Raw genomic sequence first — 144,179 nt, forward strand, 5'->3', positions numbered from 1 at the left:
AACATATTTCATCAAGTGTAGTGTAGGTGGCAGCATTTGTGCTAGGAAGTAAAAGAGGGTGCAAAGTATTATAAGATACATCACTATATCTAATTTCTTAAGCTATTGCATTTGAACAGAGAAACATTTAGGAAGCAGTCCATGAAAGGAACAACAGTTGTATGCATGGCTATTATGCGGAGTCCAAGCAATGGAATGATGGTGATTCTCCGCCACTAAAGAAATTCAGAGTCTGGCAAGAAAGGTCATGTGGCAAGAAAAAACCATGCACATACATTTTTATCACATTGAAAATGCAGTCCATTTTGATTACATGTCTCAAAAGGCTCATAGTACCGGCCATTATTGCTCAGATCTGTTTTGGCATTTGCCAAATTAGGGATAAGTGTTAAGGAAAGCTGTCAATCATCTCCTTTCTATGTCATGATGATTTACTCCAATGAATTGGAAAGTTTGGGTCCTAACAGATATCACATCTGCCCTACTCCCCAGGCCTGACCCTTTATGACTACCATCTCTTCTTCATTCTGAAGAACTCCCTCACAAGCACTCAGGAAGTTTTTAGTTGATTTCCTTAACACTGTATCTCTGTGCATTTATTATAATGTAAATTGAGAACATCAGAAAAAGTAATAAAACAATTGCAATCAAAAGTAACCTCTAATAATGGAAATGGGTTCTGTAAAACTACAGTCCTTCAGAATTTCAGTTTGAGGCTGTGGCTTTATAGGAAGGCTTATTTATTTGTTAGCAAGTTACGGAAAAGAAGCTCTTTTATTTACCTTGATGTTTCATTGCCCGGTACAATTGCAACATACCTATCCTTCTATTGGCTGACACAGATAAAGAGCTGACTGTCTGAGTTATAAATACAAAGTGCTGCTCCTAGGACGCATTCATCCAGCTTCTGCAACTGGTCAAAAATGATAAAGTTTAACCAGTGTTTGATTTTGATGTTAATTTTTGCCAGCATAGCTCATGGTGTAACAAGGGAATATTATTTAGGAATTGAGGAGATAGAGTGGGATTATGCTCCAAGCAAAAGAAATCTGATTTTGAGCAAACCTGTGGCAGAAGATGAGTGAGTATCACTGATTTTAATTTATAAAGAACAGATTGATAATGTTGCTTGTGTTTATTTATTTTAAAATAGAACCAGCAAAGTAAAATGAAATACCCTAAAGATAAAATATTTGATCATTCATTTTTTTATTCATTTTTTAACTTTAGCATTATGTTCAACTGTGGCTTATTAAACCATGTAAAATAATATTCAAACTGCAAATTATAGAGTTGCATTTATTTAAAAAAAGTCCCTCCTGGAATGACTCTCAGTTTCTTGCCTGGTCGGGATGCCAAGATAGTGAGCGGACAGGAAAGTTTAGCAGGAGACACCAACATAGAAGTGGATGTACTGGCAGTCTGGCGTTGATGGATGGATGGAAGGTCACTGCCCGACCGGGAGGTCAATTTAATAGAGGGACGGGGGAGACAACCAACCAGGACTATATGTCCCCCAAAACACCCTAGATGGCAGCATTCTTGGATTGTGGTACCCCTACGCACACCCATAGGGATATCCTGGGAACTGTAGTACCATTTGCTAGCCCTGCTGTGTGCCATGGGTGCTCCAGGGATTAGCAGCCCCAACTTTGTAGGGCTTGCACCTGACCCAGATGTGCTTCCTACATGTATCATCCTAAGCACCAAAAGTACTCCCACGTCTTGTATAATCTTAAATTTTATTCTGCTTCACCCAGGCGAGTTGGAGTTGGGTGAAAGAGGACAAAGTTCATCTGGGAGGGAGTGGGGGAAAAGAGAGAAGAGTGTATTTAATTGTGATGCACAAGAAGCTGTTTAAAGGTATTTTGTTATAGCAAACCTTTAGCTTGAATCGGGAACATGTCTGTGAAAGTCAGGGTTTGGGGCTTTGTGGTGCCCCCCTACATGACTGTCTGTCTATCTATCTATCTATAGATAGATAAATAGACAGATGTAGAGATAGCAATGTAGATATAAATATAGAGATGTGAAGAAAGAGAACAAAAGATAATGAATACACAAAGAAAAGAGTTTGAGAATAGCCTTTTGACTAAGAATCTCATTCACAATTTCAATGGTTAGAAAGTTTTGTAAATGTTGTGCACTGCTCAAATTTTTATAAACTACTTACCAGCCAAGCAGTGACATATAGTTACAATGGTGTAATGTGTATCAATTTCCATTTTAGCTATTTACAACTATATTTTCCATAACATAAGGAATACAATAATCAAAAAGGAATCCATGTATTTATTATTGCCCATTTTAAGTCACTGCATATAATGTAATTGTATGGTTGCAAAAGAGACAGAGCTTCCATGTCATGAATCCAGCTTTGTACATTCTGATCTTGCTCCTGGTGGTTTATTGTCGGTGTGTGCATGAGTGCTCTCTGCAATTCTCCAGCGCTGTTTTGACCTTGAATTGTTATTAGTGAAGTTGAGAACATTTTGTATAAAAATGTTTAGAAAGATTTAAATGTAGCTTCCTCTGCCTATCAGTATTACATCTTTGTTATAATTCTAGACAATTTCATGTTTCTTCATGGTGAACATATTAACAAAAAAGATAAATAAAAATGCAGTGACATATGGCTTGACTATCAAATTAAAATCACTCAATGTGGAAAAGAATCTTGTATAGCATTTCTTATGATGTCAGAGAATTCATTCACATTAAAGATAACTGTTTAAGTTTAGTTAACTGGTTGGATTTTATTACATTACAGATTTGCCGGCAGCAAAATGGTTTCCTGACATCTGCCACCTGAGCATTGTTAGATACTCACATTTTTGTTATATGCATATCGGAAAACATTGCCAGTCTGTCTCATCTGTGAATGGCCTGTTTATTCCACCAAGATATTTCAAGAGTGTAACTTTACACATAATAAAGGCTCTTTAGAATTTCATGTAACAAAAGAGGTAGTCTGTTCACTCAAGAGGCAAGTATTTGCAAATATTAATAAAATTGTAAAGGATGTTTTCCAGGATCTATTACTGCTTCTTAATCAGTTTGGTCCACGTTTAAGACTTCAGACCCCAGGAAACCTCCCTTCCTTCAGACACCTAAACAAACTATCAAAATTGGAAGGTTTTGTCGATGCAGGGCTTATTTCTGATTACAGTTGTATTTATTTATATATTTATTTTAAGACTCTGGTGATATATGAGCATATGCATATTTTACTAGATATAATAACTTTATGTTAAAAACAATAATGGATTCTAACATATAGTATCTTAATTGTTTTACTTTTGCTAGTTTTAGTTTTGCTGGTTTAGTTCTTATCTACAAGATTCAGAATTTTTCCCCTGATAGCAGAACATAGGTATAGCATTATGGCTGGAAAATGACAAGATCAACAAAATTGTAAGTTCAGAAACAAACAGCAAGTGATTAAGCTTAGGTAGTAAACACAGTATCAAGACTTATAAAATACAAAACCCAAATGCTGTACATATAAAAAGATTATGGAATGACTCATAGGAACATATTTTAACACTTTTAGTGTTTATTTCAAAAAATTAAAAAGGATTCCTGACATTCATTGCCCAACATAATTAAACCTTTTGTAGAGGAGTTAGAAGAAATCATCTGCGCTATTAATAATTGCCGGTATAAGGTGTGAAAGTAAAATGGGCAAATAACTGAGTCTCTGGAACTTATTCTATACAATTTTCAAAAAAGCAGTTGAAGCACACCAATTTGCCAAGAGACAACAATATACTGTATATCCTAAGAGAGTAAAGGTAAAGATGGATTTGTGTTGTTTTCATCCTCTCTTGGAGCAGTAACCATTGCTAAACATACAGAACAAAAAAAGGTACAAACTAAATCCACTAGAAAAACAAAGAGATAAGTTATTTTAATAATTGACTTGTTTGGTCAAAAGCCTTGCATTTAGTAAGGAATACCTAAATGACAAGACAATAAGCACAGTCTTGTCAGACAGTATTATGTAATGGCAAAAAACATTATTTGCTTTTTGTAAGACAGAAAAATGTCTGGAAAATAATTTGTTTTAGTATTTTGTCAGAACGAAAGACAAATTAAGCCTTATAAAGCAAAGTTAAACACATCCTGATACACTGATGCAGGTAGATTGTCAAGGACTAGTTTGATAATGTCCTGTACATATTTGTTTTAATTTCTTGTAATGCTGATAACTTAATTTCTGTTACAGCTTAATTTTATCATTATTTTGGTAACATTATTCTACCTTTTTGTCATTGATTGTTTTGGCACACTTGCCAATTTCTACATTCTTTCCACAGGCAACACAATATTACAATTTGTAATGTTATGTTGCTAGAATTATAAAAGATGGTTGTGTGCTCAAATGAATGGACCTTTTAGCAAATAAAACAGTTGATCTCAAGTATAGTTAAAGACAAGGTCAAACGGTGAGTCAGGACTGAATCAGCAACATTTTGGTTTACATTCCAATACACTATGTACATTCAACGGCTAACTCACCATTTTTTTGTAAATTTTATGAAATTCTAGCAAATAGAGGGTATATTTACACCTTGTTCCGATGTGTTGACTCTCAGGTATCCCACTTCAGAGATCATGGCCAGATTTATAAAGCCCTGAGGACCACTAGGTCAGTGCTCTCTAATGCCTTGTCAGAGAAAATGACTTCCAGGAAGAGTCCTGCTACAGACATCCCCTGTTTTGTTCCACTTTTCACATACAGTCAGGTTTTCCTAAGTCTGTAATTTAAAATATGCCAGTATATAGTGTACATATAGTTGGCACGCAGCAGCAGAAATAGTGATCTGATGCTGTGGAATTCTGTTCCATTAGCCTGTTTTTGTCTCGGCTTAGCAGTAACAATAAACAATTATCAACACCATACCCCCAAGCTTTCCGTCTCATATTCTAGTTTATAAAGAATTTACCCTGAGAAAGAAAATAAAGGAACTCTAAAAGCCAATGGGCCAATGCCTTTCACCGGTATCTTCCACTATGGATCAGTTATCATCTCGTTATGCAGTATATAAAAGCTTTTATTTATCTTTGCGTATGAATTGCCTTTTTGTACACAGAAATGGTGGTGGAGTAGTTCTTTTTGTGCTTTTTTTAATTGTTGTATTTATATATTAAAGGCATGCTGCCACTTTTCTTCAGCCTGGACCAGACAGGATTGGAAGCATTTACAAAAAAGCAGTGTTCCAGCAATTCACCAATAGTTCCTACAAAGAAAAAATCCAAAAGCAAGATTGGCTGGGCTTTCTAGGACCAATCCTAGCTGCCGAAGAAGGAGACACTGTCATCGTGCACTTGAAAAATTTTGCTTCCAGGCCTTACAGTCTTCACAGTCATGGAGTGAAATATGATAAGAAAAGTGAAGGTAAAGGGTGGCCAATTTTCTTGAGTAGGAGTGAGGGCTGTTCTGTTTTTAGCAGTTTGATCTGTTTTCTAAGTAGGCATCTCAATTGAGGCCCAAATTTTAACCAAGCACTACTCTGGCCTGCCAGTCAGTCCTCTCTCCTCTCTGTCTCAAGTTTTCTTGCTGCATCCCAAAAATGTGAATGTTTGGCTAATTGGTGACTCCAAACTGGCACAGTGGGAGTGAGAGTGGGTGTGTACATAAATGGTGACCTGCAGTGGACTTTAATCCCATGGAGGTTTGGTTCCCATTTTTTGCTCAGTGCTGCCACAACTCTGAACTGTAATGAACAGAATATGTTTGAATATATGAATGGATGTTCTGTTAAAAAATGTATTTCTAGATTTATCCTGATCTCATTTATTTCAAAATAATGCAAATTCATAACTTTTTCTTCATGTGTTTTTTTTTTTTTTATTCTTTCTTAGCCATGACCTAAGTGAAACATAAAATGGGTAGCCAGCCTGCATTTATTTTGTAGTTTCTAAATCTGGGCCAAGCTGAAATGATGTTAAAGTGGATGGAACTTCATCTTTATAGCTTCAAGGACCAATATTCATATTTGGGCCTAATCATTTTTCTCTATAAATGGCATGCATTCTCTAGTGTCTGTGTGGGCATTCTCTGGATGCTTTGTTTTTTTCTCGTTGTTCCAAAGATGTGCATGTTGGATGATGTGGCTTTGATGGAGTGAATGTGCTCTGTGCTGTAGTGGCACCCACCTCATAGTAGATACCTGACTTGCTCTGACTCGGTGGTGGAATACATGAGTTTAGAGAATGAATAAAGGAGATGTAGCACATGTACTTAAGTACCCACCACTCGGATGGACTTCTTTCAGATTCAGCATGCATTTAAATTCAGTGTCAATTAAACACTATTAGTCTCTCTATGTGGTCTCTGTTGACACAGGAGTTTTACTGTACAGTATATTGACTTTTTTTATAACACTACAATCCAGTATTTTGTTGTCTTTTTCTTTTTGGAAATTTTAGCCTGCCAAGGTATGCTAAGTGAGCTGTGATTTAACAGTGAGTAGTAAAAATGGCTGCAGCATATTTGTCAACTGACTTATACTTCTTCCTTAAACTCTGTATTGGTGAATTGATCATCTACTACTTAAAATATGCCGTATTTCAGAACAGAACATTAAATAGGTTCTCAAATGTAAACATGGTATCTACAAGCAAATTCTGATCTTTTATATCACATTTTACTTTAATTTGTTTTTTCTCTCCTCCCGGGTCATCACTCTATTTTGGTTAGTTTTTCCAAATTCTATTTTCTCATTTACTTTGTCTTTTTTCTCTTTCTTCATCATGTAAAGCACTTTGAGCTACATCATTTGTATGAAAATGTGCTATATAAATAAATGCTGTTGTTGTTAATTCATTTATCTATTTACATACTTTTTTTGTATTTACCAAAATTTAGGTGCATTTTATCCTGATAATACCACAAATGAACAAAAGCAAGATGATCACGTTTACCCTGGACAAAGCTTCACATATACTTGGGAGGTATCTAAAAGTCATGCACCTACCACAGATGACGACAAATGTGTGACCAGGATATATCACTCACACATTGATGCTCCAAAAGACATATCATCAGGGCTTATTGGTCCTCTGATTACCTGCAAGAAAGGTAATGACATTTTCTAATTGTGGTTGAAAACGTGTCGGCCTGTTTCAGCAGGAACATAATTAAAACAGGTATTTTAATATTGGTGCGGTGGGTTGGCACCCTGCTCGGGATTGGTTCCTGCCTTGTGCCCTGTGTTGGCTGGGATTGGCTCCAGCAGACGCCCCGTGACCCTGTGTTCGGATTCAGCGGGTTGGAAAATGGATGGATGGATGGATGGATTTATAACATCCAATGCTGCAAGTTCATTCACATCCAGGAAAAAAATGAGTGTGGAAATATGACTTTCAAAGACTGCTACCTCTAATTTAATGTGACTTGTCACTGATTCTGCTTGTGTTCCATCACTATATAGGTGCTTTTCCACTGCATAGTACGGCACAGCACGGTTCAGTACAGCTCACCTTGGTTCGGCTCAGTTCGGCTCGGTTTGCGTTTCGACTGCAGTTTAGTACCGCTTTAGAGTGGGCGGGATTATTCACGTGTCGTTATAGTTGCGCCGCCTCTACTGCCGTGACACCGTGGAACTTTTACAACAACAACACTTTAGCTCGACGACGCGCAAGGGTAAGCAGCTAAAAAAAGCACGTCACTAGCTAACTTTTATCACTGTTGCAAAGCATAAAATGAACTTAACTGCCAGTGTAACATTAAAATGCTGATTCTGTATATTACAGATCTTTCACATTTTGCAAAAAAGTCGCCGCAACAGACCATCTGTTTGGACATTTAACCGTGCTTCAGAGTGGTGGGATGTGATTGTTCCCGGTTTTACAAACACTCAGTGGCTGGAGAACTTTTGAATGTCTGAAGAAACATTCATCCACTTATGCAACAAACTGCGTCCAGCGATGGAGAGATGGGACACAAACTTCCGCGTGTGTGTACCTTTAAAGAAAAGAATAGCCAGTGACGCAGTAATGACGATTTTCTCCGGCCAATCAGTGACCAGCAGAGTTTACACGTCACGTTTTGGTAACGGTTCGGCGCGCTTGGAACCTCGGCTGAGGTGGTACTAAAAAAAGGACCAGGTACCAGGTACTGTTCCCAGTGGAAAACGCCCCAAAAGTGAGCTGAACTGAACCGTGTCGTGCCGTACTATGCAGTGGAAAAGCGCCATATGAAAGAGGCTCAGTTATTTTGGTACTTTACTTTGACAACACAATAAGTATTTCTTTCATTTCAGGGTATCTGGACATATTTGGGGACAAAGAGGCAGACTACATGTTTGTCTTGATGTTTACTGTAGCTGATGAAAATTTAAGCTGGTATTTAGATGATAACATTAAAAAGTACTGCTCTTCTCCTGAGAAAGTGGACAAAGAGAATGAGGATTTTCTAGAGAGCAACAAGATGCATTGTGAGTAAATATACCAACTCGTATAAAGTGCAAACTTCAGCATAGGGTTGCATTTCTATTACACATGTTTCACAGTGTGCACAGATCTAAATTACTTTCACTTTTAAAATCATCCATCCATCTAATGACTATACATCTTACTAGCATAACATTTAATTTCAATGCAAACATCAACCCTTGTAGGGATATTTGTCCATCACAGGGCACACATATCACACTAGACAAGTTTAGAGACTATGGGGTGTTGTAGGAAACTGGAGTATGTACACAAAACCGATGTAGGTGCCAAGAAAACACACCAACTCTGCAGAGACAGGAACTGAGCCCAAATCTCTTGATGGTAATGTTGCATGCATTAAGCACTAGACCACTGCATCACCATCTTTAAAATCAATCAGTATGTTATACAACATATGTCATTTGTACCCGATCACTTAAGACAGTTCTGAAAGGAAAAAAAATCATAAATTCAAATTCATGTACAAGAACAGGAAACAACATAGAATCTGAAACTGAATGAAACAAATAAAGGATAAATATTAGCTGAGAAAGACCCTGCTGTGAGATCCTTATGATAAACTGCTTTCATTTCTTCTATATTTTCCCTATGATTGCAGGTTTGCAAAATTAACTAGATCAGAGGACCATATATAGTTGAAAATATTTAAGGAAACTGTCAAAAAGAAGTTAACTAAAATAGTTCTTCAGTAATGATTTGCTGTTACGAATACAAAACTTTGAAGTAATGAGAATAGTTTTGGTATTTTACATTAGTCACAATCTTCAACAAATAGATAATTCAGTTTTATACAATAACTAAAAATATTTAGCACAGAATCTTATTCATTGAGTGCTATCATCTTTATTTGATAATTAATGGTTAATCATGTCATTTGGAACAGCAATAAATGGTTATGTCTATGGAAATTTGCCTGGATTGGCCATGTGCTCTGGAAGCAAAATCCATTGGCACCTCTTTGGCATGGGTAATGAAGTTGATGTTCACTCTGCCTTCTTCCACGGACAAATCCTTACAGACAGAAACCATCATGTGGATACCATCAGTCTATTTCCAGCCACATTTGTTAGTGCAAAAATGGTCCCTCGGATCCCAGGGAAATGGCTTCTTAGCTGTCAAGTCAATGATCATATTGAAGGTAAGAAATAGACAGAATTTTTTTTTTTTAAATTGAATATTTTGTAGAATTGTTCACAACTTCTATTACAAAGCAATCAAGAATGCATTTCAAAGCAACATTTACAAGCTCCACTAGAAAACAGGCTACTGTAAAATCAAAATAAATTTTATCCAGAAAGATATAAAGACTATTTATTATTCCCTAATATTTTTCTTGTATAATAATACAGCTTTTTAACAATTCACATTATCCACAATATTTAGTTACAATTAAAGGGTCTCCCCTTAGTTTTCCACCAAACTATATTATCTGACATGACTCCAGTGATAATTACATCTTCCAGATATACATGAGACTGAATCATGTTAAATTTTGGAAAGATATGGGGTGATGTAGTGAACAGAGAAGGCCAATACAAGCTTGGACCTTGAGATACCCAAAGATTCTGACCTTGAAACATGCAAACAGGAAATTTCCTTCAGGTTTCCTGTATCTCAAATTTGCGTAGAATAATATGTATATATTATGTGACTAGGTGAAACAGACCAGGGGTGCCAGGCAAAGTGTTGAGTTGCTAACTGGGAAAACCTGTTTAATCCACAAAACAAAAATGTCTAGTGCCCTCAGAATTCAGATTATTGTGGCCTTCAATAGTTCATGTCTAAAATGTACATTTCCTTCTGGGGTCTGCCTGTTTTTATGATGTCCTGAGGAGAAAGGATGAAGCATCCTCCACAGAATTGTGAGTTGGGATAGGCACCACCCTGGGACATCCTCTTGGTACTGTGGTGTAGAGAGAAATGATTGACATCTCAAGGTGTTATTGCTTACCTTCTCAGAGCCTGGAAGGTGGTCCCCATGTGCACATTCATGACCATTAGTACATTCTGCAGTCTTATGTTAGAAACCTGTGCTTTTGATTTTGTGAGAACCCACAAACACTTGATAAAGATAGAGAAAATGTGTCTATAGGTTTGTATCCTGCTTCTAGTGATTCTTTTCTTCATTGATAAGGTGCTTATCTGGGTGTGTGGTCTTACTTATACTAGGTCTCAATGCTAAAGCCAGCTTCATTTTATACTTTTCTTGCATAGCATATGTGATCCCAGCTCATGTTTAAAGTGTAAACTAATCTACTAGTTGTGCGCACACCAGTGAGATGTCTTTTCAGTGCCAGTTGTACCCCAGTTTCTTATTAGGTAATTAGTCAGGTACTTTAATGAATTTAAAGAAGGTCCAAGCAAAGCAGCTAAGAACTTCTCTGGCCTAGATCTTATAATGTAAAGGTAAATAATGGTTTCTTTAGAGTATTATTATCTGATTATATGATTGTCTTATGGTGTGCATGTCCCTGAGGATTTAACTCCCCCATTACTTGCAACTTGCCCACAAAAACCTAGTTTTCTAGAATGGCTAAAACAGATGCAGTCGTAATTACCCCTACTCCGAACTCTCCTTTTGGAACAGGCAGTCCAGCAGGCTGTTTTTCTGTTTCAAACCCCTTATCAAGCAAAATGACACCTTTTATTGGCTAACTAAAAGGATTACAATATGCAAGCTTTCGAGGGGCCTGAGTTGCCTCGAAAGCTTGCATATTGTAATCCTTTTAGTTAGCCAATAAAAGGTGTCATTTTGCTTGGCTTTTCTCTACACTCATAATGGCTAACACGGTACAACACCCTAGTACTACAAACCCCTTATCGATATATTCTCAAGGGTCAACCTACTGACCTGTTTAATCTCTTGTCAAGTAAAAGAGGCAGCAGAACACATATTACCTCTTCCATTCCTGTCTTAAGTCTCTTATCACCAATGGCCTTATGACACCTGGTTTATGCTGAAAGCAGATAGATGAGTGTATGGAAATGTGAGACTTTAAGCATGATTTCTGGATAATTAATTGGAGTCCTCCGAAATCAGGTAATCTATAGTGAGTCTGTATGTGGGCCAGTTTACTTTGTCTGCCTTGGATGTTGACACCAGCCATTCATTCCATTCATTCTCTTTATTTAAAATGAAGCCAGCCAGTGTGGAGTGTTTGCTTTCTTCATTTATTACAGAAACACTTCTTCTCATCTCTCCCATTAGGGGATTAGTGACAGCGAATGTTCTATTTACATATGCTGTTTCATTTATTGTAAACTTTAGAAGATTACTACATATAGTATATCAAAAGTGCCTCCATCTCTGGTCCTGGAGCACTACTATGGCTGCAGGTTTTCGTTCTCTTTTCTTTATTAGTGAGCAGTTTTTGCTGCTAATTAACTTTTTCCTTCATTCTAATTGATTTTTTTTTAAAATTCAGCCTCCAAAATTCTTTATTTTAATTAATTGACACCCAGACAGAATGATATGAAGTGAGCCAACAGATGACCAGCTAAACCGGGGCCCTTAAACTCCAAATTAATTTCATGGCAAACAGTTTCTTAATTAGATGATTCTTGTTGTTAATTAAACCAGTTATTTAATGTAATGGCTTGTTGATGCTCTCATTTTGCCACAGTAGGCATATCTAAAACTATTAATTTTCTTTATTCTAAGAACACCATCAAAATATTTTGTGGACCTGAGTAGACCAACATTACTGAGACCTTTACCTTTCTTTATTTCGTTTATTTTCATGTGTTAGCTCATTTTGTTTCACATTATTGCCTGGGTGCTAATTAAGGAGAAAAAAAAACAAGGGGCCTGATTCTAGAATCAATTAAAATTAAGGAAAAAGAGTTAATAAGCAGGAAAAACTAATCACAAATTAAGAACAGGGGTAGAGTATAAACCTGAAGTCGCTGTGGCCCTTCAGGATCAGAGTTGGAGACCCCTGATGTACAGTGTATTGTGGTCCAATTTTTGTTATTAAAATTGTTATACTATCCTATGTATTTGGAGTTTGAAATTTTGGTGCGTCTATTAAAATATGAAATTATACTTACAAAAATGCAGACCACTGCTAAAATGCACACATAAATGAATCTAAGGGTTATTACATTGTGTTCTGTGCATTATTTAAAACTAGCAGATTATTCAGTAACTAAAAGAAATTCAATCCAAGTGTTGCTAAGTGTTTACTTTTATGAAAGCTTGTATAATGAAGCATTTTGTGTACAAATTGAAAGTGTTTACAATTTTTTTTTCAGCTGGGATGCAGGCATATTTTCAAGTAAAGCAGTGTTTCCCTCCATGGCAACAAGCCAAAAGCAATGGGGTAGAAAGGAGGTATTTCATTGCTGCTGAAGAGGTCCTATGGGATTATGGGCCAACTGGGAAAAACCTCTTCACTGGAGATCCATTGACTGTCGATAGGTAAAACAACAACAGTTGTACATTTAATTTAAATACAATTTAATTTAAAGTGCCACTTGGGTCAATCCACTATTTCAGCACATTTATCTCTAAGCCTTTCTATAATTAAGACTCATTATTTGGCTTGGTAACCTCCAACATAATATAATTTAAATCTGGAAAGACTGTAACATACGACTCCATAACACACATCATGTATACAGTGTGAGCAATGACTTGGGCACAATATAAAGGACATGTGTTCTAACCCCGCATTCCCCATTTAACGATAAAAGAAAAATATAAATGACTAAAAAAATACAGTCTACAATTACCTGTATTTCTCATTCTCGTCCTTTTTTTCTCTTTTAATTTGGATCAGTCCTTTTCCCTCCAGCAAAACCCTCAGATTGAGTGACTTTCTCAGCCGAAATTTATAGAGGCTGGCCCAGAAGGGGCAGGGCTTCCTGAGCCCAGGGCACAGTCACAGATCCTCTGGGATTTGTCCCTCAGGGCTGCATTCAAAAGGAGAGAAGTGATTAGTGCCCTCTCTAGTCCCAAGGTGGAACCTCTTACCTCAACAGAGCTGTGAAAATGTGTCCTAAGTGCACATTTCTGACAAAAGTATGAGAATGCACTTGGCATTTACATCTCCGCACAGAAAGTTAGTCTTTTAGTGTGAAGTGCGTGGTGAACAAAGACAAAAAGATCCCAATAGAAAGGAGTTCACCCTAAAAATATAAGATGCACAAGAGTGATATAATTAGTGAGACAGTCGGGGAATCCCTTTGTTTTCCTCCTAAAATGCCAAATTTTACAAAGCAAGATGCTGATCTCGCTTCCTCTATTTCAGAGAGACTAAGGAGAATTGTTTCTTTTCAACAAGATGCAGGTGTAAAAGTGAAGAAAGCCTGTTCAAGTCTTATGTTTGGCACTGGCTAGACACGCAAGTTCCTTTTCAGTGCTGGGTAAACATCCTCTCTATATTGTCCAGACAGATGTTGTATTCTGATGCCACAAGGTGGAGCTTTGAACTTTTTTTAAACCAATGGATAACCAGTTCCATGTTATCTGCATAGATTGCTAGCCTGTTGTGCTCATGGGTGCTCCAGATACTCACATTGAGTTATATAAACGAAATAATGTCAAACATACTATCATTGTTACAACCTGTGTCGTAAGAAGCAAAGTGTGAGGCAAATGCATTAAAAAAATTAAGCATTTTCCATTTTAAGACTTAAGCTTAATTAAGAAAGCAATAACCTAAAGTATTATTCATAAGTCAATGTCAATTTAATACCAATGATGGTAAATGAAATGCAGTAAAAACAGATCAAGTTTTTAAAAAGTGTTTTTGTTTGTAACATTTCTTTGAAATTTTAACATTGTGCCATAATGTGACTTCCTTTTATATTTTAAATTGAACATATTTTGCTTGTGTAATCAATTTTAATACTCCTTTTTTAATACAGATACATATATTTAATACAAAGCTACAGATATAGTAGTAGTTGTAGTATTCTCACAAGTATAGAGTAAAATAGAATTCTTACTTGCTTGTCAACCAATATGCAACATGTTGTCCCTCTTTGCTGCCACAATATACATTGCTATTAAACAGAAAACAAAAATAAGCTAATCTGATATTCAGCAATGCTCCCAATTCATGAAACCTAATAGAAAAATCTCTGAGCAAAACTCCAGTATTGTTAGTGGGTGGCTGAGCTAATAACAAAGTTGAGGCTGAGGTAAGAACAAAAAAGTAATGATTCTGCAATAAGCCTAAAGTGATGTGTGCAAATTTCTTATTGTTCTTACACATGTGATTGACATTCATTGTGACAGGATTAGGGTGAGCTTATGGCTTAAGATTTATTATTTATGATGTAATGGTTTGGGTTCTTCTCCACAGTAGCATGGCATGGATTTGAATGGCTGTTGCACTTTTTATGGCATAGAGTCAAATTATACTTTATTGCCGATATATTAATTTATTAATGGAGTATGTAGTAATTTCCAGAATAAAAGGACAATTTTTTTTAAAAACCCATTCACACATATTTATGTGATATTATAAGGCACACAGAACACCAAAATATTCAGGTTGTGAAATAATAAGTTTTCAAATTAGGCAGATACTTCTAAACATTCAACAAAACATCAGTTTCAGATTTGTTATATTCTACCTCCTGGCACTATCTGTGCATTTCATGTTGATGATTATGGCTCACTCAGTGCAGATAACAACCATTTTCATTTCTGCCTCAATTTTCTCATTCAGCCGTCAGTTTTCAGCCATAGCTCAGCAATGTAGCATCTTGATGATCATAATCATCACCTGTTTTTGCTGCATGATGAAATCGTAGCTCAGGAAGAGCCAGACCATCAGGCTTCTATGTCAACTAGTTCACAGAAGATTATAAAACAGGTCAGGAAGTGTTGAAGTGAAAGATTGTAAATCATGCTGACAGCTTCTTAATCAGCCAATGGTCCTTTTCAGTTAAAAATTTTGTGTGTAGTTGAAAGCTTGAGTTAAAAAAGCAAAACATTTCATATTAGGTTGAAAATGGAGACAACGGTGTTGCAAGATCCTCTTCAAAGGGACAAAGAAGATTTAAAAGATTTAGTCAAATCAAAAGTTTCATTCAAAATACAAAAAATCTGAATATATTTCTAGAGAAGCATTCATTTACAGACTTCCAATAACTCACTTATGTGCTGACATTCACACACTATATTGTGGTGCAGTTTCAACTCACTTATCATATGCTGAGGTTCTGCTCCATCGACTTTGAGCAGCAGAGCTTGAAATGAACCAGAATTGTAGCAGGAGCAACATGATTGAGGATTCATTTGTCAAGTAAAGTAAGTGAGTGTCCATACTTGTTTAGCCTCATATGAGTGTATATACAGTACGTATTCATTTAATTATACTACCTGTAGTAGCACCAAATTTTTAATTTTTCATTTGTGTTTAAGGAAAATAAAACATATTTTACTCTTGTTTTATACAAATACATATATATATATATATGTATATATATATATATATTTTTTTTTTACCATGTTACTTTTTATCTCCAGTGAAGCACAAACATTTTTTGAAAACGGACCCCATAGAATTGGAGGAAAATACAAAAAAGCTGTTTTCATAGAGTATACTGATGAATCATTTAAAGCACGGAAGGAACGGAGTAGTTCAGAAGAGCATCTTGGGATTCAGGGTAATTGAAATTTGGGCAATAGCCCATATAAAAATGTACCATTCCATTGTGTATGCTAATTTAAATGTTATATGGTACCAGATTGCCATACTATTATAGGTTCTCTAATTGAATGGTAGATCTGTGCTATTGGATTTTAGAATTATTATCAAGATGCTAAATTACTACTGGCTTCATTTACCTGTTAGAAGAAATACCACGGAATATTTACAATGGTTATCTTTATTGTATACTAGCAAAATACCTGCGCTTCGCAGCGGAGAAGTAGTGTGTTAAAGAAGTAATGAAAAAGAAAAGGAAACATTTTGAAAATAACGTAACATGATTGTCAATGTAATTGTTTTGTCACTGTTGTGAGTGATGAGTGTTGTTGTCATATATATATATATATATATATATATATATATACACACACACACACATATAAACATATATATACATATACACATATATATATACACACACACATATATACATACAAATATATATATATACATACATACACACACACATATATAAACATATATGTACTGTACATATACATAAATATCTACATATATACATATACACACACACACACATATATATACATACACTCTTTGGGGTGCGAGCAACTGTTGCTGGGGGTGGCAGAATCCATCAAGGAAGAAAAATGAAAATCATTATTTGTACAAAATCTTAATTTATTTATCCATTCCTAAATAATTAAATGGGCAGGCTATTTCAGTATCAGTGCAATACGCTGTTTGTTAAAACGGATGACTCCGCTCTTACGCAAGTCTGCGTGGATATTATGAACTATCGTATCTGTTCAAGTTCTATTTAAATTTTAAATAGAAGGAAATTTTATTTAGTCGACAGAAATATCTTTGGTAGGAATGGAAGTTAAATGTAGGCATCATTGCATAAATTTTTCTTCACCATACAAATGTAAAGAGTAAATTAGCCTTACATTCCAACCAAAGATATTTCTGTCGACTAAATCAGGGGTGTCAAACTCAATTGCAGAGGGGGCCAAAATCCAAAACACACTTTAGGTCGCGGGCCGAACAGGATAAACATTTATTGAACACACTAAAACTAAACTTTTAAAACTTTAAAACTTTTAAAACTTAACTTTTTTGAACATAAATATGAATAAAAACAGACAGGAATATTATTCCGGAATAAATCAACTCAAACCTTAAATAACTTATAATATTTTGCTCTCCATAAAAATATATCCTGTCTAAATTATACAAGTTAGAAATAAAGTAAATGTTAAAAGAACAAACATTCAAATTTCTTTACTCTTATGTAATTTTATATAAAAATAAACTTAAATTTTAAATATCCCAAAAGATTTTGCTCTCCATAAAAATATATCCTGTCAAAATTATACAAATTCAAATATGAACATGGTGCATAACAAAACCTGGAAATATAAATAAAATGTGTTCTTTCAGCAATAACAAATCAAATCATTCAGTTGTCTTTGCTCTTATGTCATTTTAGAGCTGGACGCCTGGCATCTTTTTTTGGCAACAGGTTTGTTTCTGTTTGGTGTGAGGTTCTGTGTTGTGGAGATTCTCAGGATGGACTGCAGGTGCTCATCAGTGAGGCGACTCCTGTGTGCTGTTTTGTTAGTCTTCATCACTGAGAAGAGCTTCTCACACAGATATGTGCTACCAAACATGCACAAGGTTCGAGCCGCATGTAGACGGAGCTGGAGCATTTCTGCGGGAATGGAGTGAATAAACTGTGCGGGCCCTGCAGTATCGTACTTTGCCTTCAGTGTGCCATTACACTGCAGCTCAATCACCTCCATCTGAATCTGCACAGGTGCAGTTTCCACATCGACGGCAAATGGGTTGTGAAAAACTCAAAATTCTTTTTGTTCTTCAAAGCCACCAAAGCGCCATGCGAACTCAGTGCGCAGTGCGCTCAGTTTATCAGCAAAGTGCGTATTTGGGAACACCGTTGTGCCGACTTGGTTCAACATTACTTGGCAACAGGGAAAGTGGGGCAAGTTGCACTGGTGCATTTGTGTCTCCCATAAAAGCAGCTTCACTTGAAATCACTTTGTGATTTTGCACGGGTTAAAACGTCTGCTGAAGTGTCAGATTCTTCTTTAACTCTTCTGCTTTCTGTATCTTGTGCATTGCATTCAGGTCTTTCAGGTTATCTTGATGTTTTGTCTCATAGTGCCGTCTTAGATTAAATTCTGTAATTACAGCCACATTAGCTCCACAAATGAGACACACGGGTTCAGTAAACATATACTCAGCCTCCCATCGGTTTTTAAAGGCTCTATTTTCAGAATCAACTTTTCTCTTGGCATCATGTGGGCTAGCTTCGCAATAACTTGCAGCATCATAAGCTAGACTTGATTAACGCGTAAGTGTTCGGCAAGGCAGCTGAAGCGCTGCATTATGGGATCTGTAGTTTATTGTGTTACCAGCGCTTCATATCCCCGGGCTATTAATAACAATAATATATAAAATGATCTCAGGCGGATATAATTACACGCCGGGCCGGATGTGGCCCGAGGGCCTTGAGTTTGACACATATGGACTAAATAGAACTTGAAAAGATATATTTTTTCGAATGTGATCGCGCAGTTCAGATCGAGTTGACGCACACTACATCGAGCCTGCGTGCTATTGTGGTTTTGCCTGCGTGCCTCAATAAGTCACCCTCCCCTCACTCTTACTTTTTTACCATTCATCTAATGAATACACTGAGTATGGCTTTACCAAAACAATTATTGATGGCGAATCGATTATTCATAAAGCTTCAATTGGTGATCTGTTTTTCTGTGTTAACCTCATATTTTTTCATACTTCTAATCAAACCAAGGGTGTGCGAGGGTAAAATGAATCGGGAGCTGATCAATGTAATCGTGTACCATGAAATCATGCATTAACAGAAGTTCCCCTTTGCTTGTATTGCAAAGTGTGATTAAATGCGTGATTTTTTAACGCGTTATGGAGCATATGCATCAAGCTTCTCAGCTGTGCTTGTGCTAAGAAAAGGAAACATTTTAAAAATAACGTAACACGATTGTCAATGTAACCTTTTGTAAGTAGTGCCTGGAGGATTCAGTGTGGAGAAACTGTAGAGACAGCGTGTGTATTAACTTGTGGATTTTTCTGTGAGTATTTGGTGGCAGCGTCACAAAGTCGCTCCAGAACACTGCGTTAGCTGCGGAGCTCAGCTCAGAGTGAAATGAGGTGAATGGGAGGGGAGATGATGACGTGACTCCCCCACCAGTCTTAACTGTCAATCCCCCACAAACACAGTCTCTCGGAATTTGCATAAGCACAGCCCTTCATGTGCAATTTTAACTTAGTTACAAAGTGATCAAAACTCTCGTTTATATCCTGCGTCCTCTCATTAAACTTGTATCCCGCATTACCGTGGGCATGACAAACGCCAGCGGCAGCCTGTCTATGAACTTAATTTAAACTTTAGGTTTACACCTTGCTTTGTTTCCGAAGTAGCAGCACTCATGAATATGGTTGTATATGTCACTCGCTCGCTTCTTATTGTTTCGCTGCCTTTTCAATTATATAATGCATGTTTTCTTCAGCGCTTTTTGGAGCTCTTCCTGGTTTTCTACACACTGCGTTGACAGTCAGTTCACGTGATTACGTGGGCGGCGTGATGATGTCACACGAAACTCCGCCCCCATGGCTTTCGAGCTCAACTCCATTACAGTAAATGGAGAAAAATAGCTTCCAGTTATGACCATTACGCATAGAATTTCAAAATGGAACCTGCCCAACTTTTGTAAGGAAGCTATAAGGAATGAGCCTGCCAAATTGCAGCCTTCTACCTACATGGGAACTTGGAGAATTAGTGATGAGTGAGTGAGTCAGTCAGTCAGTCAGTCAGTCAGTCAGTCAGTCAGTGAGGGCTTTGCCTTTTATTAGTATAGATAAGAATACAATTGCAGTGCTTGTTATATAATTTGTAATACCTCTTTATATTCAGTAACAAAGAGCATTTACCTGCCATCTTCTCCACAATGATGATAATGCCCAACATGACCTCAGAAATGTTTATAATGTGTTTATTTTGAAAAGTACGCATAAAAATTTAGGCAAATTAAAGGAGGAATCATTGTATTAAAAGGTGCATAAAAGCAAGAATCACTGCTGCCCTACGTACCTCCAGACAAAGACAAGAATTTCTTTTTGTCTGGTTGGGTGGTTCCCTCTTTTTCCACCTTTCAGGTGCCACCACAGTTGTTATGTGTCATTTCACATTTCTGTCTTTCTTTCTGTACCTCTCCTCTTCCCACCCTCTTACTCTCTAAGCTCACAATTTTCTGTTTTTTCCCAATGAGCTTTCATCTAGACCAGAGATGGGCAAAGTCAGTCCTGGAGGGCCGCAGTGGCTGCAGGTTTTTGCTTTGATGCATCTTTTAATACAATGATTCCTCCTTTAATTTGCCTTTCTTTTCATGCGTACTTTTCAAAATAAACACATTATAAACATTTCTGAGATCATATTTTTTGGAAAATATGCTGAAGTGTATGTATAAATCAAACGCAACCCAGCTGTACACCCCACTTCCACCTCTGTCCAGTATTAGTTTACAGAGAATCTCATGACTCTAATTAAAATCTTAAGTTCTGAAATTAGACAAGTAGAGGATTACACAGGACTGAGTTATAAGACGCATTGAAGACCAGGTTTAGAAGTAAAGCATTACTTATAATTTTTTCCTTTAAGACATTCATCCCTATCATTCTGTCCTCTCAAATTTCTCTGTAATGAATTGCAGGCACTTAAAAACCTTTGAAAAGAATACGAAATGCTTAGAACAGAAGCCACCTCTGAATTGTGTGCCTAACTCTTTCTTTAGTTATAAACACATTTTAAAATGTCTTGTTTTAATTTGCTGAGTATCTTTCTGTATCAAGTACTGTGTCAAATCATTTAGCATATTGCCTGGGGAGTAACATTTCAGTTGCAACCTCATGTTGAAAGACAAATCATTTTACTGGCAAAGATTCAAATATAGGGAAATATTAAATAAATAAGCTGATATTGCATTCTTCAAATGGAGTAGTGCACGATGTTATAGAACTCAACATCGAACACCAACACAAGGAAAGTGCAGTAGAACACTGAGAAATGCTTAATTATTCAATCATTATACTTTTGCAAAGAATTTCAAAGGAAATTATTTCATATCAAATTTCAAGACATAGGTCTGTAGGTCATGACGTTTTGAGAAAATGAGAATATGCATACTTTAATGTTGATTTTCAATGTTACTCTTTCAGGGCCAGTCATAAGAGCAGAAGTTGGAGACACCATCCATGTGACATTCTGGAATAATGCAAGCCGTCCTTTTAGCATTCAGCCTCATGGAGTGCAGTATACCAAGAATAATGAGGGTGCTTTCTACAACGTTATTCCGGAGGGTAAAGTACAGAATGATTCTGTCAATTCAGTTCAATTGTTATTTTGCATATTGCCTTTAACAGGTGTAACCAAACTACAATACACACAAAAATACTGTATGAAGTCAAGAAAGTGCAATCTATATATATAAAATGCAAAGATGACTCCTAATCATGTTTGCAAAGCAGAGTCAGGTATGAAATGGAAAGAGAAAGTTTGGCAAAACTCAATGGTTAGCAAAGGCAATGAAGTTTGAATGCCGGTGGTGGACACTATTGCTGTGAACACTGATTTTGCTTCACTAGAAGCATAAAGGCAGGAAGAGAGAAGCAGAGGTAGAAGTAGCATCCTTGGATCCAAGACAAGGAGGATATAAGGCATAAGTTTAAACTTTTACTGTTTCTCCACCAAGTACTCTATTGAAATATTCATTAGCATCTATGGACTTTGAAAGGGGACCAACAATCGTTTTAGAAGCCTCCAAAATATGTAGTATACGCAGTTATGTTCTTCAACACTTTAAGCACTAGAGGAAACTACCTTAAAAATAAAATCATTGAATTCATTGCATTAGACCCCTAAATGTGCAGCCTATAAATGTCATTGCTGTTTGTAATAAGTTAAAGTAAAATGCTATTCAGTGTTATGCTCCAGGCTACAAAAAGGACATAGTAGCGCTAGAAAAGGTCCAGAGAAGAGCGACTAGGCTGATTCCAGGGCTACAGGGTTTGAATTATGAGGAAAGATTAAAAGAGCTGAGTCTTTACAGTTTAAGCAAAAGAAGATTAAGAGGTGACATGATTGAAGTGTTTAAAATTATGAAGGGAATTAGTACAGTGGATCGAGACTTGTATTTTAAAATGAGCTCATCAAGAACACGGGGACACAGTTGGAAACTTGTTAAGAGTAAATTTCGCACAAACATTAGGAAGTTTTTCTTTACACAAAGAACGATAGACACTTGGAATAAGCTACCAAGTAGTGTGGTAGACAGTAAGACGTTAGGGACTTTCAAAACTCGACTTGATGTTTTCTTGGAGGAAACAAGTGGATAGGACTGGCGAGCTTTGTTGGGCTGAATGGCCTGTTCTCGTCTAGAGTGTTCTAATGTTCTAATGTTAGAACTTTATTGTCTGGCTATGGAAAAAAAAATATACAAAGCTTGTACAACTGATGAAAGACAGAAAAATAAATACTTTAGTGAATGATGTAAACAAATGAAAATAATAATATACTCAAATTTCACATTATTCCTACTTTTTAACTGGTGCAATTCAAAAGAATCCACTTCATGTAAATTTGTGTTTTGCAGTGACCATCGACAAAAGTCATTAGGAAAAGCAGAAATTAATCAAATGCAGGATTCTTTCACTTTTCCTGTGCAATTGGCTATACTATGTTCAAGAGTGAGTAGCTCCAGTGACCTAATAATATTAAACTGTTACCTTTATCTAAGGTGATTTATAACATTTGAGATATAATTTCCAGTTGGAGGATAGGCAGGCAAAGTGACTTGCTAATGGTCACACAGTCACAACTAGGATTTGAACCCACAACCTCAAGGTCTGAAATCCTAAGCCTTAACCACTGTACCGCCTGCCAACAATATTAGCCCTTGCTTAAAAAAACTACAAATATTGTATGCAGAAAAGTACTTAGTTATATAGTACTTCGGATACATCTGATTAACTGATGGTGCTACAACTGACACCCATTGTCTTCTGAAATTTCCCAGGTAAAGCCAGGTAGCACAGCAAGTCAAATAAAATTTAGATTTGCCATAAATCATATAGTAGCTATATTAATAGTGAGGACAGCACACAAAATTAAATTTGAATTCATGGCCCATAGTAGAAGGTTGTACAAAATTCACAGGCTGATGCACAGCACAGCATGGTATACATTAGTATAGTAAATACAAAGAAATTAGTAATAGAATAAAATGTCTACAGGTTTTTATGAGAGTGAATATGGAGTTCAAGGGAATTCAATGTGTTTGAGTACCTCTTACCTGCTGGCTCTTCGTGGGTTTTTTCCCCTCAGAATGGAACCAGAACATTTAATGTGCAGTTTAGAAACTTTGTTTAAATGTAGATTCATAATATTTTCTTTTCATTAACAAAACATCCTTTGATGAGCAAATATATTAAATTGAAACCATTGATTAAAAGTCATTCTTCAGCTACCTGCCACTTCTATTAGTGGATTGATATACATATTATGAAACAATGGAATAAAATCAGAAAGAAATGACCTAGCACTTACTTGGTTATCAATGGAGAAAAAAATCCTTCACTGATTCATCTATGTGCACTGTGCAATAATTAATACTTCTGCTTGGATTTGAAACCTTTACATATTTGTATAGTGACAATACATTAGCATCCTTTGCAAATCCCACAAACATTCGATTAAATCATTTATTTTACCTAATGAAACAATAAAAAACTTTGCTGAAAGAAACCTGACTAACTTTTGTAACTGTCCCTCAGTACAGTAGAAATAACACTTTCTAGCTACCGTAAGAAATGTAGGTAATATAGCAAGGCTATATCAGTACTTAAAAAAAAAAAAAACTACATTTGTAGACAACTTAAGACAGCTTTAGGAACAGAACATTAACATTGCAGTTTATGGATACCGTATTAAAGTAAGGCCTTGATAAAACACAGTGTGTATCAGTTTTTGTAAAACATTATCTATTTGAATTAAAATTGTGCAGTGCCCACAACTTACTCAGTTCATTTGATCCAAAATGTAGCTGACTGAAGATACTAAATGTGAGGAAAGTCATCAGGTACTTGCCTCACTGGGTCCTATGTTTCAGAAAAGTCCCCAGTTCAGACCTTATTGGAATAAAATGTATACTTATTTATCAGGCAGTCTTGTTACACTATTTTTTTTTCCATCCGAACTAGTGTGCTGCTGAGGTGTTACCCATTGCATGGCTGCACTTGGGTTCTAATCTGGGATCTTGAGATGGTTTGTCATGTGGTGGGTGCAGCAATACGCTATATCAGCACATGCTCCTAACCTCTCTCTCTCACTCTCTCTCTCTCCATCCCTAAGTAATAGTAATCCCTAATCCTAATCCACTATTGACAGTATTTGGAGTAATACCTGACTACTACCTGACTGCTAAATAAGCAGTCTGTTGTAACAGCTTATACTAAAAGTTGATCTATTTACTGATTTCAGATCATTCAACGATACTATCAACACAAATAATAATGATTCAAAAATAAAAATATGTTTATGAGTAAGTTACTGTAGCATTTGATTGGTGCCCAGCTAATGAATCATAAAATTCTGTTATTATGACCACAATTCCAAATCTTTGTATACAGGACACAAGACCCTGTCTCCTGCCTCCCATGTTCTTCCTGGAGAGAATTTTACTTATGAATGGACAGTCCCTGAAGACACTGGACCAATGCCTCATGATCCAGACTGCCTCACTTGGTTCTATTATTCAGCAGTGGATTCAATCAAAGATACCAACTCCGGCCTTGTTGGACCTTTGTTAGTGTGCAAGAAAAGGACTCTAGTATCAGGCAAGCAGGTACAACAATGATGCTTTTAATCAAATCCAGAAATTAAACTTGTTTTAGGTGTTAAATTACCTCCTGTCATGACTCTTGAAAACAAAAATCAGTTTATATACTATAAGCCTGTGGTACAAAGGGTGCATACTGCTTTGTGTTACCAGTTTTCTTGGATATTAAAACCCAACCTGGCCATTACCTATGTGGTGCTTCTACAAAGATTTGGAAAAAGAATTAATTCTTGTTTTCATAAACTGTGTTGAGAGGGTATTCATCCTGCAAGATAATAAATGTATGGATCGGAGTGTGTTTTATCTTGGTAGAGTAATATATGTATTGCTCTACTTTCCCCTATTGTATTATTAATATGTAGCCTTAGAATGCCTAAACTCACAGACTTACCACTGTTTATAAGATATTATTGTATATAACTTCTCCCCACCTTCCCTTCTATATCTATAACCTCAGGCAATTAGATGTAGTAAAAAGACAAGCAGGAGTTAAGTCCACATAAAATAATGTATTACTGATAATATTCATAAATAATAACAAAATGCAAAGTACATTTGAATATTGGCAACCATACAACCTGATAAAATGGTGATGTGTAATTCAGGTGGCACACAGACTTGCAGTTACTTAAAATGTCTCTAGTTAAGGCATCGTTGGTGCTCAGCTTTCAGCCACATGTCTGTTCAATATGGCTGCTGAGCTGTGCTCTTCAATGTGTTGTCTTCATCATCACAGGTTAGCAAGAGAGATGCTTCTTCATATGTGGGTCAGTCAGAGAGATGCTTCTTCATCATATGTTGGTTAGAGAGAGAGAATGTGGTTGAGCAAGCAAATTTATAGGTTTTCTGTCCAACTCCCTACAGCGAATAGGATATCATGGTACTTGAAGGCCTCTGAGACAAGCCAGTTCCAAACAGCCATACCTCAGACCAATGGGTGAAATAGAACATCTTATCTCCTGCCCCCCCAAGACCATATATTACGCTAACCTGGCTTTGTGTGGGGCAGGGGAGAAAAGTCTTTAGCAAAGAAATGCTCATCAAACTGGTTTAAGACCCCAAATCCTGTCGTAAAATTACAAAGAAAAGTCGTAAAGGGGGGGGGGGTCAAACAAGAATGCCTCTCACCAAGGTAACACTAAATTACATTGGTTTGCCTAAATTATAAATAAAGACATACAAAACATTTATCAAGTTATATGCGTAATCTCACATCACAACAGAGTGTAAGTGTGAAAATATTAAATGAAACCTTACAGCAAATAAAATAGCAGAGTAATACAGAGCCATATCAGAGCAGTTATATCTTTATCATGTACTGACCATCAAAACTGACTTACTGATATTATTTGTGAGCATTTGTTTGGATCATTGTTATGCATGAAATTGTACAAAAAAGAAGGAATGAGTTTTTTGAGGGAAAATATGTAGTTTTGTGTAATTTGTTTGCAGCTTTAAGCTTGTCAAAGTAGAGCTTTTTACTGAAGGATTCAGTGAGGCAATCATTATGACACTACTTCAAAAACCTTTTAGACTTTTTACACAAATATTAGAAAATCACTGTAACGTCTTTCAGATTTCAAATATAGTAAGCAATAGAAAATCGGTCATCTTTTTAAACTAATATCTATATGTAATATTTTTCATTGGAAATCACTTGACTCCAACTATGTTGGATTTAATTAATATTTTTATATATACATCATACAGTATACAGTATATAAATAATTTCATATGCAATATTTTTAGATCATTTTTTCTAAGCTGGATGCATATTATTCAGATGAATTACATGCATTGCAGACACACACCTGTTTGGGGTTGCACTGTTCTCAGGCTTTTCACAATGGGCCACTCCTTTTGTCTTTGTTTATGCACCTTTAGCGTTCATTTTTAGATGGTATGTTATTTTCAAAGCTTTGCAGATGGTAGGCATATTTACTTACCCTTGAAGCACAGTAGTACAAACTATTTAAAACTTTTGCTGGACTTCCCTGAAGATGTTAAAGCTTAGATGGCTATAAATTTTTTAAAACTGAGGCGCTGATGTTTGGGCCAAGTTGTATCAATGGTGCCCCTCATATGGACAGGAGTTCCCTAAAAACTTTATGCAAGATCCGTAATAAAAAATTCTGGGTGTAATAATGGATAGTGATTTTAAATTAGATAAACTCAACAATTAAAGCTAGTTTCTTTCAACAGAGGCTTTTATCTAAAGTAAAGCCCTTCTCATGATTTTATGAATTACAGAGGGTTATTATACATGCTTTTACTTCATCCTGACTTAAATACGTCAGAGCACTTTATGTTGGTGTCAGATCTATCACACATTTACAGTTAGTCCAAAATGCGGCAGCTCATCTTTTAACAGGAACACAAAAGTGAGTACACATTTTTACTGTGCTAGCCTCCCTGTACTGGCCTCCCTTTCATTTTAGGATTGATTTGAAGATTTTATTGTTCACTCATAAAGTACTAAATAGCCCAGCTCCCCATTCTCTCTCTCCGACTTCTTACACTTACATATTCCATCAAGGTCAATCAGGTCTACTGATCAGTTCATCCGGTGGTCCCTAAATAAAGACTAATGTTTAGGGGATATCGTGCTTTTGCAGTTGTAGCCCCCAGACCCTGGAATGGGTTACCACTTCATGTTAGACTGGACCCTACTTTGCCTATTTTAAAATCACTTTGCGTTTTAGTTAATTACACAAGCTGAATTTATCTATTTTATTGTGTTACTGCTTATTGTATTTTGTACTGTATTATTCTTGGATGTACAGCACTTTGGACAACAACTGTTGTTTTTAAATGTACTATATTAATACATTTGGTATTGATATTGTTATGAAAGACAGTGAATTAAATAAGGGTGAATAATTATTAAGATTCAAATGTTTTGGTTTTACATTTGCAGAAAAATGTAGGAAAAGAATTCCATTTGCTCAGCACTGTATTTGATGAGAACCTCAGCTGGTATTTGGATGACAATATAAAGATATTTGCCCAGAGTCCCAATGATGTAGACAAGGAAAATGAAGACTTTCAAGAGTCAAACAAGATGCACTGTAAGTATCAATTGTTACAACAAAAATTGCTTGTCTGGTACTTAGCTTGTTTTTCACCGTCATACATCAACTTGTTATCCTGAAATAGAGCAGGAGCGTCAGAAAGTGGGAACGTCTGAACAGAACATATTGTTATTACCAGCCTTTAAAACAATTCCACCAAATTTCTAGTGCCAGGTAAAAAAGAAGAAAGGTAAAATTATAGTCGTGGCACACAACCACTTTACATTGTTCAGAACATTGGCCGGAATATGCCCAGCTTTAGTCCACTTTCACTTTGTCCTGGCATGTGTTTTTCTACTTGTTCCTCATGTTCTAAATGACTTTTGAGTGCCACCTGTTTTTATATGAACACAGTCGTTTTTTCCTCTCACTCTCCAACTTGAACCTTTCAATACAGTTTTATCCACAATTTTTTAATGACTATCTATTCACTAAACTGACACAAACTCACAGTGTTGATAGCCTAACCAGAGGACAAAAGTGATAACACGAAAGAAAGTGAAGATGCAGCACAGGGTGTGAGTAGCCGCATGTAGTTACTATCCATATTTCCTTGTTTTTAAAACAGCAATCAACGGATACATGTTTGGTAACCTGCCAGGGCTGAACATGTGCAAAGGGGAGAAGGTTTCCTGGCATATGACTGGCTTAGGAACAGAAGTGGACATCCACAGCATATTCTTCCAGGGCAACACTTTCTTGGTGAAGGGAATGAGAAAAGATGTAGTCAGTGTCTTTCCTCATACATCTGAAACTGTCATTATGGAGCCTGATGCCATAGGTAATATTGAGCTTTAGCACTGCAGTTTATAAATAATGTTGTGCTGGTATAAACAATTGTAATGTAACTTTCTACTTGCAAAGCATCATGGGATGGTGTGCATCATAGAAAAGTAATATACCTGTTAATTAATTGTTTTGTTAATTTCGAAGAGCAGTACAGTAATTTATAATACATTGAGAGTTAACTAGTTAGATATAGTTTATGCATTTAAAATATATTTTTCACCTACAGGTCTTCCTGCCACCAACAAAATTAAAAAAGGGAAAAAGAAGTAATGACAAAGAAACATTGGTAGAAAATAGGCAGTCAAAGGTTATTAATGTTGCTAAAATGTTTTCAGATGTTAAATGTGACCATTATTTAAAGAGTGATGGTTAGCGGCTACAGCACTGTGGCAGTAGTAATTAACTCTGCATCACTACTCCAGAACCCCCAATTTGAATCTTTTCTCCAGTGCTCACTGTGTGGAGTATGCATAAATCCTTATATTGGCTTGGATTCTTCTCCGACGTGCTAAAAACTTTTGGATTAGTTTAACTGGGGACTCTAAAGTGACCACTGTGGGTGTGTGCCTGAGTGTACCTTGCTGTAAACTAATAACCTGTCCAGATTTAACTCCTGCTACTTGTCTTGTGCTGCTAGAATGGGATTTAGCCTCCATGTCCTTGAATTGAATTAGGTAGGTTTTAATATAGGGTGCTATACAAATAAAATGTATTATTGTATAGATTTCATAATTGCATTGTAAAGGACTGATATATCAAGTCAGTAACTTCAGGGGTGTTTCCCAATGAGTTAACTACCGTATTTTTCACTTCATAAGATGCACCTAGGTTTAGAGGAAGAAAACAAGAAAAAAAATATTCTGAGCCGAATGGTGTATTAATATACAGTGGGATGCAAAAGTTTGGGCAACCTTGTTAATAGTCATTATTTTCCTGTATAAATCGTTGGTTGTTACAATAAAAAATGTTAGTTAAATATATCATATAGGAGACAAACACAGTGATATTTGAGAAGTGAATTGAAGTTTATTGGATTTACAGAAAGTGTGCAATAATTGTTCAAACAAAATCAGGCAGGTGCATAAATTTCGGCACCACAAAAAAGAAATGAAATCAGTATTTAGTAGATCCGTCTTTTGCAGAAATTACAGCCTCTAAACGCTTCCTGTAGGTTCCAATGAGAGTCTGGATTGTGGTTGAAGGTATTTTGGGCCATTCCTCTTTACAAAACATCTCTAGTTCATTCAGGTTTGATGGCTTCCGAGCATGGACAGCTCTCTTTAACTCACACCACAGATTTTCAATTATATTCAGGTCTGGGGACTGAGATGGCCATTCCAGAACGTTGTAGTTGTTCCTCTGCATGAATGCCTTAGTGGATTTTGAGCAGTGTTTAGGGTCGTTGTCTTGTTGAAAGATCCAGCCCCGGCGCAGCTTCAACTTTGTCACTGATTCCTGGACATTGGTCTCCAGAATCTGCTGATACTGTGTGGAATCCATGCGTCCCTCAACTTTGACAAGATTCCCAGTCCCTGCACTGGCCACACAGCCCCACAGCATGATGGAACCACCACCATATTTTACTGTAGGTAGCAGGTGTTTTTCTTGGAATGCTGTGTTCTTTTTCCTCCATGCATAACGCCCCTTGTTATGCCCAAATAACTCAATTTTAGTTTTATCAGTCCACAGCACCTTATTCCAAAATGAAGCTGGCTGTCCAAATGTGCTTGAGCATACCTCAAGCAGCTCTGTTTGTGCTGTGGGCGGAGAAAAGGCTTCCTCTGCATCATTCTCGCATACAGCATCTCCTTGTGTAAAGTGCGCCGAATGGTTGAACGATGCACAGTGACTCCATCTGCTGCAAGATGATGTTGTAGGTCTTTGGTGATGGTCTGTGGATTGACTCTGACTGTTCACACCATTCGTCGCTTCAGTCTATCCGAAATCTTTCTTGATCTGCCACTTCGAGCCTTAACTTGAACTGAGCCTGTGGTCTTCCATTTCCTCAATATGTTCCTAACTGTGGAAACAGACAGCTTAAATCTCTGGGACAGCTTTCTGTATCCTTCCCCTAAACCATGATGGTGAACAATCTTTGTCTTCAGGTCATTTGAGAGTTGTTTTGTGACCCCCATGTTGCTACTCTTCAGAGAAAATTAAAGGAGGAGAGAAACTTACAATTGACCCCCTTAAATACTCTTTCTCATTATAGGATTCACCTGTGTATGTAGGTCAGGGGTCACTGAGCTTACCAAGCCAATTTGAGTTCCAATAATTAGTTCTAAAAGTTTTGGAATCAATAAAATGACAACGGTGCCCAAATTTATGCACCTGCCTGATTTTGTTTGAACAATTATTGCACACTTTCTGTAAATCCAATAAACTTCATTTCACTTCTCAAATATCACTGTGTGTGTCTCCTATATGATATATTTAACTGACATTTTTTATTGTAACAACCAACGATTTATACAGGAAAATAATGACTATTAACAAGGTTGCCCAAACTTTTGCATCCCACTGTATTTAATAAAATGCAGCAGAATAACATTTCAACCATGCAAAGTCAACAGTGGTATTAAGAACCATCATCATTGTCATTAACAAATGAGGAGAGACTCTAAGGTTCAAGCACTCTTCTAGTTCTGTGGAAAACCCAAGAACTCCTCATCGCTTGTGTCAGAATTTATGAAACTCAGTTGCTCACAATCACTGATATCACTTTCTTCACTATCTTCATATATGATACTATCTTCAGTTACATCTAAGGCATTGCTAATGGCAGCTTCCACCTGCAGCTATAGACTCTTCAGTTCAGTAAGTGAGTGACTCTCCACATTAGCGTTTAGATCATGCTCAAAAAATACACATGTAATGCCACGAAAAGTGCACGCTGCTGTGTTTAGATCTGGATGGTACATGTACCCAAAAAAGAAGTCTAACTGCATTCTCGTACCATTGCTTGCGAACTGAAGTGTCATTGTGCACTTTTCGTGGCTTTACACGTGTATTTTTTGAGCATGCCCATGTCGATCAAACACAGGAAGCTCTGCAGTCTACTTGTGTCTTTAGACTGTAGGAATTAAGTAAATAAATCAAGGTAAATAACATTCTATCTGGCTTTTATGTAAGCAACATATAAATGTTAATGTTTTGGGCATATGCATCGTCCAGATCTAAACACTAACGTGGAGAGTTGCTGACATATTGAAGAGCCTATAGCTTTAGGTGGAAGCTGCCATCACTGTACTTTGTATATAAGAGCCAGATCGAATGTTATTTACCTATTTACCTTGATTTATTTACTTACGTCCTACAGCGTACCTATTTAACTTGATTTATTTACTTATTTCCTACAGCCTAAAGTCACAAGTAGACTGCACAGCTTCTCGTGTACATATACAAAGTACAGCGACAGCAAAAGTGCGACGTGCATTCTTTCTCCTATGTAGAACCCTCGTCATCTGAGTCAGGTCAGGTAATACACGTCATGGTCTGTGACGCAATATTTACTCCATAAGACGCACAGACATTTCCAACCTTCTTTTGTGGGGGAAAAAAAGTGCGTCTTATGGAGCGAAAAATACGGTAATTGTGTCATGATTTGTATTGTTTTGTCCATTGTGAAATATGTTTGCTAGTGTCTCAGATCCCACGTTAAAATGTAAGTTTTTATCAAATTCAATTTAGTATTAATTAAACAGCTTGTTTGTCAACTTTAATAAAAATCCCAAACTATCTGTATTTTATTTAGCTAAATCCCAAGGCATTTTTTAAATGTTCTAACAATAGTAGCTGGGCATATTTATATTTTACATAAGGAGCTGGTGGTGGATTTTAGGAGGCCCAGGCCACTCATGGACCCTGTGATCATCAGAGGAGACTATGTGCAGATGGTGCAGACCTATAAATATCTTAGAGTGCAGCTAGATGACAAATTGGACTGGACTGCCAATACTGATGCTCTGTGTAAGAAAGGTCAGAGCCGACTATACTTTCTTAGAAGTTTGGCGTCCTTCAACATCTGCAATAAGATGCTGCAGATTTTCTACCAGACGGTTGTGGTGAGTGCCCTCTTCTACGCGGTGGTGTGCTAGGGTGGAAGCATAAAGATGAAAGACGCCTCACGCCTGGACAAACTTGTTAAGAAGGCAGGCTCTATTGTAGGAGTAAAGTTGAACAGTTTAACATCTGTGGTAGAGCGACGGGCATTAAGCAAACTCCTGTCAATTATGAATAATCCACTGCATCCACTGAACAGTGTCATCTCCAGGCAGAGGAGTAGCTTTAGTGACAGACTTTTGTCACTGTCTTGCTCCACTGACAGACTGAGGAGATCGTTCCTCCCCCACACTATGCGACTCTTCAGTTCCACCCAGGGGAGTAAATGCTAACATTACTCAAAGTTATTGTCTGCTTTTACATGCATTTTTATTACTATTTAATTTAATATTGTTTTTTTGTATCAGTATACTGCTGCTGGAGTATGTGAATTTCCCCTTGGGATTAATAAAGTATCTATCTTATCTATCTTATCTATCTATCTATCTATCTATCTATCTATCTATCTATCTATCTATCTATCTAATACATGATTAGCATCACAAACTGATTGTGTTTAAACAAAGGATTAAGTTTTATAGTGTTTATAATCACATTCCTTATTGTCTGCACCACTCTGCCTTCCTCAATTAAAGTAAATCCCATTGCATTAATTATTCTCTTACAATAACAGGTTTTTAAAATGTAATGATATTTTGCAAGTATTTAATCGCTACTCCTGTGCAACACGAAGTTATCTAATAAAAATACAAATGTGTCACAAGAATGTTAAATGAGAACATAACCCTATGTAACAATAACAGTAAAGAATATAATACCAAACAAATATTAAAATGTCATTATCCATCCATCCATCCATCCATCCTCTTCCGCTTATCCGAGGTCGGGTCGCGGGGGTAGCAGCTTAAGCAGAGAGGCCCAGACTTCCCTCTCCCGCCACTTCTTCCAGCTCTTCCGGGAGAATCCCAAAGGCGTTCCCAGGCCAGCCGGAGACATAGTCCCTCCAGCGTGTCCTGGATCTTCCCGGGGCCTCCTCCCGGTTGGACGTGCCGGAACACCTCACCAGGGAGGCGTCCAGGAGGCATCCTGATCAGATGCCCGAGCCACCTCATCTGACTCCTCTCGATGTGGAGGAGCAGCGGCTCTACTCTGAGCCCCTCCCGGATGACTGAGCTTCTCACCCTATCTTTAAGGGAAAGCCCAGACACCCTGCGGAGGAAACTCATTCAAGCTTCTTTGCGGTTCTGCCGCTCGCGTATGGGGATGAGGAATGTACAATTTAAAGAGATTTTTATTTTCATGGGAATTGTTACATATGCATTAACGCAACATATAACTGCCCGTGATTTAATTTTGTTTCTTTCTCTCTATTAAATCTAATGACTTTTTTGAATGTTTGACTCTGAGATTTGTTAATTGTCTTTGCAGAAGCTGTTCTAACCAGAAACTGTTAACATTTTAATATGAATGGCATTTCAAGACCTCCTTTTTTGTCTAATGTTACCCACAGAAGATGTACTACATTACCTTTCTTGGATACATCCTTCTCTGTACAGTAATTTGTGTGTTGTAAGACTGGATGTTGTTAACAGTTGTAGATATTCTTTGGGATATTGTAAGTTATTTTCATCTTCCGCATGATCACCACCAACTGTTTCAGCATAGTCTATTGATACGCATTTAACCAATTTGCCGTGTAACTGTTTGATATTTTTGGACACATTTAACCAGTTTGATTTGTAATTGATCAACATTTTTGCCATTAACTTGTTTGACTTCCTCGTTTCTGGTGCTAGGATTGCACGTGTACTTATTTTTTTATGTTGATAACCGTTCGTGATGAAATTCTTCAATAAGATTTGGACTTAATACGTCTTCTTTAATTGGTAACTTAAAGTGAGGAAAACGTTAAAATGTATAAGAGCTGGGAGCGCAGGAAGTGTGTCTGACAAAAGCATTTACACAAATGAGAGTTGAGAGGATAGAGGTCTTGTTTGAAAATATTTGAGAGGAGGATGTGACTTGAAAAAATCTCAAGGCAAAAGTCTCATCTCGCGGGACTTAGAATAAATCTCTTTTCCAAAAAGTCTTGTCGCATCAAAGGGTTTTTTATATAATAGAGAAAAATTGATTCAAATAGATTCATCTCAATTTCAAAGTGCCATATTTTAACAACAGTGAGGTGCCTAGGAACCAATCACATACTAATTGAAAGAGGGGGTCATAGAGTTTCTGACTGTCACCGGAAGATGGCTCCCTTCAGTTTGCAGGGAGATGGCGACCCCTGAGCATAAAGCGTTTTGCGTTCTCCAGTTCAATATGAGTGAATCCGTCATAACTGACAATCGCATTGATGTTGTCCATACACCTGCAGGAGGTCATATTGAGCACTTGTAAAATTACATAGTAAACTTTATGCTCACCTAAAACATTCACTGTACAATTTATTGCATTGTTCTGCAGTGATTTACAAGTGAAATAATTAATTTTGAAACCTGATGACTCTTTTTGAATCACCCTGTATATCAAAGATAAATTAATTATGAAATGGTAACTTCACAAGCAACAGCAAATCATACACAATAGTTTCATACTTTTAATAGAAAAGTTTCATCATTTAATAACATTTGCAGTAAATATTCAAAAATACCCCTTTTCATATATCCTGAACCTTTCACTATGTTTACTATAAAAACATATTCTACTTTGGCTCAGACTTTTACTCTTATACTCTATAATTGCCTGATTAATGGGGTATATAGAGTCATTATTTGTTACTTATGCTACAGTGTTTCTAAAAATGTGTGTGCTTTATGATGTAGTGGTTAATACATGTATGTCAAAGCTACAGGACATGGGTTCAGTTTTTTGTTTTTGTTGACTTACTCCCTAAGATATGTTGGTAAGGTTGACTGATGACTCTAAATTGGGCCTGTATGAGGGACAAATTGATTTTGGGCTTCTGCATAATTGTCCTCCATCCCGAGTGGTACCAGCCTGTTACCAGATACTTCTGGGGAATACTACAACTTCCAGTGGCATCGTGGTAGCACTTCAGTTGAGCAGTTGCAAAAAAAGCCTCTGTTACTCATTTACTCTTATGAAACAAGACACAATTAGTGAAGGCTTCTTTTGCTGTTAATAACACAAAGCATCAGTCAAGTGGTTATTCATCTCTGCAATGCAACCTACTAAAATAACTTTGGAACACTCTAAGGTGGCTTAAGTGAGAAATATTTCTAAATACGAAAATTTTGTATACTTCAATATAAGACCTGTGAATCCTTCATATTAACAAGTAAAACCCTAAATACAAAGAGGACTGTTTGACTTATGTTAGGTAGATTGCCCAGAGGGGACTGGGCGGTCTCTTGGTCTGGAATCCATACAGATTTTATTTTTTTTCTCTCCAGCATTTGGAGTTTTTTTTTGTTTTTTCTGTCCACCCTGGCCATCGGACCTTACTTATTCTATGTTAATTAATGTTGACTTATGTTTATTTTTTATTGTGTCTTCTATTTTTCTATTCATTTTGTAAAGCACTTTGAGCTACATTTTTTGTATGAATATGTGCTATATAAATAAATGTTGATTGATTGATTGATTGAAGTACTGTTACTACCATATCAAAGGGTCTTAATATGCCACACTGTACAGAGAAGAATAACTTGTATATGAATGTTTTATAAGTGTAATGAAGACTAAAAGAAGCCTCGTCTTGTTAAATAAGATTAAATAAGTAAATACATAAACTTTTGCAGTATCTAAAATGTTACCAAAAATGGCTACAAAATTCAGTGTTTGTATGAATAAAGTTACAACACAATGTGAACTATTATATTATTATGCTAAATAAGGTATGAACAGTGAAGTTATCATGTACTAAAAGTAGTTTTTATAAAATCGCCTTGTCCAGACTATCAGTTCCTTATGACCCTAAAATTGGAGAAATGGCATCTTTAAATGAGAAAATGGTAACATTGTACAAACAAATAATAGTCTTTTTTTAATGTCAATATTTCAGGAAGGTTTAATGTGAAATGCAGGACCACAGATCATTTAGCAGGTGGAATGAAACAATTCTATCAAGTTGAAAAGTGTCAGTGGTGGAACATTCCTTTCAATCCAATTACATTTCATGAGAAAACCTACTATATAGCAGCAGAAGAAGTGGAGTGGGATTATTCACCTGACAGGACCTGGGAGACCGAAAGACATCAGTTCCATAATGAAAGGTACAAATAATGCAAGAGTGTAGGATTTCAGAAATACATGTAACAAAACGTGACTGGGGAAGCTAAGCACTAATTGTGTTTAATCCTAGGGACAATTCACTCTTATGTTTGAATAAGCTTTCATATTACTGCCTAAGAACAAATAATGCTTTTGGGTGGCTTTCTACATGTTTACCTTCAATAAAATCCTTCTTTGTGTTTAAAGCATGTGTTTAAAATTTACAATCTGCCCGTTAAGTGATGTTTATTTTTATTTTATCCTCCTAGACGCTCATTGTGTCTGAGTTTTTGCTATGAGTGAGTGCTTAAGTATCTCACTTTTGCCATTTAAAAACATATTTAATATGATTCAAGGCCACTGGTGGTTAGAGCAAATCTCCCCAGCAACACAAAAAAAAAAGGAACCAAGCCTCGAGTGGAGCCAATACATTGCAGAACAGAGACATGTACACATTGCCCATGATGCACCAGTGCTAACCTTTGTGCAGCTCACTGAATACTTCAAACCAATAACAGACAGTGTTACTGCGAGCTGGCTAAAACATGGGCTCTTTAGACAATGAGTCAAGCAAGAGAAGTTGGATAACTTTGCAAAATATATAATGGTAAGAGCCATTTTATATTTTATTTGTATTTTGGAAACTCTAGTTCATTCTGATTAAAATTACTGCCATTGTTTTCATTCAACCATAAACAGTTAATTAATATCCTATACAGATGAGGAGTTTTGTATATAATTGTGTTTGAGAGAGAGAGTGTGTGTGTGTATGTATGTATGTATGTATATATATATATATATATATATATATATATATATATATATATATATATATATATGGAAGAGAAGGTCTGTGATAGGGTTGGCATATTTGCAGCTGGAGATCCATAAAGGGAGAAAATGAATCACGTATCAAAAGTACTTTAATGGTTGTACTAAAAAGTGCTACTTCTACACTATCACCACTCGACACAAACATTTCATCTTCCTTGCTGAGCTATCCTTCCCAAGTTTTTGAAGGATCATCCTTATGTATGCTGTAAAAGTTATTCTTCATAGCCTCAATACCCCCATCACGTACATGGACCTTTATTATGCTAACTGTTTTAAATTGCTGCCCTTCTTAGCCTCCAAGTACCTCTATGAACATGATGCTTTTCAGATAAAATTGATGAAAGACCTCTTTCCATAGTTTAAAACCTTTCTTCACTATTGGCTCCAACCAACCAGACCTCGGGTTGCCACCATGACAAACACCACCTTTTGGCCACAGTTATTTGTACCTCCCTCTCAACTGAGATTTTGAACACATCCTATTCATACTAAGTGTCCCAAATCTCTCCCAACATAGCAGACGAAGCTCTTCTGCAGGTGGGTGTTGAAATCATCCCAAACAAAGGTCTCCAGTAACTATTCCTAGTACACATCCGTCACCTATTTAGACCTTTTTGGCCACTTAGCAGATTCTCCTCTGTCTGTACCAGTGAACCACAATGTGGTGATCTATGGACAGCTTAATATCTGTTTTATACAAGTGTCCAGAAAACATTGCCTTTAGACTAGAGGACACAACTGAAAATAGTTGACTTTTAGCCCAAGGAACTCTGGAACTAGTTACACTTGTATGCTACGTATTTGACCATAGACTTTGTTATGAACAGTGACAATCAAAGCATTACAGTATAATTCTGAGAAGAGTTTGCAGGAGTCCTTACATCAGCTTTCCCTGAAATGATGTGTGTGGTTACTGAGACATTTATCCAAGATAAAAATAACAAAAGGGAAAAGTGAGTAAAAAAACATTCAATGAAACTGTTTATTTATCTGAATGTTTGCTGTATATAAAATAACACATGATTTTTATTTTATATTCAATTTGTTGTACTTTTGTGTATTTTTGTTTTTAAGCCCTGGAAATGCCTTCATAGAAAAACAGGACAAGTTCATTGGCTCTAAATACAAAAAGGTTGTTTACAGAGAATATACAAACAGCAAATTTAATACACTGAAAGAAAGAGGAGAAGATGAAATGCACCTGGAGATTTTAGGTAGGAAAGAAAGAAAGCAATGTTCTCAGTTTTAAAGAGCAAGCAATTACATTTGGACATCCCCTGGAGGGATTTACTTGACTAGAATCAAAAAGGCAAAGTGAATGTGGACTGTAAACTGTTTGTTGTTTCTCTGCAGGACCTCTAATCCATGGTAATGTTGACGACAAAATAAAAATTGTATTTAAGAACAATGCCAGTCGCCCTTATTCTATACATGCACATGGTGTGAAAACAGAAAGCCCTGGAGTTTATACTACATCCCCAGGTAACTTCTATAGCAACAGCATCTCTAAATTAGTTAGAGTGTACTCCATATAAAATACAAAGCCTTTATAGTTTTAAGGATACAGTGAAGTTGAAAGCTATAAGTCTAGTAGAAATAAGATGTGCGGCCTACCTGGTGTACCTTTTGCGTAGCATGTAGGTACTTCATTTGTGTTTACTGGAATTTCCGCCAAAGACTGCAGTTCCCTCCTGCAGTCTAAATAATGCTGTTAAATAAACAGACATCTCAAACGTTTTACAGTTGTCAGTGCTCTGTTTCACTACTGATGTCACATTCGTGATTAATAATATTGCCCAAAATGTAAACTATAGACCAATCACCTTTTCAGTGAGATGATGAGTTTTTAATGCAAATCAGCAGCACAGGTGGATGTAAAAACAGAAACCATTTTCAAAACCTGCAAATGATTGTATTCAGATTGCAGGAGTGTCAGACACTTGAGTTGCAAGCAGACGATTACCTAGAGGTTAAAAAACAAGCAAAACACAAGTTTGGAGGAATCCAGACAAAAGTCTAAATAATAAGAAAAACAGAGGGCTTTTACAGTGGCAAGGCACACTATGCTATGGAACGAAGAGAGGAGCTGCTTCAGCTCAAATATGTACACTCCTCCAGTCATGTGACAGACAGGTGATTGGGTAAAGCCACATCTTAAAGGAGAGGTAACTGGTGGGGCCATATACTTATGTTTCACTTGGACATGTTAAGATTAAGTGTAGGCATTTAATTGCAACAAGAGTTAAAGGTACCTATTTTATTTGAGTAGACGTCTTCTTCCAGACATTTGCTGTAAACTGGCCATAGTTCATCATTTAATTAATGGACAGATATTGTTGGTTGCCATTTATATGTAATTGGTTTCTACCTTTTACTCTGTGTTTTTTTTAACAAATCTGTATTTATATATGTACCGGTTCTGTATTTAGTAATTAGTATAACCTTTACTTATGTTTTAACTGAGAATTGTTCACAGTGCTGTGTGCCTGCACTCCGTGAAGAGTGCTATACAAAAATAAGTAGTAATTGTAATTAGAATTTGAACAAAGCAAATTAAAATTACTTCCTAAAGATGTTGTCAACAGCTCAGATTCAGACATTTGAGATTTAAATTATGGGTTATCTGAGATCTTTGTTCAGTTTCACATGGTTGCATTTTCTTTCAGGTGAAGTGCATACCTACACGTGGTACATCCCAAAGAGATCTGGTCCTGGAGATAATGATTTTGATTGCAATGTGTGGGCATATTTTTCCACTGTGGATGCCATCAAGGTATGTCTTGTGTTTTAGAAGTCAAAAGGCCAGACATTATTCACCCACATAATTCACATCCTTAGAAAAATTCACAGAAGGGGTGTACACGTAGATTTTCTGAAGCTGAGGAAGAATATGCACACTCAGCGCTTGGTCTAGGACATGGAGTATCGTTACAAGTTGTAACTGTTCTATTCTAGATAGGTGTTGCGAGACAGAAAATTAATTTCTCTAGCCAAATATATGTTGGTAAGGCAGTGGCAGGCCAACGTTTTTGAACTGTTCTAAACTGTTCTGGGGCCCTTACGCAACCAGCAACAAGGTCTGGGTAACCATTGTTATCTTTTTCAATGGGGTTGTTTCACAGCAGATCACCATAATTTAAAAAAAATAACCTCTACATGTAGGAGTTTGACAAACCTCTTCCAATACAGTAGACACCCAGAAATTTTAAGCAATTTGAACTAAAGACGCTTATGGAACACTTCCAGGATTAGGTGCCCTGAAGCTTAAGCTTCATTAGTTTCAGAATAGATCTGCTTCTGGTGTAGGGCAGTAGATGCATCCGCGCAATAAATCTGTCTTTTGGGAATCTTTAGACAGTTTATGGACACATTTTTATGATTGATTATAAATTTTATCATTTCTCTAATTAAGTCATTTTGTTTCTTGCTGTAGAATGGTGGCCAACATTTATTTTTAATCTTTGCATTGGCACAACCATGTTGTTTATAGTTGCTATGCCCTGTTCTGGTCATGTTACATGGAACTAGTGTGACCTATTGTGTTGTCTTGTCCCACCTATAATTATATAACCATAATGGTGCAATATTTGTTTTATCCAAGTATTGGATTGTTTTCCTTCGCATATGATGAAGATTAGTATGTGTTAGGGACATTGCAATGTTACTTTCTACTATGTATTTTGTGTTATGAATTTGACATTCTATTCTGATGGGTCCTTTCGTTTTAATTTCTATTGCTTGTGCCTAGATAATAATTCTGTCTGCCCCCATTCACTCCTTCCATCTTAGTGGTCATTTTTTGTAACTCCAGAATTCATCTGAATATCTATCTCTTGCCAAGTAATCCATATTGGTTCTGAGACACACTAAGAGTGTATAATTTTATATGGCCAGGAATAGTGAACTCATATGCCCTTTTAGAAGGAATGAGCATTTCATTTCACATGGCATGGTGACACATAGTCACTGGGACATGATCAGCCTCTGATTTTAGAATATTGCATGGGAAGGTTGCTCAAGTATATTGACCTCACATAGAAGGGGGGAAAGATGAACAGAACCTACCTACCTTATACATAGTAGGTTAATGAACCAGTGTGTAGAATAAGCAGGCATTTGGACCATTCTACCATCTTCACTTACTGCAGCCACATAAATGTTGTCTTAGACAGGGGTTTTCAAATTCAGTTCTAGCTTTCCAATATTTACTCCAACATGGCTTGAATAGAGACAAGAGTTTTATGGCCAGGTATGAGGACTGTTTGCATCTCTCAGACTGACACAGACAACCTGACTACAGATCCACATTGTTTTGAAAAACTCATCACAGACTTCAAAAGACTTTGTTGGACAGTTATCTTATCCAAAGATCTTGACCATACATTGTTCTTCTCTCTCTTGTTAAATTAATCTTAGCCTGAATGAACCTATTATTTTTTTACATTTAAGATTGTTCATTTAAAGATTTACCAATGTTGTTTCTTGTCCTAGTGTGTGGATATAAACACAGGGAACTTCCATTTCTGTATTACATCTTGCCTGAAGAAGGGGCCTGAGTTGCCTCAAAAGCTTGCATATTGTAATCTTTTTAGTTAGCCAATAAAATGTGTCATTTTGCTTGGCTTTTCTCAATATTTGCTCCAAAACTCTTTATCATCTGCTCTGACAAGTCTGCCTTTACAAAAGAACACGAATATTCCTTTTAAATGCTACAAAGTATCATCTGGTGACATCTAGCACTTCACACTCTGCTAGACTTGGATCAGTGCCTCTTCATTCTTGCTGACATACCTAGAAGGTGTGCAGGCAAGCTATTTCACAAAAACTTGAAAAACAGAGCCCCAAATCCAATTAGTGACTAAATGCATGCCCAGGTAGATTGAATCGTACTTATGTAAAGTAAATACCATGCTTCAATATTAAGTGCTCCTTACCATGTTTTAAATTAGACACAGAACATGAATATGCATTTATTTGGCTTGCAACCTGTAAAGTATCACTTGATATAAAAAGTACTCGGCTTTCTGTTTTAATTAGATGTTCTCCTGCCTTCTTTTTTAGGATATGTTTAGTGGTTTAATTGGCCCTTTAATTGTTTGCAAAAAAAGCTTCAGTGGAACACTTGGGCTGAAGAAGAAGCAAAAGGAATTTGCTCTTTTGTTCATGATCTTTGATGAAAATCAGTCTTGGTATTTGGATGAAAATATTCAGACATATATCCATAAGAGTAACCAGGTACAGAAGGACAGTGAAGAGTTCATGGAAAGCAATATGATGCATGGTAGGTTTGTGAAGATGCTTCTTTGTAAGACAAGTTAACAATCAGCAAAATGCGACAATTGAAGTGCTCTAGGGCTAAGCACAAGTGTTACTGTATTTTTCTTTAAATTCTGTGTTATATTACTGCAATTTCTAATAATCGTCCCTGCATGGCCAGAGACCTGATGCCATCTTGAACTTACTTGTATCTTTTCTACTAATATAGTGACTTGAATTTTAGTTTTACTAAAAGAGTTGATAAAGAAAACATGTTTTGTCATAAACAGTAAGTTTGTGTACTCTTGTGCTTTAAAATGTGGAGTTCTAATTAATAATTCACACATGCCAGCACATGAACTATGTGGATAAACAACTTGCTAAATTCTTCTGTTTGCTTCATGATATGCTGAGGCCTTGATGACTATACAAAATACAGAAGGATGATTTGTGCCCCAAAGAAGAAAGTATAAATTGTCCAATTAACAATTAATTTGAGTGTGATTTCTTTAACTAGTCTCACATATAAAGGAAGCTCTTGGAATAAAGCACACCGATTACAGCATCCACTTACTGTTACCGTTGGGTAAGCCTCGCCAAACTTAGCAATTCTCTGAAAAGACGAGGACCATAACTGATACCATACCAGAATGAATTTTAACACAATAGATGAAAGAAAAAAACACAATGCCAAATTATGCATAATCACAATATGGCAAGCAAGAAATAACATCAGGAATTTATGAAAAATGAAGCTTCGGGAGTGTAAAACTACAGCCAAGGGGTATTTATACAAAAAAAAAAAAAAAAAGAGTGGACAGATACCTTGGCATACAAGCTGCCAGACTCAATGGCTAAACTGCTGACACTATTAAACATCATCCTCCAGACTTCTTTTACTAACTCAAGGAGTTTCATTAACTAGAATTTTTTGGTTTCAGTATTTTTTTTTTTAACCAATAAAACCATATCTGCTGTTAGCTTCATTTTGCTTATGTTGGCTAAATTTTACTTTGGTGTACTAAACTGGTGCTCTTAAATTTTGTCTTTATGTTCAGTTTATAGGATAAAGAGTTTTTTAATTGACTTTTTTATTTTAATAGTGAAGTGTGCTTATTCACATTGTGGATATTGAACACTAGAAGGCACTGTTGTTCCACAAACCCAACACGACAGACATAGGGCATGAGTTAAAAGCACAAGGATCTTATTTCAGAGAAACTGTTCACAAAGTGTTCTCACCACCACAGCCACAAGTAAATACTTGGCACAATACTAAATTCTTCTTCTCCTTCCGTCTCTTTCTCCTCCAATCCTTCCACCTGACTCGTCCCTGTGAGGTCAGTCTTGTCCTTTTATATTGTCCAACCCAGAAGTGCTTCAGCTTTTCTGCCTACATGATCTGCCAGTTTTTCTGGGTCAGACAGAAACCTTGTGCCCCATGGTTCTTCTACAGCACCCCCTGGCTGCACCCACAGTACCCAACAAGGCTGAGATACAGAACACCAAGTCCCATGGTGCCCTGTGAGAGTCCGGGAGACACCACTGCTCTCCAGGGACGCTGCCATCTAGCGTTCTGGGGGAAGCAGTGCCCTAAAGATGCTGCCTTCCTCCATCCTTCCACTTCTTGAGCGTCTTGGGCTGCCAGGCGTCTCTTACAACGTATTACTGGGAATGACCAGTTGAATGCATCATTGCTCTCAGAGCAGCCTGAATTTGAACAGGCAATTGCATGAAGTTGAAATCCCTCTCATATTTCTGGAACCATTTCAGAACTTTCATAGTCTTGTGGCATGTAATACATAGCCTGCTGAATAGCTTCTTTCACAGATGATAACACTGCTGTCAATAAAAAACACATCTGATTGTTAACAAACCATATGTGTTTTAACAGATCACATACATTTCAAAGATTTTAACTTGGTTAAAAGTTCAGTTTTTCAGGACAGGTTTATACGTGTAAATATCCACTCTGTCTATATATCTTATATAGCGTACAATATTTCTTAAATGTGTTACTTTTCATTTTGTTCATTGACTTTATTTCAGTCTGCATTTTTAATTTCTAAAAAATGGCATTCTGAACTTCCTTCATATATATTACGAGCTAACCTGCTGCTGTATTTTTAATACTTTTTTGTTCATCATTGTGCCGGGGAGTGCGAGTAAGAATTTCATTGTACTCCGTACACCTGACAATACTATGAGTTATCAATTATCAATTTACCCAAAAACCATCTGGATATTTGAGGTTTTGTTTATTGTAGCACTGCTTAGCCCAAGGGAGTCCCACTAACTAGACAGTCTTGTCATTTGTTCAGCTATTAATGGAAAGATATATGGAAACCTAAAAGGTCTGACAATGACAGCTGGGGAAAAGGTATCCTGGTACCTCATGGGGTTTGGGAACGAAGTGGATTTACACACTGCCCACTTCCACGGACACAGCTTTGATTACAAGGTAAACCCTTTATTTATAATTTAATAGGTGTTAATAGGATGAATTATTAGTAAATAATTTGATGAACAAAGGTGAATGCAAACGCAGCAAATTGGCTGTGAATAATGCTTTGGCAAAATTTGCTCATCAACACTTTCATAAGCAACCTGTTAGCCTACTGGTTTAGAGAGCTAAACCTATTTATAGTTTGAGAGAGAATTTGATTATGCATTACAATTTTTTACTTACAGACCTGTTAAAAGCAATAAATAAATAAATAGGTTAAAGAATAAATAAATAAAGCCTACTTAATATAGCCCAGTTTCTATGTGTTTTCTGAAGTGGCACCCATCCTGTGAGCATTTTTCTTGTAACCAGGCATTGCTATAAGAAATTAAATGCCCTCCTTCACATTCTCAAGTTCTAAATTCACTGTCTTTATCCAATCCCTCCATATTTCATGCCCCCACTCTCTTGTCTCTCCAGGTTTTTATGCACAGATCTAGCAGTGACAACTTTGTTTAGGGCACTAAAGAGGCTAGAGCTGTCCCCAAGTGTCATTTAAACAAAATATTTTTGGGTAGAGTATTCCTTTAAAGGTCCAAGGAGAACACAACATATAAAACTGAATGAAGCAGCAGTTTATAACAGTGTCAGACCATAACATTATGCATCTGAGCCACCTGAGCAAACAGGAGTAAAGTTTGTCATTACACGATACATTAAATTCTCAGTTACAAACAAAGAAACCTAAAGGAGTAAACACAAACGTGAGCCGATATGTGAAAGATTGTTACAGAACAACAGTGAGGTCACAGTTCCTGTTGTTAAAATGTCTGACTAGTCACCTGTACTGAGGGAATTCTCCATTAGCTTGCGAGGAGGAGCAACATTTCCTACACCAGGCTTCAGTTTATTTGTTTGACCCAAACAAGTCATGGCCACTCACCTTGAAATCAGACTGCAAAGACAAAAAACAGTTTAGCCATTTTTCTCTGGCAAAATCAAAAATTTAGCATATTTGCTTTTCTTCTAATATTCATGCTACTGTGTTTTCAAGTTTGGCCTGTGTGCTAACTCCTTTATCATGTGTGCTTTCTCTTAAATAATTTAACAGATGAGTGGGACCCATCGAGCAGATGTGTTTGATTTGTTCCCTGCCACTCTACAAACATTGGAAATGACTCCTCAGTATCCTGGGACTTGGCTCTTACACTGTCATGTGACTGATCACATCCACTCTGGCATGGAGACAACATACACAGTGCTAGAGAAAGAGGGTAAGGCAGCAGACATCTTTGTGGATTTAACAATATGCGGCATGTGTCAAGTTGGCCTGGGCTACAATACTTTATACCCTAGATTTGACCAAGAGGCACCATAGATTGTATATTGTTAAGCATGAGGACACAAGTCAAAAACAAGTTGTTAGGTTAGTGGACGACTGTTAATTGTGTGGGTCTGTCTTGTAATAAATAAAACAATTTGGCTTCTCACAAACCTAAACAGGAAATGAACAGATTTAAAAAAAAAACAAAAAACAAAAAAACAATCGTGAAGAAAGCATTTATTTATTTATACATACATTTTATTTATTCTTAATACTCAAGGTCACCTTACAATGAAATTAAACAACAGTAATAAAAATAAAAACAAATGGGACAATAAAATCAAATAACAATAAGGGTACAGAGGTAGTAACAAACATCAAAAGGTATCTGGCTGTAACAGTGAAAAAACACATCTTTTTAAACTGGCATATCAACACTGCACAACAAAGTTTTCGCTTCTTGAACACTGTTGGGTGTTTCTTATAGATTGTTGGGTGCTGATCATGAATATCACAGTTTACCCATCACGTACCGTTTCAGAGACATCTTCAGTTTTGTCATGAGTTTTTCTCATATTTGTATCCAAACATTTTTGCTCCCGTAAGTGACTTATCAACAACGGTTTGTGCAGCCTGGGCATGTCCAGGTATGGAATCAGGCCGGGTTGGAAGCTGTTCTGTGGAAGTTGACATCCTGGGCAGGTCTGAACGAACTTGACGCTGTCTCAGCATGCTATAAAGGTGGCTTGCATACACGGATCCTGCTAATTTGGTTTATATAGATAGTCAGTGTGTATGTATAGTATCAGTATAGTAAAGTATAGTATCTGTAGCAAAATAACAGTAAGTAAGCTTGATGCTATAGACATTATGGTGTCAGGCGATATGTCTCGTCAATGTTCTAACAGCTGCGATACATTCTGCTATATCTGTGGTGAGTATATACTTGCACTTCAGAGACGTTGGATGACTGCTCTTGTGAGGAACGCTTATCATCTGTATTTCGGCTGCAAAACTGGTGATCAAGACAAGGAATGGGTGACTCACATTTGCTGTGTGACATGTGCTGTCAGTCTGAGAGCCTGGCTCAGAGGCACTCGGAAGACGATGCCATTTGCTGTTCCGATGATACGGCGAGAACAGAAAGGCCATGTGACGGACTGTTACTTCTGTTTGACTAATGTGTCTGGTTTCTCTGCCAAAAACAAGAAGTAAATTGAATATGCTAGTCTGCCTTTAACAATGAGACCCATGCCACATGACGACAGTCTTCCAATTCTGAAACCACCAGAGTATTGGACCTTAGACGAAACAGATGAAGAAACTGCAGTGCAGGGTACTGACAGTGACATGGACCCGGATTTTGAACCGTGCTCATCAGGCGATCCACATCTGATAACACAGTCCGAATTGAACGATTTGGTCAGAGATTTGGGTCTGTCAAAAGCAAAAGCCAAGCTGCTTGGTTCAAGATTGCAGGAATGGTGATTGCTGTCACCAGGTACGAAAATGTATGTGTTTTGAGGCCGACATCATGATATAACCAAATTTTTTGCACAAGTCAACAGTCTCTGTTTCGGTTGTGACATTGAAGAACTGTTCTCGGCCTTGAGTTGTGAACACAACCCGGAAGACGATGTTTGTTCCAAAGAAGAACTGACGCCAATATCAAAGAGGGCATTTTTGTTGGCCCCCAGATCAGACATCTTATAAGTGACAAGCGGTTTGAAGATCTGTTAGTTGGGCCAGAAAAAATTGCCTGGAAAGCCATCAAAGACGTTGTTGACAATTTTCTGGGCAATTACAGAGCCCCAAACTACATTCAGCTGGTAGACAAACTTCTCAAAGCATACATGACAATGAAATGCAACATGTCACTTAAGATTTATTTTCTCCACTCACACTTGGACTTCTTCACGCAAATCTCGGTGCTGTCAGTGACGAACACAGTGAAAGGACCAGGACATTGCTAAGATGGAGAAATGATACCAGGGCAACTGGAATCTGTCAATGCTTGCTGACTACTGTTAGACACTGCAACGTGATGCACTAGACATTGAATACAAAAGAAAATCAGGAGCAAAACACTTAATTCTGTTGAATTTAATAGTTCATGCTAAACATAAATGTGACTGTTCTTGTCAGTAAACATATACTGTAAATGTCAATATCTCAGAGTTCCTACGTGATGCAATATAACCAAAACTATATTTGTGTATGCAAAGTACCTGTCACAATCGGCAAAAACATTTCAGGAAGCAAGATTTTTCAAAATAATTGTTGTGCAGTGTTATATGTTTTGAGGGCAGTTTTAAACTGTGTTATTGAGTCTAGTTGACAGATATGAGAGGGAAGAGAATTCCACATTTGAGTGACACTATTATAGAATGCTATAGTTCCCATAGAACAGAGTTTAATGCATGGTACAGAAAATAGAGCTGCTGGTGAGGATCTGAGGGAGCAAGAGGAAGTGTACAGGAAGTCTGTAGAAGATAAGTGAGTTAGGGAGGATCAAGACTGTGGAAGGCTTTAAAATGTTGAGAGCAGTATTTTTTATTGTATTTGGTAGTAGACATAGAACCAGTGGAGTTGGGAGAGAACAAGTGTGATATGTTCAGTGGACTTAGAACAGGTAATTCTAGCAGCACAATTCTGAATAATGTATATACTCGCATATAAGTGGGGTCTTGAAACCTGAAAAATTGATCATAAAATCAGACTGACTTATACGCCCTTTCAAAAATGCGACACTTATTTTTATTTTTTTTAACATCATCTTGCCTCCTCCTATCTCGCATCATTTTCTCAGACACATTGAATTTTATTGCAGCAGCGCAGTCACCAATTTCTTTCATTGCTTCAACGACGTTTAATTTAAAACCAGCTTCATATTTTCTTCAGATCCAATGTTCCATCGTAGATAAGGGATGCTGTTACAATAAAGGTGTATGAGGGTGTGAGATACAAAAAACACAAATCAGTGCAAAAGTTGCTTCGGAATAGTTCGGGTATTACCGTGTGGTCACATAGGCACAATAGAGAGAGAGAGAGAGAGAGAGACGGGTATTATCTTGTCGTCACATAGGCACAATAGAGAGAGAGAGAGAGAGAGACGGGTATTACCGTGTGGACACATAGGCACAATAGAGAGAAAGAGAGGGAGGGGTTAGGAGCACGTGCTGATACAGCGCATTGCTGCACCCACATAGAAATAAAGGCAGTGTGCTCTGTGGTTACTCTGTCAGGTGGGCGTTAGCATATCATAATCCCTTGTACCAACAGCGTGAGTTTTCCGCGTTCGACTTATACGACCGACATTATAGAATACCAGAAATTATACTGTAAAATCAAGACCCGACATATCCGTGGGATAACTTATCCACCAGTATATAAGGTAAGTTGTAATCAATGTATAAATTAGATAGAATAGCATTACAGTAATCTACTGTATACATGAATTGACTAAGGCATTAACCAATACTTCAGTACTGTGTTGTGTAAGAACAGGACAAAGTCTAGAAATGTTTCGTAGATGTAAGAAAGCAGTCCAAGAAACATTACTTATATAGTAAGAAGAAGAGAGGGTATGGTCCAGAATGACTCCCAGGCTCTTAAACCTGAGAAGAGGTGTTTTTGTTACTGTTGTTAATTAAAATGGAAGTACAGTTAACTTTAGCGAGTGTAGATTTAGAACCAATAAGGAGCACTCTGTAGTCTAACAATGATGGTGTTTTCAGTGATAGTGCCACATATGCTTGTATATTTAGGGGCCCAAACAAAGCTCCTCACAATTAGCCTTTTTTTGGAGATATTCAAGTTTGGTCCATTTTAGGGTTATATAGGATTAAGGCATCATTGTTACAAGCTGCAGCATATACTTCAGTCTTTGTACATACAACCCCAATTCCAATGAAGTTGGGACGTTGTGTAAAATGTAAATAAAAACAGAATGCAATGATTTGCAAATCCTTTTCAACCTATGTTTAATTGAATACACTACAAAGACAAGATATCGAATGTTCAAACTGAAACTTTTTTGTTGTTGTTTGCAAATCTTCACTCATTTTGAATTTGATGTCTGCAACACGTTCCAAAAAAGCTGGGACAGGGGCATATTTACCACTGTGTTATATCACCTTTCCTTTTAACAACACTCAATAGGCATTTGGGAACTGAGGACACTAATTGTTGGAGCTGTGTAGGTGGAATTCTTTCCCATTCTTGCTTGATGTACAACTTCAGTTGCTGAACAGTCCAGGGTTTCAGTTGTCGTATTTTGCTCTTCATAATGCGCCACACATTTTTAATGGGAGACAGGTGTGGACTGTAGGCAGGCCAGTCTAGTACCCGCACTCTTTTACTACGAAGCCACGCTGTTGTAACACATGCAGAATGTGGCTTCACATTGTCCTGCTGAAATAAACAGGGACATCCCTGAAAAAGACGTTACTTGGATGGTAGCATATGTTGCTCCAAAACCTGTATGTACCTTTCAGCATTAATAGTGCCTTCACAGATGTGCAAGTTACCCATTCTATGGGCATTAACACACCCCTATACCATCACAGATGCTGGCTTTTGAACTTTGCGCTGATAACAATCCGGATGGTCCTTTTCCTCTTTGGCCCGGAGGACACGACGTCCATGATTTCCAAAAACAATTTGAAATGTGGACTCGTCAGACCACAGCACACTTTTCCACTTTGCATCAGTCTATTTCAGATGAGCTCGGGCCCGGAGAAGCTGTCGGCGTTTCTGGGTGTTGTTGATATATGGCTTTCGCTTTGCATGGTAGAGTTTTAACTTGCACTTGTAGATGTAGCGACGAACTGTGTTAACTGACAATGGTTTTCTGAACCATGTGGTAATATCCTTTACAGAATGATGTCGGTTTTTAATGCAGTGCCACCTGAGAGATCAAATGACATGGGCATCCAGTGTTGGTATTTAGCCTTGCCGCCTGCGTGCAGAGATTTCTCCAGATTCTTTGAATCTTTTGATATTATGGACAGCAGATGATGAAATCCCTAGATTCCTTGCAATTGTACATTGAGAAACGTTGTTCTTAAACTGCTAGACTATTTGCCCATGCAGTTGTTCACAGAGTGGTGAACCTCGCCCCATCCTTGCTTGTGAACGACTGAGCCTTTTGGAGATGCTCCTTTTATACCCAATCATGACAAACACCTGTTTCCAATTAACCTGTTCACCTGTGGAATGTTCAAAACAGGTGTTTTTTTGAACATTCTTCAACCTTCCCAGTCTTTTGCTGCCCCTGTCCCAGCTTTTTTGGACCGTGTTGCAGGCATCAAATTCAAAATGAGTGAAGATTTGCAAAACAACAATAAAGTTTATCAGTATGAACATTAGATATCTTGTCTTTGTAGTGTATTCAATTGAATACAGGTTGAAAAGGATTTGCAAATCATGGTATTCTGTTTTTATTTACATTTTACTCAACGTCCCAACTTCATTGGAATTGGGGTTGTATAATACATTACCACCAGCCTAAGCAAGTGTTGAGGCATAGGCCAGAACATAACATACATGACTGAAGTACTGACAGGTACAATCAATTACTAAAAGAACCTGCAGTGGAGTTGTTGTTACAAGTGCAGCTCCTTGGCTCCTAAGCCATATTGCCAAACGAAAAGGGGACGTCGCCTGGACATTTACCAAACTCATGAATCAAATTACTGCAGCTCTAAAAAGATCTTTTCCAAACAACCATATAGATAACAAGGAGATGTCTAAATGTTGGTCTGGCAGTTCTTTTCAATGCAGATGGGCTATGAAAAAAAAGCCCTGAAATGTGTTTACATGGGAGACTTAAAACTGATGCACTGTGCTAGAAAATCCTGAATAATGTGCCAAACATCTTTCTTAACTGTACTGCTTTCAGTCTGGATATGAATATCTGACATATACATTCTTTACAGAATCAAAGAGCACTTTGACGAATATAAAATCATTTTTAAAAGAAAAACTTGGATAAGAAGAGAGAAGGCAAAAAAAGTAAGTTTCTGTCTTGCAAAATGACTGTGATGCTGACAGGAAAGATGGATGAGTGCATGTTTTAGGAGTGCGTAGAAATACTTCATTTTGTTATAATTCCTTTATAATCATTTTAAATTAACTAAGCGATGATGGTTGCACATACATCCAAATACTAATAAAGGAGCCCTTTGCGAATGGACATTTTACTAGACCAGTGTCTACATTTCAATATGTAACTGCTTTAAAATAAACAAAACTCTTTATCAAAAGTGAGGGGACCAAGAAATAGCAAAAATAAGGAAATGTAATTTCTAAGTATTGGCAATGATATCTGGCAGGTAACTAATAAAGCTTGAACTTGGGAGAGGTACCAGTGGCAACAGCATGGGAAACTGAAAGAGTAGCTTCTTCTTCCTCCAAAAACCTAATGTTAGGAATATTTGAGCACATTAACTCAATGTGTATGGCATAAGTAGACAACATAGCACACTTATAAAACTAAAACACTATATTGATTAAGCCTACTTTGCCAAAAATAACTTTTAATTAAAAGTGACAAAATGTTTTCTTTTTTTCATTCTGTTTAGATAATCTACACATTTGGCTGGCTTCTGTTATCAACGCTGTCTTTTCCCAGATAATAAATCTCGGAACAACATTTTCAGCTTTTCTGTATTATTTTTAAAAAGCACAAATAAACCGTTTTTTCAAAATATGTTTTGTTATTTTATTTTAAGGACTTTAGCTTGGGAAAACTGGTAAGAATGACACCAATGGTTTGGGTGCAAAGTCAAGTGTACGCAAGTGTTGGAACCTTCTGTCTTTTTGAGAAAGGTGGCTAAGCACAAACACATTGGTGTTTTCCATATCTCAAAAAGTATTCCAATTTATCTATAAATCGATCAAGCATACACAAATTCAAACTGAACTAGACTTTTATCATTCCCATTTATGATGTATTGTTACACAATAATAAATGACAAAATCAAATTCTGATAAACAATGTTTTCTTCTCTATATAAAGTACATGTACTGTTAAATAAAGATTTTTATTACCATATACAAACTATCCACACTATTCTGTTAATATAGCAGACAGTAATGTTTCTAGAAACATCCTAACCACAGCACACTGTACATTGAGCCTTCAGTGTTGGCACTGCCATTGACTGTCAGCGTGTCCAGGGTTGTTCCTTTCTTGTGCTCAAAGCTACCTGTTACCCTGGGTTTGATTGATTGATTACGAGAATGTTACTATGTTAACTGGAAGAGGACTTAAGGTAATTTACAAAATTGGGATACATGCATAACAAAAATTAACTGTGAAAATAAATAACAGTTAACTACAGGTTAGTTAAATGTTATTCATTCACAAGGTAATTGTCAAAATAAGTATGTTTGTCATTTGTCACTTTTAACCTTCTTGCAATTGCTCTTAAATGGCTGGGACCAGTGGTATTTATTTATTTATAATTTGTTTAAGGCAACATGATTTACGGTTAACATTTCTTTTGCTGTTCCAGCAAAGGAAGTTGAAGTGACATGCTCATAGTCACACAGTGGCAGTAGTAAGACTTGAATCCACAACCTCAGGGTTTAAAGTCCAAAGTCTTAACCACCATGCCACAATATTATCTTAAAATATTCATTATCACCAAGATTGACATAGCATAAAACAGAACTCCACCCGCCTGTACTGCCAATACTTTATCATGTCCCTTTAGGGGATGAACACCTTGGGTTGGTTGATGTGGCCTTCTCAACTTCAAGACCTCCTGATTTTTCTTGCTGAAGACACCTATTGCTTTGCTGTTTATTATAAGGGTGTTTAAAAAAGGGCCTAAAATGAGTGTTATTCGGGTCTAGACAGCCAATAATTGGGGAGTACCCCAAAAAAACTTGACATCTTGCACAGTCACTAGTTTGTTAATGTGGTAGGAGTACAAATACAAAAATAAATACAATTCATGAACTTAAAATGTTAAAGGCATGCACATGTTTTGAAAAGGGCTCAGAATTTAATGTGTTGCTAAATTTAATAAAGACAACCTTAGTAAAATGTATCTTTAAATTTGGAATTGCGAACAAAAAGATTTCATGGAAAATAGGAAAAAAAGATGACAAGATACAGATCATATGAATTTAAATTCTTTTCAATATTAAATATTGTTTGTAGTTATTCTGAACATTTACTGTTACGATGAGATAAAGAAATCATACAGTATTTAATATTATTTTTACACACACATACACTGTACCATTGATATTTTTAGCTTATATAGATATAAATAAATAGAATTTCAGACTTAAAAATAGTAGTGGAATCTACAAAAGTATGTTTGGTCACTCCATTACAGTAATAATACATAGGACTCTGAAAATATACTTCAAAGCTAACTTTGCACTGACCTAAACTGAACAGAGCTGCACGTAAACAGGGGCTCAGTAAGGTGGTGCAGGCGCTGGTGAACAGACATACAGTGCTGTCATCTCCGGCCTGCCACAGTAGACCCTCTACTCAGTTACACTCCCCTTGAGTTATTAAGCTCTTCTGGCTGCATTCAAAGAGATAGGGCAAAAAAAAAGCTGCCATCCCGTCGTCTGGCATAAGGCACAGAAAATCCAGTGGATTCAGTTCCATAGCAATAACTGATAAGGTTTCTGTAGGGAAGAAGGCATGAACAGCAGTTTATCAGCAAAGCAAAATGTATTTCATATACTGTAGCATCTTCTATAGAAATTATTATTTTAAGGTACTTGAAAGTCAAATAGGAGAGGAGATATTAAACCTACACCTTCAAATTCACTAATTCAGAAGAAGGGTATGAAATGTTTTTGTTTTTAAATACCCTTCATGTTCAGTGCAGGTTGGAAACACTTTATTTTCTGTTTTATCATTTAGAGATCTTTTCTGGAAAATGCTATATACCCTTTCATACAACTAACCAACGTAAGCAAACTCAAGACATGGCCGTGCTGTATACCAGTCTACTGCATCAGTGCACAAAATATCTGTGGAACCAATAGCAAATTCAGATTATTCTTTTTTTGCTGGACATTGTAGTTCTTCACAAGTAAATTTTCAATTTTTACATGTCTTCTGTAAACTGAAGCATGTTGCCTCAGCATCACTGAATCACTTTGGATGTGTTGCTATCAGTAAACACAGAATGCTCAGGTCATATTGGTTTAAATACAGTGGTGGCTGTCTGCTAGCGCAGGGAGTTCTGTACACATTTTCCTTGACAGGCGACGAGTTTCATTAAAACAAACAACTCATAAATGACAAAAAAATCAACACACATTTCCCAGTACAATAGACCCCCGCAAAGTCATGGTTCAGAGTTCTCGGCCTCAGTCATTTGTGGATATTTCCTTAGAACCTATCTAATAATTGTTAGTGGATACCGCAAATATCCTCCACAATTTTTTATGGCTTTTTTCATGGCAGTACAGTACTGTAGAGAGAAAGGAAACAACTGCAGAGGAAAACACGGCTTGGGATGGTGAAAGTAGCCAAAAGAATTTGAAACTGTAACTCCCAGCAGACCTTGCAATGGCTCTGATTGGTCTTCTGCTGAGGGTGCTGGGGCTGTTTGGGTCAAAGGATATCGGTGCGGCTTTTATAAAGGGGGCTGGTGACCAAAACCAAAAAAATATTTTTTGTAATTTGTGTTTCAAGTTCCTGTCTGTCTGTCTTATGTTGGGTTACCTGTACTTATTCGTTTTGTCCTGGATCTTTTCGTGGTTGGGGTCTGGATTGTCTACCGTCTGCCTGTGTACATGAGGAATGTAAGTGGATTCATGGCCATCCTACAAAGAAAGGAGCGCTCCTGAACCTGTCCACCCATCTTCACCATTTCAGGAACTAGCAGTAAGATTATCTTTACATTCCCATTCAACGTGCGGATCTCTGGACTATCTATTTTCATCATTACATTTCATTCGTTGCCATTTTTCATGATCGTTTTTCATGATTTATTGTGTGTGTTTTGTTTGCGCTTTGTTGTATTTAATGTGTAATCGCCGTAAGGGGAACAGGGGTGGTATCATTGTTTTTGTTTTACATTATTTGCTGTTTGATTACTGGTTTGCTTTGTTTTTGTCTCTGTTTGTGAGTGAGTGTGAGTCGGGCCAAGGCTGGGTACGTCCCTGGAATCTCCACCATAAAAATAAATAAATTGCCGTCTTCTTGATGGTGTAAATCTAAGCGGCACAGGACCGCTACAGCGTTATTCATTTCTCCTTGCTGCTGATTGACTGTGATGCATCCCCAGCTGAGTGTTCTTATGTTTTTTTTCTGTTTTGTTCCTCTTAAACATTAAACCACCACAACCGGCTATAGTCGTTTCTCAGTGCCATTTGTGAGCAGGCAGGAGCTGATCAGTCAGTGCCGTACATTCATTGAGTAGTCAGCTAATGACCACTGCCAGCCCCTTGTGAACAGGGGGGCTGAACGCACCCCTAGAAGACACAGACGCTCCTCAAAAAATGCTGATAGACTACTTTCACGTTGCTCCCTTACTTGCTGGGCTTACTTGTGGCTGCTCTGTCGCATGATATGCTTCTCGTGAGGTGCGACACTACGCTTGCTTAAAAGCCTGAACAGCACCTGTCCTTTTTGGATGATTACTTTGTTTCTCTCTCTTCCCCCCAGACATCCTTTGCTCCTGTTGGGGGTCCGGCTCCCATTGTGCTCCCCTATGATGTTTGTCTATTCTTTAATTGAGAACTAACTGCATACTGAGCTCATTTTACTTCTGAAAGAGACATGTTTGTCTGACGTGTTTGAATAAAGTCCCTGCCTCTACAATCTCCTGTATTTCTGTGGAATTCTGTGACCCAAGCGTGACACCCTGCAGCACTGCAGCCTTACTGTCCCTGGGATTGAGCCGCTGCACTAGAATAGCGTGCAAGCATCAGTGCTTACCTCTGTGTGCTTGTGTGCTGCCAGTTCAAGCGCAGTTGGCTCTGTAATTTACTGATGGTGTCAGTTGCACCTTGTACACAATGTTCCAGTAGTTTTTAAATAGTTTTTACAGTTCATTAGCAGTGTGTTAAATGATCAGTGTTGCAGTAATTGTGATGCGCTTTGCATAAAAAAAAGTGTTCCATTAAAATTTCAATTTTTCTTTGTGAATTGTGACGTTTACTTAAAGTACAGCCAAAAAGCATTTGCCGTCTGGGATGCATTAACCCTAAAGTATGTGGCAGTTTAAGGGTTAAAGCCCCAAGATGTCGCCGAAACACCCTGCACCCTCTAAGACTTCTGGCAATGAAAACATGCTTGCATGAATTACAGTACATATAGCGGTAACATCTGTATTTTACATTCTAGCACTGCGGGATACATAGCAGTACAGTATACTGGTTTACCTTTACATTCGTTTTTTAGATAATGTATTAAGATGAGTTTGAAATTAAAGTGTTTTGGGGGCATATTTAGGGTTTAAACTATAAAAATTGGCATCTTTTTTTTTTTACCACATCCAAAATTTGTGGTTTTTCACAATTCGCAGGTGCTCTAGGAACATAACCCCCATGAATTTTGGGGGTGTACTGTACTGATATGGTTCTTCATAAACCACCACCCACAATTCCTCTAATTTTAGTTTTTTTAAAACCATTTTCTATTCTGTTCACTGTACACCTCAATGGCAGATACTAAAAAGTCACAATCAAAGTGATTGTGATAGTGTTTCTATAACTTCTATAAAGAAGCATTTTAACTTACTAATAAGACTGTACACTCTGGATCAGGTATTTCTTGTCTTAACACAAGCTTTGCGTGGAATATGTTGAAATAAAGAGAGAAGAGTTGTGTATTCTGGAAATCATGATTATATCTTTTCAAATTTTCAATATATTTTAAGAATGTAAATTTTGGTGCATTCCCTTTTATCTGCTGTACGTTGAGTATTGTAAATCTGACTTGTTCAAGGCTGCATACCGCTCTGAAACAACAGTTAAGTTGCAAGCACCTTCTACTATAATTGTTTTAAAGTACCTTTAAGTGAAAAAAGTAAAATGTCACTTTCGTCTTCACTGGATTTTATCCTCTCGCAGAGTTCTGGTAAAAGTTTCTGCCACCAAAGGGCCTACAAAAGACAAAGAGATACATAATTAAAAGTAACTCTCAATCGGGATAACTTCATTTTTACAGCAACACATTTATTCATATCAGTAAATTTATTTTATGAAATACCTTTTTCTGACAGCTATTTTCTACTAATGTAAAATCACAATGCAAAAAAAGAGATATATTTGCATTAAAATCAATGTTACTAAGGACTTGCTAGGAGGATTTATCACACATTGTAACTGTCAGTCTGACACCTACTGCTCGCCTGTAGTAAAATCTCCTGCATGTCAAAACCCCAAATATACGTGTTGACCTGTGTCTAAAACTACTGGAGGTTGCTCAGTGATACCAACAGAAATACAGAGAAATATTACAAGAGGTAAACGGTTTGTCAGAGACCTGCTTATCGTGGTGGAGCTCATGATTTGCATAAAGCATGATGGCTTCTGGACACGTATCCAATAGTTTGACGATTGCGTGTTCACACTGTCCTTGTTTAGATGCACAGAGTACATGTACGCTAAAGCCAGCATTGTCTTTATCAGATAGATGTTCCAGCAATGGGAATATTGAGGACACCTCTAGAGAAGGGCCACACAACAAGGCCTGAAAAAGAAAAATTCTTTCAGATTAGTATGTTACTACATAGTATGTCTATTGGTATACTATAAACATAAAAAAGAAGAAATTGCTAATTAGATGAATAAAGGGTCATATTGGTGGTTTTTGCTTCTGCTTTAATCTTCACTACACGTACAAGTCTTAAGATAAAGGTGTTGTTTCTGTAAGAAAGATAAACTTTTAAAACTAGTTCTCTAGACTACCAGATGCAGTTTTATTAATACTGTACCTGAAAAATTCTTCTCACACAGGGGTCCTCAATCCCAGTCCTGGAGAGCCGCAGTAGCTGCAGGTTTTTGTTCTGACCTGGTTGCTTAATTAGAAAGCAATTCTTGCCAATAAAGCACTAACAAGCTATGAAATTAAATTAACTCTGCTATGTCAGGTCATTCTCATATCCTAGATTTTCTTTCCCTTTCTATCATGCAAATGATTTGAAGGCTAAAATGGACGAGTAATTCTCAGTCCTTCACTTTTTTCTCTTCATTTTTCTTCCAAGTATTTAATTAAACCCAATAGTGCAGATAAATACACACAGGTGTAAATGTAAATAAACTAAATGGAGAAATGCTGCTCTCTCTTGTCATTTGCATGTTATTGATAATAAGGAGCAATTAAAATAGCCGTTTAAGACAAAATTAAGCAATAAGGGCTCAAAATCACTAAAGTGAAGCAGAAGTGTTACTTTAGCAATAAGTGCTTTTTATTAAGCAACTGGGTTGGAGCAAAAACCTGCAGCCACTGCGGCTCTCCAGGACCGTGATTGAGGACCCCTGTTCTCACATAAACAAGTCTACTGAGAAACTGTAATATTAATCTCGTCTCACAAAATGAAGTTAAATGTAACACTATAACCTAAAGAGGATTTCCTTAACAAATTTTAAAAGGATAAAACTCCAGCAGTCCTATGAAATGTCCCCTCCTTAGGTTACACGGTGCATGTTGAGGTGAAGGTGTCCTCACACACCTGCAGCTTTTGTAAATCCTCCTGGTACTCATAGGCAATGTTGAAATGAGCTGGGGTGATGACAGTCACCCACGGAAATATAAGCCCATAGTGTGTGGAGGAATTTATCTGCAAAAATATAAACACATACAAGATATTCTCCAAGTGCAATTGTACTATAAACAGCAAAATGAACACTCAACTAAAACATCACAGAATTACAAGTACTGTAGAACAGAGGACTACACAAAGCACGACTCCATTTTTTCTAACTCTTATAACTAAGTGAAGGGAAGACGGGCATGATGGCACTGGTTTACATTTGTGGAAAAAGGAGCTTAAGGACACAAAGTGAGGGAGAGGAAGGGCAGCAGAATGTATGATGGTCTCTCAATTCACCACTGCAACTGGGTCAGGTGAGTCTAGGCTTGTTCGTGTAACGCAGTCCACTTCATGTTTTCAGTACATAAAGGAATCCCCATAGAGAGTGAAGTGGTCATGGTTTACATGACTTCACTTTGTAATAGTATTCCTCGTCTTGTGCAGATGATGTGTTTGGGGGAAGGTAGTTCTGGGGTTTACAAAGACCACCACTGTGATTTACATTAAGATGCTTTCACAGGTATTTACATGCCTATTTCTTTTGGGGGCAGGTCTTTTACCTGAGGTACAAGAAGCTGATTTTGTTATATTTTGTGTGCTTTAAAGCGTGAAGGATTATAAACCAAATTTCACAAAGCTAAACTGTAATCCCTTTTATTTTGTTTAGTGCTTTAAAACTTGCGGCTTTTAAAGATGTCTAACATTAAATACAGAAAGGACGTTTTAGTAGAGATAGAAGGCACTCTCACGGAAAGGATTTTTCTGTGGTGAGAAGAACAGACAGACACCTTTTACAGACAAGTAGGATTTAGAGAAAGTTCAAAACTTTAAACATAGCAACATTATATTTTAAGAAAGGTCAAGTGCTAATGGACATTTTCAGGACTTTCAACATCTATAAAAGCAAAGGCCTCCAACCACTGTATGTCTTTGTACATATGTTGATATGGTCCCAAAAGAGATGGGCTAGGGGTGTTCTCCGTTGTCCTGACAAGCTTTAAAAAACTAGCAAGGAGAGACAGAACCAGGAAGGAGGAGAAGGAGGAAGACCCACAATGTGTGAGACAGCAACACTAAGAGATTGAACATCGCACACATATAGTGTGGCAGCCAGCACTGTCTAGGACGGCTCCTGAAATGTCCAGGTTGTATAAATGATTTTGCCACACTTATTTAATTTGATTTGTTTTTGACACATCAAGTATAATTCCATGTTCTTAAAGTCAGTTTCAGTAGCCAGGGATCGATCTACTAGGCCACTTGCTTTCGACTGCTGCCCAGGCCACAAAGCACAGGGAGGGCCCACTGGTGGATGGACACACGATGCTTCTTTGGACTGTGCCCAGCCAGGTTCCATGCTTAAAGGCCTGAACGCCAGATGCTCAATGACAAGATCCTCCTTTCATGGCCTGGTTTCCCTTTTCTGGGCAAGGTTACTAGGTCCTTGTTAAATTTTGTTCATAACAGACATGTGGAATGCACTTTGTCTCTGACCTTGGATCAATTTGCCTTTGGTGACCCTACCAGAGCCCAAAACAACGTAGCTTCTAGGATCTTTGGGACACACAATCCCCTCCGCCACGATAAGGTGACTATTCACAGAGAGGCTGGAGTGATGGTCTCCATCTTTAAGAAAGGGGACCAGAGTGTGCGCTTTAGGGGGATCAATCTTCAGCCTCCCTGTCAAGGTCTATATTAGAGTTCTGGAAATAAGAATTTGGCTGTTGTTCAAGCCTTGCATTCAAGAGGAAAAAAAATGTAGACTTCATGCCATTTGCAGAACACTAGGTCCGCTTTTTATGCTCACAAGGATTCTAGAGGGTTCATAGAATTATACATGTTGTGGACTTGAAAAAGTTATATGACTGCATTCCATAGGGTGTCCTGTGGAGGGTGCTTCAGGAGTATGGAGTATTGGGCTTGTTTGGTTCCTGTAAAACCAGATTGAAAGTTTGGTTCACATTGCCAGCAGTAAGTCAGACATCCCTGGGAGGGGTGAGGCTCTACCAAGGCTGCCTTTCGCCACCGATTCTGTTCATAAACAGGCACAGTCAAGGGGTTGAGGTTATCCAGTTTGGTGACCCAGGCTCTGGTATGTGCATCCATATCATAGCCTGGGTCATGAATAGCCAAAAGCATTAAAATAATAAGTTACGTTTCTGCTTGCCTAATGCGCAAGATCAAGTGAATATTACATACCAGGTCTTCTGCTGTTTTTAAAGGTTTAATGCCGAGATTTTCTTTTGCAGAGATCCGATGTATATACACTGAAACCAGTTTAAAAAGAAGGTCTTGAATGATAGATTCCTGAGCTGAAGCCACCAAAAGTGCTTCCCAAAAATCAACTAGCAACTGAGGCTCACTTTCTGTATGTCCAGTTTCTTTGCACAGCACCTGAAACGTAAAATAGCAAACAAATTGAAATTTTACATTTAACAGGAGAAACTACCAAATACTGAGAAATGTACTTGAACCGGAAACGTTGAAATAACTTGACTATCTTTAAACATGATGAAGACATTAGTTTTACAATTACTTTATATAATGAATTTGTTAATTTGCTCTACATTGTCTTAATGCAAAAGTAACACACCTTAAAGAAGACGTCTGCTTCTGTAAGCTTCATTTTGCCATTTTCATGAAGTGCCACTGTGGCAGCTACCAGCAGCCCATCCTGTGTCTCTCTCAGATGACATGCCAGTGCAGTTGGTTTAATACCCTCTGGTGTACGATGAATGAGTAACTTTGGCTCTTCAATAAAACCATAGACCTGCAGCATCTGGAAAATACAATTTTCTATCAATGTGTACTCCATAAGGCTACTGGGGAAAATTCCAGATGTCTCTTAGGCAAACATGATCAAGTTTTATGCATGATTATAGTATGGGGATACTGCGCTACAGAACATGAGACAGGATGATGTAGATTCCATGTTCACGGTTTAATCCAGCTTTCTGTATGGTAATGTTGCATTATGAATTGTAACATTCTGAGCAAGTGCAAGTCAATACAGCACTGTAGCACAGTTAAGACGTTTTAAAGGGATTTATTTGAAATGCATGAAAACTTTAGACAAGTGCAGGCAATTCAGCCAAACATTAGGCAAGAAAGAAGTGATAATCTATCTTCAGCATAATTCCAGCAGTTGATGTTTGAAAACACTCAGACCACTAATATATACCACAATACTTGGTAACTTATTCCATCCATCTAGGATTCTCTGTGTGCAGAAATAATAATTCATTTTAAAATATCATCCATCCTTACTAACATCTTGCATAATTTTAAACACTTCTATCATGTCACCTCTTAATCTTGGGTTAGTTGAACTGTAAAGGCTCAAATCCTTCAATCTCTCCTTATAGATTTTACCCCAAACACCTAGAATAAACATTGTCTAAAATTTCTCAAGCACTATTAAAATGTTTTTTGTAATAAGGAGAAATGGATTCATTTTTCCAGAGGAGGCCTCACAAAGGCATTAAGCAGTTAAAGCATAGAGTCTCTAAACTTTATTCAACACTGTATGCCATTCAGCTTAATTCTTATTTCTATTTATTCCATTTGGTATACTCTTTGGATCCAAATCCTTGTCAATCCATCCAATTTAAGCCCTTCCTATCACGTAAATATATCTTAATACAATGGAGAACATTTATATATAGAGAAGCAGTAAAGAGTTTGACTGTTCTAGGGTAAGGTTTCAAAATGCTAAATTGTACCACACTATCTGCTTGCAGACTCCATAATAAACTATCACGTTTGGCTATGTGTTGAGCTGAGGGTAGCAGAGAAGTGTCTTATTATAGGAACATGGCTAGACGGCTCAAGTAGTTTTGTCCCAGACTGTCTGGTATTTCTCCCTTACTTATAATATGGTATGTGTGTGGTATAGAGGGTCCACAGCTCTCTCAGCAAAGGCCAGTTTTAAATAAATAATCACCGCGCTCGCGGCTTAGCGAGGGGGCGTGGTGGTTGTGGCTGAAGCAGTTCTCAGGGCGATCTGCGGTGTGGACGTTTCTCACCTAAGTGCACAGGTGAGAGACCGCTCACATCCATGATTGTTCCTTTGGCTGCTAATTTGTCGGAGCTGCTATGCCCTTTCGACATATATAGAAGTTCAAGTCGGCTAGAAGGGGTGGAACGAAAAAGAGATGGAAAGAAGAGAATGGAGGTTGTGGAGGAAAAAGCAGGAAGCAGTGAAGAGAGAGAGAGAGAGCCGGTGCAGGAGAACAAGCGAGCGAAAGCAAGCTTGCGGCAGCTAAGCAGGCAGCCTGGGTGTTTGGCCGACACCCTGAGGAGTAGCAGCTGTGGTCACTCCTGCAGAGTTTACCTTGGATTGTGGGAGTGACCAGAAGGCGGAGGACTCTTCACATAAGGCCGTGGATAGTAGCGGGAGTCGCGACTTGGTGTCCCGAACGTGAGAGCCTTGGTCGTTGGGGAATCCCAAGTTGCTGTTTGGTGGTGCCTACCGGAGCCAAGGATCGGAAAGGTGACCGACCAGTCAGTAGCAGAGAAGGTCAGCTGCAAGTAGGGCGACTCCCCTATTGAGAAGCCCAGACGGGGTAGTAGGGGAGTCGCAGGTATTAAGGCACCGGGCTCCTTGTTGCTGTTTTTTAAAAGAATGCATCCTGTTATATTTTAACCTCGTTATTTTTAAGAAGACTTTTTTCTATTTATTGTTTTTAACTTCCATGTTTTCACTTGCTTTGATTGGATTTATTTATTGAACTTTTGAAGCACTGCACTTATTTTGAACAATTTATTTTTGTTGTTGTTTTAAATAAAAGCACTTAGCACTTTTATACACCATCCCCTTGCTTTGTTGTTGCCTCACTGCTAAGCTCATCGGTAACATTACCGACGGTGTAGGGTTCAAGGGCTCCCGAACAGCAGATGGGAGCATGGAGCCGAACCCGCATCATCACAGTGTGTTAATGTTAATCCTCTCTTTAGGGGGAAATAATCTGTCTTTACCTTACATATAAAGTTTACCAATGAAGAACTACCAGATGCCTGTGCGTACCCCAGCCCCATCGTCCTTACCTCTGCATGACGATCCATTTGCCTTTTGTACAGCTGCAGATCCTTCATCTTCAGTGCAATCGCTGCCTTTGTCAGTGTAACTGTGACACTAGGGGTTATTGCCTCCCACTTTTCCAGACACGTGAATGTTGTTGCAGGGTTGCCGTTAATCATGCTGGGACTGCACACAACATGTGGAAGCTGACTAGGCTCGGTAGAGCTGAAGATGGTCAATACCTGCTCTGCTATATCCTATCGAAAAAAATCAGATTAAAATAAAAACAATGTGAAACTAATTTTTAAGAAAGGCTTTTCACTTTTTACTGACATTGTGTCTGGATATCTGAACATTCATTTATTCCTGTTCACAAACTACTTAATCCAATGCAAGGGTTTCTGAGAACTAGAGCCTCACTGGGTGTCAGTCATCTGTCAAAGAATACATCTTACTTATTTTTGCACTAATAATTATACAAAAAACAAATTGCCAGCTGCATTACTGCATGTTTAACTAAAGTCTTGTACTAGTGAGGACTCTGTCAAGAAATGGATGAAAAGCATTTATTTACAGTAGTGTATGTAGACAGCTGCACTAATAATTTTACAAACAACTATTTTTGACACCTATGACTTCATTTTCCTTTGGGAAATAGATACAATTTTATTTTGGAAGCCTTGTATAACTGCTAAATGAACAGTGAGTAGTCTAAGGGCCAGCAGAAACCAACTGGAAATGTGTGTCTAATATGTTTGAAGTATGGATGGATGGATGGATAGCATGTATGGACATGAAAATGGTCACAATGGCAGCATGAATTTCCTCTCCTAGATTTAAGTGTATGATGATTATGCAAATGGCCTTTGTAGATGGCTAATTCTCTTACTAGTTATTATCTAATGATCAGCCTGTTGATTAATAAGGATGCTTCAGAGATTTGTTCCAATGTGCCCTTCACACTAACGCAGTTGGCCTCACTTGATCTCCTAGTTCATCTCCAGACCTTCACTTCTGTCTGTCCTGGGGAATCAGCTTTAATTAGACAATCCACAGAAATGCTCTTAGGTCAGCGTATGAATACAATTTACCCCTGTACACCTATCTAAACGTGGTGTTCAAACTTTAACAAATGCAATCGCTGATCTCGTCACCCGAGCATGTCATATTACAACCTGCAGACTTTCCAGTACAGTTTCACATTTCCAAAACATTGCGACCTTGCCTCTTTTTCTGGCAGCCAGTGAAATGACAGAGTTGGTGTCAGAGCAAAGGCTTTACAAGTACAGGGAGTTCCGCCACGATCTCTGTCCTCCCAAAACCGCCCCACCCATTCTGTCATGATATGTAGAACACGAAATATTAAACAGAGAAGTTTCTCTGTAGTTTGTCAGGTCCAAGACACACCACATTCCTTATTCCTCGTAGTGCATTTTAGGGTACACACTCATTGGTTGTTAACTCTCATGCACACAGAACCAACCCCTATAAATACATGTTTGATTTTGTCAGGGCAAGTCTCAGACTGGTTGGATGGAATCGCTGGGTTGGTCAAAGTACCAGCCATCACGGGAGCACACTGCAACTGCCTCCGACTATGCAAATGAAATCTGTCACTGAAAATGACTGGAAAAGTCGGGTAATGTAACAAGATCAATGTATCAATTACAGGAAAGAATCCCTGGCTGAGTTGAAGGGGAAACTGGTTAGAAGAAAAGCCTACAGCCACACGAAGCCCCAAGACTATGGTTGGGAACCACTGGTCTTGGTGGATATGTCTGTGCCATGTCATGGGCTACCTTCTATAATTGCTTCCCTAGTAACTCTATGATAGCAGATAATACAAAACGTTTTTTTATTTCGATGTAGGACAAGGCCCAAAATTAAAATTTTGGCCTGTCTGTAACATCTAATTAGGGAGGAAATTAGATACAGAGAACACAAACTTAATGTAAGTAAATTCTATATGTTTCAAGGTGAGCAGGAGGGGCAATGCTAGTGAAGACGAACATGCTTAAGTCTACAGTCTATGTTTTCAAAATTAAGCTTAATCTGTACTGCAGGTACTGAGTTTGGTTAAAGAAATTAAAAACTCAAATTTATGCTAGTTGTTATGAAATTGACTGCAGTTATCCATGTCGGCACTGTGAGTATGTTTGATTTATATGGTGTCTATTTATTAACAGTGTCCATGCATCAATTACCCTAAATTTGGTGCTCAAGCAAAAAACAAAAGCTCAAAGCACTGAAAAGGCTTTAGAATTTACAATTGGAACATTTTGTACAGAACAAGAAGCTGGATTCACAATTTTATACCAAACTCAAGCTGTACAAGGCTTGAACCCACCCTCCTATCTCTGTGAAATGAAGGTGAAGTTCACTATGGTTTTCATAAAGATGTCAATACAATATATCTTCCAACGTACAGAAGCTATAATTATTAAGAATAACTTATTAATTAAAAGAACCCACACATTAAGACATCTCTGAAAAAGACATTAGGAGAATAATTAAAAGAAACATATATATATTGATATTAATAGCTTAATTTTACAACAATTGATATATCACTTGCTAAGAAAACAAGGTCAAAACCTACTGACCAGTAAAGTAGCAAGTCAGCAAAAGACGCTGAAGCTTAAGAGTGAGACAAAAGATAAGACTGCATTTTTAAAGGAACAGATAAGTACATATATCTCATAGACACTGTATATACATGTAACAACACAAGCCAACTTTTGATAATTCATCCAAAACTAGGGACAGAGATAAACTGGCTAGTGCTGCTGCTTCACAATTCCTTGGTCAAATCTGTGTCAATTTCATTGTCTGCATGGAGGGAGATGAATGCTTTCCCATGTTTATGGGAGTCTTCTTTGGTTATTTCACTTTTCACTAAGTTGATTGGGGACTCTAAAATGACCTGGTATGACTGTGTGAGAGAACACCTTGATGGCATGGCAAGATTCTGGCTCCTAACAATTTTGTAATGGAAAAGATTGGCTTAGAAAATGGATGGCGAATACAAGAAATATGTAAAGGCAGTATGCTAGCAGAAATTATGTCGACTCAACTCCCAGGCCAAAGCATCTTATACAATTAAGAGATACCAAAAATGTAGGGCCTCACATACACATTAATACCCACCTGACCTGAAGTTTATAATCATATAATACTGCAACTGTTTTTTTTAATTGCATTATTAAAGGCCACCTCACATTAACTCACTCATTCAGTGACTTTTGGTCATAGACTTCATTTATGTAATCTTGGCAAGTCTAAGGTAGTTGCAATTTACTCTTATGACTGCTAGCCATGTAGTCTGACATAGTCAGTAACCCAGTCTAAAACTTGTCCTGACTAAATCAGACTTCAGCTTGATTTTGTCTCAAGTCATAAGGGCTTGTACACCAATATACACTCCGGTACAATGCATATAATTCAGTTACGAGAAATAAGGTTCACGGGTCTTTTAGACCTCACAAAATAGAAGAGAGATTCATCTGCCTGACATCTGACACCCAAAATATCAACACGCCCCAGAAATTAGTAGAGAATCTCCAGCAGCACATGGTTTGTTAGGGTCAAAGACATTAAAATGTGACCCAGCAATTGGAATACAATCAAGTGACAGATGGACTTACCGTACTTAGTTCTTCACCTGTTTCATCACATAAAGAATTCTTCAGGTAAAACATAAAACCTTTCCCAAAAGTGTGTGTTTTTTGCGAAAAAGTTAAATTTCTATTAATAATGTCAGTCATACTCCACCCAGACATTTTGTAATAGGGAAGAGCAAGATGAGACTCTCTAGTATCAAGCCTAAAACAAAGTAAAAAAAAACCCAGATGAAAGCAAATTGATTTATTTAAAATATGTGGATAATGCTATATTGAGGACATTTAAATAACATAAAACACTTTTAAAAGTTAGCAGTTGTGCTTGAAATACCATATTATACACCCAAGAAAATAGTTTTGAAGTTACTGGTCTGCATCCTGTTTATTTGCTCATGAAAACGCTATGTAACAATAGAATAAACACAAATGTAAAACTGGAATAGTAAACTGCCATGTAACATTGTCAAGTCATTCTGTGGTATATTCTTCCTAGCTTCATGCATGATTAGACTTTAACTCTTATTTTTACTTTGGCTTCTTTTTGTTCTTTTTTCCCTGTCAAATTACCCCACATAGTTTCAGTTATATTCACATTGGAGCTCTAAGTTGTAGTCTTCTGCTCAGAGTACGTCTAAAGTGTGTTTGAGAGTCATTATCTTGGTGAAAGATACTTTTGTTTTCTTTCACTAATAAGTCAAAGCTTGCTTACATTTTCAGTAATCAAGTTTCTCCAGATCCCACACGGTTAGCTGAAACGCAACACCTACCAATGACAGTGCTGTCTCTGTCACAGACGTCAACAGTCAGGCATCATTTTACTTCTCAAAAACTCTTCTTCCTGTGTACTGCCACCTTTTTTAACCATAAATTTAAAATTTGGAGCCATCGTTCCATAAAACTTCCTGCTACTGGTTGTCACTGTATGCTTTAGAGTCTTTTATGTACTTAATAATTTCTGCTTCTTGCCTATCAGTAAGAATTGTTTCAGAACACTTTACAAGATCACTTATTTTAAGACATTTTTGTTGCCAGATGGCACTTGCAGATGCTAAGCAAGCACTTCACTGGATCTCTCAAGAATGTGTCCTTTAAGTGCTTTTCTTTAGATGCAGACAGCGTTTTTAGATCTTTCACTGCGTTTTCTGTCCTCAGCTAGCCCAGTTTCTCCAGATGTCTTTATGACAGCATGAACAATCAGGTTTGGTGTGCTGTTATTCACTGGTTGTAGCCTTCTTGATACAAAACTGCGATTTAAAGCATGTATTAACTGAGACATTTCTAAAACTCTCCTACAGGTACCCTGTTGTTGTGGTTATCATGCAGTACACCAGAGTATTTATTAAACTGATCCTCTAATCTCGAACCTTTACTGATTTAATCACATGTGCTGTTCCTAGAAATTACCAAATCCATAAAACAGATGGGCCTCGAGGACAGGTTTAGGAGCCAAACCAGTGCTGTTCCAGCCACCTCATAAGATATTAATACAGTTTTGGAAAACACAAGAAAATTCTTGTTACTCTTGTTTTGTGTATTTGTATTACTTCCTATGTTATACAGGGTTTTCGTGAGCAAATAAACACTGTTCAGATGACTCTTTTTAAAAAAAAAACATTTTATTTTAAAGCTAAACTGTTTTGCAGACCAGGGGCCTCATGTATAACGCCGTGCGTAGAACTCGCACTATAACATGGCGTAAGCACAAAAGCCGAAATGTGCTTACGCACAGAAAAATCCAGATGCAGGAATCTGTGTGTACTCCAACTTCCACGTTCTTCTACTACATAAATCCCAATCAGCGTGCAAAGTAATCATCGTGCACGCGCATTATGTAACGCCCCAACTCCTCCCATAATTACGCCTCTATGAGTTTGCAAATCAATATAAATCGCCCTTAAGCTCAGCCTTCTGTGAAAAGACAATGGGGAAAGCACAGGGGAAAATATAAGAATTTCAGCGAATACCAAGTGGAGGCAAATGAAAAACATACTATTTGTTCAAATAAACCGTGGTATAATCAACAAAAGGAAGTTGATCGACTGACATAGCGTGTTGGAGAAACTTGAAGGCTAACGTTCACAAAATCGCACAGTGCCGGAAATAAAAAAAGAAGTCACATATCAAAGTCGCCGTGAAAAGGCGAGTTGTAGCCCACTGTCTGAGTGTCATATGAAAGTTTATTAGGGTACAGAGAAAAAAGGCACACGGTGGGGAAAAAGCACGAAATGTCAACTTCAATCTCGACATTTCCACTTTAACACGTAGTTTATTTTGTCATTAAAGTAGAACATCATAAACTTCATCTTAAAATCGTTTTAATTACGATGTGATTTGAGAAACTGGTTAATTAAAGTAGCACGTTAAATGCTTTGTTTTGTATTTGATCTTCTATGTGCTCTGTGTGTGAATCACTACTTGCTTCTTAAACCGGCTCTCTTCCTCCAACTGGACACAGAATCCTTTACATTCGTGATATTACAGCTCTCTGAATAACTAAAATAATGAGCTGTATACGTGATGTCATTTTCATGATGATAGGAGTTAAAGCACGTTATTAAACATGGCTTTCACAGCACAGTGATTGTGTGCGATCTTCGATGAAATAATTTATTGCAGCAGTACTCAGGGGCGGCTCTAGGCTTGTGGTGGCACTGGGCAGAGGAAGAATCGGTGGCTCCTTCGCCCGCCAATGTCAGTAAGGTAGCTTATGCACGGTGGATGGCCACGTCCGTTGCAGACACTGCATAGCCGCCTCGTGCTCATGACACAAGCATTTAACTTTCGCCGAAATTTGTCGCTGCGTTTTTAGCTGTGTTGTTATTTACTCTTTCTGTTTTATATTCAATATATATTGGCGAAGCCACCACTGCAGTCCTTGCTATTCTTTCCCCAAATACCCAATCACCACACAATCAGCTCTGTAATAAAAGTTAAGCCATCTGTAAGCTTAGCGCCGATTCTTCAAAACGTTTAAGGAACATTGAAATATCTTCGTAGTACATGTTTAATTATTCTATCCTTCACGACACTCCCAGTGAAGAATATAGATTATTTAAATGAAGTTAAAGTTTTATCTGTATACTTTAATAAACACATTTTGCTGCATTCCATCTTAAAAATGATATCATCATCATATGTAAATACGCGCTTTATAAAGTGGCGCAGGTTGTGTAATATTATAACTGTAGTGCAAGTTTACAGTGAGGTAATTGTACTTATAAGTACAAACAGTTCTACAAGGAGAGCTTGATTGAGTGCGTTTATAGTTCTTGGGATGAAACGGTTTCTGAACTGCGAGATCCGTACAGGTAAGGCTTTGAAATGTTTTGCCGTGGCTGAGACAGCGTGTGCTTAATGCCGTATATCGATAATTCTCTTTCTGATCAGCTGCTGCTGTGATTCACACTCAGATACAGTGATATAAATACTCTGAGTGGTGCAGTGAGAGTAATATGGAAAAAGATGATCCGCTGTGGCAACTCCTAACGGGAGCAGCAAAAAGAAGAAGAAGGTGCAGTGAGAGTAACAACGCTAAAGCAGTTATGGTATTTGTAATACTATGGCTGTTCCCTGGACCATTATATTGTTAAAAGTTAATTACAATCAGATGCGTTACACTAATAAACAATATGCGGTTAGTTTCAGTGTATTTATAAAGCCGCGTCAGGAAAATAAGGAGTAACCACACAGGAACAGTAGCACTGCTTTGATGCTGGGTGCCGCCAGTCTGCAAAACCGAGCAGAGAACTTGCGTACGACAAGGTATGAGGTACCACGGAAAAATGCATGGCTTTACGCCAAGTGTAGGTTTTATACATCGCGATTTGAACGTGGAAAAGTTCTTACGCAACATTTCTGTGCGTACGCACCATTTATACATGAGGCCCCTGGTTTCCTTGAAATTTAAAATAAATAAAACAGCATAAATTAATGATAGAAAATATTAAAACCGACTGCCAACAGTTTGGGCTTTGCAGGACTTGTGTTTGTAACGATCAATACCTGCTGTAACAATCTCCGAGAAGAATGCAGCTCTCTTTAAATGCCACCATAAGCTCTTCTCTTTCGTCTGTTTTCGTCAGCATTGGGTCCATCAATGCTGCCCTCAGGAGAAGGTGGGCTTCACACAAGAGGTGGACGCAGTTCTGGGATTGGCTGTTGCTTGCACTGTATTTTTTACTATAATCAACCTACAAGAAAATTTAAGAAGAGGATATTGTAACTCTGTCCTGTCCTGTATGCAGGATTCAAAATGATCAGCAAGGTGAATACGTTACCATTTCCCTGTAGAGCTGAATAACAGGAATGTTATCCACAATGTACAGATTCCAGCCATGACCGCCCTCAGGCGTCTTTTTTTTAAAGCTTGCCTTTTTAGACCTATTTGAGAAGTTTAAAGAAATGGGTAATGTACATATATTCAAAATTAAAATCTGTACATTTATTTTTGACATATAATATTGAAGAGCATTTATTGGTGAGATGGATTGACATGTAGAATGATTTACACAGTTTTTCCACTCTTAAACATATTACGCATGTGATATAACCTTGTATGTACTATGAAATTTAACAGAAATTCACTGATATTTGATTCCTAGACTGGAATCTGCCCTTGTTATCTATATCCTTCCGGTGCTCCACTTTCTTCACAAATCCCAAAAATGTCTATGTTCTGTTGTTTGAAGACACTAACTTTTCCCGCTGTAGTGTGGATTAGCATCCTGTCCAGTTGCGCCAAATGTAGTCGGGAAAGGCTCTGGTTTCCGCAAACTTGAGATGGAATAAGCAAGTTGACAGAAAGAAAGGGTGCAACAGGAAGAAGGCATTCATGTAGCAAAGTGAAGACAGACCAGTGATTACTGTACAAGTAATAAACAGAGAAGAGAGGTGAACAATGTGATAAAAAGGCACGCAAATTAAACCAGTAATCCTGAAGCCTCTCCATTTCATCCTTGATACACTGGTAACCCTAACTAGAGTTCATCACCTTCCACGTCCTAAATAATTATTTCTCTCTCTCTAATAGACCCTGGCTAATGGACAACTTTACAGCCCCAAATTCCCCAATCCGATCCTATGGTAACTGTTCATGTATCTGGAGACACTTATGGAATGAAGAATAGATCATTTATTGCACCAAGAACATAATTAACACTAGTGGCCTCAGTGCCCCTGCATACCCGAGTCTTCAATTGCTCATTAAGGGACACGCCTTCAGCCTATGAGGTGGCAGTACACAGCCTCACATAGCTCATTAAGGTCCTACCCACTGTTTACAACCAAACGTTAAGCCCTCAACCAAAAGATGCTTGTGGTCTTGCACGGGCCTGAACACAAATGTCTTCCATGCCAGTGCCAGTTTTTTAGCACTTTCTAGAATTCTCATGAACTTTGTCTCTGTCTAGTGCTGTCTTTTTCTATCTATTGCCACTCTCTTAGTCCGTATTGACCAGAATCTGAATCTTTTAAAAGTGTAATATCACAAGTAGTTAACCTTTATAATTCTTAGCAATTTAGGAGATACTCAGAAAAGACAGAAGTCAGTGATCATTAAACAAATTCACTGCCTAAAAAAATTACCATGAATAGATTAATTGAAAAATAATAATTCTGAACACCAACTGTGATCTCTTCATTCATCCATCATTTTATTCTGTTTAGGCCAACTGACAGTTGCAGGTGCTGGAGCCAATCCTTGCAGCACTGGGTGCAATGACAGAACACAGTCCATTGCAAACCACTTTTACACAAGTACATATTCATACTGGGCAAGTCTTTGCTCATTTATCTAGAAATCTGAATAAGGCTGACCATTTTTTATTTTTCTTTAATTCCATTTTAAAAGTAAGAACCTTTAAGGAGACGTAACAAATATACAAGTAACAGCACTGCTAAACAACTAAATCTGTATATTTATCCAAATACTAGATATGATGGAAATTCCTGTAAGTGAATTTTTGTTTTTCTTGCTTAGAAGAGTTTTTTCATACTGTTGTACAGGACATATTTTTAACAAATGTGTTTGGAGCAAAGTTTCTAAATTGTATTGAAAAAAATCCGCAAGTCCAGGCCACTTATTACTTAATCTTGCAAAAAAAAAAAAAAAATCTAGTATTGCATTAAAAAAGGAAAAGCCAAACAATTAACTGCATTTTCAAAAATGCCACACAGAATAATAAAGCTTCACATGTAAGAATGTCTTCTCCTCCTCCAAGATGATTCAGGTTGTAATCGCTATTATTTCTTTAGGGCTGATGTAACAAACTAAACAGAAACTGAGAATTTAGTAAAATGTTCCGGGTTGTTTCCACAACCGCAGAATAGGCACTAAGGAGTAAACTGCCAGGATCGAATAGCAGTCAACCTTTCAGGACTGGCAGAGAGAATTCATTCAGTAATATGCCTAATGGTTATGTTCATTCACATGATGTTAAAAATGACACTTCCTAATGAAATCTTAAAAGTATAGCAGTGTCACAGTCTAGCCAGTCACGTTTAGTTGACAACTCAACCGTACGACCAGACTATACCAGTTATGCCTGTTTAGGGGATACGTGAATCACTTTGTGCTTTTCATTTCTTTGCAAAATATAATTTTTTCTTTTGCAGTCCAATTTCAGTTTAGAGCTGCTGCACATTAAGAAAATTTAATTCTCAAATATATTGCAAAAGTTTAGTTTAATTTTTGCAGAAAATATCTGTGTATACATCTTTGGTACACCCGATACCCATAGGCCATAATGTAGGTAAACATTTAAGAAAATTCTCAAGGCTTCACTATGAATAGTTAATATGTTTATAAAGCCCTGACTGAACAAATGTCAAATATTAAAAAGCATGTGATAGATCTTTAATTTGGAAATGGCCTCCATTTAGTCTGGAATATGGTTTTGGGTGGAATATATACAGAATATTTACCATAAAAATGGATTAGACATTTCTGGAAAAATAAAAACTACATAAACTACATACATAAGCAATTAAATAATAAATGATAGTCTAGTTCCCAATCTTTTTAAAGATGTTTGAACAGTTGTGATGGTGAAGAAGAAGAAAAATAACAAAATTACACAAGAAATTAGCAAAGTATAGCAAGACCCCCAACTGATAATAGCCCCCATTGACAACCCATTTCTTAAATGGCTTGTTCATGACTTTTTTTAATAACACAGAAAGGTCCTTTAAATGGCAGTAGACAAACTTTGCATTTAAGGGGCTTCCTAACCAGAAGCTTAATTTAGAAAATGAAAATACCTCCCAACAATGGTAATAACCAAATGAGAGCAACTTAATGTAAGAGTGCAAAAAAATGCTTTCTGACGTAAAACTGTTAATGAGTACAGATGGAAAATTACAGACTATTGACAACAATACTCCTACAACAGTAAAACGGCAAAGACCTTCTTGTAAGAAAGGTTTTCATGTTTTATGCCACTGAAATGAAACTACAAAAATGATGAATTCAGCAATGTTAAGGAATGTTTTATGAAGATCTTATGAAATGGTGGACTCATGCACCTTCACTCTAGTTTCAGCCAAAGAGCATTGCAGACTTATGAGAGTGATGGTTGGATTTTTGTAGTCAATCTCACCAGTCGACATCTTCCTCTGTTTAGTTTTGAGGGACAGCCTGTTCTGCTAGAGTCAGAATGCTGTGATGAACCTTGCAGTTTCTGATGATAGATCAAACAGTGCTTAATGGGACATTCAAACTGTTTGATATTTCTTGTAGCCATTTCCTGCCTGGTGTAATTTTAATGACATTTTTCTCATATATGCTCCTTTATCTTCATTTTTACACTGATTGTCCAACAAAGGCAATGGACCTTACACAGGTTTAAATACTTATGCAGAAACACTAACTTTTGAGTTTTTCTTCTACTGAAATGGTCAACTGTATTTTGTATTGTTATAGCATAAGAGTTCACATAAAAAATACTGAAAGGATAAATAGGTGTACACATTTTTGTCATGCAGAAAATTATGACGACGTTCAAGGGGATTACATACTTTTGCTCGCCACCATAAGCTACTCTGTAAAACTACTATTTCTTTCTAATTGTTTAAAATCAATTGATCTTAATTTTTTTAAGAACTGAACCTTTTTACCACGATTCCACTGCATTTTACACAGTATTTGTTTCCAAGTGACCCGATTTTTTAGGAAAAGGATGATGTATAAATTACTATATTGAATCATGACTTGTACTTACAGTGTTGATTTGGTAACCTTTCTGTCTATTCCATCACTGTCAACATCGGCTTTACTTAGCAGGATCAGGTGGTTTTTGCAAAGGCACAAAGCCTGAAGACCAATAAAAAGTTGTATTCGTAAAGCACAAACTTCCAGTGAGGTGGGTGGACAGGTCTGGAAAACAAATCATTGGCTGCTTACACTCAAAATAGTGGCTGAATCATTGTCAATAAGGACAAAGTCTAGAGATTTACTGTTACATCAACCAAGAAAAAAGAAAGAGAAAGCTATTGGTATCAACTGTAATGTACATAATCTCTTTGCAAGCTGGTCAATGGAGAAGAAATAGAAATTACAGATTAAGAGAAAATGCTCAACAAACATAGTGGACATCAGTGAAGCCCCTCAGAGATCTGCGTAAGGAGAGAACACTTAATAGTTTAACAATATATTGTGGTGAATCGCTATACTGTTAAGTCATGCTTTTCTTCATAATAAATGACAAATCTGTGTACACTTTAGCAGGTCATAGCTTATGAAGTTAGATGATCTGCCGAGGAAACTTCAGACAAAGCATGTGGTCAGACAGGTGATGTTCAGTATTAGAGACACATTAACAAAAACTGTCTAGAAATGGATTTTTTTTTTTTTTAAATAAAGCACTAATCGGAAAGCACAGTAAAGAAAAACTATAGTACTGCGCACCTCCTTGTTCTGTATGGCTTTTTACCCTGCAGTACTATCATGAGAGGAACTCGACGTCACAGCAGACCTGGATTCAAACATCAACTGAGGGTGAAAATATAAAGGGGTACTGCTTAGCTTTGATTGTTGTTCAGTTTCTAACTGGCTTAGCTTCAAAAGGATAGCAAGACAGCACATTTGTGAAATTTACAGATTAAAAACTAAATTGGAAAGATGCAAAAAGTAAAAATGCAGAAAATAAAACTCGGGCAAAGAAAGAAAACATTACGCAATAAGCTGTCAAAGCAGATCACTGGACAATATCCATCATTTTAAGACCCATCTACAATCTCTAACTTCCAGTTTTAAAGTCCGCTGTCTAAAAACCTTGTAGCGTTACAGAGAGGGTTAAAAACGAAGAAGGGATGAGGTAAATAAAAACTAAAAGGTTGTGAAGCTAAAACAAGCAAAATAAGGATTTAGTTGATCTACCAGCACCTTCATGTCCACACAGTGTTCCTGTGGCTCATTTACCGTATTTACAATGAAGATCAGATATATTTTTAGTACAGAGTATTTCTTCACACAAGATGGCACAGTGGCACAGTCAGTAGTGCTGTTGCCTCACAGAACCAAGATCTTGGGTGTCAACCTGTGTCTAGTTGTTGTCTGTGTACTGACTGCACATTCTCCACTGTCTGTTCGAGTTTCACTCTGGGTACTCTGGTTTTCCTCCTACATCTCAGAAGTAGTACTAGTTAAGGTTGTTCAACAATGTAAAGTTAACCCTGTGTAAGTGTCGCTGTGTGAACAACAGAACCCTGTTATTGACCAGCACCCAGTCCAGGATAATTCTGTGCTTTCTGCATGGTCCTGCCAGGATAGGATCCAACCGCATGTGACCCTGAGAATATTATATGAGGGGGAGTCAAGCTAAAGTTACAAAATGGAACAAACCTTAACAAAACTGGTAATATCATTTTTCAATGTAGTCCCCACCCTTCTCAATGCACTTACGCCACCTGCAAGGAAGTACCTGGATTCCTGCAGAATAAAAGGTTTTGCGTTTTACTTCAACATTTTATTCTGCTTGAATCCAGGCACTTCCTGGCAGGTGGCGCAAGTGCATTGAGAAGGGTGGGGACTACATTGAGAAATGACATTACCAGTTTTGTTAAGGTTTGTTCCATTTTGTAACTTTAGCTTCACTACCCCTCGTATTACGCTATGTATTTCTTGAAACATTTACATCTTGCCTGAAGAAGGGGCCTGAGTTGCCTCGAAAGCTTGCATATTGCAATCTTTTTAGTTAGCCAATAAAAGGTGTCATTTTGCTTAACTTCTCACTACATCCATAACGAGTAACACGGTACAACACCCTAGTACTACTTGAAACATTTGAAACATTGTTGTGTTCATAAACACAAATTATTACTTGATTGTGATAATTCAGTTTTACAAATAATGAATAGTAATAACTTTTGTAAAATACATTCTAAATAATCACTAGCAATAATAGGTGTGTAGTGAATATGAATATATTAAGAGTACCTCTGTATCTGTGACACCCTGTCTGCTAAGTCAGGAAGTAAGACTACCAACGTCAAAAAGACAGGGACAACAGGCTGCGTTCACTTAATGAGATTCCATTTTAAGCAAACCCTCAAAGAAACTCAAAATGTAGCTTGAAAGATGAATTTCATTACAGTTTTATTTTTTGTAACCTAGAATATGCAAGCTCAGTTTTCTAACTTTTTTATTAGTAGGAACAGTGGGTTACTTATTAATAAGTTCACTTTTCTTAACAGACATCTAATTGAAACTCTGATGAAGCAGTGCAAAAATGTATTTACAAAATGCCATCTGTAAAATATATAGACACATACCCTCATAGTAGTGTCCATGTATGGATCCTCAAGCCGGGCTGCCAGCGCACTACAGCGGACAGTAAAACACTGCAAATCATGACTGTAAAAAGAGGGATTAAAGGGGATTCAGAATTTTGAATAATGAAGATTTATTTTTTTTTTTTACAATATTTAGCATAGTGGACAGACTGAAACTTTCAACATTTTATAAAACATAACATTCTCAGACTCATTCACCAATTCCAGTTTTGAAGCACCAGTGCCTAATGTTGACAGAATCACTTGCATCGTGGCAGGTAAACTCCATAGATGGGATACCAGTCCATGGCAGGGCTCACTCATGCACACCCAAAACAAAGACAACACAGTTAACTTGCAATTCAGAATTGAACATATACAACTTTGGAATGTGGAGGGGAAAAAAAACCAAAATGTACAGGCATGAGGAGAAAAGCAAACTCCACACAAACAATAAAAGGGCATGGAATCTGAACGTGAAGCACAGGATCTATGAGGCGGCAGCAGCACTAACCACTGTGCTATCTGACTGCATATTTAGTTTTACAGTAAAAAAAAAATGGGCATAAATAAAATAAATCTGCATACCTGGTGATGACATATAAAAAGCGAGTGCTCAAAACTGCTGCAAGGGCTTTTTCAGGATATTGGTAATTAGAGATAAGTTCCACTGGGCTTTTCAAGCTATACAAATAGCCAGTGTTGGGAAGTGAGAAAAAGCACAACATATTTAAAAGCTCCCTTGGTCTGACATCACCACAATGGTTAGAATCACCTGAAAATATAAATAGAACCATTCGTGAATTCTTTGTTATCGTCATCTTGTGCTCTTTGTTTTCCACTCTTTTTGAGAAGTATCCTTCAGTAATCCCCCACCCATTTCTTAGAAATGTCCTTGAACCAAGCAAACTGCAGGCAGTTATCACAACTTATTTATTTGTTGTACATTAATAATACACAAATTAGCAAGAAATCATGTTTATTGGAGTTAATTTTGATATAGCCACAGGTACTATATATGTGGCTGTAAATAATGTTAAAGGAAAGAACAGTAAGATGCTGCAGATGTTCTACCAGACGGTTGTGGCGAGTGCCCTCTTCTACGCGGTGGTGTGCTGGGGTGGCAGCATAAAGATGAAAGACGCCTCACGTCTGGACAAACTTGTTAAGAAGGCAGGCTCTATTGTAGGAGTAAAGTTGGACAGTTTAACATCTGTGGCAGAGCGACGGGCATTAAGCAAACTCCTGTCAATCATGAAGAATCCATTGCATCCACTTAACAGGATCATCTCCAGGCAGAGGAGTAGCTTCAGTGACAGACTTTTGTCACTGTCCTGTTCCACTGACAGACTGAGGAGATCGTTCCTCCCCCACACTATGTGACTCTTCAATTCCACCCGGGGGAGTAAATCACGAACATTAATTTTATTTTAATTTTTTTTCATTTTATTACTATTTAATTTAATATTGTTTCTTTGTATCAGTATACTGCTGCTGGATTATGTGAATTTCCCCTTGGGATTAATAAAGTATCTATCTATCTAATGCACGGTATATTAGGCCTTTTAACCATGCAGCAGAGCAGGTGAACAGAATTGTTCATTTTCAGTGGACAATAATCCTCAACCGCTCTACCAAACCCAAAGACTTTTCAGAGGCTATAACAAAATGTTTACCGAGTGTTTTCCATTACAACATAATAAGGTTTTTTAGGTTGCTGGAAAAATGTACTCCACTGGCGCAACCAGATTCCTAAAAAGCCACGATTAGATCACACTTGGCAAGCCATATCCACCAATGATACCAAAGAGATCTCCACTTATTGTATAAAGAACACCCATTTTTAGGTGTCAATATGCAACGAGTCAGTATACAAGCAGAAACAAGCAAGTGAAGAATTGGATTATGCAGCTTCCACCCCAACACTGGACTGTGGGGAGTGTGAGCTATCAAAACCTCTATCCACCATGACAACAAAGAAGACACCTCACCGTTGAGCTGCAGCTGACAATTTTATTGTAGTTTTGGAACACCAAAAATGTATGTCAGGTTAAAACATTTAATTCAAGACCAATTTAAGAGAAGGACAAAACATTGGTGAAATCAATTGCATTAAAAGTGCATTCTAAAAACTGCATCAACAGGACTCTGCTTTGGTCCTAAAGCATGAAAACAAATGACTGCATCTAGGGTACAAATGTGCAAAATTTGGACAGGTAAAGTGAATCAACACTTGATAAGAAGTAATACGAGCACTAAGCGAGTGTATTAGTATGTGTGGCCTATGGGTAAAACTCTACTATGAACCAAAAATAGTAATACAGTTTGGATGAATTGTTCAGCCTTGTCAAGCAAAGTTGTTCTTTTCTTAACATATGACCAACAATCAGTTCCTTCAAATAATCAAAATTCAGAATGTTATTGTCTATATAAATTATATCCAGCAGACAGACAGCTCTATCATTCATACATTAACAGAAGCCATGACCACCACCTGCTGACCAAAGCGGAGTTGGGAAGTGTAATTCCTTCCTCTAATTATATAGTTGAAACACAAACACAATATTATTATCTTGACTCGGTGAACCCACCAGCAGGTACACATAGTCTTGTATGTACCTGTTCAGTTTAACAGATGACACATAAATGATCACCACCAACTGACTTTGGCCATCTTTATATACTGTACAAATTCTCCCGCAAATAAGTCGGGACTTGATTTTATCGTATCATTTCTGGTATTTTATAATGTCGGTCGTATAAATCAAATGCGGAAAACTCATGCTATTGGTACAAGGGATTATGATATGCTAATGCCCACTGCCTTTTCTTTCTATGTGGGTGCAGCAATGAGCTGTATCAGCACACGTTCCTAACCTTTCTCTCTATTGTGCCTACGTGACCACACGGTAATACCTGAACTATTCTGAAACATTTGCACTGATTTTTATCTTTTGTATCTCACACCCTCATACACCTTTATCGTAAAAGCAATCTCTTATCTACGATGGAGCGTTCCATCAGAAGAAAATAGAAGCTGGTTTTAAATTAAACATTGTTGAAGTAGCAAAAGAAATTGGTAACTGCGCTGCTGCAACAAAATTCAATGTGTCTGAGAAACTAATGCGAGATTAGAGGAGGAAAGAAGATGTTAAAAAAAAAAAATAATAATTAAGTGTCGCATTTTTGAACGGCTGTACAAGTCAGGGTCTGATTTTATGATCGATTTTTCAGGTTTCAAGACCCGACTTATACGCGAGTCTATATGGTATTTATTGCACTTCTGTGAAAAACTCAGTTTCCCCCTTGGGACCAAGTTAAGTACTATCTGTTTTTAAGCACATCAAATAAAACTAAATTGCATATCATGGTACACATCTGTTCGGTATAACCTTTAAGCTAAGGTTGTATAGCTGTAGGCTATCCATACAAAAATGACAGAAATAAATTAAGAAAGCTAACTATCCAAAGCTTAGGTCTGTTAAAAAGCATACTCATAATCATTAACCCAATCCAGTTTCAACTTCTAAAAATACTGTCCACTTGATCTGACCACATATTGCTTATTGCTCGTATGAGCAAGTGTGGGGGTGCGTGTTTTAGCGTGACCTTTGGTGGGTAGGTGGGTGCCACACCCAGGGTTGGCTGCCACCTTATAGCTGGTCCTGCTGGGACAAACACCTAAACTGGATAAGCCACTTAGAAGCATCATGTCAGAAGAGTCAATGCAGACATACAATGGAGGAGGGCAAAAGTGGGTGCCATCTTGCTGTAGAACAGGAAATCAAAGTTAAAGTTTAATTCATTTCTGAAGGGAGAAATAATGATTTTTTCCCCCAGAATACCCCAGGATAAGTGTTTTCATCTCTCTTACGATATGCTTTCCAGTTTAAATTAAAAGAACACTAAAAGCAACTTGAATTTGTGATTTAATTTCTACTATCTCCTCCATCACCAGAGGATCACTCTGCATTCACTATGCTGGAGCAAACTGAAATTACTAATAGAGCTACTCACCTGTTCGATAGATAGGCAACAGACTAAGAGAACGAAGTTGGGTTTCTTCCACAGTATGGCCTTGGAAAAAATCTGGAGCAAATCTCCTGTTTAAAGAAAAAGAAGACTTGGTCTATATATTAGTAAGAAGAGCAGGGTCCTTACTTACATCAATAAAACAAAGATTTCCAAAGACAGGAAATAAAAAAGTTAGAAATTAGAATGCTTCAAACTTAACAAATCGCAGTGATTTTGAGAAATACTGCAAACAATCTGTAGGCACATTTCTGCAATATAACAAAAACTACCTGTTTGAAATGGTAAAAGGTGAGGAGTGTATTTAATGGTTGAGTGCACAGAGTATTTACCTAAGAAGTTGCATGCAGTTACTGATTTAACTTTACTGTAAATGTACAATGGCCAAAAAAAAAAAACATATAAAAGAAACTTTGTCAATCAATCATTCAATGCAAATAACACTTTAAATGGTCTGTAGCCGAAGGCACTTAGCACCGAATAAAGAAAATAAATAAGTTCTGTTTGCATTAAAAGTGTAGCTCATAAGACTAGAAGATCACATTCTCAAACCTGCTTACATGGACTCAATTCCTAATGCAGCCCACACTAAAGTTACCGCATGGGGCCAAGAAAGGGATCGACCCTGGACAGGCCACAAGTTCATGGCAGGAACCACCTCATGTACACATTGGCTTAAATTTGGACCATCAAATAATTAGACATACATGCTTTTGGTAATGTGCAAGGAAAACCAGAGTAGCAAGATGACAGCAAACCCAGGAAGCTGGATCCGTGAGGCAGCAACAGCAACCGCTGTATCAGTGTGCAGTCTCAGTTTACAAAATATACAAGGCAAACATAAGGAAACAGTAGGTATCATTTTCTACTTTGTAAAGGTGTGGAAAGTGAATACGTGTTGGACCTGTCATGGAAGCATCATACAAGTAATATATTTACCCACAATTACTGTTAATGCAGTTACTGACAATGCAAACATACCTGGTTCACAGGTTTTCTTTGAATTACCAAACACGTAGCCACACCAAATAAGAACTATACTGTACAATAAAATTCTATTTTATTTTCAGACTTTATAAATACATAAACATATAAACACTTGGTGTCTGTAGAGGAAGTTCACTTGGGGTAAATGAAATGTTACAATGTACTTAAAAACAATATATTTTCTTGGATGCTGGGCTGGATTTTCAGAGGCAGCTACATAATCAGAACTGATAAGTTTTGGAAACATTTGCCTCAAACTACCAAGTTGTCATTTTATTGCAGAAAAGTGACCCAAATCCCTGCCCCCAGGTCACTGTGTGTTTCATAAATCACTGAGACAGACTCTTGTTATTTGGAATTTAAAGCTCCTTGGGACGTCTTTTCTGGTGTGGCAAATGTAACAGTCCTGAATTAAAATGTACCTTATGGAAATCTGCTATATAAGCAAGATGAGACAATGCACCTCACAGCAAGACAATAAGAAATGTTTGGTCAAGAAGAGGCCATTCAGCACAAGAACAGCTAGTCTTTTATCGTCAAATATTTTGAAAATATTATCAGCTTGAGTTGCTGCACAGTGATGCAGTGGAGAGGAGCTGCTACTCAATAGGGCTAAAGTTCTAGAGTTACGGGTTTAAATCCCAGCCCTGGGTTCTCTTCATGTCTGCATTTCTTGTTTCTCCCTATAATCTAGTTTGTTTCACTCATTCCCATGTTGTACATGTTTGTTCAAAATCTGCATGGAAAATTAACAATAACAAAGAACACCTTTGGGCAAATTAGTTTTCAAGGGGCTCTTCAGTTCCACAATAGTAACATTGTTGGGTAAAATAAGTTAATCAAGACTAAAAAAATTGTTCTGAAATTAATTTTAAACGTTTCTTTTTACCCCCCACTTAGTACTTATGTCATTCTCAAACATTAAGCGCATAAAACGGTAGCACCATTAACAAAAGGTTATTAAAGAAATTCACTGAACCATCTAACAACGCAAATTTAATAAATAAGAGAATAAACTAGTCACAGTTAAACAAATGCACCCAACTCGTAGATATTCCTGAATGGCAAATATATTCTTAAGGAAATCGACATAAGTGTCGATAAAGTTAGACCTCTTATATCATTGAAAGATGCTGAGAAATTAATTCATACTTTTGTTTTCAGTAGACTAGATTACTGTAACGCACTTCTCTCAGGACTACCCAAAAAAGACATAAATCACTTGCAACGAGTGCAGAATGCAGCTGCTAGAATCCTAACTAGGAAAAGAAAATCCGAACACATTTCTCCAGTTTTGATGTCACTACACTGGTTGCCTGTGTCATTCAGGATTGACTTTAAAATACTTATGGTTTATAAAGCCTTAAATAATCTCGCCCCATCTTATATATCGGAATGTCTGACACCTTATATTCCAAATCGTAACCTTAGATCCTCAAATGAGTGTCTCCTTAGAATTCCAAGAACAAAACTTAAAAGAAGTGGTGAGGCGGCGTTCTGCTGCTATGCACCTAAAATCTGGAATAGCCTGCCAATAGGAATTCACCAGGCAAATACAGTAGAGCACTTTAACTCTTTGAGGGCTGAATATTTTTTCAGTTTTCTGAAAAGCACACAAAGCAATGGTTTCGCCCATAAATCAACATGCTACGTGCTGTGGCTGGAGTTGGCACATGTTTGGCATCTCTAGCATCAATATCTGCGTGGGGGCACCTCGATGGCCAGCAGGAAAGCATGGTGGGCCGGCTGCCTGGCTGTCTTCCCACAGCAGGTGGTGGTGGCGACAGTTGCAGTGTGACACAATATGGTTTGTACCTCATGTCATCATAAGTGGTGGTCCTCCCAGGCAAATGCTGCTGTAGGCGTATCAGCTATACAAATATGTTCAGGAATCCCGATCAGCTGGGGACCAACCAGCCGATGCTGGTCCCTCACTTTTGTTTTTGACCGCCATCTCCTGATCGCTTGCATCAAATTCCAAGTCCAACAAGTCAGAGTCCGGTTCAGCAATAATAAGTAAAACATCCATGGAGTATTTTAATTTGCACATTCATTAGTCTCTCGCCAGATGTCAATGTCGTTTTAGAGGTTTGCTCTTCGCTACTCATGCACACACAGGCTTCTTAACTTTCCTTCTAGCAAAGAGAGTTGAACTAAAAGGTAAGGGCGAGTTTTGTTGCAGTTTACAGATGATTACCGTCCTCTACCCCTGAACTTTGACAAAAGTCGACATCAGCCCTGAAAGAGTTAAAACACTGCTGAAAACACATTACTTTAACATGGCCTTTTCATAACTTCACTTTAACTTAATCCTGATACTCTGTATGTTCAATTCATCACAATAACTATTCACAGTGGCTCTAAAATCCGTACTGACCCCAACTCTCTCTTCTGTTTCTTTTTCCGGTTTCTTTGAGGTGGCGGCCTGCGCCACCATCACCTACTCAAAGCATCATGATGCACCAACATTGATGGACTGAAAGCCAGAAGTCTACGTGACCATCATCATCAGGTCCTTCCATGAAAACCCTAAATACAAAGAGGACTGTTTGATTTATGTTAGGTAGATTGCCCAGAGGGGACTGGGCGGTCTCATGGTCTGGAACCCCTACAGATTTTATTTTTTTCTCTAGTCATCTGGAGTTTTTTTTTTGTTTTTTCTGTCCACCCTGGCCATCGGACCTTACTTATTCTATGTTAATTAATGTTGATTTATTTTATTTTCTTACTGTGTCTTTTTATTTTTCTATTCTTCATTTTGTAAAGCACTTTGAGCTACATTTTTTTGTATGAAAAATGTGCTATATAAATAAATGTTGTTGTTGTTGTTATTAATCAAAACATTAAATCACAGGTATGTGTACCCAAAAGGACACATATAAGCATTCTTCAAATGTACACACAAAAGATAAGTTTCACACTAAACCTTACTTGACAGCTTAAGAGTAAAATGTACAGGACAAGCGGCCAAATCCTAAAACCACCAGTTCCTGTTATTGCAGCTTTCATGGAACTCTCTTCCCAGGTTTGCCAAAAAGACTTCCTCAGAGCCTTCACAAAATAAAACTTGTTCTACTTCTTTCATGATAAAAGATTTTTGTTTTAAATTGTTCTTGCCAGACACTATCCTTGCTATGAAAAATATGACCTGTTGCTTTTAACATACCGCTTGCTTAAGTCAATAGTTTAAGGAAATGGAGGCGGATGATTGACGTTTACCAAAACATCAAATGACGTAGCTCAGCTAGAACAAGTGTGCCGGAAATAATAAAAATCAAACAAATTAAAAAGTTGTTTTACCTGTACAGAATATACTGAATTTTGATATCTTCATCAAAATCCACTCCAGTTTTCTCTGGTGTCACAGACACTCCACACTCAACAGCCGCCTGTCCCAACATCTCCTGGTGCTTCTGAAAGATGCAGAAGTCGTCCGTCTCATTCTGGGAGGCCTGCCTTTTTAGATCTGCATTATGTAGGACCAGACAGACATCAGCATATTACATAGAACAGGTTTTCTTCTGAGGGCTCAAGCATTTATGTAGTGCAGTTGACTAACGTTTGTTGAATTTCTACTTTTTATTTTTTTGAGATATATTTTCTTTCATCAAGGAAATTCTACAAAGGCAAATTTCACCTTAAAATTATAATTACATAACAAAACAAGTCTAAATTGATTTCAGAATAAAAGATGAATCCTACATAGGCTGACAAAAATTGTAAATGACTTGGAAATGTAGCTTAGAGGTTAAGGCTTTGGACTTCAACCACGGATGTTGTGGGTTCAGATTTCAGTACTGACACTAAGTGATCATGAGCAAGTCATTTCTCCTGCTTGTGCTCAAATTGGGAGAAAAAAGAAAGGTAACGAACTGTATCTCAAAAGTTGCAAGATACCTTGGATAAAGATGTCAGATAAATTAGTGAATTGAAGTTAAATGTAAATGTAAGATGTCCTGCTTTAAAAAGTAAAATAATCTTAACTACAGTACTTACACAAATAATGAAAAACTAAAGAAAGAATGCAATCGTATTTCAAATGTATGTACATGACAAAATATGAATAAATGAAAAAGGATGGTATGAATGAATTCTTTCAACATCAATAAGAAGATGTGTCTGCTCATTAGAGGATTTTGAATTAAGAATTTCTAACATTTCTCATGGAAAATTTAATAGCAGCTTTCACAGAAGAGTTTCTGCACAATTTAAAACTTTCACTTCTCAGTGGTGCTGGGAACTTCCTTTTAATATTCTTCCTCATTTCTTCTACTTAAAATGACGTTAGTGAGGAAAAATTGAATAATGACCTTAAATAAATGGCTAGATACAGACAAATAGAGTGATACTCTTAGGTAAAACCCTGTTGTAAGATATCAGATACTGTGATGCAATCAATATACAGTACAGTACATCACTAACAAACAAGAGCAAGTCCGTGCATTTACCTGGTTTATCATCAGTCCGCTCATCATTACCCAGCATAATACTGACATCTTGTGATGATTTCTGAACATATTCTAGCTTCACTACTAGTACTTCCAGGTCTATCTGTACAGCAATATAGCCAGCACAGTAGCAAACTGCTGTTGGGATCCAGCCTGGCACATGCAAGATGAGGAAGCGTTCAAAGTCAAGGGCTGAGAGCTGCTCATGTAAAACTTCATTTTTCAACTTGAAGATAATTAGACTCTTTTCACATCCCACAAGAAGATCACCAGTATCTGGACAGCATGAGATACAGAGAGGTGTTTCAGAGAGTGGGATCTCAATAATTTCCATCTGCTCCTTGGGAGATGAACGAAAGGATGAGTTTCTTACAAAATGTCCTAACAAACGAACACCAACTCTTGTTTTTTCTGCCGTTTGGCATCTCCAGTTTGTATATGCCCTCAAATATATGGAGCTGCTCTTCTCTTCTATTGTAACCAGATAATCCCCTAGGATAAAGCAGATGTGGAAAAACTGGAAAGTAATTCATGAGTTATGCATTTATTGAAAATACTGAACAAACATTATCACAAGTAAATGCTAACATTATTTAAAGTTATTGTCTGCTTTTACATGCATTTTTATTACTATTTAATTTAATATTGTTTTTTTGTATCAGTATACTGCTGCTGGATTATGTGAATTTCCCCTTGGGATTAATAAAGTATCTATCTATCTATCTATCTATCTAAAATGGCAAACCCACCACTTCTCTGTGATATAGCAAAGAAAAGGACCAAAAACGCAAGTAGACTTAAAAGTGCACTTAGATGGACAGACATCTCAGAACACAAGTGTCCGGGAAGCTCCGCACACGATAACACCTATTAAGGCAACATATTATGTTTTTAGATCTTCAAAGCATCTTTATAAGATAAGTATGTTTGCCACTTTATTTGAAGGGATGGTACATTTGAAATCATGAAGATATTTTGATGATCCTGTATGTTATTTGTGAGCCATTTGTGAGACCTGTGTTTACACAACCAGGTCTTGATGCCTCATTTGGAATTGGTGAAGAAATCCAATTTGATGTCTATGCCGTTTACATTACATGGTGAAGATGAGGAAGGAGCACTTTCTGAATGTATACGCCGGGCAAATGTTGTAATATGGGTAGTGAACATGGATCACTGCATGTGTTGTTTCTGCTGATGCTCTTCACTTATCTACATTTTCAGAAGAAAACCTTGTTTTCCAATATGGTGAATCAAATCAGCACCAAAGGTTTGTGACACTACATGTGCAAGCATTTTTCTGTTGTGATTTCCTTCACGTTCATTCAGTAAAGAATATGAATATACAACACTAGTCAAGAACACTAGTTAGGGGATTATATTGCTAACTGCTCTGATGCATCCCAATGGTTCAAGAACTTCTGAATGAAAAAAATGACATTCTTATATCTGTAATTTTAATATATGTGAAACAGTCTTTCATCCATCTCTCTCTCTCTCTATTTAATGTGTGGCATGTTCCACAAAAATGACATAATCAAGCCTCATCCTTGGGCGAAAATCCAGTCTATTTAAACTAAACTGAATCAAACTGAAACAGGATTAAGTACTACATATAAATGCAGTCTATATTTGATCACAAAAAACTGGATACCATGTGGTTTTTGGATGTTGACACCAAAATCTGATCGGTGAGGAAAAAAAAAAATCTGAATGAAGTCACATCAGAGTGGTAGTGTAAATACGGTTACATTTGGTTGAGAAGTCCAGAACTGGAGCAGACCTGAGGCGTTTTCCTGTAGAGAATGACACATCAGATTTATCTGGTAAATGTCACAATTATATTGCAATAATTCTGTGCAATATTCAGTTTATATGACAAATGTCTCACTTCTACACCAAATATTCCAGTTTTATGGCAGACTAGGGGGCTTCATCTCCTGCTCGCTTCGCTCGCCAACCCCGCCTGCCTGCGCTATGTGCCAGCCACTTCAGTCTCTGCCACTCGTGTATGTGGATTTCACTTTCACCAAACAACAAATCTTTTAATTCTCGCGAATAGGCCTCTTCATTGGGAAGAAACACTACTTTTCCCTGATGGCAACATGAATTAGAATATCTACATGTCTCCGACTTAAAGTTTAAATCTGAACAATATATTTGATCTCTTTACGCTGTTCCGTTATTTCACCAAGTAATAATTTTCGTAAGTTTGCGGTAACGAGATTTTTACTATCATTTTTTGAGATTTTAGAATTTTCGTACTTTCATTACATCTAACCTGCTCTGCATATGTATCACGCCATTTTTGAATTCTTTACAACGTTCTACTTTGTCATCTACTCTTTGTTTTTTATTTCCGGCCCCAGGTGTGGTTAAATCTCTTGGCACAAAGTCATGAAGGTATCTCTCTGAAAAAGTCACGTCTCGTCCCAGGCAAAAAAGTCTCTACTTGTCCCAGGATTTTTTTTACTATAATAAAGAGGTGTCTTACTTATAGTTTATATATGGTAAATCTCGGACTTATATATCAAAGTGCTAATTTAATGGAAAATAGCAGTGGTGCTGGGTATATTTCCTATATAAATGATGAATGCTAGGTGTGCATATTAAATGTGCTCACTAAAAACTTTTTAATAATTTCTATATTGTAAAATGTCAAATTTAAATTTTAAATCGATTTCAGAGAGTTAATGTATGACATAAATCTAAAATTTGAGCTGAAAATTACACATATACTGTACAGTACTTGCTTCACCAGTAGTATTCGGCTTTCAGAAGGCTATATACAGTATATCTGCAGCTTTTTATTTTTTGCTTACACTGTGAATTAATCATTGACTGTGCAATTGAACCCATCTTAAAAACAGGTCTCGATTTGTTCGTAAAGGTAGACTGGAACCAAGTTTAATGTTGACAACATTTTAGTGCTGCCATTAGAACAAGGGTTAAATTCTTGTTGGGTCAATTTTGTCAATTTATATAATGCTTTTTACAATGAGCACTATTACAAAGGTCTTCTGCATTTAACAATGGGTTTCAATGTAGTTCTCTCTGTAGGTTTTCCTAGAGATACTCCAGTTTCATGCCATATCCCAAAGACATGCAGGTCAGGTTGGCTGGCATGCCAAAGCTGGCCCAGTATAAATGGGTATGGGTGTGTAGGGCAATCAGAGTGGATCAGCCTCAGGCACATTTGTGCCAGGATAGGTTCTGAGCCCATCAACTCTTCATTGTAATAGTCAAGCCTGGGGAAAAAAAATGAACAAGTGACCTTAAAACGTGTTTTTTTTTTTTGTTCATTCCTTTGAATTGTAATCTTGTTTGCTTAGCACCTTCTGGAGATGTGCTGGATGAATGGTGCATTGAGCTCTTTATTTAATGCATATACTGTATGTGGAATTCTGAAAAGCAGGTAAAGAAGCCTGAGACAGGGGGAAGAGTTGGGCTTACAATGATCGATATGCTTTAAAATAAATTATTTAAAAATAAAATCAAGTTTAGAGTGGTAAAGCCCAGTGTTTATCCTGGCTGCCCTTGAGGTAAAAGTTGAAAACATCCCTATGCTGGACATACCAACATTAAAAACAGGTTTATGGTCGCCAGTTAATGTAACATATACATCTTGGTGACGTGGGAGAAAAACTGTAGTAGAGTATATGGATAAATATGAGTGGAAATATGGGGAGAATATGTTTCTTTAATATCTACAGCAGTGTTTTCCAAACTCGGTCCTGGGGACCCACTGTGGCTGCAGGTTTTTGTTCCAACCAGCTTCTGTTTTTAATTGGACTCCTGGGCTAATTAAGTGAACTGATATTTCTCAAGTTATGCGTTTTGGGAACAATATAGAAATTAGAAAACTAATTTTGGTAAAAAAAATTAAAAAATAATATATATATATTAAATATTTAAAAAATCTATAAATTAAAATGCATCAAGCGTTATATGGGAATAATGTGTTTTTTCTTTTTAACAATATTTTCATCTTGTCATTCTACGTTTCTAGTTGTTTAATTAATCAATCATTCACTAATTAGTGGGTCTGACGCTAAAGTGGTTGCAGCCTTTGATTATTCAGTGTTTGCCAGCATGTCTGCTCCGCTCGTTTTTAATTGTCATTAATGAGATACATCGAAGGGGGAAAACTGCACAGAGAAAGGGCAAAATAGAATGAAATCAACAAAAGAGAGTTAAGCATTTAAATCTATAGCAAAAGCAGATATATTTCTAAATGTCTTATAAATGTAAAAATCATGCTGCTGTGCTTTTCTTAATGTCGAATAAAAAAATAATACCAGCTAATTAAATGAGATCAGTTATCAGGCGTTGTCACTGATTAGGAATCTGCTTGGAACAAAAACCTGCAGCCACAGGAACGAGGTTGGGAAATACTGATCTACAGTTTTTTTTTTTACATAAGAATACTCAGAAATTGACTAGATGGAATTTACGGGTTGTTATTATCGTTGAAGTGTTTTTATGTTGGTTTAATTGTCTTTGTCTAAAATGAGCTCTGGAAATCCATCATCAGAATTTCTCTCAGCAATCCTGTCCTTGATCCTCCTATGGAAATCAGAATGAAAGTAACGCCGATGAAAATGCAGGACCAGACAGTGAAGATCCCGACACATTCATTTATCTTGATTTTTGTCTGCATCGTTCGAATACTACTGGTGAAGCAAGTATATGTATACTTTTTTTAATGCGAACATTATTCAAAGTTATTGTCTGTTTTTACATGCATTTTTATTACTTTTTTTTCTGTATCGGTATACAGTACTACTACTGCTGGATTATGCGAATTTCTCCTTGGGATTAATAAAGTATCTATCTACATTAAGTAATGAACAGTGCAGCAACTAGGTAATATTCTGGGGCCCAGAGCCCACCTCTTTAGAATTCTTTCAGCCTAAGCAAATTTATAATTCACTGGTACAGCCACCGTCGTTTCATGCTGTTACTGTGGTTCTTACCTACTTCACTATGCGCTATCCTCAGGACATTTCCCATTGTAGAAAACCGGCAGAAGGGAGTGCAGCGGTCCTCCTGCAGCGAGAATGCCTCAATCTTGCAACCAACAGCAGATACAACGAAGAGCACATCTCCGCCGCAACAGAACAAGCCAGGCTCCTGCTCTGTCGGAACAATCTGCTGCGAAGCAAATGGGTGACAGTTGTACACGTGCACCATTCTTCGCTCCGCTTCATTCCTCCTTATCTACTTTTTTTATTACTATTGTTTTAGTTTGACGACCGATCAGAATTTCCACATTTCAGCAGCAGTCACTTCTTCGGAACTTCCGCTTTGGCTCGATTGGTGTATCACATGCCCCAGTCTTGTGATAAGGGCAGACAAAGCGCAGCATTCAAAGCCCGATTGGTCTGTGAGTGACCGTTGGCCAATGAGCTTCAAAATAAGAGAACAGTTCTCCCAACAAGAACGCTCCTCTGCACGATCGTCAGTTTCACGTTATTTGTAGTTAAGCAGACGTCAGGAGATTGAAGTCTCCTACTATGTGCCGCGGGCCATTAGAGCAAATAGGCAAGCAGGGTTTCCTCTCATCAAAGAATTCATATCCTTCAGATACACTGGAAAAAAAAGCTTTTTGAAACTGTCATTTTCTATCCCGATTCGTCATGAACAGGGGACTCCTGGCGTCTATCCCAGCTAGAATTGGGTGCAATCTGGAATTCCAATTTGGAATCGCAAAGTACCTGTAAAACCTTAGCGGCTAGAGGAAACCGACACAGATAGATAGATAGATAGTATCTTTATTAATCCCAAGGGAAAATTCACATACGCCAGAAGCAGCATACTGATGATAAAAACAATATTAAAGAGTGATAAAAATGCAGGTAAAACAGACAATAACTTTGTATAATGTTAACGTTGACCCAAGGGGTTGGAATTGAAGAGGCGCATAGTGTGGGGTCTACTCAGTCTGTCAGTGGAGCAGGACAGTGACAGCAGTCTGTCGCTGAAGCTGCTCCTCTATCTGGAGATGATCCTGTTCAGTGGATGCAGTGGATTCTCCATGATTAACAGGAGCCTGCTCAGCGCCCATTGCTCTGCCATTGTTGTCAAACTGTCCAGCTCTGTGCCTTCCTCACCAGCTTGGTATTATAACATAGGGAGGACCTCTGATCTCCTTTTAAAAGATTATTAAAACCATATTGTAATGTTTACGAAAAATATTTTAAAATAAATGTGTTTAATGACTGCAAGCTGAGAATAGAGCATACTGTAATGTTGACTAAAAAACTGCAAAAAATATTTTAATACATAGTGCCCTCCATTGTGTTTGGGACAAAACACATTTTCCTTGATTTACCCCTCTGCCTTACAGTTTATAATTACAAATCAAACAATTCAGACTTGATAAACATGCACACACCATGTAGAAATTAATGACACTTTTTGTACATGCCCCATGTTCAGGGCACTACAGTACAATGTTTGGGGTATAGCAATGGTAGCTATATTAAAGCAGTCATATTTAGTACTTTGCATATCCCTTGCATGCAACAAATGCTTGAAGTCGGCGACTCATAGACATAAACAGATGCTGGGTATCTTCTCTGGTGATTTTATGTCAAGCCCCTAATGCAGCCATCTTCAGCTCCTGCTTTCCTTAAGGGCTTCTCCCCTGAAGGTTTTTCTTCATCATATGGAAGGCACGCTCAATGGGACTGAAATTGGGTGACTGACTTGCCCATTCAAGAATTTTCCATTTTTTAGCTTTGAAAAACTCCACTGTTGCCTTAACAGTGTGTTTGGAATCATTACCTTGTTGTAGGATAAAAGCACCATCCAATGGGTTTGCAAGGCATTTACTGGAACTTGAGCAGACGAGATGTTTTTATACACCTCAGAATTCATTGTGCAACTGCCATTAGCAGTTACATCATCAATGAAGAGAAGTGTGTCAATACCTGTGGCAGCCACACATGTCCAAGCCATAACATCCCCACCATGTTTAAAAGATGATGAGGTGGTATGCTTTGGCTCATGAGCAGTTTTTTTTTCGTCTCCATGCTTTGCTGTTACTATCACTCTGATACAGGTTAATGTTTGTCTTGTCCGTCCACAAGGCCTTTTTCCAGAATTCTGCAGGGTCATTTAAGTATACACTGCAATGTGGCCATCCTGTTTTTGTGTTTAAGTAGTAGTTTGTATCTTGCAGTGTGGCCTCTGTTTTTCTGTTCGTGACGTCTTCTGCCTCCTGAAGAATATAATAATACTAGTGGGCTTACCCCCTGTTTGCTTTGCTTACCAACCAGGCCTGTGCTATGCACCAGTAACTTTGTGTCTCTGCACCCCAATGAGACATATTCCCTCCTCCGAAACTCCCTCTTAAACGGTAATACATTGGGAAACAAATGCAGTTGTTTTTTTTACCTCCTCTTTGCTCAATCAGCTGCTGGTTTGCTGCTGCCGTGCCACATGATCTGCATCTCGTGCGGCGCTTTGAATATTTAAATATAGCAGTATAGCAGCTGTCCTACTCTTTGTCTTTTATTTCCGACCCCGGGCGTGGTTAAATCTTTTGGCACAAAGTTTCGACTCGCGGGATGTGAGTTCTTGATATTTTTTTAGTTTATGATTTAAAAATGGAATAAGAATCTGCAAATCTAACAATACAACATTAAAGTTCGATAAATTCTGAAAAGAATGATACCAAACATATATATTTAGGTTTTAAAATAAGCCGATTTAAAGCGTGACAAAAAAGTGACATTAAAACTTCACATAAAATCATTGCACAAAATCATTGCACCTTTAGGCTTAGGATTTTATATATAGTAGATATTAGTGAAAATGGTAAATTAAGAGAATAAATAGATGAATGGAAAAATCTTGTGTTTCATATGATAAAAGAAAAGTATGAATCGCATCCATTTTGACTGAGTCTTCAGTAAGTATGTGCCTTTGCCCTGAAAACAAAGTGGCTTATTTTTGCAAACAGAAATGAGTTGCTTATGTCAGCTGTGTAATTTAGATTGTAAAAAAGCATTTTGGATCAAACAGAGATGGCTGGTTTAGGTTTGCTTAATTATTTACTCAAACCTTATCTGCAGTAGATATCTGTTCTCAGTTTATCAAATAAGAAAATGTAAATAGCTTGATAAAGTTCACATCACATACAAGAATCAGTCACTTTTAAGATGTGTATCACTCATCATGTGTTTCCCAGACATTTAATGCAACTCCTAACATTTAACTAAATACTGCATTTAAAGATTGAGTGAAAATTATTGTGGATTCTAAATAAATATTGACAGATCCCGTTACAAAGCCAGAATAGTGAGCTAATGCCTAAAACAAATGCTTAATAAGTGTGGAAAATAGTCATGACTTTATTTTTTGCAACCAGTTATGAACTGTTCAGTCATCCATCCATTTCCTCACTCTATTTTTCTTTATGAAAAATGGAGACAGAGTTGAAAACCGATCTGAATGAGATGCCTGTCCACTCCCACTCATAAAATGGTGCCAACTTCATGTCTTGTTTACTTAACAAATACATCTACAAAAACAGGAGCATATAGAGAATATACAGAATCCACTAGACAATGACTGACTGGAATAGAACCCACATATTTGGAGTTATAAGACAGAAGTGCTTACTACCATGTCATTATGCCACCCATTTCAATTCTAACTAAGCACTGTTATTTTAATACTGGGACATAACATCTTCATTCAGAGGATTGCTCCATATACTTATCGGACAGCTAAGGCTCTCTTAGTCACCTTATATGTCACCAGTTAAAACAAATAATGCTCACCCTATGTGTGTTATGATTTACTGATGATTTCACAATTGAGGTACCTTGGGAACACGTGTTACATATTACAATCATAACCTTACTGAGATAAATAAAACTACACAAGGTACCTCTGCCATATCAACAGGGCTATCAGTGCAAAAAGGGCATACAAATAAAATGACTCCTTCTGTGAGGCCTCAAAAAGGTTATTTTAAGAGAATGACTACTTACTACCTCTTGCCAAACCCCTCATCACCTCTACTGCAGCAACAATTATTTATATTAAAAGTATCAGACAATGGATACACGCTTGATGACAAAAATACAATAATGATAAAGAGAATTAGTTGTCCAATTTGCATTAAAAAAATGGCATGTGAAATTACTATTGACAGACGAGGAAGGGTGATCGCCTGGATTGCGCCAACTACAGGATGATAACACTGCTCTCAGTGCCAGGTAAGGTCCTTGCTAGGGTCGTCCTCAATAGGATCCGTCATCATTTGCTCCCCTGCCAGCAACCAGAGCAGTCTGGTTTTACACCTAGGAAGTCTACCTTCGACCGCATCCTGGCACTGAGGGTTCTCATGGAGCGCAAATGTGAATATCGGCAGAGTTTCTTTGCAGACTTTGTTGATTTTCGCAAAGCTTTCGACTCAGTTGATCAAGTTGCCCTGTGGCACATCCTGAGACTTCGAGGGACCCCCTCAAAGTTGCTGGATATCATGGCCGGCCTGTACACTGGTACTGTGAGTGCTGTGCAGAGTGGAGCAGAACATCTGTGTTTTTCCAAGTTGATTCTGGGGTTCGTCAGAGGTGTGTTCTTGCTCCTTCTCTGTTCAATGCTTGCATGGACTGGGTGTTGAGCAAGGTCGTGGGGCATCTGTAAGCAATGAAAGATTCACTGATCTTCACTTTGCCGACAATGCTGTGATGTTCATGGAATCAATGGAGATGCTGATCGGGACTCTCAAGAGACTGAGCAAGTGTCTGGGCTTGTGAGTGTCCTGGATAAAAACCAAGATCCAGGCCTTTAATGACCACTTAGGCACAGCCATCAGCAGTGTGTCGGTTTGCGGAGAGAGTGTTGACCTTGTTTAGAGGTTTACTTACCTTGGCTGTGACATTCATGTCTCTGGTGACTCTTCCTATGAAGTCAGTAGACGGATTGGGATCATTGGAGGGTCATGAGGTCGCTGGAAAGGGGTGTGTGGTGCTCCCGACATCTATGCAAAAGGACGAAGGTCCAAGTCTTTAGAGTCCTGGTGCTTCTGTCTTGCAATATGGTTGTGAGACATGGATCCAATCCAGTAACCTGAGACAAAGACTGGACTCCATTGGTACTGTGTCTCTTTGGAGAATTCTTGGGTAGCACTGGTTTGACTTCGTATTGAATGAGTGGTTGCTCATGGAGTCCCAAATGAGACACATTACCTGCATTATGATGGCGCATCAGTTATGACACTACGGCCATGTGGTGCGATTCCCCAAGAGTGATCCGGCTTGCAGAATCCTCATTGCTGAGTACTCAAGCAGCTGGACCAGGCCAAACGGACGCCCATATGACACCTGGTTGCGGCAGATAGAGAGTAATATCCAGAGGGTGAGACTGGATCGTATGTCTGCCTTGTGGGTTGCCAACCAGGATCCAGAGCTGTTTCATCATGTGGTGGGTGCGGCAACGTGCTGTACAAGTGCAAGCTCCCCAACCTGACCAGACCTGATCTGACCTGCATGTCTGTAAAGCTCATGGTCTACTCTACTGGGCCACACCACAGAAGGAAGTTAAATGGATTAGGTCATAATGGAGGGACCTACAAATGCTTCTGTGGTAAGTGTTTAATTTGTTAGTTGTACAAGTGAGTTAGTTCAATTAACTGTGGCACTATAAGCCTTTGACAGTGGGTTGATGCCAGAGATAATGGTTTCAGTAACACCATGGGGACAACGTGGAAGGACTACAAGATCATGGAACAGGCTGTCATATTATACAGCAACACCATCTATAGAAAAACTGTATTTTCAGTGGGTTGACAATTACTGCTGCAAACTATGTCCTAATATTTCAGAAAGCTATGACAACATATCTTCTATTATGAAATCTGCATATACAGTAGGTACTTTCTCCATGCAGGAACTTCATTTTCAGGAATGAATGAGCCCCTGTAAAATGTAGGCCTGGGCCATTTGTGTTCCCTGGGAACATTTGTGTGCTACATCCCCACAACAAAGGAACTGTAACCTTTATGAAAAATATGTGACATGCAAGGAGCAGTGATATGGTGCAAAGTGAGGCACATTCAGGAGTTTGTGGGGGAGATTATTGCTTCAATGTGCTTCATGGCATGGTGCACCAGGGAGGCTGCTATGAAAAGTGATGTGGTGCGAAGTGCAGCTCTTCATCTGCACCGATTACTCATACTACTAACAGTTTTGTAAGAGGGCACCAGTGTTTGTGGTTGTCCAATCAATACAATTCATTGCTCAAATCTCACCCACATTAGTTCTTGGTTGAATGAAAAGTACCAGAAATTAAAAAATGTCCAGAGCTCCTGCAGTGGGAATGCTACAAATGTTCCTGAGTTTCTACAGTAAAAAGTCCCTGGTTCCTAAAAAATGTGCCTGCAGTGGGAAAGTGTCATATGGCTGCTTGACATCAGACTACACCTGGACAATGCAAACTACACTACAATTTAAATTACAAAAATATTTGTAAAAAAATTAAATAAAGTGATCACAGAAAGTAAATAACTGCCAGAAAATCACTGCTTATAATGGGCAAAGATATCATCATAATGACTAAAATGCAACTTGAATCTAAAGTGTCACAGATTAAGAATGTGAATGACATGTTACAAATTAAATAATTATGATGATGATTATTAGTCCGGAATTTTGAAATGAGGGAAAACCCAAACCTTAATAAAAATGTTACAACTGAGATAGGAAAGCTAACAAAGAGCCACCTAAAGGGTGAAGACACATAATGTGGATCAAGGTTCTGTAAACTTCAGTAAAAGAATATGTGATTATGTGGTGAGAGATATGGCCTTTTGTATTTAATGGGTTCTGATCACCTAATTTATGAAACATCTTCATGCTCTTCAACAGCTTCTTATAACATCAGTCTATTCAATAAAATTACAAGCAACAGCTTAAAAGTCGATGAGACCATTAAAATGAAATATGCAAACTCATGATATGAATAAAGTCTGACCAACCATGCATGTCTCCTTGTTGGCGGAAACTGGAGGGTCACACCAGTGGCAATGAATTTAAAAACAGGAAGGGCAACCTAAGGGCAGTGAGACATACAAAATGTGCTCCTCTAGATAAGACTGAAACATTTGTGTGTCTCTGTCTTTATGTTTCAACTGAAGGTTGGTGGTCTGTTAACTGTTTTTGAAACATGCTATAATGTAAAAATCATTAAGTGTGTATGCACATATGTATTACCTTTACTGCCATGTTAATACACTATGTAAATTGTTTACTGGTTATGGATACAGTACATTTGTTCATTTTACCTTTAAGACCTGATGTGTATTCTGTATAATTTTTAAATATAATTTATTTCTGTTAATATGAGTAGGCCACTGTTACATTGAGGCTGATCCTCCAATTAGCTGTGAACCACCCAATCTCACTGAGATGGCACAGGTGGTGAACCAGCTGAAGGGGGGAAAGGCTGCAAGGATCTATGGTATCAAGGGTGACCTTCTCCAGGCTGGTGATAAGGGTGTCCTCCTGGCAATGCAAGCAATCTTTGCTTCAATTTGGGAGACTGGCATCATCCCAACTGACTGGAAAACGGGACTTTCTAGAAAGGGAAGGGTGATCGCCTGGATTGCAGCAACTACAGGGGGATGACACTGCTGTCGGTGCTGGGTAAGGTCCTTGCTAAGGCCGTCCTCAATAGGATCTGTGATCACTTGCTCACCTACCAGTGACCGGAACAGTCTGGTTTTTACACCTAAGAAGTCTACCATCTACCACATTCTGGCACTGAGGGTTCTCATGGAGCACAAACACGAATATCGGCAGTTTCTTTGCAGCCTTCGTCAATTTTCACAAAATGTTTGACTCAGTTGATCAAGCTGCCCTGTGGAACATCCAGAGGGTTCGCAGGATCCCCTCAAGGTTGCTGGATATCATGGCTGGCCTGTACACTGGTACTGTGAGCGCTGTGCAGAGTGGAGGCAGGACCTCTCCGTTTTTCCCAGTTGATTCTGGGGTTCATCAGGGGTGCATTCTTGCTCCTACTCTGTTCAATGCTTGTATGGACTGGGTGTTCTGCAAGGTCATAGAGTCCAGCGGTTGTGGGGCAGTTGTTGGAGAAGAAAGATTCACGGATCTTGACTTTGCTGACGATGCTGTGATCTTTGCAGAGTCAATGAAGGCTCTGATTGGGGCTCTCAAGAGAATGAGCGAGGAGTCTGAGTGTCTGGGCTTGCGAGTGTCCTGGATAAAAAGCAAGATCCAGTCGTTTAATGACCTCTTGGGCACAGTGATCAGCAGTGTGTCTGTTTGAGGAGAGAGTGTCGACCTTGTCGAGAGGTTTACTTATCTTGGCAGTGACATCCATGTCTCTGGTGACTCTTCCTGTGAAGTCAGTAGACAGATTCGGAGAGCATGGGGGTCATGAGGTTGCTGGAAAGGGGTGTGTGGTCCTACTGATATCTATGTAAAAGGACGAAGGTCCAAGTCTTTAGAGTCCTGGTGCTTCCTGTTTTGCCATATGGTTGCGAGACATGGACACTGTCCAGTGACCTGAGACAAAGACTGGACTCCTTTGGTACTGTGTCTCTCTGGAAAATCCTTGGGTACCGTTGGTTTGACTTTGTATCAAATGAGCAGTTGCTCATGGAGTCCCGAATGAGGCACATTACCTGCATTGTGAGGGAGCGTCAGTTATGGCACTATGGCCATGTGGCGAGTTTCCCTGAGGGTCATCTGGCTCATAAGATCCTCATTGTTGGGGACCTGAGTGGCTGGACCAGGCCAAGGGGTTGCCCGCGTAACACCTGCCTGTGGCAGATAGATGATCATTTCCGGAAGGTGGAACTGTACCAACAGGGATCCTGAGCTGTTTCGTCGTGTAGTGGGTGCGGCAACGCACTGTACCAGTGCATGCTCCCCAGCTTGACCTGACTTGAATACTCCATTTTTCCTTTAAGATCAATGAAATATCTACAGTGCATCCGAAAAGTATTCACAGCACAACACTTTTCCACATTTTGTTATGTTACAACCTTATTCCAAAATGGATTAAATTAATTTTTTTCCACAGAATTCTACACACAACATCCCATAATGACAACGTGAAAAAAGTCTACTTGAGATTTTTGCAAATTTATAAAAAATAAAAAAATTGTACATAAGTATTCACAGGTGCATCCTGTTTCCCCTGATAATCATTGAGATGTTTCTGCAGCTTAATTGGAGTCCATCTGTGGTAAATTCAGTTGATTGGACATGATTTGGAAAGGCACACACCTGTCTATATAAGGTCCCACAGTTGACAGTTCATGTCAGAGCACAAATCAAGCATGAAGTCAAAGGAATTGTCTGTAGACCTCCGAGACAGGATTGTCTCGAGGCACCAATCTGGGGAAGGTTACAGAAAAATTGCTGCTGCTTTGAAGGTCCCAATGAGCACAGTGGCCTCCATCATCCGTAAGTAGAAGAAGTTCAAAACCACCAGGACTCTTCCTAGAGCTGGCCGGCCATCTAAACTGAGCGATCGGGGGAGAAGGGCCTTAGTCGGGGAGGTGACCAAGAATCCAATGGTCACTCTGTCAGAGCTTCAGAGGTCCTCTGTGGATACAGGAGAACTTTCCAGAAGGAAAACCATCTCTGCAGCAATCCACCAATCAGGCCTGTATGGTAGAGTGGCCAGACAGAAGCCACTCCTTAGTAAAAGGCACATGGCAGCCCACCTGCAGTTTGCCAAAAGGCACCTGAAGGACTCTCAGACAATGAGAAACAAAATTCTCTGGTCTGATGAGACAAAGATTGAACTCTTTGGTGTGAATGTCAGGCGTCACGTTTGGAGGAAACCAGGCACCGCTCATCACCAGGCCAATACCATCCCTACAGTGAAGCATGGTGGTGGCAGCATCATGCTGTGGGGATGTTTTTCAGCGGCAGGAACTGGGAGACTAGTCAGGATAAAGGGAAAGATGACTGCAGCAATGTACAGAGACATCCTGGATGAAAACCTGCTCCAGAGCGCACTTGACCTCAGACTGGGGCTCATCTTTCAGCAGGACAGCGACCCTAAGCACACAGCCAAGTTATCAAAGGAGTGGCTTCAGGACAACTCTGTGAATGTCCTTGAGTGGCACAGCCAGAGCCCAGACTTGAATCCGATTGAACATCTCTCGAGATATCTTAAAATGGCTGTGCACCGACGCTTCCCATCCAACCTGATGGAGCTTGAGAGGTGCTGCAAAGAGGAATGGGCGAAACTGGCCAAGGATAGGTGTGCCAAGCTTGAGGCATCATATTCAAAAAGACTTGAGGCTGTAATTGCTGCCAAAGGTGCATCGACAAAGTATTGAGCAAAGGCTGTTTATACTTATGTACTGTACATGTGATTTCTCAGTTTTTTTATTTTTAATAAATTTGCAAAAACCTCAAGTAAACTTTTTTCACGTTGTCATTATGGGGTGTTGTGTGTAGAATTTTGAGGAAAAAAAATGAATTTAATCCATTTTGGAATAAGGCTGTAACATAACAAAATGTGGAAAAAGTGATGCGCTGTGAATACTTTCTGGATGCATTGTATCTATCTATCTATCTATTGAAATGTATGGTTGCTGTATGTATCTACATGTTTTTCAGATGTGAGAGAAAACTGGAGTACCCAGAACAAACATTTCCCAGACCTCTGAAGTTATGAAGCAGCAACACTAACTTCTATACATACAAAATACATGTATATAATATTCAGTATACACATGGACTTATGTTTGCAGGTATGTATACATATTTCAGATACATAAAGTATCCAAATATTTTTAAAGCACAGTAAACTAAGGTTAGTCTTACTTTATTAGCACATTGAAATATATTAATTCCAGAAAAACTGCATGAACATGTACATTGTGTAAAACTGTTTATCAGCTATTAAACACATCTCCTATATATCTAGTCATATAAAATAATAAATATTCTTTTTTTCATTCATTCCTTTTTTGAATATGCATGAATGGGGTGTGTAGATGAGGAGGAGGGAGCCTACTGTATATCTTGCAAGAAATGTCTCAAATATAAAGAATGCAAAAACACTGGTGGTCACTTAGCAGGAGGATAGTTCTGAGAACTTAGGGGTTCTTGCTCAAAAAATATTAAACAAAAAGCTTGTGAATGTGTATGTCTATGCTAGTCATTTTTAGTTTAGTGAAAGATACAGGAGATGGAAGAGAAACCAAGTTTGTGAATACCATTCCTTATACACTACCTATATCTAGTCATATGTAGCCCAGGTAAAAATGTGCTTAACTAACTGATTTATGTAAATAAGTTACTGATGTAAAAAATGTAAATGTTTGTGTTTTAAACTGTTCATTTTAGTATAGTAGGCTAGTTCGTTTATGTAGTTAAGAGGATTTTTATTTTGATAACCGGATGGGTAGAAAAAATGGAAGGGGGTAGAAGAACCGCGAGAGAGAGAAGGAAGAGCGAGGAAAAGGAGAGTGTGTGATGCTGAAGTGGTGTAACGGAAAGTTTGGAAAACAGATTATCAGCACGATAATTTACCGAAATACGAACAGCTGAGATAGACGAAGAATTTCAAGTTAGACGTTTGCAGTATCTATCCGGCGGTGAACCACTCGTTAACTCAGGGAGGGAAAGTAGCAAGGTGAAGAGGCAGTAGCTAACGCAGCTCAACGCGCTTCTCGTGGACGTTTGTTTATTTGGATGACGGAGACAATTTTGGATTCACTAAACAGCGGCTACTTGCTCATAGACAGCGGCAGAGAGGGCAGAAGGATTTGTGGAACTGATAACAACCTTGCCAAGTAAGGTACTTTATTTCATTTTATTTTGTTGCTCCTGATAGAGTGAAAGGACCAAGATTTTGGTCACAACGCTCCCAAGCCACGAATCAGGCCTGCAACGTTTTGTTTCAAATAGAGTGACAAAACTGAATGTGTTTTATTTTAATATTAATAGTGTAATATACACTCACCTAAAGGATTATTAGGAACACCTGTTCAATTTCTCATTAATGCAATTATCTAATCAACCAATCACATGGCAGTTGCTTCAATGCATTTAGGGGTGTGGTCCTGGTCAAGACAATCGCCTGAACTCCAAACTGAATGTCAGAATGGGAAAGAAAGGTGATTTAAGTAATTTTGAGCGTGGTATGGTTGTTGGTGCCAGACGGGCCGGTCTGAGTATTTCACAATCTGCTCAGTTACTGGGATTTTCACGCACAACCATTTCTAGGGTTTACAAAGAATGGTGTGAAAAGGGAAAAACATCCAGTATGCGGCAGTCCTGTGGGCGAAAATGCCTTGTTGATGCTAGAGGTCAGAGGAGAATGGACCGACTGATTCAAGCTGATAGAAGAGCAACTTTGACTGAAATAACCACTCGTTACAACCGAGCTATGCAGCAAAGCATTTGTGAAGCCACAACACGCACAACCTTGAGGCGGATGGGCTACAACAGCAGAAGACCCCACTGGGTACCACTCATCTCCACTACAAATAGGAAAAAGAGGCTACAATTTGCACAAGCTCACCAAAATTGAACAGTTGAAGACTGGAAAAATGTTGCCTGGTCTGATGAGTTTTGATTTTTGTTGAGACATTCAAATGGTAGAGTCAGAATTTGGTGTAAACAGAATGAGAACATGGATCCATCATGCCTTGTTACCACTGTGCAGGCTGGTGGTGGTGGTGGTGTAATGGTGTGGGGGATGTTTTCTTGGCACACTTTAGGCCCCTTAGTGCCAATTGGGCATCGTTTAAATGCCACGGGCTACCTGAGCATTGTTTCTGACCATGTCCATCCCTTCATGACCACCATGTACCCATCCTCTGATGGCTACTTCCAGCAGGATAATGCACCATGTCACAAAGCTTGAATCACTCAAATTGGTTTCTTGAACATGACAATGAGTTCACTGTACTAAAATGGCCCCCACAGTCACCAGATCTCAACCCAATAGAGCATCTTTGGGATGTGGTGGAACAGGAGCTTCATGCCCTGGATGTGCATCCCACAAATCTCCATCAACTGCAAGATGCTATCTTATCAATATGGGTCAACATTTCTAAAGAATGCTTTCAGCACCTTGTTGAATCATTGCCACGTGGAATTAAGGCAGTTCTGAAGGCGAAAGGGGGTTAAACACCGTATTAGTATGGTATTCCTAATAATCCTTTAGGTGAGTGTAGTTCCTGATTATTTCCAGTTTATTACATGTTTTGTCGGTTTATAATTAAACAGGGAGTTTATCATTGTTTTATAAACCAGTTTCTTGGTGTTTTTTATAAGTTTGTGTAGTATAAACAATTGGTTTGGAAACAAATGTAACAGGTAACTTAATTTACTTTTATTTATTTATTACCTGTCCAGTATATTGCTATACTTAATTAATAATGTTTTGTTCAATGTAACCCGAGACATAAAATATTAAAGTAAGTAGAATCCTAACAAATTAGACATTAGAGTGAAGAACTCGGGGCCCCTTTCTACACACAGTTGGAGTAGACGGGCTACACATATATTCAGGGTCATCACTACATTTTTTTGTCACGTCAGTCTTGCTCCTATGCTTCTCAGATGTGTGGCTGCAAGACTGGACTTCTCAGCTAATCACCTTTATAGGGCAATCAAAAATATCTTACTGTGCGGAGTTTGCTGATCAGCTGACATCAGTGTATGCACCCACTACTGGACCTTAGAAGCTACAAGGAGGTATCTACCTGGGCTGGGTGCAATGTGAGGAACAGTGCAGTGGAACAAAAAAACTGAGTGTGACATACTGTATATATATATATATATATATATATATATATATATATATATATATATATATATATATATATATATATATATATATATATATATATACATACAGTGGTGTGAAAAACTATTTGCCCCCTTCCTGATTTCTTATTCTTTTGCATGTTTGTCACACAAAATGTTTCTGATCATCAAACACATTTAACCATTAGTCAAATATAACACAAGTAAACACAAAATGCAGTTTTTAAATGATGGTTTTTATTATTGAGGGAGAAAAAAAAAACCAAACCTACATGGCCCTGTGTGAAAAAGTAATTGCCCCCTGAACCTAATAACTAGTTGGGCCACCCTTAGCAGCAATAACTGCAATCAAGCGTTTGCGATAACATGCAATGAGTCTTTACAGCTCTGGAGGAATTTTGGCCGACTCATCTTTGCAGAATTGTTGTAATTCAGCTTTATTTGAGGGTTTTCTAGCATGAACTGCCTTTTTAAGGTCATGCCATAGCATCTCAGTTGGATTCAGGTCAGGACTTTGACTAGGCCACTCCAAAGTCTTCATTTTGTTTTTCTTCAGCCATTCAGAGGTGGATTTGCTGGTGTGTTTTGGGTCATTGTCCTGTTGCAGCACCCAAGATCGCTTCAGCTTGAGTTGACGAACAGATGGCGGACATTCTCCTTCAGGATTTTTTGGTAGACAGTAGAATTCATGGTTCCATCTATCACAGCAAGCCTTCCAGGTCCTGAAGCAGCAAAACAACCCCAGACCATCACACTACCACCACCATATTTTACTGTTGGTATGATGTTCTTTTCTGAAATGCTGTGTTCCTTTTACGCCAGATGTAACGGGACATTTGCCTTCCAAAAAGTTCAACTTTTGTCTCATCAGTCCACAAGGTATTTTCCCAAAAGTCTTGGCAATCATTGAGATGTTTCTTAGCAAATTTGAGACGAGCCCTAATGTTCTTTTTGCTTAACAGTGGTTTGCGTCTTGGAAATCTGCCATGCAGGCCGTTTTTGCCCAGTCTCTTTCTTATGGTGGAGTCGTGAACACTGACCTTAATTGAGGCAAGTGAGGCCTGCAGTTCTTTAGACGTTGTCCTGGGGTCATTTGTGACCTCTCGGATGAGTCGTCTCTGCGCTCTTGGGGTAATTTTGGTTGGCCAGCTACTCCTGGGAAGGTTCACCACTGTTCCATGTTTTTACCAGTTGTGGATAATGGCTCTCACTGTGGTTCGCTGGAGTCCCAAAGCTTTAGAAATGGCTTTATAACCTTTACCAGACTGATAGATCTCAATTACTTCTGTTCTCATTTGTTCCTGAATTTCTTTGGATCTTGGCATGATGTCTAGCTTTTGAGGTGCTTTTGGTCTACTTCTCTGTGTCAGGCAGCTCCTATTTAAGTGATTTCTTGATTGAAACAGGTGTGGCAGTAATCAGGCCTGGGGGTGGCTACAGAAATTGAACTCTGGTGTGATACACCACAGTTAGGTTATTTTTTAACAAGGGGGCAATTACTTTTTCACACAGGGCCAAGTAGGTTTGGATTTCTTTTTAATAAAAGCCATCATTTAAAAACTGCATTTTGTGTTTACTTGTGTTATATTTGACTAATGGTTAAATGTGTTTGATGATCAGAAACATTTTGTGTGACAAACATGCAAAAGAATAAGAAATCAGGAAGGGGGCAAATAGTTTTTCACACCACTGTATATACTGTGTGTGTGTGTGTATATATATATATATATATATATATATATATATATGTATATATATATATATATGTGTGTGTGTGTGTATATGTATAAGTGTAAGAGCCAGTCTTAAAAAGTTACTGTTTAATGATAAATTCATATAAGTTTTTGTTTCATTTCTATAGAACGTCAGTTTTTTATAGCTGCCAAGAATATGGTATAGCCTTTTACCCCCTGTAAGTTAACATGAGTTAGAACTTTCTTGGCTATATCTGTAAAAAGAGAGAGAGAGTGATAATTAACCCTGTGAAGAAATAGTCCCACTACTAGCATGGACTGTTAGATAGGACAGGAAATGACACACAGTTTCCTAATGTGTTCAACTTGCTTAACACACGACAATATGACCAAACTATAAAATAAATGAAACAAGATATATAAGCCTTAAACAGAACTTTTGGTTTTTTTAATGCTAATTGTTTTCTCTATTTTTGTGTGAACTGTTTTTCCTTGAGATTTTCCTACATTTTTGGTCTATGGAATTTATTAGTATTTATACTGTATACATGTAAATATATTTAAATGTGTGTTTTAGCAGATTGGAAAGTTCTACTCAATACATTTAGATCAAGCGTTTAAAGTTTGCCTGGCTAATTGCAATAAGACAGATTTTCCAATTTGCCTACATATATACATAAATGGATGAACAGCTAATGAAGCCACAATGTACAGTACAATAAAAAAAAACTTTTAGTAATTATTCACAATAGAGGAATTTACATCGAGAAAACAGCCTATTCATTATTCAGTCCTTTTTAAACACGTATTTTCTTAAACTGAGGCCATGTTCTGCCTTTAACAGTAGTTTTTGTGTACACAAAAAAGTCAGCAAAAATGACATGCACTTTGCACGATCTGTCCGCGTCTGCATGTTTTGTTTATTTTTTTGTGTAGTTTGGTGAGTAAATAGCTGTACCTTACAATGACCCGCTACCAGATCCAGGTGGAATAAGCTCCAGTGGCTTTAGATGATCGTCATAATGAGAAAACTGTTTTTGGTTGATTTCTTAGAAATGCAATCTCTTATAGTGGTGCTTTCTTAAACTTTTCATTTCTTGCGACGGATCATCCAGGTGATCCATTCCCCCTTGCGGAACTGACGTTTCCCGTTGGGGAGTTGCCACCGATTGTCGTCCGCGGGGATTGTTGGGGGCATCGCCTGGCTTTTCGCAAACCGTTCATGAGTCAGCGTGACCCAAGTGCGTACATCACGCGACCCATATATTTACAGAAACACTGCCTTATAGCTATAGGACCCTAAAAGCACAACTGAGGTGTCTGAATAAACGTACCATTCAGCCGAAATGAGGGAGCTGGTCATGGTTAAAGAAAAATGTTAATACGTCCAATAAGAATAATAATAATTAAAAAAATATAACGGTGTAAAAATAATTAGTAAAACTCTTCATCTAAGAGAGCCCCACGACTTATATAACACATATTCATTTTCACAACTCCTCTTTGAAAGAATTGTAGGGAAATAGCAAAATGACATTTAGAATGCTTTCCTCGTCAACCAAATTGCGAGACACTCCACTTCAAAACAATCAAAACAGCTTCCATCATGATTGTTTGACAAACGGATTTGTTCATCAGAATACAAAGCAGGGCCTAAATCCACAAAAGGAAAGGCTTGAATTTCCCCCGTGGCGCCCGTGTCAGATGGCAGCCCTGCTCTCAGCCACAACGCCCAAATGGACATTGGTCAATACTAATATTTACCCACCTGTTGTGAAATCCCTATAAAGGCAATCAATCGAAACGCACAAAAGTCAGGCAACAGCAGCTTCGTTTTGGGTAAGTCGGGCTAGTGTTTTCATCTCTTACATTGTCTGTTTCATTCCTGTCGTAATATAGTTACGTTTTCCTATATTCTTTTTTCTACAGCAGAATGAAGCTTCTAATCGTGACCGTTGTTGTCACACTGCTGGCCAAAGCCCGCTGCCAGACGCCGGTAGTTGAGAATGCGCCTCTGCAAGAGGCCGCGTGTAACGACTCGTTGGTCACATTGGCTGCTGGGAGCGCAGTGCGGGAAATTAATAAGCGGCAAGATGAGGGCAACATCTTAGCACTTTACCGCATTAATGAAGCACACATCCAGAACAAGGTGAGTCCTGCCGGAACACTCCTTCGTAACAGCTGACAGTCGTGAAATAAGATTATTTTACGGACATTGGAGCATATTGCACCGATGCTCATCGCGCTATATTGAAGAAGAGTACAGTATATACTGTATATCTCACTCGGGGTAGACAAAAGTAGGTTTACACTTGTGAGTACACAAGACCGGCAATTAGGAGACTGTACCAAAGTGTGTCATTGGAAGATACTTTAGAATTAATAAAATTAATAAGATTTTTGAGTTAATAAAGCTATAGGAATAATAATAATACTACTAATAATAATAATACAACTGTAAACCTACTTTATCCCACCCACCATATATATACTGTATATATAGCAGTGTGTATTTATCATTTTAAAGACTCTTTGCTCTGGAGCCCTTCCTTCATCCTAACACCTTACTAGTCTTTACATGTAAGAATTTGGGCCAACAACCCATACAACAGACATAGCCATTCAAGTCGAAGGAAAATTATGGCGGCTTCTGTTATTAAAAACAAACTTCTGACTTCCAGTCTGTCTCTTCCATATTGCCGGCTCCTTTTAGATGTGTCTCGCTACATATGCAAGGCTTAAGAGACTATGAGAAGGTTATGAGATATTAAGTACTGTACTTGAAAAACATTTCGCTGTATCATTTGTTAATAACGAGAAGGCATTTAGTACTGTGTGCCATAACATAACAGTGTGTCCAGAGCCAGGAGGAGAGGAGGAAGGGTAGGAGAGTGGATTTGAGGGTAGGAACTTTGAATGTTGAATGACTGGTAAAGGGAGAGCCGATTTGATGGAGAGAAGGAGGGCTGAAGTATTGTGCATGCATGAGACCAAATGGAAGGGGAACAAGGCCAGATGCATCAGAGGTGGGATTAAATTGTTCTGCCATGATGTGGATGGGAGGAGAAATGGGGTTGGGGTTATTCTGAAGAAACAATATGTCAAGAGTGTTGGACAGAGTGATGATTATGAAGCAGGAAATTGAAGGTTGTTCCCTGCAAGTTGGGTGTGCGATAGGTGAGAAGGAAGATTTCTAGAGCGGTTTGGATAAAGTAGTGGAGAATGTACCCCAAGGGAGAGAGAGTAGTGGTTGGAGAAGATTTTAATGAACATGTTGGTGAAGGGAACAGAAGAGATGAGGACGTGATGGGTAGGTATTGTGTCATGGAGAGAAATGCAGATGTTAGTGGATTTTGCAAAAAGGTTTACCTGGCTGTGGTGAATACATATTATAAGAGGAGGGAGGAACACAGGGTGACTTACAAGAGTGAAGGATGATACACACAGGTGGATTATATCCTACGCTGGAGTTTCATTCTGAAGGAGATTGGAGACTGCAAAGTAGTGTCAGGAGAAAGTGTAGTTAAGTAGCATAAGATGGTGGTCTGTAGGACATTGGAGATCAAGAAAAGGAGGAGAGCAAGGACAGAACCAAGGATCAAATAGTGGAAGCTGAAAAATGAAAAATGTAAAGTGAAGTTTTAGGGATGAGGGAAGACAGGCACTGGGTGGCAGTGAAGAGTTACCAGGCAGCTGGGCAACTGCAGCAGAAGTAGGAAGGGTCACAGCAAGAAGGGTGCTTGGCGTGACATCTGGACAGAGGCAGGAGGACAAGGAAACCTGGTGGTGGAATGGGGAAGTACAGGAGAGTATACAGAGGAAGAAGATGACAAAGAAGAAGTGGGATAGTCAGAGAGATGAAGAAAGTAGGCAGGAGTACAAGGAGATAAGGAATAAGGTGAAGAGAGAGATTACAAAGGCTAAGGATTAGGCGTCTAATGAGTTGTATGACAGGTTGGACTCTAAGGAAGGAGGAAATGACCTGTACCTTTTGGCTTGGCAGAGGGTGATAAAGGATAATGATGGAAATATTCTTACAAGCAAAGAAAGTGTGTTGAACAGATGGAAAGAGTAATTTGAGAGGCTGATGAATGAAGAGAATGAAAAACCGACAAGGTTGGATGATGTGGAGACAGTGAACTAGGAAATGTAATGGATTAGCAGGGAAGATAAGGGCAGCTAGGAAGAGGATAAAAAATGGGAAGATTATTGGTCCAAATGACATACATATGGAAGCATGGAGATGTTTAGGAGAGATGGTAGTGGAGCTTTTAACCAGATTGTTCAGTGCAGTCTTGAAAAGTGAGTGGATACCTGAGGAGTACAGTGTACTGGTACTGATTTTAAAGAATAAGGATGATTCACAGAGGTGTAGTAACTACAGAGGGATAACACTGATGAGCCACAGCATGAATTTATGGGAAAGAGTAGGGGAAACTCAGTTAAGAAGGGAGGTGATGATTAGAGAGCAGCAGTATGGTTTCATGCCAGGAAAGACCACTACAGATGTGATGTTTGCTCTGAGGGTGTTGATGGAGAAGTACAGCGAAGGCTAGAAGGAGTTGGATTGTTTCTTTGTAGACTTGGAGAAAGCATATGACAGGGTGCCTAGAGACGAGTTTGGTATTGTAGGAGGAAGACCAGGATGGCAGAGAAGTATGTAAGAGTTGTACAGGATATATATGAGGGAAGTGCGACAGCGGTGAGGTCTGCGGTAGGTGTGATAGATGCAGTCAAAGTGGAGGTGGGATTACATCAGGGATCGGCTCTGGGCCCTTTCTTATTTGCAATGGTGATGGATAGGTCGACAGACAAGATTAGACAGGAGTCCTTGTGGACTATGATGTTTGCAGGTGACATTGTGATCTGTAGCGAGAGGAGGGAGCAGGTTGAGGAGACCCTGGAGAGGAAAAAGAAATCAATCAAGTGATTCAAGTTTAAATATTCGTGCCAGTTTGAAACACAATACAAAGCATCCATTTGATTACACTCTGAACATGGTTTAACTCAAAAAGGAATTCAGAAGAAAGGTTAACAACTTTTCTAGCATTCAATATCTAATGTTGCTGTTTGTGGTAACATTAATTGTATAAAAAACAGTCATCATCCAGCCCCTCTCATTCATTCCTTGAAGATAGGACAGATCAAAGAGCTCTATTTCAATGTTAGGGTTTTACATCACCAGCAAAACATTATTAAAGAACGGCATGCACATGCCCTATGGGATTTTATAATGATTATGGATTTGCAAAAAACAACTTTTATTTGAAGCCATATACTGTAAAATCAGCTTGACGCAGCAAATGCTTAACTGTTATGGAAACAGTTTGCCTTCATCTGCTTTTCTTTGCATGTGGTGCTTTTCTGTAACAGTGTTGAGAGATGCAGAGAATCTTAAAAAGGTATCGCTGTGTGCCCGGTGGTTTGTAAAGTGCAGTTTTATATTTAATTCTGAACATACAATAAATGTTTGCATGTAAATATTCTCACAGTTCAGAAGAATGTTCTTGATTAATTGCTCAACTGTGGCATTATTCTCACTGCTACTGAATAAATTATTTTAAGTGTAATAGTCACAAACTAGTACATTTACGGTCCAACAGGGCAATTCAAATGCCTTTTTTTTTTTATTAATTTAAGATATCATTAAAATGATGTACTGTAATGCAGTTAGGTATTTAAACAGTGTTCTGCAGATTGTCAGACAACCCCTTTTACATTTCCTTTTAGTGTTATTACAGATCAAGAAGATCTATTACTTCTTTTTCAGCTGCTTTAAAGTCCGACACTTTCTCAGTGTTATGTTTTAACATCAATTAAATAAAACTCAAAAGTTTGATACCACGCACCCCGTCAGTTTCACACTGACAGTCGCAGTTGTCCAATCTATAGTGTACATGTTGCATTCTCCTCCCTAATGTAAAATAATTAAAAGTTGAAAGTGATTGTTTAGGGGTTTCTTTAGTCTCTTTGCTTTATATCACAAAAGCACATGTCTACCTATTTTGGTGGCCAAGTCATCTATCAATTGCTGTGCCAGGTCTGATTTGATGCTGATGATATCTAAGCTGCTTATATGTTCTTGTGTCATGGATGACCTCAAGTATGTCATGATGAAGTTAAGTTTTGAAAAAGGGTTGCTGCAATCTGGTGGGCAACCCATAGATTTGGACTTGAATGTTTTTTAATGGCAATGATTTTTTTCAATTGATTTGTTACTTAATATAGCCAATAGTATCACTTGTGACATGTGATTCAACACAAAAATAAAAACAATAAATTCTAATACTACTATTATTAATAATATATAAAATGCTACTGCTATTAATCATAATAAAAATCAACCAATACTACTACTGAATGTTCTTAATAAACGTACTTAATGTATTAAATACAGGGTCAAAAATAAGGCTAAATATTTATTTAAAAAATTAAAATGTGAATATAACACCTATACGTATGAATTAACTAAACTTCATTTTGTCCTTCCAGTGTCAACAGATAGCAGAAATACATTAACTTAACTAGTAATGTTAGCTACCAATAAAATTAACCAACAATTAAAGTTAATCTGAGCTAATAGCTCTAATTGTACTGTATGTCAAAGTTGCCAGCATGGCACTTTTCCACAATTTAGCCAGTCGCTAACTGGTAACTAAGAGAGCCTGTGTATTGGTGAATTTTTACCAACATGTCCTCAATGCAAGAACACTCAGAGCACTTCATATGTTGACTAGCAACAGCAGCCTTTAAAAAACATGAATAGTGCCTGAGGTCTATATGACAGTAAAAAATAAGCCTCAGTCATGTTTCAGCTTGGGTACTGTAATATCAGATAATATCTGTTAAAAACTCAAATATTACAAATAATGCTATTGTTACTCCATTGTTAGTCAGTCAGTCCCACCTGCTATATCCTAACACAGGGTCACGGGGGTCTGCTGGAGCCAATCCCAGCCAATACAGGGTGCAAGGCAAAAACAAACCCCGGGCAGGGTGCCAGCCTACCACAGGGCAAACACACACACACACACACAAGTTAGGATGGCCAATGCGCCTAACCTGCATGTCTTTGGACTGTGGAAAGAAAGCGGAGCATCCAGAGAAAGCCCACGCAGCCATGGGGAGAACATGCAAAACTCCACGCAGGGGGGACCCGGGAAGCCCCTTACTCCATTGTTACTCCAGTAAACCACTAGTTTTAATGTACAGTTATGGCAATTGACATAAAGTTAGCTCGATTACTGGATTTTGATATCTAAGCACACCTGCAAGTGCAGCAAAAGCATTTTTTACATGCTGTCATTTTTCTTTCTTTTTTGTGACTGGTGTTTACTTGAAGCCAGCTTTCTACTTGCTAATGGAAAATTGTCACAACAGGTGACTTCCATCCATCCATCCTCCAACCCGCTATATCCTAACTACAGGGTCACGGGGGTCTGATGGAGCCAATCCCAGCCAACACATGGCGCAAGGCAGTAAACAAACCCCAGGCAGGGCAACAGCCCACCGCAGGACGCACACACACAGCACAATTTAGGATCGCCAATCCACCTAACCTGCATGTCTTTGGACTGTGGGAGGAAACCTGAGCACCCGTAGGAAACCCAAGCAGACATGGGAAGAACATGCAAACTCCACGCAGGGAGGACCGGGAAGCGAACCCGGGTCTCCTAACTGCGAGGCTGCAGCGCTACCCACTGCGCCACCGTGCCTCCCACAGGTAACAGTCAATGATATTTATTTAACAACTCATAAATAAAGTGGCACTGCGCATGCATAGACTCTGTCTAGCTGTGATCACGTGCTGCATGTAAAGTGAGTAATGTGTGTATAGGAAGGGGGTGCTGTAATTCACGTCATCACCAAAATGTGTTTCTGATGGAAGCTTGCATAGGGAGATCAGAGTCAAGTAAACACAGTGCAGTGCCTTTGGCTCATCTTACCTTGCATTAAGCAACCTAATGCTCAATGGGATGCAAGCTCATCAATCTTTTTAAAGTCATACAAAAAAATATCTCTGGCCAGAAGTGATCCGGAGAATGTCAGATGTCAATTATAATTCAGTGGTGAGGAGAACAGTCCTGTTTTAGACACAGTATTCGTGTGAATGACTTTCCACCAAAGCGTGCTGCCAGCCAGTTTTATTGATTTAACAAACATCTTTGTTTTTTTTCAGTTTGCTCTTATAGGTTATTATACTGCTATATACAATAGGATAATATTATTTTGATTTTGAATTTAATAAATTGTTTGTATTTTCCATTTTAGGGAATGGGCAATACTTTCTACCTTAATCTTCATGTTTTAGACACAGACTGTAATGTTTTGAGCAGGAAAGACTATACGCAATGTAACACCAAACAGTTTTTTGAAACTGTAAGTATTACCTTTAAGAAAAACCTGTCTATATTCTTATCATGTGGTATTGTTTAAAAAAAAAGTCTGCCTAGAATATATTTTGTGATTTTTTTCTTTTATATTTATATAGTTAAAAATGTAGGTAATAGACTAATGTCGCTGAGAGTCCATATTTGGTTCATGTACATATTTATATCTGAATGTCTGCCATCAGTCAGTCATTTTCTAACCTGCTAAGTCCTGAACTGGGTTATGGGGGTCTATTTGAGCCTATCCCAGCTAGCATAGGACTCAGGGCAGAAACAAACCCCATCGCAGGGCAAGCACACGTATCCACACACACACCCCTGCCTATCACACACTATAGCTAATTTTAGAAAACTCCAGTTCACCTAACCTGCATGTGTTTGGACTGTGGGAAGAAACCGGAACACCCATGGACACGAGGAGAACATGCAAACTCCATGCAGGTAGAACCCAGAACACAAACCCTTGTCTCCTTACTGTGAGCAGCACTACCTCTGCACCGCCTTGCCACCTACTGTATATCTGAATGTTTGCTTGCTATTTGTCTACCGTGTTTGGGGTGGCTGGGTGCTAAGGCAAGTACTAATAGCAATAAGTGAGACAGTCCCATCTAGATTGGACATCGTTCCATTGCACACCTCTAGATATGTACATATGGTTATTTTCAGTCCCTAAAGAGGTTACATTTTTTTTTTTTACAGATTCACTCTAATGTGTAATGTGTGAGCAAGCTGACATGACCCAAACATACCAAAATGCATTACAGACACAAACCGCAGAGTACATGGTTATTGATTAATCAACTTGTCTATTTCTTGCATAGTTTTGATGAAAATATTTAAAAGTAAAAATAAAATTTGAAGGATTAAAGCTTTACTGTTACATTTTGTTTAAAACACTCACTCCGCTATACCTTAACCATGTAGTTTCTATGCCACTAAAATAAATAAAGCTGTAATTTATGGATATACTGTATTATAATTTTACTCTCTATCCAATATGCAAACCTGGATATCCTATGAAAATGTTTTCCTTTGGAAATCTTTCCTTTTTAATATCTTGTTTTCCTCTTTATTAGGTTTATGGCACCTGCAAAGCTGTTATATACATTAACAGAGTTAACCGAGAAGTTGACCTGTACAGCTATAACTGCTCTCTCGCACCAAGTAAGTCATTATAAAAACATTCTTTTTGGACTTGGCATTCACTCAGTTCAAAGCAATTCACAGAACAACCACCAATGAATTTGTCTAGAAGTATTTGCTCTTCTAAACGTATTCCTATGATTCTCAAGCAATTCAAAAATAATTAAATTCAAAGAAATTAAATCAAATTTAAGGGTAAAAGGAAATTAAACAGCAATAATGTGATAAGGGGAAAAATTAAGTATTAACACTGTAGAAAGTGGATTTCAGAAAGTATGGTGAAAAGTAGTGTATTTACTATGCATCTAAAGGGTATGTGAGTATCAAAGACATTTTTTGGACACTTAAGGGGATGCACATGTGAAGTGAATACGTTTTGACTTTAGAAAATCTTTTCACACTGAAAAGGAAATCAGAAAATTAAAGGATGGAGATGATTTCATCTTGCCTACACCACCTTGACTGTACCCTCCTCTATTTGCTATGTCTTACAGCACTACTACAGAAAGTAAAATTGCACCGGGGACTCAAATTCATATTGCAATGAACAGCCACCCCAAGCACTAATGAACCTTTAGTTTCGGCCACTATCGTGAAAGCTTTCAGAACTCCTGTCCAGGCTGTATTATAGGTTTATGGGGTCATTATTGTCACATGTACAGAGTACAGTGAAATCTTTAATTGTATGTGCTGATTAATATGCAACAAGATGACATTGGTTGCAGTGCATGAAATATCACTCTCTCGGTTCACAAAAGGAGCAGCAATGTCACTTTATCCGAAAGCCAGATACAACAAGGTCGTGTTACTTAGAATTCGAATACTGCATATACTATGACCTCTTTACATTCTTCATATAAATAAAACAACTGCAAACTGCACTCTTATTACAACTGTGTTCTTATTGCATAACTTAAAGTAATAACTGTGATTCATCATACTAACTACTAACTTAAAAATAATTTTAAAAACTTCAGCCATGTCATCTTTTAATCTTATGTCTGTATAAATTGAAATGGTTCACCTTCTATAGCCTTTCTTAAAGCTTAAACCTTGCAGTCCTGGAATCAACTTAGTTGCTCTTTTCTGGACATTCCCTAGCCCTGCCTTTTTGTAATATGTAGGCCAAAATGGCACATTGAATTTCAGGTGAAGTCTAATAAACTATATAGCTTAAGCATGATTTCCCTTGACTTAAACTGGACACATTGGGCTATATAATCTAACATTCTATTAGCCTTCTTAACAGCACTGTTTGGATATACAGTACTGTACATAGTGACAAGTCAACCATGTGTTCAAGGTTCTTCTCATAAATTGTATTTTCAAGTTTTAAACCTCCCATCATGTGTTTCAGATTAGACATTTTAACTACTCATGTGTAATACCTTACATTTATTTGATTAAATTTAAGCAGCGACAAATCTGACTATACCAGTACTCGCTCCATAACGCTTCTACAATCTTCTTCTTCTTCTTCTTCTTTTGCTTTCTCTCCTTAGGGGTCACCGCAGCGCATCATCCTTTTCCTATCTTTCTGCCCTCTGCATCTTGTTCTGTCACACCCACCACCAGCATGTCCTCTCTCACCACATCCATAAACCTTCTCAAAGGCCTTCCTCTTTTCCTCTTATCTAGCCGCTCCATCCTTCTCCCAATATACTCTGCATCTCTCCTCTGCACATGTCCAAACCAGCACAATCTTGCCTCTCTGACTTTGTCTCCCAACTGTCCAAACTGAGCTGACCCCTCTAATGTACTCATTTCTAATTCTGTCCATCCTCGTCACACTCCATGCAAATCTTAACAGCTTTAACTCTGCCACCTCCAGCTTTGTCTGTTTTTGGCTAGTGTCACCGTCTCTAACCCATATAACATAGCTGATCTCACTACCATCTTGTAGACCTTCCCTTTCACTCTTGGTGATACCTGTCTGTCAGAAATCACTCCTTTCCTATAACAAAATAAGGACTTATTACAATGTGCATCATACAGACCAATTTCACGTTTGAATAATGATGTTAAAATACTCTCAAAACTCATAGCTAGAAAGATGGAGAAAGTGCTGCCTTCAATAATATCGCAAGATCAAACTGGATTTATCAAGGGTCGACACTTCCAATCTTTGACACCTATTTAATGTAATATACTCACCAGTAAAGTCAAACACCCCAGAAATATTGTCATTGGATGCAGAAAAAGCATTTGACATAACTGAATGGAAATACCTTTTCACTACATTAGAGAAATTTGGGTTTGGCCCGAACATTTGTGCATGGATCAAACTACCGTATACCAATCGAGAAGCTTCAGTTTGTGTTAACAACATTTGCTCAGACTACTTTAAACTAGAACGTAGTACCAGACAAGGATGCCCCTTGTCACCACTGCCATTTGCAATCGCCATTGAACCACTGGCAGTTCACTGTCGAAATGCTTATCAGATAAAGGGGATTATCAGAGAGGGACTGGAACAGAAAATATCTCTATAAGCAGATGATATGGTACTGTATATATCAGACCCACAAAATTCTGTGCCGGCAGTCTTAACAGCACTCGCAGAATTTCAAAATTTCTGATCTCAGAATTAATCTGAATAAAAGTGTACTCTTTCCAGTGAATTCTCAAGCATATAATATTAAGTTAGACACCCTACTTTTTGTCATTGCAGATCAGTTTAAATACCTAGGGGTTAACATGAGTAAACTCAAAGCTCTTTATCAATAACATTTTGCCATCTGTATTTGGAAAAAAATTAAGCAAGACTTGCATAGACGGTCAACCCTTCATCTCACTCTAGCTGGAAGAATTAATGTTATTAAGATTAATATTCTTCCTTAGCTTCTTTTTTATTTCAAAACATTCCACTATACATTAATAAATCATTTTTTAAGCAATTAGATTCAATAATAACCTAATTTGTTTGGAACACAAAACATCCATGTATCCAAAGAGCGACCCTACAAAGACCTAAGGTAGAAGGTGGCATGGCTCTGCCTAACTTTCAGTTTTATTACTGGGCAGCAAACATACAAGCAATAACAACCTGGACACAAATAGATGAACATACACAGGCTTGGCCCGCAATAGAAGTAAAATCCTGCAGTACTTCTTATTTCCTGCTCTGTGCCCCAACAAATGTTATCGCCATTTTACTAATAATTCATTAGTGCTTCACTCACTCAGAATATGGAATCAATGTAGAAAGCATTTTAGGATGGAGAATTTTTTATCTGTGGCACCTCTGCAAGAGAACCACCTCTTTCAACCCTCGCAAACATGCAGTTTTTAATATCTGGAAAAGATTTAAGATTAGATTGCTTAGATATCTTTATATAGACAACATCTTTGTATCCTATGAACAATTACAATCCAAATTTAACTTTCCAGCTACACATTTCTTTCACTATCTTCAAATTAGGAACTTTGTTATACAGAACCTGCTCGATTTTCCACATCTTGCACCCTCCTCTAGGCTGGAAGAAATATTGCTCAATTTCAAGTACTTAGACACCATCTCTGCAATATATAACATTATTTTACAGTCCCTCCCTTTCAAAGATCCAAGAGGACTGTCCAAAATGTCCCCAGGTCAAGATCCAACCTGTGAACGCAGCAATCAAGTCCCAGCCTCACTGGGTCACATGTTCTGGGCCTGCACTAAATTAACATCATTCTGGACAAAAATGTTTAATTACCTTTCAGACAGCCTTGGTGTCACAATCCCTCCTAAGCCATTAACAGCTGTGTTTGGTGTTCTTCCAAATGGGCTTAAAGTGGAGAAGGACAAACAAAGTGTGATTGCATTCACTACACTTTTGGCATGCAGACTTAACTTGCTAAACTGGAAGAATCCTTGCTCTCCTCTTAAGTCAGTGGGAAACCGATGTTTTATACTATTTGAAATTGGAAAAAATCTAATTCTCAGTTAGAGGATCGGTACAGAATTTTTTCAAAACCTGGCAGGATCTAATCAATAATATTTTAGAATAAGCTCTTAAAGTACAGAAGAAGCAATTCTTTCCGCATTTATTTTTCTTCTCCATTCATCTTTATTGCCCTTTTAAACTAATCAATTTAGGTATGTTTACAAGCTTTAAGTTCTACTCCGTTGGCCAGGCTCTCTTTCTTAAGGGTGGGGGTTAAGTTGCTTTTCTCCTATTTTTTTTTGGAAAAATGTATTTATTTGTATGGAATAATTACAATAAAATTGATAAAATAATAAAAAAAAAGAAATCACTCCTGACACTCTTCTCCACCCACACCACTCTGCTTGCACTCTCTTTTCACCTTTCTTCCACCATCTCTGTTACTCTGTACTGTTGATCCCAAGTATTTAAATTTCCCCTCCTTCGCCATCTCTGCTCCTTGCATCCTCACCATTCCTCTGATTTCCCTTACAAAGTACATTCATACACATGTATTTTTTCTTGTTCTTAATGACCTTCATTCTTCTCCTCTGTAGAGCATATTTCCACTTCTCAAGAGTCTCCTTCTACTCCAGGATCTTCCACTACACTTTCCCTTAACTTCATGCTGTGGCTCATCAATCTTATCCCTCTGTATTTGCTATAGTTCTGCACATCCCCCTTATTCTTAAAAATCGGTACCAGTACACTTCTTCTCCACTCCTGAGGCATCCTCTCACGTTCCAAGATTGCACTAAACAATTGCCATCTCTCCTAAACATGCTTCCACAGGTATGTCATCTTTCATAGCTGTCCTTACTTCCTCTTTTCTGATCTGTTGCACTTCCTGATTCACTATCTCCCCTTCATCCAACCTTCTCTCTCTCATTCCCTTTATTCATCAGCCTCTCAAAGTACTCTTTCCATCTGCACAACACACTCACCTCACTTGTGAGTATGTTTCAATCTTTATCCTTTATCACCTTAACCTGCTGCACATTTTTCCCAGCTCGGTCCCTCTGTCTAGCTAATCGGTACAGGTCCTTTTCTTCCTCCTTAGTGTCCAACCTCTCATACAACTCATCATACGCCTTTTCTTTAGCCTTCGTCACCTATATCTTCATCGTATGCCTTATCTCCTTGTTCTCCTGTCTACTTTCTGCATTTCTCTATCCCACTTCTTCGAGAACCTCTTCCTCTGTATACTCTGCTGTACTTCCCCATTCCACCACCAGGTTTCCTTGTCCTCCTTCCTCTGTTCAGATGTCACACCAAGCACCATTCTAGCTGTCACCCTTTCCACTTCTACTATAGTTGCCCGGCTATCTAGTAACTCTTCATTGCCACCCAGTGCCCGTCTTACCTCCTCTCTAAACTTAACCTTACAGTCTTCCTTTTCAATTCCCACCATTTGATCCTTGGCTGTGCCCTCACTCTCCTCCTCTTCTTGATATCCAATATCATCTTGCAGACCACCATCCTGCCTAACTACGCTTTCCCCTACCATGACTTTGCAGTCTCTTATCTCCTTCAGACTGACCATTCTGCATAGGATACAACATCCCTGTGTGTATCTTCCTTCACTCTTGAACATTACCCTGTGTTCCTCCCTCTTCTTACAATACTTATTCATGACAGCCATGTGCATCCTGTTCGCAAAATTTACTACAATCTGACCTTCTTCATCCCTCTCCTTGACACCATACTTACCCATCACCTCCTCGTCTCCTCTGTACTCTTCACCAACATGTACATTGAAATCTGCTCCAATCACCACTCTGTCTCCCTTGGGTACACTCTCCACCACTTCATCCAACTAACTACAGAAATCTTCTTTGTCATCCATTATACATCCAACTTGTGGGGCATATGCAGTAACAACATTTCTCATCACACCTTCAATTTCCAGCTTCATAATCATCACTCTTTCCGACACTCTTCACCTCCAAAACACTCTTGACATACTGTTCCTTCAGGATAACCCCTACTCCATTTTTCCTCCTATCCACACCATGATAGAACAATTTGAACCCACCTCTGATACACCTGGCCTTACTCCCCTTACATCTTCATCTTCCATATACTCCTCCAGTGGTTCAGCTAATCCTTGATTCTCAGCCATTTCACCTAGTTTCGTATCATCTAGCAGTTTAACCATCTTATATATACAGTGTATACAATATATATATATATATATATATATATATATATATATATATATATATATATATATATATATATATATATATATATAATATATCTCATAAGCTAGTGTGTATATAAATAGGAAACAGTTGTGGACATTGCACCAAACTATTACAGGACCTGCTCATGTACACACCAATACATGACTACGGGCAATATGAAATTCCCAATTAATCTAACGCTCATATTTTTTGGAATGTGACAGGAATACCAGAGTACCTGGAAGGAAACCCAATGTTTGATTCTGAGAGTTAATTGTCTTTGCAAAAGCTATTCTAAAACGTTTTAATATGAATGGCATATCAAAGAACATGCAAACTCTAGTGAGCAACTTCTGGTTATAGCATTCAAAACAAGGATCCTGGATCGTTGATTTAGCCACTGTGCTGCACACCTTATTGATATCCAGATGATAAGTTATTATATACAATGCCTGTCAATTGTACACCATTACAAAACACATAATAATAAGATACATTGAAAAACAAGTTAATTCTAATACATAGTAATGTATAGGAACATTAATGCTAAAACGAGATGCAAGGATTAAAACACCACCAACCTTCTTTGCAATATTTACATTAATTTGCTCATTTACATGACTCCATTAAAATGTGGGACATTCAGCTCAATAATGCCACTTCAGGTGCTCATGGTCTCTGGAATTTATCAGGACCATAGCAGCAAGATTTGCAACCATTAGTTAGCATTCAGTATTGGATGACAGTCTGAAATTACTCAACAGTATTGTTGTCACTGAGATGAGACAGGGCAGGTCAGCAAAGGAAAATTATTACTGAATGAATAACAAAAGTTTCAAATGAACATGAGAAGTCAAGTAAATGTCCAACCAGTTGATCTCCAACATTCAGGGTTCCTGAGTTGTTGCCATTTATCTGTTTAAATCAAAAGTTTGCTTACTCCCAAAATTGTATACCATAATGAAAAATCCCCTCCGTCCCCTCAAGGAGGCAGTGTCTTGGAGCACTTTTAGCCACTGGCAATTCCACCATGGTGTGCTACAAAGCACCTCTGAGGATCTTTTCTGTCCACTGCTATCAGTCAATTCAGTGCTTCCATCTGATGTACTCATTAAGTTTAAGTTTATTTATTTATTACTTATCAAATGATTGGTTGTATTATCTGTCCTGTAAGTCTGTATCCTTGTTTTTTATGTTTCTTCCTCATGGGTTTACTAACGCGTATCTAATCTAATTGAATCAAACCGAACCAAATAACTACAAACTATTTTTTATTGCATCAGCGGAAATAATAATTCTTTACATTTATATAGCGGTTTTCTCACTATTCAAAGTGCTTCAGTAAGTGGGGAGCCATTTCAACCACCACCAATGTGTACCATCCACCTAGATGATGGGACGGCAGCCATTTTTGCACCAGTACACTCACCATACATTAGCTATTAGGTGGTGAGAGAGAGAGCCAGTTAGAGACAAGGGATAATTAGGAGGGACAGAATGACTAGGTCATGGAGGCCAATTAAGCCTGGGCATTAGGATATACTTTTCTCTTTACAAAGGATGCCCAGGGATCTTTTATGACCACAGAGAATCAGGACCTCAGTGTTATGTCTCCTCCATCTCAGTGCAGTGTCTTTGTCACTGCACTGAAGCATTGGGATCCACGTTCATACCACAGGGTAAGCGTCCCCTGCTGGTCTGGCCAATACCAGCAGCAACCCAAGCTTTTTCCCATCCAAATAATGGCCAGGCCCAAACATGCTTGCCCTTTGGTCTGAATGTGCATCCCAGTGCAGTGATTGGGACATGTTTCAAGGAATGGTACTAGGATAAACAATGTATAATGCAATTTGATACAGTTAACTATATTTAATTTTTCTTCTTTTGTAGTTCCACGCAGAACAGTATCACGAATATGTCCTGACTGTCCCCTTTCAGGCTCCTCAGAAAACAGTCAATACCTTGTTACTGCAAAGAAAACACTTTTCAAATTCAATAAGGAAAGTAATAATTCCAAACTATTTGCAGTAAAGAAGATAACAAAAACTTCTATGCAGGTAAATATTTTTATTGTTTTCTTTGTTTTTCTATTGACACATGAACTGGATACTGAAAATACTATTTAAATATTTACTGCACTTCTGGCAATTAACAGATACTGTAATAAAGTTTTCTTCACAGAATACATTTCAAATTTTTGACAAAACATTTGTGGCATTTTAGTTTTCAAGAGCTTTTCAATAAAACTGAGTGATAATTCTTGAGTTAAAGGAGATTAGCTTTGCCACAGGAACACAATGGTACAAAAAAGTGCTTGCATCTTGGTGGATTTCTAGCTGGAGTGATGGACTTTCTGTGTTCTTCATGTATTTCTTCGAGGACTCCCCTTTAATCATCAATAATTAAATATCCTGGTGTGTGGGTGAGTCATGCAGTGGCCTTGAGTTTCATGCAGAGATGGTTCCTTCCTTGTACCCCTTGCTTTTAAGGATGAGCTCAGACCTGGGGCCTCATGTATAACGCCGTGCGTAGAACTCGCACTATAGCATGGCGTAAGCACAAAAGCCTAAATGTGCTTACACACAGAAAAATCCAGATGCAGGAAACTGTGTGTACTCCAACTTCCACGTTCTTCTGTTACATAAATCCCGATCAGCGTGAAAAGTAACGCTCATGCACGCGCTTTATGTAACGCCCCAACTCCTCCCAGAATTACGCCTCTTTGAATATGCAAATGAATATAAATCGCCCTTAAGCTCAGCCTTCTGTGAAAAGACAATGGGAAAAATATAAGAATTTCAGCGAATACCAAGGCAAAGGAAAAACATACTATTTGTTCAAATAAACCGTGGTATAATCAACAAAAGGAAGTTGATCGAGTGACATAGCGTGTTGGAGAAACTTGAAAGCTTACATTCACAAAATTGCACAGTGCCGGAAATAAAAAGAAGTCACATATCAAAGTCACCGTGAAAAGGCGAGTTGTAGCCCACTGTCTGAGTGTCATATGAAAGCTTATTAGGGTACAGAGAAAAAAGGCACACGGTGGGGAAAAAGCACGAAATGTCAACTTCAATCTCGACATTTCCACTTTAACACGTAGTTTATTTTGTCATTAAAGTAGAACATCATAAACTTCATCTTAGAATCAACCAGTTTCTCAAATCGCATCGTAATTAAAGTAGCACGTTAAATGCTTTGTTTTGTATTTGATCTTCTATGTGCTCTATGTGTGTGAATCACTACTTGCTTCTTAAACCGGCTCTGTTCCTCCAACTGGACACAGAATCCATTACATTCGTGATATTACAGTTCTCTGAATAACTAAAATACTGAGATGTATACGTGATATAATTTTCATGATGATAAGAGTTAAAGCATGTTATTAAACATGAGTTTCACGGCACAGTGATTGTGTGCGACCTTTGATGAAATAATTTATTGCAGCAGTACTCAGGGGCAGCTCTAGGCTTGTGGTGGCACTGGGCAGAGGAAGAATCGGTGGCTCCTTCACCCGCCAATATCAGTAAGGTAGCTTATGCACGATGGATGGCCACGTCCGTTGCAGACACTGCATAGCCGCCTCATGCTCATGACACAAGCATTTAACTTTTGCCGAAATTTGTTGCTGCGTTTTTAGCTGTGTTGTTATTTTCTCTTTCTGTTTTATATTCAATATATATTGGTGAAGCCACCACTGCAGTCCTTGCTTTTCTTTCCCCAAATACCCAATCACCACACAATCAGCTTTGTAATAGAAGTTAAGCCATCTGTAAGCTTAGAGCACCAATTCTTCAAAACGTTTAAGGAACATTGAAGTATCTTCGTAGAACATGTTTATTCTATCCTTCACGACACTCCCAGTGAAGAATATAGATTATTTAAATGAAGTTAAAGTTTTATCTGTATAATATAATAAACATATTTTGCTGCATTTCACCTTAAAATGATATCGTCATCATATGTAAATATGCACTTTATAAAGTGGCTCAGGTTGTGCGATATTATAACTGTAGTGCAAGTTTACAGTGGGGTGATTGTACTTATAAGTACAAACAGTTCTACAAGGTGCAATTGATTAACTGTGTTTTTTGTTCTTGGGATGAAACTGTTTCTGAACCGTGAGGTCCGTACAAGAAAGGCTTTGAAACGTTTTGCCATGGCTGAGGGAGCGTGAGCTTGATGCTGTATACCGATAATTCTCTTTCCGATCAGCTGCTGCTGTGATTCACACTCAGATACAGTGATATAAATACTCTGAGTGGTGCAGTGAGAGTAATATGGAAAAAGATGATCCGCTGTGGCAACTCCTAACAGGAGCAGCTGAAAGAAGAAGAAGGTGCAGTTAGAGTAACAACGCTAAAGCAGTTATGGTATTTGGAATACTATGGATATTCCCTGAACCATTATATTGTTACAAGCTAATTAAAATCAGATGCATTACACTAATAAACAATATGCGGTTAGTTTCAGTGTATTTATAAAGCTGCGTGAGGAAAATAAGGTGTAACCACACAGGAACAGTAGCACTGCTTTGACGCTGGGTGCCGCCAGTCTGCAAAACCAAGCGGAGAACTTGCGTACGACAAGGTATGAGGTACCGCGGAAAAGTGTGTGGATTTACGCCAAGTGTAGGTTTTATACATCGCGATTTGAACGTGGAAAAGTTCTTACACAACATTTCTGTGCGTACGCACCGTTTATACATGAGGCCCCTGATCACTAGTAAAATCAAGAAATAAACATTAATACAAGAAAATCAAATACTTTTCATTTAACAAACAAGCTTTACCTAATATTGTGCCTTTTCGAGGGACTACAATCATTGTCTGTTCATTAAATTTGAATGTGTTCCCATTGAAATGCACTGACATTCCTGCTTTCTGGCTAATGCTGCTAGAATTGGCTCCAGATCCTTTTGACACCATAATGGTACTGGTAATGGAGATGGTACTTTATCTTTAATTAAAAGTAGTATTAAAATTTGCAACTTAAAGTGAATAAACGGTTTTGTTTTACTATGTTTTCGTTTTAGTGGGTAGTTGGTGCATCTTACTTTGTCAGTTATATAATATATGAAACTGGGTGCGGTAAGGAAAATCTCACTGAAGATTTCATCTGTGAGATTGAAAATCCTGACACGGTAAGTCAATTTGGAGTTTTCTTTCTTTCATTTAATGTCCTGGAATAGTCATTCTTATTTAGATTATCTGCACAGTTTAACCTTTTAATGTCTGAATGTTGAAAACCATTTAAAGAATTAACTAGCATTTAAAAGTCAAACATACAGTATATTTAAAAAGGGCACAAGCTCTGTCATTCTTGGACAGCCCATTCATTGTTCTTACCTTTTATACATTTATTTGTTTCCATTAAAGTTTGTTATGAAAGCCCATAGGGTCTTTAATTGCTGTGATGAAGGAAGATATACAGTATGGATTAAATGCCCTGGGCTTTTAACTGGAAGTATAATTTATAAGACTAATTTTAAATTCAACAGAGGTGAACAAAAAATGTAAGTTTATTAATGTATGGAATATATAGAGTGGTCAGACCACTAGCCAAAAAGACAAAATAGTTCATTCCAATAGATTTGGTTTCCTTTATAACTAGGGGGCTTTGCCCCCTGCTCGCTTTGCTTGCCAACCCCCGTGCCCTCACTATACGCTAGGCTCTTTGCGGTTCAGCCACTCGCCTATGGGGATGCGAATGTACAATTTAAACAAATTATAATTTTCATTTGAAGTGTTACATTTGCATCAATGTGACGTATTAACTGCCCGTGATTGAATTTCATTTCTTTCCCTCTATTAAATAAAACGACTTTTTCGAATGTTTGATTCTGAGAGTTAATTGTCTTTGCAAAAGCTATTCTAAAACGTTTTAATATGAATGGCATATCAAAATCTCCTTTGTTGTGTAATGTTATCTGCGGAAGATGTACTACGTACATTACCTTTCTTGGATACATCCTTCTTTCAACAGTAATTTGGGGAGTGGAAGACCGGACAGTGTTAATGGTTGTAGATATTCTTTGTGATATTGTAAGTTGTTGTTTTCATCTTCTGCACGATCACCACCAACTGTTTCAGCATAGTCTATTGATACGCATTTAACCAATCTACAGTGTTACCGATCGACTTTTTTTGGTGTAAATTCATTTGACTTCATCGTTTCTAGGTGCTAGGATTGCCCGTGTACTCATTTTTTCTGTCGATAACCCTTTGTGATGAATTTCTTCAATAAGATTTGGACATAATACGTCTTCTTTAATTGGGAACATTAAGTAAGGAAAACGTTAAAATTTAGAGCCGAGAGTGCAGGAAGTGTGTCTGACAAAAACATTCACAAGACTGAGAGGTGAGAGTACTGTGGTCTTGTTTGAAAATGGTTGATAGGAGGGCGTGACTTGAAAGAATCTCATGGCGATATTCTTGTCTCACAGGACTTGGAAAAAATCTTTTCCAAAAAGTCTTATCTCCTAAAAAGTCTTGTCACGTCAAAAGATTTTTTTATGTAATAGAGAGATGTTTAGAGCATATGTGTAACTGTGCCGGTGAATTCAATCAATTTATTCAAACTGAAATAAATTCAAGGTACCAATCAACTGAAATAACTAATGCTGAACAGTTAGTCTGCAGTCTTTCTGATAGGTACACTGATTACAAATTCAATTGTTCAATTAATCTCAGGTTGATATAGTGCATTTCACATCAAGTGCAATCTCAAGGCATTGTATAGACCAAACAGGATTGCAGTACATATAGGAATGTACTGTATGTTCATCACTGGTTTAAAGCCATTTTCAGGTTTACTGAGGTTAGTAGTTTGCTCCCCGATCTTTTTCCACCACTCTCTGTGTCTTCTACATTCTTTGGAGTGGAGGCCCAATTCTTTCATTAAGCACCACTTTCAACCACACCCGTTTCAGCCTTCCTCCGGGCCTCATCCCCTCCACCCCATCTTGGTGCACCTCTGCAGTTAATCATCCTTTGTCTTTTGCTCCACTTGCCCAAACCAACTGTATCATCTCTGCACCAAATCTTTCTCATAACACAGCATTCATCATCCACTTGCATCCTTCTCGTCATTTTCATCTGTATCTGTTCCAGTTTTGCCTCACATTCTATCTTTATTGGATCATCTCACTCCCGTATGCCATGCTGCTTCTCACAGTTTCTTTAAGTCATTTTCTTCTTTGCCAGACACTCTCCTTTAGAAGACAGAATGGGTGAAAGCTTCTTTTTTTTTTTTGGAAGCATTTCTCACCCTTACTGTCACCGATGTGCCCATACCTCCACCTGGACTCAACAAATCAAAAAAGGAGCATAACTCACCTTCTTTTCTCGAAAATAACTCTATTGCCATAATCTAAATTTGCACTTGCTAAATCAGCATTCAGGACCCCTCTCCCAAATGTCCTACAAACAAATTTCCCTTCAGACTATCATTTACTCCTTCTTTTATGCACTCACTACTGACAACCTATGCTCTGGATTGACTTTCTTCCAACACCTTTACCACATATGCTCTACAACCATACAACTCTTCCATGCCTCCTGCCCATACATTTCTAAACATCACATTGATCTTTTTTGCATTTCCCTTAAGGCCTGTCACTTTCAAACTAGCTTTCCACTTCAGTATTTTCTCCTTCAATTCTGCTCCACATCTTTGTCATCAGTATGAGATTTTAGGTGTATAAGAGCTCCCAGCAACAACCCTTCATACATTTCTCTGGACACTACCTCCATTACTATCATGAAAAGCAACAGATCTCTTCTGCAACCCTACCTCCACCTTAAAACATTCACTATCCCTGTCTGCTCTCCTGATCACCATTTGTATTTCATCATATTAACCATTCCTCAACGCCTAATTTTCTACCAGGACACCTCATCTCCTGCCACAGTACCTTGGATAATGCAGCTTTTTTTTCCCTGCAACCTGATGTTTCTCCCGCATGTGTCTGCTGATGATTTAATAATAGTATACTGAAGGTTAAAGGATATAAATCAATAAAATTAACTTAAGACAACCATTATATATATCTAAAACAACATATACTTCAGAATTCTCTACGATAGGCAGTAGTGCAATTATTATAAAACACACCCTGCAATGTTTCTCTATTTAAAACGAAGTACTGTGGGACAGAAAATTACACTAAAAGAAGCGCAACAATACCAAATAGACTGAGCTGATCATTGTCTAAAAGCTATATTCTTTTTTTTTATTTTTTTTTAATAGCGATTTGGATTCTGCAAAGGTTCACGGATTCTGGCACCTGATGGTCCTCACATTTCTGTTTCTTGTGAAATCTTCCCACCAGAGGTACAAATCATATTTTTAAACCAAAGCTATGAATGTTAACATGCCGTAGCATGCCTCTTGCCTTGGATCTTGAGTTGGCTTGAGTTGATAGGTTAAGCTGTGACTTCCTTCAACCCTCAATTTGAAACAAATATGTTAACTCTGTTGTTTTATATTGTGTTTTAGTTTTGATAATTTTATCATTCATGAAAACAGTTGTACTGTATAAACGGTACCTTCATACTGTAGGATAATTCCGTCTCTTTTTTGTTCCTCAGCTGTGCTGTTAGATGTGATTTCACAGGAATTGGTGACCCATGACAGATGTAGCTGACACTAACTACAATCCTATGTATTTTTTTTCTAAAGTTATGAAAATTTGTTCCAGATCCAGGCTAGTGCCTGAATAAGATCTACTTAAGGACAGTTTTGTAACAATATTTGTATCTAGACGTTTACATATACCACAAATCAAAAACAGGGGTAATAAAAACAGAGATTGAAAAAATAACATATATTTGCCAAACAGGAGTACACGTACTTGGTGGTTAATAAGAGCTAAATGTTGCTGTTAAGAAGTTGTGCACCACAGTAGAAATACAAAAATGATGACAACATAATAGATGGATAATCACAAATCTGCTTAGTTTAGATGTGGTCAGCACTGCTTCTTCATAACTCCATATCCTGCTTTGGGTGCTGTCTTAGTGGAAGTTCAGTGTTCTCCTCTTAGCTGTGTAGGTTTTCTTTCATAAAATAGACAAAAGAACAAAAACAATGCAAGTCATTAATACTGTCATTGGAATTCTAACTATTTTACTTTAGCACTGTATATTGTTTAGATGTTATTAATAGAAATTAAATAACACATTTTTAAAAGCTTATTCTTTACTATGTATATTTATATCAAAATAAATATAAAAGTAATACTTTCTGAGCTTTGGGAACAAATTTAAATCATAAAAGTTTAATTACTAATACTTGGTAGTTCTAATATCTGGTGGTGTATTTCTCTGAACTTTTGTGGAATTTACAGTAAATCTAATCAAAATATCAGATCAACATAAAATTACCATGAAGACTCATGTATCCATGTATCTCTTATAAGTCTGAGTACCTTAATGTCTAAGCTGACATAGTATAACTACATTTCATCTTTTATCCATAGAGTTCCCCCCAAGTAGCAAATGGTGGCAGCAGAGATCTCCTGAATTTGTATGTTGGTGTGGTATTCTCAATTTGACAACCTCAAAAAATTTGAGTAATCTACCACTGATCTGATCTATTTCCAAAGAAATGAAAGAAAAATATCAGGAAGAAGTTGGGGAACTAGAGGAGCCTTCATCAGGAGATGGGCTTCTTAACACTTCACTGTATCTCTGCTTCTAACATACAGATTTTGCTATACTCTTAAAACTACAGGAGGGTCAGAATTTAGGGCACCAAAACAAAGTGTAGATCTGAATTTAGATGTTTGAGCTGCAGAGTGTTGACACGTACACAAAAATAAGATTCTGTATGTGCCTTGACAGAATTCAGTGTATAGTTTAAGTGTTCATCTCTATGAATTTATTTACCATTTCTACACATACAGTGAAACCTCGGTTCACGAACGTCTTGGAACACGTACAAATCGGTTTACGACCAAAAAGTTCGCCAAACCTTTGCATCTGTTCACGACCATACACTTGGTATACGAACAAGCCAGTTTCCCTTTCAGTTTGTGCGTGCAGATGATTTCCGCACGTATTCAGTCTCTCCCTGTGCATTCCCTGTGTAGCAAGAAAGAGACACACACACACACACACACACACACACACGAGAGAGACACACAGAGAGATAGAGAAGGCTGGATGCATACGGCCAAGAAGGCAGTTAAAGAATGCACCAGGCTTGTTTTTAAAGAGACGGATTCGAGCATTGTTTTAACCTCGCTGTATTTAATGAAGACTTTTTCTATTGGATTTTAACCTCCACTTCACTTATGTTTACAGCAATTCGTTCGTAGTGTACATTGTTGCAATGTTACTTTTCTTGGTTGTTTATTAAATTACGGATTTTTGAAATGTTCATTTTTTTTCTCTGTGCTTAAAACTCAATGTAAAAAAATTGCTTTTAGCGAGCAGTTCATAGCGCTATAGCGCAAACTTTTGCAGTGTTCACTTTCTCTGTTGTTCAAGGTTTTGTCAGTGTTATTCAATGTTTTTACATTAAGTTTACTATTACGCTGTGCATTCTGTGGTGTAATTAACTATATTTGTGCTTAAAAATCTTTAAAAATATATATATTTACATACAGTTTGTACGGTCTGGAACGGATTAATTGCACTGTATTTACATGCAATCCTATGGGGGAAATTAATTCTGTTCACGACCAAATCTGTTTACGACCAGAGTTTTGAAACAAATTATGGTCGTGAACCGAGGTTTCACTGTATATATACTTTCTTCATGTTCAGAGTATACTGGGGCAAAGGCTGCACCAGGCTGCCACAGAACAGGGACAAATATGATAGAGGTCATCCAGTGTTGAAAAGGAACCATACTGAAACCAAGAAGTGACCTGCTAATGTCAGTTGCAGGTTTTTTTAGTAGGTAGTGCACCCGGTATGGGTGCCCGATGCCCCAGATATGTAATAAATAAGACTGGTACTCCATTCAGGCACTGTCAACCCTGCTTAATCCACTTCAGAGTCATGGACTGGATCACACCCAGACAACACTAGTCATAAAGCTGCAACCAACTCTGGATGGAGTGTCAGTTTATGGCACAGCACACAGACGATTAGTGGGCCAATTTAGAGTCACTAACTTATTCCCTCAGTCCTTGGTATGTGAGAAGATAACCTAATCATACAATAGAGGGAGTACACACTAACTTAACACAAATGCTGAACTTGATTTGAATCCGGGACTTGGGAGCAGTGAAGAAGCAGTATCAAAGGCAAACGTTTATTTTTACTTCATAACAGACTACTTTATTTATATAGAAAATCAAAGGTATGCCAGATTTTTGTGGAACAGTTTGTTATAAAAGATATTCCTCGGTTTGGATCACTAACTAGTTAGATATATTTTATTATACTTTATTAATCCCGAAGGAAATTACTTGGTTTTTCGAATATCCCTTGGGGTCAGGGTGCAGGGTCAGCCATTGTACAGCGCCCCTGGATGAATTGCTCAAGGGCCCAGCAAAGTAGAATCTCCAGAGCCACCACTCCACCTGTGTGATTTAGAAGGGTGATTTTTACTAGGAGAGCTGAGACAGAGCGTGGGTAATATCAAACTTCAGCCTTTTATACTGGGGTAGTACCAATAAAACTAATGCCTGTCTAGACAGTTTGGTTGATGCTTCTGACTTTTTCTTAATCAGTCTAACATTGTTGTTTATATTTTCATTGCAGGAAGGCCGTGGACGTTGCCACAGGCATAGGCACAAACATAGACACGGGCAAGGTCATGGTCATGATCACAATCATGGCCATGGTCATGATCACAATCATGGCCATGGTCATGATCACAATCATGGCCATGGTCATGATCATGGTGCTCCTCCCAATGCTAAGCTCAATCGTGGTCAAAGACATGTGCATGGTCCAGGGCATGGAAAAGGACACAAACATGGACACAGTCATGGTCACAAGCATGGACATGGTCACAAGCACGGACATGGTCATGATCATGATCATAAGCACAAGCATGAACATGGTGAGGGTGATAAAGGGCACCACAAAGAGTGGCATAGCCACAGACACACTTCTGGCTGGAGAGGTTGTCATAGGCACAACCACACACATGGCCATGGATCTGGTAGCCATGAGCACAGTCATGAACATGGACATCATAATGAGTCTTCTTATGATCTTGACTTCCATGACCCCTTGAACCAAAATGAAGGCTCAGTGTTTATTTTTCCTCAAACAAGTGATCCTGTAGAACTTCCAGATCCTATTTTAAATCTTCCTTCATTTGCAAAAGATGCTGACATTCTTCCATTTCCAGATAAAAGATCAACTTCTATTTTGTGCCCTGGAGAGCCAAAGCTATCAGTGAATTGGATCACAGATTTTGGCCCTAAACACAAATAAAATCAGACAATGTTTTTTTTGGTTCCTCTTTTTTAAAAAATATTATTTCCAAGAATAATTACATTTTTCCAACCAGTGCAATAAAAATAATCAAAGTTAGAATTTACAATATGACTTAATAAAGTAATTCAAGAAAATGCTTTGCAATTTTTACACTTCTGAGTAACATCCTGCATCTGCTTTCTGAAGATGTGTTAGCCTATTGTAGGGGAACTGGTCAGAAGCAGCCAATGATGGCAGTCATGGAAATGTGACAGAAGCTCACCCTGAATGGGATGCCACCAGGTCACTAAGCACACATTAACACACATAAAAATGGCCAAAAGCATGTTGGACAACCATCAAAAAATATTCTTTTGCAGAAGCAAACCCTGGATATGGAACTAGCCCATCATAAGGTCCAAATACAAGCACTATTTGGAGGAAAGCCCACCCTTATACAGAAAAAACTTAGACTCCATTCAGAAAATGACATTGGGATAGGAGTTGATCCAAGTATGCAGGGTTTGTGAGGTAACAGTGCTTATCTCAGAACTACTAAGCCACCTTAAGTATAATCATCCAAACTTTGTAATCATGGATAATGCATACAAGTTCACAGTTCACCTCATCCATTTTTTGACATGCGTATCCATTTTACAGGGAGCTGGTGCTTGTCCCTAGCAACATGGGGTAGAAAGCAGGCTACAGAGTTCTTCAATTACTATGCATCACTGTGGAGTGATCAGAAATGTGTGTTATTGCTTTAGTGTTAATACAGAGATTGATTACTGCTGCCATCTCACAGCTCCAGGTGCTTGGGTATAAATTCTGACTTGGTTCCTGTCTGTGTGTGTTTTATTAATAAGTTCTTCCCGTGGCTGCACAAGTTTCCTGTGTGCACAGCAGCATCTGCTCCCACCCTAAAACCACACACATTAGGCTAATGTACGTAATGTGTTTCATTATGTGAATGCGAGCACAGTGGGATAAACTGGCATCTCATAAATTCCCACCCTGTGGCCAGGAGAGTTTACTGCTCTCAGTTCTCCACTAATGGAACAAGCAAATTCAGAAAGCAGACTAAAGTATGCATGATAGTGGCTAGGGTTAAGAAGCACAATGTGCAAAAACTCTGGCAGTAGGTATTCTTTATAATCTTCACGTTAAGATTAGACGTGATCTCACATTTGTCTTTTCACTGTAAATTTTTACATGAACAACATGCTGCTGTCATCGCAATCCTGAGCATCTGCTGGTCTCAACTGCCTTTTGGACAAAATACAAACTTAAGAGACGACACAGAATGAGCATAGTGAATCTGAAGGCTACCGTACATCTACCACATTTGAAAATGTAGAGACTCTGAGGATGAGGAACGAAAAGTGCGATGTATAAAATTTGTGTAGTCTACTGGTAGCACAGTGTTTATTAGCACCTTCTGTAAGTAGCTTCATTGCACCTGATCGGAGGAGCAGCTTGTTCAAGGATGGATGAGCAAAAATCTGGTGCAAGGATAAAAGTAAAATGGAAAGGCCTGCCTCAATAGAATGAGTAATGTTCAAGCACTTTTAAATAAGTCAAATGTTCTCCCTTTATCTGTTTCAGTTTTTTCTGGATATTCTGGTTTCACAAATTAGTAGTAGGAGGCAGTATGGCCGTATATGCATGCTTGCCAGGCTGTGGAGTTGGAGTCGGAGACAATTTTGGGTACCTGGTGTCAGAGTTGTCAAAAATGTACCAACTCCTAATAAATTTAAATTGTAATGAAAAAAATACAGCAACTTCAAATATCCCATTTCACAAACAATAGTCATAATTAACTACTTCTCTGCCCAGTGCATAGTTGTGTTACTGCTGGTGTGAAGTTCAGCTGAGCTATTATACACCCTGACATTGACATATTGTAATCTGGATTATGGTACATTACAAAAAGTGTTTTGATTTCATTTCATATATGATGTGTCCCATATATGATGTGTTTAACAAGTTCATTTGAGTGTAAACAAGTGTATTGATGTAGGTGGAGGTGTGTGCTATGGCCTGATGTGTGTTCAGGGGTTCTTGTCTTTTGTTTAAACTGGCCAATATGGTAGAGAGTCAGCTTCCTAGCCAGTAGTTCTGTGGTTAAATGATGTGTATGTTGCCTTCCTTTAATCAACATGGAAAATACATTAGCATATTAAATACAGAGGAGTCGGAGTCAGAAGTACCGGAAACTAAGGAGTTGGAGTTGGAGCTGGAGTCAAAGGATTTATCTACCGACTCCGCATCCCTGGTGTTTGCCCTGTAAAATGACTGGGTATACTGGTACCTTTTTTGAATTAATCAAGTTCATATAGATAGATGTGGATGTTATAAGAAAATATTATTAAATAGTTGGTTAAATTCTTTTTTGCAAGTGTAAATGCAGTAAGTAGGTTTTCAAAGAGAAATCTGTGAAATTGCTAAACTGTCCTGACATGGATGCAGTCACTTCTGAGTCTTAAAAATCAGGGATATTTATTTACATTCAATTAATGACAAAATAGAGGAATACACAACAGCATGAGCAAAAATAAATGTATCAAAAAGTATGTTGCATAATTACTGGAACAGACATTTCTTTAAAAAAATACCGCAAAATGTTCCATCTATACTTACCAGTTGCTCAAAAGATCATTGGTCGTCATCTCCAGTCTCTTGAGCACCACTGTCAAGGTTTGGCTTTTCCACGTTTGGAGGTGTTTCACCAAAACTGCAGCAACCTTCGAAGAACAGTGTCCTATGGCGGCACTCCTGCTAAACTGCACCTAAACTTGAAGCCATCCTGTTGAACTGTGCAAGTTCACAGATTTGGTTCCATAATGCCCAACTTCCTCCTGTTTATGAAAGATCCATGTACTCTTTTCTTGGGCACCACTTCTACCAGCCTGTGGGAAGAAGACATGCTTCATATGCCCTGGAAGGCAAAGGAGACCTCCTGAACATAATAATCCATGCCAGTGAACCCAGTGCAAATTAAAGACAAGCTCTTGGTCAACATCATCCTCTCTGTCTGTAGGGATTTCTTTTATTAGCTCTCAAGTGGAATTTCTGTCAGGCCTCTCAAGCTCATCCCAGTTTATTTTGTGCAGCAATTATTAAATACAAATAAGGTGATAGCATATATACAAAAATACAAGAGATGCTACGTTTGAAAAACAAGACTTAAACAAGCCCCAATTAAAGCCTAGATTTTGGGGGACTGCAGAATTACTTTTTTATATTTATACACAAAGGTATTTTTGTCAGGGGCTCATTTCAGAGGGACTCTAGCCAATTAAAGCCCCTCGGGGGTGCTCGAGTGGTTATTCTGATTTTAATTACAAACCTGTAATTTATTGTCTAGGTGTAGTTTGCACACCCTATCAAGTTTCTATTGCCTTTTCTCTATAAACAGGCGTTTTCTTCCCTCATCCCACCTCCCAAGATGTGTGGATCAGGTTGATTAGTAATTCTAAATTGATCCCATGTGTGCGCATGTGTGTGTATGTGTGTGTGCCCTGTAATAAACAGTGCCCTGGCTCCATGTTCCCCTCACCCTCTGCCAAATACTGCTAGTATAGATGCCCTGCAACCCTGAACTCAGTTTGTAAAATGGATGCATACACCACACTGGCTTTCTGATTTGAACTTTTGTTTTTAATAAGATTAGCCGTACTTGGTAGAAATAAGGCCTATCTGTGAGGATGGGCTTTCGTTGAGACAGAGACAATCAGTGTCCAATGTACAGAAATGCTTCTTAGTTTCCCTTAATGCAATATGTGGTTACATTTATTCATCCATTTATCTTCTGAACAGGCCTTTTCCACTGGAAAATCATAGTGAGCCAGAGTCTATCCCATCACAACCAGGCAGGTACCAATGCTGGGCAGGACACCTGCTAAGTAATGATAATATAAATCTGAATAAGACTAAGTAATGATAATATAAAACTGTAAAAGACTTTCGGTCACAGTGCTGCCTTTCCTTTGGCAGGCTATTGAGTGTTTTGGGCTATCAAAACTTTTAGTTTATATAAATTACGAGGGGGCTTTGCCCCCTGCTCACTTCGCTCGCCAACCTCCGTGCCTGCGCTATGTGCTAGCCTCTTTGTGGTTCTGTCTCTCACATCAATATCGCATTGAATGTTCATTCTGTGTTTCGACCTTCATCGTGACAATGCAACGTATAACTGCCTGTGATTGAATTTCGTTTCCTTCTCTCTATTAAATAAATTGACTTTTTCAAATGTTTGGCTCTGAGGTTTGTTAATTGTCTTTGCAAAAACTATTCTAACAGGAAACTGTTAACATTTTAATATGAATGGCATATCAAGATCTCCTTTGTTGTGTAATGTTTTCCATGGAAGGTGTACTATATTACCTTTCTTGGATACATCCTTCTTTCTACAGTTATTCGAGCGGTGGAAGACCAGACGGTGTTAATGGTTGTAGATATTCTTCAGGATATTGCAAGTTGATGTTTTCATCTTCCGCACAATCACCACCAACTGTTTCAGCATAGTGTATTGATACGCATTTAACCAATTTGCTGTGTAACCGATTGACATTTTTGCCGTTAATTCATTTGACTTCATTGTTTCTCGCTGCTAGGATTGCCCGTGTACTCATTTTTTCTGTTGATAATCCTTCATGATGAAATCAACTAAGGGTTCACTATTCACTATTTGAGTGAATTTTATATTTTATATAAGATGTGGACATAATACGTCTTCTTTAATTGGGAACTTAAAGTGAGGAAAACGTTAAAATTTATAAGAGCTGAGAGAACAGAAACCGTGTCTGTCAAAAACATTCACACGAATGAAAGGTGAGCTTACCGTGTGCGTGGTTGAATATGATTGAGTGGAGGGAGTGACTTGAAAAAATCTCATGGCCAAAGTCTCACCTCGCAGGACTTGAAGAAAATCTTCCAAAAAGTCTTGTATCATAACTGAAATTTTTTTTTATATAATAGAGAAATGAGTTATGTTGCGTGGCTTTGCCCTGGAAATTTCATAAGACAGTAAGCCTCAGTTATAGTGCCATCAGTTAATCTTACTGGGCTGTGGAAATAGAGTCAGAGTCGTGGAGTTGTAGTTGGAAGCAGTTATTAGGTTGGTTCACTTGGTGTCAAAGATGGTAAATGTATACTGACTCTAACTCCAACTAAATGTAAATTGTTATTTAATTTGTTAAAATTTCTAATTCCACATATAGGCCTACTGATACAGTTAAACAGCTTCTTTTTTGATTTTGTTAGTTTAGTCTTCTGTTTAATGTTACTTCATATTTGTATTCCACAATAGCATCACTACAGCCTTTAAACCTGCACTTTTACAGGTTAGGGTACTAAAAAGTAGTCTGATTCACACTGGCAGTGATGAAATACCATGTATCTTGTATTCTGAGTGCTTTCAGTTAACATAGTAAATATACTCAGCAAAAAAAGAAACATCCTCTGACTTTCAACTGTTTTTACTTTCAGTAAACTTAATGTGTAAATATTTGTATGAACACTAAAAGAGTCAACACCATAAGACATAAACTAAAAATGTTTCACAATGTGTCCCTGAATGAAGGGAGGCTCAAAATCAAAAGTACCAGTCAGTATCTGGTGTGGCCACCAGCTGCTTGAAGTACTGCAGTGCATCTCCTCCTCATGGACTGGACCAGATTTGTCAGTTCTTGCTGTGAGATGTTACCCCACTCTTCCACCAAGGCACCTGCAAGTTCCTGGACATTTCTGGGGGGAATGGCCCTAGCCCTCACCCTGCGATCCAACAGGTCCCAGACGTGCTCAATGGGATTGAGATCCGGGCTCTTCCACTGCGAGGATGATCAGCTGTCCTTCCTGTCTCCCTGTAGCACTGTCTTAGGCGTCTCACAGTGCGGACATGGCAATTTATTGCCCTAGCCACATCAGCAGTCCTCATGCCTCCCTGCAGCATGCCTAATGCACGTTCACGCAGATGAGCAGGGACCCTGGGCATCTTTCTTTGGGTGTTTTTCACA

The 144,179-nt window shown here is 38.0% G+C and overlaps 3 protein-coding genes across 5 annotated transcripts; 2 read left to right on the forward strand and 1 right to left on the reverse strand.

Moving 5' to 3' along the window:
- Positions 1-886: 886 nt before the first annotated feature.
- Positions 887-53,766, forward strand: LOC120532278 (ceruloplasmin). The gene is made up of 20 exons (XM_039758149.1): positions 887-1,081; positions 5,157-5,401; positions 6,875-7,087; positions 8,271-8,444; positions 9,347-9,601; positions 12,718-12,883; positions 15,947-16,086; positions 21,363-21,503; positions 24,831-25,045; positions 27,957-28,107; positions 28,679-28,891; positions 36,986-37,196; positions 39,103-39,242; positions 39,382-39,510; positions 40,695-40,801; positions 43,090-43,309; positions 45,606-45,745; positions 46,842-47,004; positions 52,994-53,069; positions 53,639-53,766. The coding sequence occupies exons 1-19, from the start codon at positions 924-926 to the stop codon at positions 53,047-53,049; spliced, it is 3,237 nt and encodes a 1,078-aa protein (XP_039614083.1). The 5' UTR covers positions 887-923; the 3' UTR covers positions 53,050-53,069; positions 53,639-53,766.
- hps3 (HPS3 biogenesis of lysosomal organelles complex 2 subunit 1) lies at positions 52,499-94,985 on the reverse strand. Of its 2 annotated transcripts, XM_039758172.1 has the most exons (18): positions 94,653-94,985; positions 89,677-90,168; positions 88,529-88,694; positions 84,227-84,312; positions 80,798-80,984; positions 80,210-80,291; positions 77,659-77,813; positions 73,720-73,822; positions 73,445-73,632; positions 69,467-69,644; positions 65,849-66,079; positions 63,396-63,581; positions 63,166-63,196; positions 63,002-63,069; positions 60,722-60,829; positions 59,533-59,739; positions 59,059-59,149; positions 52,499-55,712 (listed from the first exon to the last, which is right to left on the reverse strand). In XM_039758172.1, the coding sequence occupies exons 1-18, from the start codon at positions 94,867-94,869 to the stop codon at positions 55,570-55,572; spliced, it is 2,919 nt and encodes a 972-aa protein (XP_039614106.1). In that variant the 5' UTR covers positions 94,870-94,985; the 3' UTR covers positions 52,499-55,569. The 2 variants fall into 2 exon arrangements, with proteins under 2 accessions (XP_039614106.1, XP_039614097.1); XM_039758163.1 differs by having other exon boundaries at positions 63,002-63,196.
- A 16,891-nt stretch (positions 94,986-111,876) lies between these two features.
- On the forward strand, positions 111,877-138,251 carry LOC120532297 (fetuin-B-like). 2 transcript variants are annotated; one of them, XM_039758191.1, is made up of 9 exons: positions 111,877-111,994; positions 112,085-112,304; positions 118,427-118,534; positions 119,622-119,709; positions 127,673-127,839; positions 130,818-130,925; positions 134,033-134,116; positions 137,500-137,557; positions 137,630-138,251. In XM_039758191.1, exons 2-9 carry the CDS (start codon positions 112,089-112,091, stop codon positions 138,181-138,183), a joined length of 1,383 nt encoding a protein of 460 aa, XP_039614125.1. In that variant the 5' UTR covers positions 111,877-111,994; positions 112,085-112,088; the 3' UTR covers positions 138,184-138,251. The 2 variants fall into 2 exon arrangements, with proteins under 2 accessions (XP_039614125.1, XP_039614116.1); XM_039758182.1 differs by having other exon boundaries at positions 137,500-138,251.
- The last annotated feature ends 5,928 nt before the right edge of the window (positions 138,252-144,179 follow it).

Source organism: Polypterus senegalus, chromosome 1 (assembly GCF_016835505.1).
Source record: "Polypterus senegalus isolate Bchr_013 chromosome 1, ASM1683550v1, whole genome shotgun sequence".
NCBI classification, from domain to species: Eukaryota; Metazoa; Chordata; class Cladistia; order Polypteriformes; family Polypteridae; genus Polypterus; species Polypterus senegalus.

Bases quoted from the DNA above. Each gene is read 5' to 3' on its own strand.
- LOC120532278 (XM_039758149.1), top strand. From the start codon at position 924: ATGATAAAGTTTAACCAGTGTTTGATTTTGATGTTAATTTTTGCCAGC. The intron at 9,602-12,717 runs GTAAGAAATAGA...TTTTTTTTTCAG, and splicing joins AGTCAATGATCATATTGAAG to CTGGGATGCAGGCATATTTT. The intron at 47,005-52,993 runs GTAAGGCAGCAG...CATTCTTTACAG, and splicing joins CACAGTGCTAGAGAAAGAGG to AATCAAAGAGCACTTTGACG.
- LOC120532297 (XM_039758182.1), top strand. From the start codon at position 112,089: ATGAAGCTTCTAATCGTGACCGTTGTTGTCACACTGCTGGCCAAAGCC. The intron at 112,305-118,426 runs GTGAGTCCTGCC...TTTCCATTTTAG, and splicing joins AAGCACACATCCAGAACAAG to GGAATGGGCAATACTTTCTA. The intron at 130,926-134,032 runs GTAAGTCAATTT...TTTTTTTAATAG, and splicing joins AGATTGAAAATCCTGACACG to CGATTTGGATTCTGCAAAGG.
- hps3 (XM_039758163.1), bottom strand. From the start codon at position 94,869: ATGGTGCACGTGTACAACTGTCACCCATTTGCTTCGCAGCAGATTGTT. The intron at 77,814-80,209 runs GTATGTGTCTAT...TTTGTTTTCCAG, and splicing joins ACATGGACACTACTATGAGG to ACCTGTCCACCCACCTCACT. The intron at 69,645-73,444 runs GTATTGATCGTT...ACTTTGTTTTAG, and splicing joins CTCGGAGATTGTTACAGCAG to GCTTGATACTAGAGAGTCTC.